Source organism: Arvicanthis niloticus, chromosome 21 (assembly GCF_011762505.2).
Source record: "Arvicanthis niloticus isolate mArvNil1 chromosome 21, mArvNil1.pat.X, whole genome shotgun sequence".
In the NCBI taxonomy this organism is placed as follows: Eukaryota; Metazoa; Chordata; class Mammalia; order Rodentia; family Muridae; genus Arvicanthis; species Arvicanthis niloticus.
The window spans coordinates 8,774,666-8,918,844 of record NC_047678.1 but is presented as its reverse complement, the minus strand read 5'-3'; the positions used below and the strand labels follow the sequence as shown (position 1 = coordinate 8,918,844).

Below are 144,179 nucleotides of genomic sequence, written 5' to 3'. Positions count from 1 at the left end.
ATGAATACAGAATTATGTGAACAACATCAACAAAATTGAAGTAATATTGGCTTACACACATTAGACATTACATATCAGAGGACCAAAAATACTGACAACAAATGGTTTCAATTGTTCACCAACATGGAAGAAATTTTCAAGCAGAAGTGTGACTTGGGTCACAGTAGACCGTGCTTATAATCTCAGCTTTGTATTCCAGTTAAATTTGTCATTTTTTCTTCTGAATCTGGGGAAGGAAACATTTCAAGCAATATTTCAAGTATACTTTCTGACTTTCATTTGAGTCATGGATAACATCTACTCTGTCCCCTTTCTTTATATTTACAAATTGAGTAAACTTGTTTTAAAATAACTGTCTCTTTGTTCAGTCTTTTAGAAAAACTGCCACAACTGAATGTGGCTCTTCTGGGGACAAGTTTTTAGAATATTGCATATAATTGCAAGAAACTCTTCTCTTAACCAAATGTCACCTTACCACCTATCTATTAGGATAGCACCAAATATCTTATGCCTTCCTAGCTACTGCAATAAAGTCCTGGAAAATGATATAGCCAAAAAGGTAATTAGACATGAACTTTAAGTTTAGTTTTGGCTTTATAATGAGAAAGGAATACAAGATTATCCTGATGGTCTGGGTTATTTTGTTTTTGTTGATGATGGTTCCAGTTTTGTTTTATTTTGTAAAATAAAAATACCTTTGAATGATGGTCTTCTGTAGAGGAAGAATCACTGGTGCATTTTAAGTAAGTAAAAAAAAAAATGGGTATTTGAGCTCACTAACTCAGTCTCTTGAAATATTATGATTTAGAATATCATTAGACTTTCCAAGTGAGAACAAATGCTGTGAAGTGATAAAAAAAAAAAATCCTGGGTACTGAGGTCAGCAATCAAGACCATATTCTGTTGTAATCAGTATAGAATGTGTGAAATTCTACTTGTTTTCAGGGAGTTTCCTCAACATAACAAAAGCAGTATAATTTGGATTGTTTTTATCACATATGGTCATCATAACTCCTATTTAGCATGACTAAATAAACCCTTGACCTCTTATTCCTGGTTATGAGCTGCCTTTCAAATACTAGAATAAAATAACACAACTTCTACAATATTGGGATCAAATGGTTATCTTGACTTTCAGTATTTGAGTTTCTGATTCATTATTTATTGACCAACTGCCCTGTGACCTGTAAGAAATATACTGTAGTCAGCCTAACTGAAAAAAAAAATGTATTACCTGTATTGTATAATATCAAATATCAGAAGGAAAAAACAGGGATCCAAAGAATCTGCCAATGATTTCCATAACTATCTAGTTTCCTCCCAATAGGCATTATTTCAAATAACTTCCAACATAGTAAACCTGAGGATCAAATGGTTACATTTGCATATGCACTGAGCAATCAGAAACCTTTGATTGTTACTGCTCAGATGGGTTTGCCTCCCTCACGCTTTTTAGACAGACCATGGGAAATTTCAGTAGGATGGTGCCCAGATTCAGAGTTCATCTTCCCTCCTTAACTGTGGTTTTCTATAAGCATCCCCACCAGTATACACAGCCATAATTGAGTCAGCAGCAACCAAAGTTATTCACGTGGACAGTATGTATTACATACTGGCATTGAAAATGTGAAAACTGGAAATGATCCTCTTATATGCCATTGCATTGTGATGATCACAATTGAACATCTGATCTCACAATCATCTAACAACCAAATCCCCTCTTAATTGTAAAACAACTGTCATTTTATCAGAATTTTGAACTCCATATTTTTAACCTCCAAGACTCATGAGTAAAATGTAATATGCAACCATTAAAAATGACAGATATGCTCTGTGTTTTTCTTGTTTTGCCACAGAATTATCTCGTAACATTTATGATTGAAAACTACCAAAAATATTTGGAGTTGTGTTGAGAACCGCACTAGCCCACGTTTGGGCGCCAAAAATGTTGAGGCCTCAGCTGGAGTCCCTGTTTGGGCGCCAAAAATGTTGCGGCCTTCTCCACCCCACGCTTGGCGGCCACTGTTTCCCAGCCCAAGCTGCCACTCTGGTCTGCGGGTCAGGGTTCAGCAAGAGAGAGAGTGAGGATGGACTCGAAGAATGGAGACCAGACAGAGTGTGATTCAATCTCGTTTATTCTTCAGTCTCTCTTCCTAGTCCAAGTCCCAAGTCTTGAGTTCCTAGTCCCTAGTTCCTAGTTCCTAGTTGTACTCCTTGAAGTGTCTTATTCTCTGTTACTCCAAATTGTTCTCTTCTGAGTGTCTAATGTCTACTCCTACTCCTAGTGTCTGAATCTCTGTTACTCCAAATTGTTCTCTCAGTTGTACTCTCTAAAGTGTCTGATTCTCTCATCTCTCTTCTGTCTGCTTCTCGCCTTTATATGTCTCACTTCTAAGAGATGCCTTTTGGTCACACCTTTAATCATGCCCTTAGGTCTTGTCTCTATATCTGATCTCTAAGTCACACTCTTAAGTCACACACCTTTAATCTCACACACCTTTAATCTCACACACCCAAGGAAAGTCCTGGGTATCTAAAGCAAGATGTTATCAGAGTGTGCTCAGCTGTTGTAGGCTATTGTAATCCAAGTCTCATGTCAGGGTATATGGCTCAAGATGGCTGCAAAGCTGATAGCTGCTTTCTGCTAAAAGTCGGCTCCCAACAGAGTTGACTTAGTTTTACTTTGGTATGAAACATCACTTTTTTATCCACGTGGATCAATGGCCTCACATTCCCAGAATATTCCATCTAACATGGAGAACAGTAGTGGCAAGACATGCACCACAGGACATGATGTACTGCTGAGAAATTGACCTGATACTCTTCTCTCTGAGGACATTATAGATGAGGAAACATCACTTTTTTATACACATGGAGAAAAGATCTCATGTCCCCAGAATACTGCATCTAACATCTGGAACATAAAAAATATAGAAGATGCACTCATCAGCTCTTCTAGTGGCAAGACATTCACCCCTGGACCTTATGCAGTGTGGAGAAGTAGATCTTTTACTCTTACCTCTGAGGACTTCTTAAATGATGAAAGGTCACGTTTACCTCCACTTGGAACAAACATCTCATGTTCCCAGAATAATTCATCTAACATCAAGAACATTAAAGAAACAGATCATGGAGTCAGCAGCTGCCCTAGTGGCAAAACATGCACCCCTGGAAATTATGCACTGCTGAGAAATCATTCTGATACTCTTCTCTCTGAGGACATTATACATGATGAAACACCACTTTTTAATTCACTTGGAGCAAATATATCATGTGCCCAGAATAGTCCATCTAACATCAGGAACATAAAGAAATCAGAACATGGACTCTGCAGCTCCTCCAGTGGCAAGACATTCACCCCTTGACAGTATGCACTGTGGAGAACTCGATCTTTTCATCTTATCTCTGAGGACTTTATATGTGAGGAAAGATCACTTTTTCTTTCACTTGGGACAAACATCTCTTGTTCCCAGAATACTTCATCTAACATCAGGAACATAAACGAAACAGAACTTGGACTCAGCAGCTGCCCCAGTGACAAGACATGCTCCTCTGTCCACTATGCATTGTGGAGAAGTCGATCTTTTCTTCTACTCTCTGAGGACATTATAAGAGATGAGAGATCACTTTTTCTTCCTCTTGGAACAAACATCTCATGTTCCCAGAATACTTCATCTAACATCAAGAACATTAAAGAAACAGATCATGAAGTCAGCAGCTCCTCTTGTGTCAAGACTTTTACCACTGGACATTATGCACTGCTGAGAAGTCGATCTGCTCCTCTTCTCTCTGAGGGCATTATAGGTATATATAGATGTTCTACTACAATGACTTTAATTTAGAATCATTTGGCAATGAAAATATGATTTATAACAAATAGCAATGAAGAATTTGCAAAACCATATGAAGGGAAACTTCACCTGTGTTTTATAGATATTTCCTATTGTTAGAAATTGCTTCAAAATTTTATAACTCTTTCCACTGGTCCTGAGTTTATGTAAGAGGTATGTCCCATAAATGATAGTAATTCATAAATAGATTATTTGTCATATGCTTTGTATATAAAGTATTAATTTAGATATATTAAACACATAAAATAACAAATAATACCAAATTGTGTTTTATCTACATTAAACCTCTTGCTATCTCCAAACTTCCTTTGTAGACCAGGCTGACCTCCAACTCACAGAAATCCTCTTGGCTCTGCTTCTGAGATCTGGGAATAAAGGTATGTGCCACCAAGCTTTCCTCTTATGCCTGTCTTAAAATATAGCACAATATACCAGTGAAGGAGACATAGACACTATGATCTCAGATTTCAGCTCACATGTCAGGGGTGGGAGGTAAGCCAAGGACTGTAAAAAAAAGTGTAGTCAGGCAAGTTGTGTTTCAAAGTGCAGATACTGCTGTTAATTTACTGTTGCCCATGGTTGTTGAGTCAGAAAGTCACAGAGGTGGGCTTAAAGATTGGTACTATTTTATTGCTTCACTCTAATACCTTATATGCATAGCTTTAAAGGCAAAAAAAGAGACTTTATATTTTTATACCAGAAGTGTGAGCCACATACAACTAGGTATCCAGTGCCTTATGAAACAATGTTATTATAAGTGCTAGAATACTGATTAGTTATTTTCTGTGTATTTGTGGTGATGCATAAGGCATGCAGGATATAAAATGTGAAGGGCAAGCAAGGTCTAGGTGAGTACAATTACAACAAATAATGGTTTCTTTCTTTTTTTTTTTTTTTTTGAAGAAACAGATAAACGATAAGGCAATGTGTATACAACCCAACAAGCACCTTCTCCAGCACCAATAAAAGAACAAGCATTTAGTGAATTTCCACCAATCGTTTGCTTGCACAGAATGCTGCCTTCTCCATTACTTGTGAGTTTCATTTTGGGTTTCTAGAGCTGTCTTATTTCACATAATTTCTAGGAACATTTGATCTAAGTAAATTATTTCATCAAACTGATGAATGTATAGATAACCTATTCATGAGGGTAAGATCCTTTTAAAATAGAAATGTATCCCTTTGAAGTTTGAGTCTTCTAATTTAATAAAAAATGAAAAAAGAGAGAAAAGATATTATAGTATTGCCATGTTTTACACTTATTTCACAAAGATTTATTCTAAACAGCTTGTTGGATGAAATGGATTGTTGGAAGTGCCAACAATCTCCTTTGTAGACCAGGCTGACCTGGTCTACAAAGAGAATCGTTGATTATCCAACCATCAATTCTTTCTGCTGCATTATGACTCCATATTGCTCTAGAGTCTACCTTAATATCTCTACCTCTGAGATTACTCAATCTTATAAATAAAATTATCTATAGACTTTTATTTGATTTTATCAGTGAATTAGATATACACATTATTCTTTGCTATATATTGATCCTTTTATCCTAGTGGGCTGTATATAATTGCCACCTAATTTGTCTTAGTCTACTTTAAATATGCTACTAGATTTTGGGGGAATATTCATTTACTGTTCAGCATCTATTTTAGCACTATGTCTGTGCCAGTAATTTATGCTGTATGTGAACAAGTTTATCAAGTTAGACACATGAGAATTACTATCCATTTCTTAGTTATTTTAGAGCAGAAATTTCTGTCTTAAATGACCGTATTCATGTAATGAATTGAAAATAGAGAAAATATTGAGTAAGTCTGTGCATGGTTATCATTTTTACAGAGTAAAACCCTGAAAGAATGACTGAAATTTGGGGGATTCTTAAATGTGACAGTATCTTTAGATAAAGATAGTTGAACATAAGAAGTCACAGAAGAAGGATATAAAAGTCTCAGAATTATACAGAAAAAAAAAAGAGAGCTTTCTTGAAAACACAAATGTTAGGACTCACAATAGAGGCCAGGAATAAAATAGTAATTTGATATATGAAAGGGAATTATCCCAATTGTAACTTAGAATGGCAGGCTTGAAAAAGATATTCAAGGAAGAAAGGAATAAGTAAGAGAGCAACATTCACTAAAATATTTTAGGGAACAGAAGTGTGATTCAATCTAGAGGATTATCTGATTCCAAGAAAACCTTGATGGTTCAAACTGGGAAAAAATGGGTTTGGAAAAAAATTTATTTCATAGCTAAAAAAGAAAAACATTCAATGTCTTCTTCATTCCTCTCAGTTGTAGCTCTTCATCCATGATTACCAGGGCTCTGGTCCAACTTAAAAGACAAATTTGTGCTTCAGCTGTTGGGAATCTGTAATAACAGAAGCTTGTCCTTATCCCACACAGGATATGTTATCGATAATTGCAGAAAAGGGACAAGATTCATATCAAATATTCAGCTATGTACCGGAAGAATCACACTCATCCCTGAGGGATAGAATTTACAATGAAGAACTGATTAATTGGAATGAGGAATCTGAGCTCACTATAGCTTCAGTTTTAAGGGTAAGGAAGGTTTTTGCATCACTAACATTCAGCATCCTTCTAGAGATGCATATGTGCTTTCGGACCTTGAGATTACCTGATGATGACAGTTTCCTTGAACTATGGACACAGGACCTCCAAATAAGAGGCATGGAAGGTAAAAGTCTGACAAGCTCAAAGATTCATCACAAAGACACAAGTGAACACCTTCTGCTGGAAGTTAACTTACTCATAATTCAGATGGGCTTTTTTGGCATTACAGATGTTTTTAGTGATGTCACCTCTATAACCAATACCATGTGAATTAATAGCAGAACAAGTAATGATAGTGGTAAAAATATGTTTTACAAAATACATGTCTTAAATTATACTTGCCAAAAAAAGTATTCCTCATAAATAACCATAGTACAAAATAGGTAGTTTACTACAGACTTATAATAGGTTATGGGAGAGTTAGATGTTACCCTCTGTTCAGTAGATACATGAAATCATTTTCCTTCTCTACCAAAATATAAAGGAGCACTGTGACTTTTGCCAGATATTGACATCCTAACCCCATTTCAAATAATCAAGAATTAGCCTAACCTACTTGTAAATAGTCTACTATACTTAACTTACTAGTGAGCACCAGTAAGTCTGGAGAACATATCATTATTTTATTTTTATTTGGGCCGTGATCTGAATTTTCCACTCAGTAGACTGGAGAGCAAAGGCCCCGAGACATCAAGATAAAAGATAAAACTCTGAGAGAAGGCATGCATAATACCGTTGGGCAAAGGTACTGAATGATCCCTCCATGGCTCTTGAGCCTGCCAAATGTGTCTGACTCTTATTGCCAGAAACATGGGACCTCATCATGGGAAGGAGAGTGAAGATCAGTAACTGTAGGTAGCCATGTGTATTCAGAGAGATTGAAAGGCACAGGAACACCTGGGAGTTTTCCGTTTTTCTAATTTGCTATCCTTGGTACAACATGAAAGTTAATTGTGGCATTTCATAAACAAAGACAGTTTTCTGCCTTTCAAACAAGCTGCTGCTCACACTTAATTTAATTAGCTTAAATAGTTGAATATTTACACTTTTTAAGGAATGGGTATTAAACTGTGAGACCTTCTTACATGTAAAACAGGGTGCTCCAGAAAGTTCACCACTATTCCAGGTGGACCTGTAAGCAAGGTTTACATGTATATCCCAACTTTACTATCTGTGAACTGAAAGTACTGATTCAACAAATTATATAATTAGCATGAGGCATTTTCTGGACCTTCCATTTTTTTTCATGGTTGATTATTTTCTGGAAGACATTTTGGCTTTTGTTTCTTTTGTTGGTTTTGAATAGTAACTGTTTCTTTTTTCTTGTTTTTCTTTTTACTGTTTTCTTTATTATGGTTATTATTACTACCTACTTATTTATTTATTCATTCATTTATTCATTCATTCATTCATTTTAAATCTTGAATGCTACCCCTACCTATTCATCCTTCTCAGAATCTCTCCCCTTCTACTCTGAGCAGATTGGGGCCCCCTGGGTTTTCCTTGCACCCTAGCACATCAAATGTATTCGGGTGTATCATATCATCTCCTAGTAAGGCAAATATGTGAAGGGTTTCCACAGTTAACAGCTTTAGGGATAGACCCCGTTCTTCATCCTGAGGGACACACATGGAGATTGAGCTACACATTTGCTACATATGTGACATAGGTCATGATGCAGCTTTCTGTATGGCTTTTGGTTGGTAGTCAGTTCTTGAGAGCTCCCAATGATCCAGGTTACTTGACTATTGGTCTTACTGTGAAGTCTCTATCTCCTTTAGGGCCCTGAATCATTTCCCCAAATCTTCCATAAGAGTCCCTGAGTTCCATCTAATGTTTGGCTGTGGGTCTCTTTATCAGTTTCAGTCAGCTGCTGGTTGAAGCCTCTCAGAGAACAGTTGTAATAGGCTTCTGTCTAGATGTCCCACACAGGAGCTGGCATCCCTTGAGACAGACAGAGATTCAGCCTGTGAAGTGGAGTGCAGATCTCTGCTTGCAGGTTGTAGTGTGGACTGGAAGCCAGGAAAGGTGATTTGAACAGAAATTAGGTTTATTTCCTTGATACTGCAGAAAGAACTCAGCATCTTTGATTCTAGTGTTGGGTAAGATTTCATAAGCTCCTGCCTGTAGGTTCAACTTTTAAGACAAGGTTCTGGGTAGGTGACAGGTTGGGAATCTCTTAAGGAAATAGAGTCTCACCCAATGGTTCACAACCTTTCTATTTCTGTGACACTAATATATTTCATCTTGTTGTGTTCATCCCTAACAATGACATCATTTTGCTCTTATTTCATAACTGATACTTTGCTATTGTTATTAATTATAAGGCATAAAGTATGGAATATCTGATATACAAAATATATGATATGTGACCCCCAAAAGGATTGTGACACACAAGTTGAGCATCACTGGTTTAAGTGCTACTTTCAAACAAAAATGTTTCACAAATACTTTCTACAGTGTACACTGCCCATTACTTTCCCTGTTTTTTTTTTCATTACAAAAGGAGTTTATTGGAAATATAAAAGGAAGCTTACTTTCTTCAGATTTATATAAAAACTGGATTAGTGTTCCTGATTAGGACTCTCTGCTTGGAAAAATTTCCACCATACAAAGGTAGTGATAGACTACTCTCTTGGGGAACGGCACAAAGATAGAAGCCATGCATTTCGAAGGTACAAAGGCTTGTATTTACAGGATTATAAACTGGAATGAAGTCCTATTCTGAGACATTCCCTTTGCTCAGACATGTATAGTGACTTTATAAACAGGTGCATGTCTCAAGCAAGAGAGTTGTACCATGTCTGTAGTCCCACCATCCGTGAGTCTTCTACATTATAACTGCCATGGTTTGGAAGACAGTGTGTGCTACACACTTGTGTGCAGGTCTGCCTAGAGTGTTGGTTTTAGTTCCTGTGTGAGAGAAATTAAAATAAGCATGTGTGTATAATACCTGTGGGTTATTTGCATCCTAATATTATTAGCCTAGTATTATGAATATTGCACCTGTTAAATGTATGTCATTGACTAGAACATGAAAGTATTACTGAGTTTGTCTTTCTCAACCATAGCTTCCTAGAAAAGTTTGGGTCAAGTTAATTTTGACTTCTTAAAATCATTTTCCTGTATGACACTTCATACAATCATTTCTTAGGTAACAGGAGCTTTAAGTTTCCATTTCTACCCAGGACTACAGCAGCTATACCTGACTTATAGCAGAAGCATTTCTAACTGCATTTTGTATGGTCACTAGGGTGTTCACTGCTCCTTATGTTCCAGAAAGTCATAAGCATATTACATGGATTCATACTCCATTAGATATTAAATCTGTCCACATGTTGGCTGAAAAGATGGTTCACTGTTTAACTATACTATGTTTCTATACACAGATCACATATGGACTGTAGCAATCTTTTTCATTCTATTTCCAGAGAACCTGACATATTTCTTTGATTTTTTTGTGGGTAGCAGTTATACAAGTAGTACACAGAAATTCACACATAATTTTTAAAAATTTTCCAGAAATTTATAGGAAGAACTAATTTGCAGAAAATTCTTTAGGTAATACTTTAGCTGTATATTCTTACTCCCACTTATCTTTGTCTTTAGAGTTTTGTAAGTAAAATTACTTGTAAGACAATCAACAGTAAAATTTTCTTTTTTCTATGTATAGTATTCTACTGAAGATGCCACAACGAAACTTCCTCTTGCTGAAATGTCTTATCTGTGTGTTACTAAAAATCAAAACCTCTTCCAAGAATCACCTAGACACCTATACATTATCTGTTCACATAGGCCCTCATGTGCTAATAAGTCCGAATCACAAATACTTAGTATATAAGAGTGACCACTCAAAAAAGGTAAGGGGATCTGATTTCTCCCTTTGGGAACAATGTCCTCATTGTGATCCAGGAATTGGGAATAACTCAGAAAGTTCAGTGAAGTTAAAGGACACCCTAGAATTGCATTATTTTTGAATGGGAGATACATTGATCTATTTCAGGAAGGATTTGGAGGGGAGATTGTTTTTGAAGTTTGAAGGAAGTGAATAATTTCTTTTTGCTTCTTTCTTTCTTTCCTTTTTTTCCTATCTTTTAGATTTTAGATATTGATGTTTTAGCCAACCATATGCTGCATGTATAATGGTAGTCCATGAGAACTACATTGAAGTTGAAAAAATCCCAATTACCTAGCAGTTTGTGTGTTTGTTTTTTATGATAGCTGTACTTTAGAGCACATGATAGTTGTGCTTCATAGTGGTGAGACTATTATAATTATGATTAATTCATTCCAACTTCACTTCTGGTCATGTAAAAGCACATCATATATATATATATATAATGTATATATAATATATATTATATATAATACATATATGTATGTATATATGTATTATATATAATATATCATATATATTATATAATATATAATACAACATATATATTATATATACATACATATATGTATATATATATTAAAAATATAAAATTAATAATGGTAAAAAGTAGTATATGTTATATAATACAGTTTTTGTTATTTCAGCACTCATTCACACTTACAAAAAAAAGAAAAGTGCCTGTTTGCATTATTTCAGGTACAGTCTTATATAGTTCAGGTTTTCTGTAGCTCTTCATTCTATTATAAACATATATGCATTAGTATTTTTCATAACTTTACATAGTTACTTCTTTATAACCTGATTTCAGTACCCATCTCTAAGTCTTGTCCTCACAAACCGTGTTCCCTCAGTTTAATTTTAATTTAAATTTGATTTATTTTTATTTTTTTTTAATTTTGGGAGGCAGTTGCCAGGGGACAAGAGAGAGATGGAAGGACTGGAAAGTGAGTGACACTGGGTTGCGTGAAGAGAAATTCACAGAGAATCAATGAGGAATATACATTTTGAAAAGGAAAAAAGACAACGAAAGAAAACGCCAACAAAAGTAAAAGAAAAGAAAGCAAGGGTATATTTTAACTAGTATTTAAAGAAATAAAGTCCACAGGAAAGAAGCCATGGTGATGTTACTCACAATGGAGTAGGACTGCCCAGGGAACAGCTTGTTCATTTTAGAAAGTGGCTTAATTTACTAAGATTGCTATGATAAAACACTGATGAAAAGCAATTTATGGAGGACACTTTACACTTTGTGATATACTTCTAGTTACCAGTTAACTACTGAGAAATGTTAGAGCCCAAACTGAAGCAGGGCAGGAACCCGGAGGCAAAAACTGAAACAGAAGCAGTGGAAGAGTTGTGCCTCGTGTTCTTCACCTCATATCTTTTTGTCTGACTAATACCTCAAGGTTGTCATCATCTGGGAAATCTGGGTCCTACAGTTTCCATTCTTAATCAAGACAATATCCCATAGTCTTCTCTACACAATAGGCCAATCTGGTAGAGGCATTTACTCAACTAAGATCCCTCTTCTAACCACCTTCTTCTCTTAGTCATTTTCTATTGCTTTAATAAAACATCAGGACTAAGGTAACTTATAGACGTAAATGTTTATTTGGGACTTAGAGATGTAGAGAGATTACATTCCTTCAAGGTCATGAGAGAGGAGCATGGCTGCAGGAAGAAACAACAACCAAACAGTAAGCAGAGTCCTGGTGGCTCTCAGCTTAGGCAGGAAATGTGAAGCAGAGAGAGTATACTGCCGATGGCACCTGGCTGCTGTAACTTTAAATTCTAACCAATAACATAGATTGTCCCGGAAAGCCAAGCCATTTAAACCACCCAAAACCTGTCACAAAGACTGAATCATATATTGCAATGCCTATAATTATACAGGCATCCCATTCAAATCATCACAATGAAACTCCATCTGCTCCTCACACCCCTGCAAAAAATCACAAATTCAAGAAATCTTTGAACTCATTATCTTGATTCACTCACAGGTATTCCAGCAGCACATCAGTTCTGATATGTTACTTTGCTTTAGTAGTTCCTCCATTGTTTGCAATATGCATGAAATTTTAACTAGGTTAACTAAGTTGTAAAGAACTTAAATTCTAGATTTCAGAAAGAGACTTTGTTGCACAGGTTGATATCTACTTGTCATAAGTGTGTTATTTTCCTCATCATTTTAGATATCAACTTTTTAAATAATTTCAATTTTGTAAACTATGTGAAATGACAGAGGATCTTGTTTTTGCCTTGTGTTGTTACAGTTTACTATTATACAAATCATGATTCACAACTATTTCGAAATATTTGGAAATGATGAGACTACAATTTGTAAAGAAAATCAAAAATCAAAAAAGAAAAAAAGAGAAAAAAAATCAAAAAAGGTGTGATGACATAAAGATGTCATTAAATGCTGCTGGTAAGTCACCTGTTATAGAAAAAGCCATAGATATCCACAGTGGGAAAACCTCATATGCTAAAAATGCAGAATTAAAGATTTCATCTGCTCCTTTTCAGGAGGAAGGTCCTACATGTAAGAAAAGTTTTAATTAGTCATCAAATGAATGGTAGGCTGATATCATTCCCTGATTTCATAAATTTGTAAATATCAGAGCAGCATTGGGACATATCATTATGTCCTGTCCAGCAGGGCATTAAACAGGGGTCCAGGAGATCACCTAAAAGAGAAGATGGGGGACAGGTAAATGCAAAGAAACATGGCTTGTCTATAGGCTGATCAAAGTGTACTTTTTACTTTTTAACACAGGGGTTGCATACACAAAAAGGCAGAATGTAGGGAAGGGGATGAACGCAGGAGTAGGTGTTCAGGGGGAGCACAGATGTCTTCCAGAACAGAGTGTCAGATGGGTGAAGGTTCAGGGTACAAATCACTATAACTCCACCTATGTTTCACTTGTCCTTATCTAAGTTAGTACTATCCACCAAGGCTACCCAAAGTCTATGGCTATCCACAAGACCTATGACTATTTGTTTTTATTCAGGCTGGTAAATTTCTACCAAAGCTGCCTGTTTACAATATCTTATAGCCATCTGTTTCAGTGTCTTTCCACAGAGACCTAAGACATTTTGTTAGCAGGCATGTATGTCAGGCCTATTGCTGATTTTAGGCCTTCAGTGTATAAGCAGGGCTGCCCCTGACACCATTATATTAGAGTATGGGAAAATTTTTGTTTTATATCACTTAAAATATATATGAATATTTGTATATATACATATATACATACACATACACACATATAAATACTTGCATACATGTATATGTATACATGTATATATGACATGAGCCTCTATAAGAATTTTAGAATATTACCATATATATTTCTCACCTTTCTTCCCACAGTCTCTAAGTCATGTAAGTAGGATATCTTGGATATGAAATTATTTTTAAAAAGATCACTTAAAACAATTATTTTATTTAAAAATCCTTTAAACATACTATATGAATGAACCTTGTGCTAACAAGCTTTGCTATACTTGTGCAAAACCACTAATGTTTGTTTAATTTCATTTGGGAGATGATCTTTCCAAATGCTTAGCACTTGGTATAAATATTAAGTTGCACAGGATCCGTTACAACACATATGTGAAGAATAATAAAGATGTTAAAGCATACCTGATTTAACAGGCAACACCATTCAAAATCAGATATATTGTTAACTCTGGTAATTCTTTGTGTAGTGTTCAGAAAATACACTGAAAACTAGTCTTATCTGAAGTGGGGTGAATCTATCATCTGAGAATGTTTGTCTAATGGTGACATTTTCTATTTCATTTAGCAGGGGACTGTGGAACAATTTCAACATATGACACCCCACAACAAAAACTTCTTCAGGACTGAAGAAGATTCCAATCATTTTATTTCAATGTTCCCTTCTACCTCCAAATTTAGCATAGGAGAAGTGGTTATTAAAAAAACAAGCCTCTTCAGTTTTATATTTCGCCATATTATTTGTTAGAATTAGTTTCACTCACCATATTTAATTTAAGGTGTGTATTGCATAGTCTTGTCTTAAGGCTTCAAATGTATTTTAATAAGGTGATGCTGCATTACTGCTCCATTTCTCAGAAAAAATCTTCAAATGAAGGTGTCAGGAACAAATCATAGTACACCAATAAAAATGCACAGCATTAACTACCTAAGACAGGCAAAATTAAGAGCTACTGTCAGACCTTCAACTCACAGCAACCCTGTTCCCAAGATTGTACTAGGCCTATCAAGAAAAGCTGTGAACAGCAATATCAGAGACACTTAAGTATAGTCCTTATCCAAGAAAAAGATGGAGGTGAGTTAACACAAGAGTTTTTTAAGATATACTAAAATGAAAACCTCTAAGAGCAAATGTCTTCTTTAGGACATGAAAGGGTCTTTATGAGATGTAACAGAACTGTATGTATGCTGTAACCTCTGTGGACATTTGTCTGAATTCTTACCTAGGAGTGAATGGAGAATTGGGGCTTAGTCACTGGAGGATGAGAGAGACAGAGAGAGAGAGGGAAAGAGAAACAGAAAGAGAGAGAGAGAGAGAGAGAGAGAGAGAGAGAGAGAGAGAGAGAATAATCAAGATAAATGGAGCCCTGAGTCCATTATTCTATGGTTCTCCAGGACCTCAACAATCAATAAATAGATTTCAGGAATGGACCAGACAGACTTGATAATGCACTATACCACAGACTTTGACTTGTTCAACACCACCCCTCCCTTGCCCCTCTGCCTTCAAGCTTACACCCTAGAGTAGCACAAGCAGGGAACACCTATCAGGAAGAACCCCTAACACTTTTACAGTGTAGATGTATGGCTAGTCCAAAAAGGTCCCTTCTTTTTAAGGGCTGCAGGAAACTAGACAGTGCAACTTTATCTAATATTAGCAGCATTTATTTGGAGCAAATTCAGCTCCTGGAGCTGGATGGTTGAATGCAGGAGGAGTTCAACCAATTGCTCTAATTCCTTTCATTGTAGCAGCTTGGCTGAAACATTCATTTGTTGGTGGGGTCAATCCCAGGGTCCTATCTGGCATCATAGCAGCAGGCCCTGGAGAAGCTGGAGTACCATGTGGCACAGAAGCAGGGGACATGGCGCCTCTATTGTTTATGCCCATAACACCTCCCATAGCCATTTGGCCCATCCATATCTCTTGTTCTCGCTCATCAGGGAAGGTTCCCTTGAATTCTTCCTGCTGTTGTTGCATCATTTCTTCTTCTTTCTGCTGCATCTCTTCCTCATGGTGCCTGAGTTCCTCTTCCTGCCTGAGTATTGCATATTCTTATCTATTATAATAAAGTTTATTAAACTATGTTATTGATTAGACTCCAATGTTTCTGATTCATGATTCCACATAGTCTTTGCAAAATGGCATTTTCAGGATTCTCCTCTACCTCTGTTACTCAGGCACCTGTATTCATGTGACAGATCCACTAGAATCACTTATTAATTTTTTTCCAAACTACAATCAAAATATCATTTTAAGTTCTACTCAAGAAATGGAAGTTGGGTTTGTTTGGGTTTTTTTTTTTTACCAAATTCTTCCAGATCCCAACCATAAAACAGTCCCCATGGCTAAGACTCAACTATTTAGTAGTACAATTAAATCAGACTCACTCCTGTGCATGGTAGCAACACTTTTCTTGCAAGAAATTATATTCCCATTTCTGTGAAAAGGTGATCTAGAAAATTATTTACATTAGGAAAATATAGCTCATTATTTGAGGGCTCGGCGTATCATCATACAGCAGTTCTGATGTTAGGAGGTTGGAGTTAGTGAAGTCGTTCTAGTTGAGTAGCAGAGGACTATGAATGTTCATATTCAGTGAGCTGCTTTTTTTCTACATTCCAGGAACCATGCCCAAGGGATAGTACAGTGCAATTATAGCATTCATTTGCCCACGTCAATTACTTAAGCATAGATAGACAGAAACTAATGGCATTGAATATTCCCAGAGAGTTGTGGCCAGAATCCTTTGTGATAGATATAGTTCTAAATAAAATTCAGTTGACTATCAACAATAATCATCACACATAATAAAACTAGATGTGAATGTCAGTTTCAAGAATATAGCAATGTCCTGTAATGATAGTTCAATGACTGAAGCAATTGAAATACAGGATTTGTGACAAGAATTAGGGTCATCACATCTTCTATTAACAAAACAAAGCTAGGTATTGTAGCACAAGCATCTCTAAACTAGAAGCTTCTATGTGGAGATGGGATTTGAACTGACAGATATTCCTGGCATGTTGTTCAGTAGTAAACAAAAGAGAACCTGTGTCAAACAGAGATTGGAAAAGCCCAATACTTGACTATGTCCTCTAACATAAATAAGCTCAAAGTTCTACTAAATATATTGCCACTGATCTGCATATCTTTCAGAAACACATAGAAACACACACAAATGCACACAATCACACAGATCATACACATTTGCACATGCATCACATATACTCAGAACCCCACATAGATATGCAGTATATTTGTTGTAGCTCTCTTCATAAACTGAGACCTTTATCTCAATGTCAAGCATTCTTTATTCATGGTCTGTCTTCCTAGAAATGGTCTGTGATTCAAACTTGAGATATGGAAATCATAGAGAAAACCCCCAGTGAAGAAATTCTTAACTATCACATTAATTATTTCTAGGACCCTCCTGCACTTCCATTAATATAAATTCTAAATGTTTCTTCTCTTGCTATTTTAAATTTTTATTGAAAATTGAATTATAGCACTGTGCCCCCTTTCCTCCCTTTAATCCATTGCATGCACCCCACATTCAAATTCATTGTTTCAATATTATTATACCTGTGTGTTTACTTGTTTATGTTAGTATCTATAAGAGTATGAATACAACTTGAGTCCACCATTTTGTGTTTATGATATGGTTTTCCAAGGTTAGCAGTCTGCACTGGACAGTCCATTAGAGAATCACTCGTGGAAAAGGGTAATATTCTGTCTGCCATTTTCAGTTACCTGTAGTATTTTGACACATGCCAATTGCATTAATATTGTCATCATTTTGCTTTTGCACCCATTTTCTGAGACTTCAAAACAGCCTTTCAGGTGTGTTGGCTCTTATACTCTTTGTAATCCCGCTTCTGCAATGTTCCCTGGGGTATACACACTGGTGCTATGATGTACATGTATTCACTGGTGCTGGGTTTTCCATAATCCACTGATCTCATCGTTGTGTCCAATGTGGTTTTTGTGGTGGTCTCGAGTTTTTGTACAAAGAGGCTGCTATGGTGAGGATTGATGTCTTCACTTTTTTGTCAGTGTAAGAATAATTTTTAGAATGCTGGTGGAAGGAATTGAGCTGATCTAGTAAACTAGTCTGATAAATTTTCATGTCCATGACATTTTTAGCTTCAAATATCTGACTAGACTTATACTGCTGGCCATGATTTCTTTCAATCCCTTTGAGTGCAATCCTTCCAACTGATAATGTATTTCAAATTTCTTCCCCCAAAATACTGATGTTTGACATAGCCTTTGGCTTTCTCTCAGGTTTAAGGGGTTGAGTGCCTTTGGCCAAATAAATATTACAGGGATGTCTCTGAATTCAACTGATTCTAGCGGGATATGAATTAGAAGCCGCTACCTTGAAGTTGAGTTTCTCTGGTACATAAAACAGTAGGCAAGTTGACATGCTAGGGAAGTAGTTAGTATGTGTACTTACCAACCTGCAACACCTGTGAAGTATGACAATAATTAGTACAGCAAGGTATCAGAATAGGTGCAATAAGTGAACCTCCATGTCAGTAGTATCCAAGAGGCCTTTTTTTAAGACTTAATTTTATTTTCTTTACCTCACGGTTGAACATAGTTCTGAGTCTTTCATTTGGTTTCTCAGGGGGAAATAAAGTTATTCTGAAGAGCCCTCTAAGGGTCAACAATTTATGCTTTGTTATTTGTCTCTAGGATTATCTCATTCAGGACCACTTACTTGACCAAGCCACATATTTTCATTCCTCTCTGACTAGAGAAATTCATAAAATATAAAATAAGATAGAAATAAAATATAAAGTTCCTTCCTTTTGTGGCTAGTTTTATTTTCTACTTTCCATGTCTTCAGTTCGCCTTAATGTGAAGAATTGAAATTTCTAGTAATAAAAAGTGCTTACTTCTAACTCCCCTTTGGGGACCCCATGATCAGTTCAATGGTTAACCTTGAGCATCTACCTCTGTATATACCAGTCACTGGCAGAGACTCTCAGGAGACAGGTATATCAGGCTCTTGTCAGCATGCACTTCCTGGCATCTACAACAGTGTCTGTATTAGGTGACTGCACATAGGTTGGATCCCCATGTGGGCAAGTCTCTATTCCACACTTTGTCTCCTTAATTCTTCCCATGAGTAGATTTTGTTACTCTTTCTAAGAAGGACTGAAGCACCCCAACCTTGGTCTTTCTTCTTCTTGAGCTTCATGAGGTCTGAGAGTTGTATCTTGGGAATTTCGAGCTTTTGGGCTAATATCCAGTTATCAGTGAGTGCATACCATGTGTGTTCTTTTGTAGTTGGTTTACCTCACTCAGGAAGATATTTTCTAGTTCCATCCATTTGCCTAAAAATTTCATGAATTCATTGTTTTTAATAGTTGACTAGTACTCCATGTATAAATGTAGCACATATTCTGTGTCCATTCCTCGGTTGAAAGACATCTGGGTTCTTTCAGTTTCTGGCTATTATAAGTAAGGCTGCTATGAACATAGTGGAGCACGTGTCTTTTTTTTATATATTGGAGCATGTTTTGGGTATATGCCCATGAGTGGTATAAGTGTGTCCTCAGGTAATGCTATGTCCAATTTTCTGAGGAATCCCCAGCCTGATTTCAAGAGTGGTTGTACCAGCTTACACTCCAAACAACAATGAAGTAGTGTCGCTCTTTCTCCACATCTTTGCCAGCATCTGCTGTCACCTGAGTTTTTGATCTTAGCCAACCTGACTGGTGTTAGGTGAAATCTCAAAGTTGTTTTGATTTGCATTTCCCTAATGACTAATGATGTTGAACATTGCTTTAGGTAATAATTGGCCATTAGAGTTCCTCATTTGAGAATTCTTTGTTTAGCTCTGTCTGTACCCCATTATTTAATAGGGTTATTTGAATTTCTGGAATCTAATTTCTTGATATCTTTGTATATATTGGATATTAGCCCTCTATCAGATATAGGATTGGTAAAGATCTTTTCCCAATCTGATAGTTGCCGATTTGTCCTATTGACAGTGTCCTTTGCCTTACAGAATCTTTGCAATTTTATGAGGTCCCATTTGTCAATTCTTGATCTTAAAGCATAAGTCATTGGTGTTCTGTTTAGTAACTTTTCCCCTGTGCCCAGGTATTCAAGGGTCTTCCCCACCTTCTCTTCTATTAGTTTCAGTGTATTTGGTTTTATGTGAAGATCCTTTACCCACTTGGACTTGAGCTTTGTACAAGGACATAAGAATGGATCAATTTTCATTCTTTTACATGCTGACCTCCAGCTGAACCAGCACCATTTGTTGAAAATGCTGTCCTTTTCTCACTAGACAGTTTTTGCTCCTTTTTCAAAGATCAAGTGACCATAGGTGTGTGGGTTTATTTCTGGGTTTTCAATTCTATTCCAATTCATCTTCCTGCCTGTCTCTGTACCAATACTATGCAGGGTTTGTTTTTTTTTTTTTAATTATTATTGCTCTGTAGTACAGCTTGAGGTCAGGTTTGGTGATTCCCTCAGAAGTTCTTTTATTGTTGAGAATAGTTCTTGCTATCCTGGGTTTTTTGTTATTCTAAATGAATTTGCAAATTACTTTTTCTAACTCTGTGAAGATATGAGTTGGAATTTTGATGGGGATTACATTGAATCTGTAGATTGCTTTAGGCAAAATGGCCATTTTTACTATATTAATCCTGCCGATCCAGGAGCATGGGAGATCTTTCCATCTTCTGAGATCTTTTTCAATTTCTTTCCTTAGAGACTTGAAATTCTTGTACACAGATCTTCCACTTGCTTGGTTACATTCACACCAAGGTATTTTATATTATTTGTGACTATTATAAAGGGTGTCACTTCCTAATTTCTTTCTCAGCCTGTTTATCCTTTGAGTAGAGGAAGGCTACTGATTTGTTTGAGTTGATTTTACATCCAGCCACTTTGCTGAAGTTGTTTATCAGGTTTAGGAATTCTCTGGTTGAAGGTTTGAGGTCACTTAAGTATACAATTATATCATCTGCAAATAGTGATATATTGACTTTTTTTCCTATTTTTTAACTCTTTGACTTTCTTTTGTTGTCTAATTGCTCTGGCTAAGATTTCTAGTACTATATTGAGTAGGTAGAGAGAGAGTTGGCAGCCTTGTCTAGTCCCTGATCTTAGTGGGATTGCTTCCATTTTCTCTCCATTTAGTTTGATGCTGGCTACTGGCTTGCTGTATATTGCTTTTACTATGTTTAGGTATGGGCCTTGAATTCCTGATTTTTCCAAGACTTTTACCTTGAAGAGACATTGGATTTTGTCAAATGCTTTCTCAGCATCTAGTGAGATGATCATGTGTTTTTTTTTCCTTTGAGTTTGTTTAGATAGTGGATTATATTGATGGATTTCTGTATATTGAATCATCCCTGCATTCCCGGGATAAAGCCTACTTGATCATGATAGATGATTGTTTTGATGTGTTATTGAGTATTTTTGCATTGATATTCATAAGGGAGAAGTCTGATGTTCTCTTTCTTTTTTGGATCATTTTGTGTTTTAGGTATAAGCATAATTATGGCTTCATAGGACAAAATGGGTAGTGTTCCTGCTGTTTCTATTTTGTGGAATAGTTTCTGGAGAATTGGTATTACATCTTTGAAGATCTGATAGAGTTCTGAACTAAAACCATCAGGTCCTTGGCTTTTTTTTTTTTTTTTTTTTTTTTTTTTTTTTGAGGTGGGGAGACTTTTAGTGACTCCTATTAGTTCAGGCATTACAGGGAATGTTTACATGGTTTATCTGATTCTGATTTCACTTTGGTACCTTATATCTGTCTAGAAAATTGTCCACTTCATCCAGATTTTCCAGTTTTGTTCAGTATAGGATCTGATGATTTTTTGAATTTTCTCAGTTTCTTTTGTTATGTCTTCTATTTCAATCCTGATTTTATTAATTTGGATGCTGTCTCTGCCCTCTGGTTAGTCTGGCTAAGGGCTTATTTATCTTGTTGATTTTCTCAAAGAACCAGTTCATAGTTTTGTTTATTCTTTATATAGTTTTTTGTTTGTTTGTTTCTACTTGGTTGAGTTCAGACATGAGTGTGATTATTTCCTGACGTCTACTCTTCTTTCCCGTATTTGCATCTTTTTGTGCTAGAGCTTTCAGGTTTGTTGTCGAGCTGCTAGTCTATGCTTTCTACAGTTTCTTTTTGTAGGCACTCAGAGCTATGAGTTTTCCTCTTAGCACTACTTTCATTTTGTCCCATAAGTTTTTGGTGTGATGTGCCTTCATTTTCATTAAATTCTAAAAAGTCTTTCATTTCTTTATTTCTTCCTTGATCAAATTATCATTGAGTGGTGCATTGTTCAGTTTTCAAGTGTAGGTGGGTTGTCTGTTGTTGTTGTTGTTGTTGTTGTTGTTGTTGAAGACCGGTGTTAGTCAATGGTGATCTGATAAGATGCATGGGATTATTTCAATCTTCTTGTATTTGTTGAGGCCTGTTTTAAGACCAGTTATATGTTCTATTTTGGTGAAGGTACCATGAATGAGGTTCTGAGAAGAAGGTATTTTCTTTTGTTTTAGGATGTAATGTTCTATAGATAGCTACTAAATCCATTTCGTTTATAACTTTTGTTAGTTTCACAGTGTTCTGTCTAGTTTCTGTTTCCATGATCTGTCCATTGCTAAGAGTGGCATGTTGAAGTATGCCACCATTATTGTGCGAGGTGCAATCTGTGTTATGAGCTTTAGTAATTTTTTTTTTTGTTATTGTGGGTGCCCTTGCCTTTGGAACATAGATATTCAGAATTGAGAGTTCATCTTGGTAGATTTTTTCCTTTGATGAGTATGAAGTGTCCTTCCTTATGTTTTTTTGATAACTTTTGGTTGAAAGTCTATTTTGTTTGATATTTGAATGACTATTCCAGCTTGTTTCTTGGGACCCTTTGCTTGGAAAATTGTTTTCCAGCCTTTAACTCTGAGGGGGTGTCTTTCTTTGTCACTTAAGTGAGTTTCCTGTATGCAGGAAAATGCTGGGTCTTGTTTACATATCCAGTCCCTTAATCTATGTCTTTTTATTGGGGAATTGAGTCCATAGATGTTAAGAGATATTAAGGAAAAGTGATTGTTGCTTCCTGTTATTTCTGTTATTAGAGGTGGAATTATGTTTGTGAGGCTATCTTCTTTTGGGTTTATTGGAAGAAGATTACTTTCTTGCTTTTTCTAGGGTGTAATTTACCTTGTTGTGTTGGAGTTTTCTATAGATTATACTTTGTAGGGCCTGATTTGTGGAAAGATATTGTGTAAATTTGATTTTGTCATGGAACATCTAGTTTATCCATCTATGTTAATTTAGAGGTTTTTCTGGGTACAGTAGTTGTGTTCTCTTAGGGTCTGTATGACATCTGTCCAGGATCTTCTGGCTTTTATGGTCTCTGGTTAGAAGTCTGGTGTAATTCTGATAGATCTGTCCTATCTGATAGATCTTGTCTTACTGCTTTTAATTTTCATTCTTTGTTTTGTGCATTTGGTGTTTTTATCATTATGTGATGGTAGGTATTTCCTTTCTAGTCTGGTCTACTTGGATTTCAGTAGACTTCTCATATGTTCATGGGCATCTCTTTCTTTAGGTTAGGGAAGTTTTCTTCTATAATTTTGTTGAAGATATTTACTGGCCATTTAGGTTGGGAATCTTCACTCTCTTCTATACCTATTATCCTTAGGTTTGGTGTGCTGGATTCCTGGAATATATTGCGTCCTGGATTTCTTGTATGTTTTGGGTTAGGAGCATTTTGCATTTTCTTTGACAGTTGTGTCAGTGTTTTCTATGGTATCTTCTGTAGCAGAGATTCTCTCTTCTATCTCTTGTATTCTGTTGGTGATGCTTGCATCTGTGCCTCCTGATCTCTTTCCTTGGTTTTCTCTCTGCAGTGTAGTCTCCCTTTGTGATTTCCTTATTGTTTCTGCTTCCATTTTTAGATCCTGGATGGTTTTGTTCAATTTCTTCGCCTGTTTCATTGTGTTTTCTTATAATTCTTTAAAGGAGTTTTATGTTTCCTTTTTAAGGGCTTCTACCTGTTTACCTGTGTTCTCCCATCTTTCTTTGAGGGAGCTATTTATGTCCTTGTTAAAGTCCTCTATCATCATCATGAGAAGTGATTTTAAAACAGAATCTTGCTTTTCTCATGTGATGGGGGTATCCAGGACTTGCTATGGGGGGGAGAACTGAGTTCTGATGATGCCATGTAACCTTGGTTGCTGTTGCTTATGTTCCTGGGCGTGCCTTTTGCCATCTGCTTATCTCTAGGAGTACCTCCACTCACTGTCTCTGATTGAAGCCTGTCTGTCCTGTTATCTTGGTTGTGTCAGAACTCCTCAGAGTCTGTCTCTGGGATCCTGAAATCATGGTGTGACCAAGCTCCTGAGATCCTGTGATCCTATGATCCTATGTTTCTGGGTGTGTTAGAGCACCTGGGAGTCCAGCTTCCTCTGGGTGTTGTGGGACTGAGTGCAGAGTTATGTTTCCTAGGTGTGTTAGAGCTCCTGGGAGTCCAACTTCCTCTGGGTGTTGTGGAATTGGGTCCAGAGCTGCCGCCCAAGGTCTGCTCAGGGCACTAGTGCAGACCTAAAGGAACCTGTGCCACTGGCCAGGTTGGGGTTCTTGAGTCCCTGGGTGTCCAGGATGTCCCAGTTGCTCCCTGCTTGGAACCAGTGTTACAGCCTCCTCACCTATGATCTTAGGCATGTTAGAGCTCCTGGGAGTCCATCCTCCTCTGGGCGTTGTGGGATTAAGTGCAGAGCTGGCACCCAAGGTCAGCTCAAGGCACCAGTGCTGACCAGAAGGCAATGAGAGGGCTTTGATCTTGGGCATCTCTGTCTGGGCTGAGGAAAATGAAAATAAAAACTGTTATGGGATTCTATCTTACAATAGTCAGAATGTCCAAAATTAATAAAAACAAATGGTCTCAAATTATAGCAAGGATGATGGGAAAAGCGAATGACTTATTTGCTGTTGGTAGGAGTGAACACTGGGAGAGTCTTTGTGAAATTCAATGCGGAGTTTTCACAATAGGAAGAAAACAAAAATGAAAAAAAAAACCCAGCCATACCAATATTTGGCATGTATGCAATTGACAGTATATTTTACTGGAGATATATACTTATACATGTTCTGTTCTGTTTCATTTAAATAGCTAGAGATTGGAAACTGCCTAGGTGTATCTCACCTGAAGTACAGGTAGTAACAACATGTCACATTTACAAAATCAAACAGTATTCATCTACTAAGAAAAATGAAATCATGATATTTGCAGGTAATTGGGAAACACTAGGAAAAACCTGAGAAAAGTAGCTGTGATGGTGGCACAAAAATGGCCCAAGGTATCTTCTATGCTTGTGTTTTGAGACAAGAAGGATACAGCTTAATTTACACCTATAGAATTTGCATATAGAGGAGAAATCCATGATCTTTTGCAGAAACTATCCTCCTATACAACCACATAGCACAATGTCACTGGAAAATGTGGTTGCTACAAACCAAGGATAAGCCAACATAATGAATGCATTACAAATATATTCCAAAAGCATTGAACTAGATACAAATTTTGAGGGCCAATTTAACTTATTTCAAATGTGTCAAATTTGGATAAATTTAGACAAAGATGTTATATAATATTCTAATGTAGTATACAAGTAAAAGACTCAATTTTCTAAAAAAGTTTTGCTATTGAGTGATATGTAGAAGCAGAGAATCTTGTAGATATATTCATAATTAAACCTAAAAAACCTCTGATCAACAAATATTTATTACAAATGTATATCAAAATATAAAAGAAGAAAGCAACATATTCTCATTTATGCATCGATGCATGATAGGATTACCTCAAGTATATTATTTTTTGGGGGGGGGGGTTCGAGACAGGGTTTCTCTGTGTAGTCCTGGCTGTCCTGGAACTCACTCTGTAGACCAGGCTGGCCTCGAACTCAGAAATCCGCCTGTCTCTGCCTCCCAAGTGCTGGGATTAAAGGTGCGCGCCACCACCGCCCTGCTCAAGTATATTATATAAGTACAAAATTAAGAAATGATAACCAAGGGTGAAAATTTGTTAAGAATAAGTAGTACAATGCAACTCAAATTACAAATTTATTAAAGGTGATAAACAGATGTTGCAACATTCATGCAAATATAACAATTTTAAATGGCTATTTAGAAAACCTCATCTTTATCTTTTTTCCCCTTTTTTATTGGATATTTTCTTTATTTACATTTCAATTTTTATTCTCTTTCCCAATTTCCCCCCAGAAGCTTCCTATCACTTTCAACCTGTACCTGCTTCTACGAGGGTGTTTTCTCAGACACCATTCCACTTCTGCCTCCCAGCTCTGGCATTCCCCTACACTGGGACATGAAGCCTTCACAGGATGAAGGGCCCCTCCTCCCATTGATGCCCTGCAAGGCCACACTCTGCTACATATGCAGCTGGAGCCACAGGTACTCTTATTGGTGGTTTAGTCTCTGGGATCCCTAGAGGGTCTGGCAGGATGGAACTAGAAAATATCATCCTGAGTGAGGTAACCCTATCACAAAAGAACAACATGGTATGCACTCACTGATAAGTGGATATTAGCCCAAAAGCTTGGAATACCAAGATACAATTCACAGACCACATGAAGTTCAAGAAGAATGAAGACCAAAGAGTGGATGCTTCAGTCCTTCTTAGAAGGGGGAACAAAATACTCAAAGGAAGAGATACAGAGAAAAATGTGAAGCAGAGCCTGAAGCAAAGCCCACTGGAGAATGCCACAACTGGGGATCCATTCCATATACAGACACTGAACACAGACACTAGTGCAGATGCCAAGAAGTACTTGCAGACAGGATCCTGACAGAACTGTCTCCTGAGAGGCTCTGCCAGAGTCTGACAAATACAAAAGCAGATGCTCACAGCCTACATTTGGAATAAGCATGGAGTCCCCAATGGAGGAGTCAGAGAAAGGACTGAAGGGGCTGAAAGGTTTTACAACCCCATAGGAAGGACAACTGTTCCAATGGAACTCATTTTTTTTCTTCACATCATTGACTATTGTTTCTTTGATATTGATCATAAAGCAATGGTTGCAAAAGGATATAAGTGACCACTTCTTTATAAGACAGTGATGCCCATGTAATTCATATCCAGAATGAAATGACTCATTCTTTCCAGAGCTCACTTTTAATTTTATCGATGGAACTTCTAGTGTTATTAATTCTAAGATACTGATCAAAGTTATAAAAATGTGTATGAAGTACATTTCATAATAATATATGAGAATGAATCTCTGTAACTGAAAGCTGAATTGACATTGAAAATCTTGTTTCTGTTACAATACTTATGCATTTTAGTATTAGACCTTATACACACTTTCAAATCATAATACCATCTCTGCAACTTCTTGTTTGTGTTTCAAAGTTTCTATTGTCTTAAAAAACCAAAACCACTTGAGGAATAAGGCTTTATTTCAGCTGACTTTTGCAGTCCAGCATGATGGAAAGTCAGTGCAAGAACTCAAAAGCAAGGAACTGGAGGCAGCAGCTGAAGTAGAGACTATGGAAGGGTACTGTTAATTGGGCATACACCTGATTTCCTGTTCAACCTGTATTTTACAAATCCCAGGACCCAACTGCCTGGAGTTGGCACAATTATACTTCTCTGGGCTTTCCTATAGTAATTATTGTCCAAAATAAACTCTGTCCTGCAGAGTTGTCTAAAGGCCAATCTTATGAAGGCATTGTCATGGTTGAAATTTCCCCAGAACAGACATATTCAAGTTTTGGTCATTTTGACAAACAAAACAGCAAAATGTATCCCCTGTTAATCTGAAACAGATATCTTTTTTATAAATCCATGACTTTCCTCTTTTGTTCATCCCCAACTTTCATATTAGTATTGTAATAATATAATATAGACATTATATCTCTTAGTTCTACAGTCTTTGTGATCAGCACTTTTAAAGTCCATGCTATGTTTACAAAACCAATGTCCCTTTACACATCGAAAATGTCTCAGAGGCAAACTCATGCAAACATTTTATAGTCTCTTCCTTTAAAAGATAGAGAAAAGGCACAGTCATAATCATAATAAACCCAATATCCAACATTTTTATTTATATATTTATAAACCCAATATCCAACATAATATTTAACATCTGCAACTCTGGATCATCTGGTCTTTGTGATGCCCAGACAATTGTACTTCTGTTGTTTTGCCATTCAGAGCAAACAGTTCATCTCCCAAGCATAGGCAGCTCAATCCACGGTTTCTGCCATTCCTGTGGTCTTCTCCTGCTAATTGGTTCTAAGGTATGCTGGGATTTCCACTGCATCTCAGGCTGTACCCACACCAAAATCTAACAATGACATTTCTTCAGATATTCCATCCTGGCCAGACACATGTTTCCGATAATTCTTTGTCTAGGATGGACTCTTGTGTGCCTTCCCCTAAGCCTATGAATTAAAGCATTTTAGGACCTGTCTTTTTAAAATACATGAGTCACAAAGTTGACCCTCTCTAAAATATGGTCTCAAATTTTTCAGAGTATCTTTAAAAGTTAATAACTTTCAATTATTACATATTATATTGGAAGAACTGAAGGAGCTGAAGGGATTTGCAACCCCATTGGAAGAAGAATATCAACTAACTGGACCATCTTGAGCTTCCAAAGGCTAAACCACCTATGGAATTATATATATGGAGAAAGCCATGCCTCTAGATACATATGTAGCAGAGGATGGCCTTATCTGAAATTGTTATATTTTCCAACAGATATTTTGTTGTTTTGAATACTTCTGAGTATTTGAACATTAATTCTGATTAGACAGGAACCACTTTCCAGACATGTTCATTTATTTTCAATTTTGTTTGTCATAAAATTGAGTTGATATTCTTTTTTAACATATCTTTACATTATTGTTTGAAGTTTGTGTTGACAATTGTTGGTGACTGTTTCTCTTTTGCACTTTGAGCCACAGGGTCATAATGCTTTCTAACTAAAAGATATTGTGCCTCTGTACATATTCTTTGAAAGAATTCCATTCGTATGAGCAGGTCCCAATAAGGATACCACCACAAGATTTTCCAATCCGTTATTACAGGGAAGAATTTCATTATGGATAAGAGAGGAAACATGTTCAGAGGCAGCTGGAAGAGTTCAGAATAGAGAGAAAGAAGGAAAAGATTTGGTGTGGCCAAGGCTGGGTTACAGGAAGAAAGAATATCAGGAGAGAAAAATGGGGCTAACCTGAGTAGGAGAAACTTTACATTCATAAAGGTGGAGAGGGGACTCTACAGCTAGCATAGCACAGGAGACGGAGAGGTTTGGAGAGGTACAGATAGCTAGATGGAGACTTTAAAATATACAAGTATTTTTACTTCCCAGAATCTACGTTGATATCCTTATAGGAGGCACAGGTAAGAGGTAAAATAGTGACCCCTTTTTCTAGACAAGACCAAATTCACAAATATATTTTGAATGCTGTAGGTTTTTTTTCTGATTTCACAGAGATCTATTTTATTATAAGTGTTGACAGCTCAGGTGAACTTCAGGGTCACAAAACAGAGGTCTTTGGCTTCAGTTGTTTAGACGAGTCCGATTGTACCTTCAGAAGACAACATACACCAGCTGCTCATTTCTAAGTTTTCACCATTCAAGACAGTTTCAATTTCTTACTATTGCCTCAGTAGCATCTCATTTATGTTAAGAATTAAAATTATCTTTCAATATCACATTTTAATTCACTCTTGAATTTCATACATGTACAAAATATATTAACTGTTATCATTATAAATGTTGCTATAATATTCCTCAGATCTGCTCTTTCAACTTTATTTACTGTGTTTTAATATCATGAACCCTTTAAAGTTTAGTATGAACATTGGTCTTCTAACATATCCACTGGTTATTGTTCTGTCAGGTGGAGACCTGTACTGGAGTGTGTTATTTTTTTCTATATGGAAAGCCTTGTGAAGGAAGACAGAGGAGAAATGCATCGTTCCTTGCTGTGCCAAGGCCCTGTGTTAATGACCAGTGACAAGAAAAAGAACAAAAGACATCTATCCTTATTTATAATGATGTCTTGGTTGTGTCTAGTAATCTGTAAGTATGTACAATATGCATTCATTGCTATGACAGGCTACACTTTAATTAAGCCTTTTGTAAAAAGAAAATATGTTTTTTCACTTCGTTTTTTAAAAAGATTATACTTACTTGATACTTCATGATCATCTCTTCTCTTTCCACTGCAATGGTTGAGGTTCGGTGGACACTCACCTACACATGTCTCGACTTTTTTGACACAAGTTTTAGACTCCTTTTTAGAAAATGAATTATTTGGGGTGCCATTCTGCTATTTGAATCATGGGAAAGTAGACCAACAAATTTGAAACGGAGGCAGATGTACAAGCACATATCAGTAATTGTATCATTGTTTAAGCTGACTTATGAGTATTGAAACTTTGTGGGATATGTGGACTGTGCAGTGAGACATATTGTCAAATAAAATATGTAAAATATGAGAAGCAGGTGTCCTCTTGCTTGTTGTTTCCAGATAGACTGTAGAAGCAAGAGGGGTAATCTCTGATTATGATCCTTGCACCCAAGTGGCAACACATGCAACCTTCAGCACCTTATAGTTTCCAAATTTGAATGAAGAGAGAAGAAGCTTCCACTATCCCTACTAATAGCAGCTACTACTCAGGGGAAACTGCAGGTACCAGGAAGTTTCTGGTTGGTGATTCTGCACATACTAGAGAAAATTGCCATGATTAAATGACGTCGTATACATGGTTGCATTGTAACTTATAACCATGGAGGTGTTTTCTGGGACCACATCACATATAATCTCCACTGGCCAAAATCATACTCTTCATATTATTCTAGAAGGTATCAAGTTGACACAGACATATCAAGTAAATAATTTAAGGTTTGTTCTCATAAGTTCATAACTGGTTTGGGGAAAGACATCAATAATATAGTTTATTCAGTTTGGGGTATAAACTTTGTGCTCATCAATAAATAATATTCCTGAAGATCCACTTCAATAATTGTAAGAAAATGAAGTGTTCAGAAGAGAATTCTATACATTATAGATACAACCAATGAGGTTGATTGGCTTTGAACCCTGATCAGTCTCTGCAAGCTCCCAGCATAAAAACTGCTAGTTAGTGTCTGACTGAAGCAGGCTCAAAATAAGTGAATGGCCTGTCTGTCTATCAATCTGTCCATTCTTCTTGTCATTTCTCCTCAACTCACCTTCAGTCCACCGATGGAAATACTCACATTTTTAAAGAGATACTAATCAACCCATTTGAATTAAAATGTATATATACTGATATTGTGCTTTTTAATTGTAGTTGGTGTAATTTAGTGAAATTCACTTTGAATTCTGAGAGTAAGGAAAACTAAAATGAATGTTTTTCTTGAACGACCATGTATTTGTTCCACTTCTGCTATGTAGTGATAATAGTTAAACCTATTTTGAGATTGTCATTCATATTATGGAAAGAGCATTATTAATCTCATAGGAGATGATGTTCATTATTTCCATTTTCAAGCAAGTTTATCTCTTATTAAACATATTGAAATTAGAGGTTTATGTTTATGCATTTCTTCTAAATTTTTGGTCATATATATACATATATGTGTGTATGTGAATATATATATATATATATACATATATATACACATATATATGTTTGTGTGGGGGGGGTGTGTACAATTAGATATCTTTAGATAGAAAGAAAATATAAGTACAAATATTTTGTATGATTTAGACATATATTTGAATGTTTGCCTGTGAGTGTGCATGTTTATTCTTTAGTAAATATTACAAAATATGCTTGTATTTTGACTGTTACATGTTACATTACATAGTGTGGGAAATCTTTCTCTGTAGCATCATGTTTCAAAAATGTCACTTGTTTGAAGTTTAGGAAGACTTATATATAAAATTTTGAATCAGAGTTTATGCTTGTGTCATAATGTCTTCTGAATCTGAGAGGCTTAGTCAGTATGTTCAGTTTTGGACCAACATATTGGTTTAACAGTGTCCAAGGCAGAGTTACATACCCAAGTACACACACACACACACACACACACACACACACACTGAAGTAATATTCAGTCTATCATAAAAAATAGAACAGTCATGATTCTGGGGAAGGAATCTGTCAAAAGATAGAAGGAAAAGGAGAGAGCAACAGAAAAGGTATAATCTGAACACTTTGTATATGTATGTGAATTTCACAAAGGACAAACTATATAAAAGGAATGATGAAAGAAGTAAATTAATGCTTCCAAGATTAATATTTCCTATGAACACTTTTGATAAGACAAGAATGCTTGATAGGGAGACATATTTCTAATTATTTGTTTAAATATTTGGGATAAATAATCATCATTTTTGGATACTTTTATGAGATGTACTCTGTACATGTACTAATGAAGCCATCGTAGTGAGCTGATGTGGCTTCCTAGTATACAGAAAAGGACAATGAAAAATGAATTTTATTCAGTCAGACAATATTTTTGTATTAATTTTGGAAAGATTCTTACAATTAATTAAGTAAAATACAAAATTTTAACTAATATGTTCGGTATGGACGTTATGGAAATAAAGCAAAATGGTTACTAATTAACAAAATTAGGGAAGAAATCTTGATACACATTGCTTACTAAGAATGCCATACAACACAAACACACACACGCACTCACACACACGCGCACACACACACACGCACTCACACACACACACACACATTCATAGTATAGTCATTCTAAACATTCTCCAATCAGAAAACAATCACAGTAAGTCTATTTGTGTGCATTGAGAAGCTCATATCCAGTAAATTCTTTCAACACATGATTTGTTGAATTCTATCTACTATGGCTTGAACTGTGCCTGAGTGATAAAATGGAATATTCCTCCTCTGCTCTGGGGCAGGAAGAACTGGGTATTTCTACAAGCAATTCCAACTACAATGCAAATCAAACTAACAGAGACACTTGATTCTCTTTCTAGGAAAAAGAAGAAGTTTAAAATAAAACGTATCATCCCACTGAATTACCTGTGGGTCACAAATGATGTGGACCTTGTCTGGAGAAATGAAAACTGTAGTTCCAAGACCCTTTTCCTGTTTTAGGGCACTGGAAATTTTGTGGCAACCTTTCGGTAAGACCTACAGTTTGGATTTGTATTCACAGGAGTATAGCTATAGAAATTGTGGCGCAACTTAATGCTTCATAATTTACAGGTTAAACCAATTAATCAGAATGTTGGCAAAATACAAATTCATTTTAGTCTGATTGTATACAGGTTGCCAACTTAAATTTCCCTTTCTATGATGACACTAGTTTGTCAATAATTTCCACAACATACATTACACGTGTCAGAATATCCCTTAGTTTTTGATCTGTGAGGTTAATCGGGATTCCAAAAGATTCTTAGGGAATAACAGAGGTAAATTGTCTTCTATGAAGACATGAAGTTTTCTATGAAGGATGTCAATAAAATAAAAACTCACCATATCCTCCACATTCTTTCCCTCATAACGTCTGGTATCATCTAGATTCTGAAAGAACGCGAATTGATTTCTTTACAATAATACCGTATAGTGTAATTAAATTTGACCAATACCTCCAATCCTTCCCAGTTAATTTCCTTTAAACATAGTATTTAATTGAACAGAACTAAAAATAGTTACTCGTAGAATGCCCAAGTGTTTGAATGTCTGTGTAGCAGAATTTCACTGGTGTCTAATGTATAACTGATGAGGATAACGATCAAGGGATAAGAGTCCATTGGACACACACATTAACTTACTTGATATGCTTTAGCTCATTGGCCTGGCTCTTGTAAGTTTTCCTCAGCTATCGAGCCCTTCTTTTCACTCCCAGCTCAACACCTCTGAATCTGCCCTCAACCTTGTTTGCTCAATCACCTAAGTCCTAGCTCAGAACCCTAAATCTACCCTTGGCATAATTCTGTTTCCAATATTCTGTCTGCAACCCCAGGCATGTTGAGGAAGCAGAGAATGGCCAATCTGCCTTATATCTCACATGGCTGGTGAATCTTTCTCCTTCTTTAGCATGGTGAATTTTTTTCTTGTCCCCTGCATCAGCTAGTCATCCTGTGGTAAAATTAGAAAGATATAGATATAGATAGATATAGATAGTGTTGATATATCATATATATGTAGATAGATACATGTATATATTTATCTATATACATCATATCATATATATCAACAAACAAGCCTTAAACCTTCAGTAACCACACTGAGAAAACCGACATCCTGTGTTGGGAGCCGACTTTTAACAGAAAGCGGCTATCAGCTTTGCAGCCATCTCAAACCATATACCCTGACGTGAGACTTGTTTTTCAACAGCCTACAACAGCTGAGCACATTCTGATATCCCACATATTTTGTTTTGCTGTTTACTGCCCCCAGATGCAAGGCGCACATGGTATCCATGCCTGCAAGGCATGCGGTTCACGTGCTATCCATGTGCTATCCATGCCATACATGCCTGTAAGGCGCACGTGGTATCCAAGCCTGCAAGGCGCACGGTGCACATGCTATCCACGCTATAGACGCCTGTAAGGCTTACATCATATCCACACCTGCAAGGCACATGATATCCACGCACCTTCAATGTGGCAAAAGCCTATAAGTACCCCAGATTTCCCTTCAAGAGAGAGAATACGGGAGACAATGAGAGAGAGAGAATAAAGGAGAGAGAGACACAATAAAAGAGACTTGAGACTTGATCAGACCCTCTGTCTTGTCTCTATTCTTTGCGTCGCCTGCCCCTCCCTCTCTCTCTCTCTCTCTCTCTCTCTCTCTCTCTCTCTCTCTCTCTCTCTCTCTCTCTCTTTCTCTCTCTCTCTCGCTAGACCCGGACCTGCGGAACAGAGTGGGGCCGTTACAGTTTGGAGCCCAAAGTGAGGCTCCAGTAAGCCGTTACAGTTTGGCCGTCCAACGTGGGGGCAGCTCGGTCGTTACAATCCTGTTGGCTCTGCTCCAGGGCAGGAACTGTGTCATATGGTCCCTTTCACCACTGTGCCAGACCTAGCAAGAATTCTTTGAAGGATCCAGAATAATGAACTAACCTAGTTTGTTGCCAGATAATGGCCTCTTGTATAGACAATGTCATTATATAGACAATGTATTAGGGAGAACAAGTGAAGAAGTAGGAGGCCAGGAACATAGTTTAGGAAAAAATGTCATGGGTCAAGATATCAGCACTTAAGATTTCGAGAAGAAAATAGAAGGGAGAAATGTTTCAAAGGTATTTTGACATGATTGATTATATATAGGGAAGAGAAAATTCCAAGATTCCTTTAAAATAATTGCACACTGTGTCACATGGTACAAGGAGAAGTATAGATAGAGAAACAGGTATAGGGAGAGAATAAAATCAAGGCTTCTGGGGCTGAAGGGAATGACTCAGTGGTAAAATGTTTGTGGTGCAAGTATGAAGACCAGAGTTCAGATCCCCAGCACCATGTAAAAGCTAGGTGGGTGTAGCAGATGGCTGTAATCACAGCATTCAAGGCAGAAACAAGGGATCCTCAGAGCAAGCTGGATGTCAAATCAGTAAGCTCTGGGCTCTAGTGAGAGACCTTGCCTTAACGTATAAGGTAGAAAACAGTTGAGGAAGACATTCAGTCCTCAACCTGTGGCCTCCACGGACATGCACACATGGGTACTCTCACACACATGCATGCACACACGCAAAAAAAAGCAAGGCTTCTATTACATTGGAGATGGTGCTAGCGGACAGTGGGTACAGTGCATGCACTGAAGAGGTAGAGCCAGGCGGATCTCTGAGTTGGAGGCCAGCTTGGTTTCTAGGATATTATGTGAATATATATGAATTGGGTGATCAAACATTGAACACTACAGCTCAAAAGGAAATTTAGAACAAGAACAAATGAGGTTTTGATATTAACTAAGGTTATGTCATAGAAACTTGTTTTCTTCAATCTAGTAACACCCTATCATGCCCGCCACCCAAGGTCTTCAAGCTATGTGGCCATGAGTTCCCATTTGGACTTTTGCAGTCAGAGGTGACAGCAATGGCCTCAAAATGGAGGGCTACTTCATCTTGGTATTTTCACCCAGTATAGGCAAGATACTGGCAACATTATCATCATGCAGTGCCACCAGAATGCCTACAGAAAGTTCAGGGATTCCTATTTCACTTCTCCATGGTTCTTCCCCCATGAAGTTCTTCCCTGGAACTCTCTTGCTTATGAGGGTCGGCATCCTTGGAACTCTCAAGGCCAGCACATGGCACGGCAGGAGTCTCCCTACAGTGTTTCTCATCTCAAAAGCCCTGGGCAGCCTCTGCATAACAACAATAGAACCCAGACATCCACAGGAGAAAATGAAGCACTGTATGAAGAGGAAGAGCCGGAGTCGGATTCAGATGATGAAGTGGAGTGCGACCCGAACATTATGGAAATCACCGAGGAGCTCCACCAGTACTTCATACAGACTGAGAAGCACAGAGAAGAGAGACGGCTACAGCAGCAGCTGGACGCGGAGCGCCTGAATGACTATGGGAACAACAGACCATGGCCTGTATTTCAACCACCACAGGTCAGTGGAGCCCCCATCTGAGAAGCCCTGGGAGTGGCGCCAAGCAGAGATGAAGCACTTGTATGGGAACAGTGCTCCCAAGATCCTGCCCAGGGAGGCTGCTGTGCAGCGGAGCTTTGATAAGCACTGTGACAGAAAGCAGCCGAAGTACTGGCCTGTCATTCCCCTGAAGTTCTGAGTCCTGGGCACCGGGACCCTAGGCAATGCCTCACAGTTCCTAGCCTTTCCCTCTTTATTTCTCCTGGACATTTTTCAGAGAAAGAGGCCTGTGTACTGACATGGTGGATACAGTCTGTCAGCAGGAGGTATACATTGCCAACACAAAGAATGTTCTCTGACAAAGTGATAATTGTATGTATTGGACTGGCTCTCAGTTTTCTCTGTAACAGTCCAGTTCATTAAAATTATTGCCTAGAGATTCTGCCTATTGTTTTGCATTTTTAATTTCCTTCTTTACACTGCCTGGAATGTCATAAAAGCCTTAAGCCACATGTCATTTGTTGCTACATGTTTTAGACCAGTTTTCATACAGTGTGTGATAGCTACAAACTCTTAACTCTTCCTGCTTCCACCTCCCAAATGCTAGCTTACAGGTTTGCACCGCCCACACTGGGCTTCTGCCCACATATTTTCTCAGACTGTAGCTCTTTGGATCCCTCTGAAAATGATCCATGTAAACAGTAAGACAAGTGGCACTTGTTACTCAGCTAGGTGTCAGCCTACATGCTCTATAAGAGACCTGAGAGTAAATACTCTGGGCTTGGCAAGCCATGTTGTCTGTGTCATAACTGTCTGACCCTGTCTTCATAGCATAAAAACAGCCATTGTTACTGAATAAACAAATGAATGTGACTGTGTTTCAATAAAACTTTATTTGGAAGAAGAAGAAGAAGAAGAAGAAGAAGAAGAAGAAGAAGAAGAAGAAGAAGAAGAAGAAGAAGAAGAAGAAGAAGAAGAAGAAGAAGAAGAAGAAGAAGAAGAAGATCTAACAAAAGAGGAGTAAGGTGGAACTAATTCCCTAGAATAGATTGGTAGGAGGGAAGAGAACATTCAATAATAAGTAAAAATAAAAAAAAAAAGGTGAGAAGTTTTAAAATGGCATTTTACACAGATCTCTCAGCATTAACTTCCACAGACAGCTAGAGTGAGATGTGGAAATATCTAGTAAGGCTTCAGATCAGTAAGAATGACTAAAGCTCTAAGTCCTATGTTGGAGGATGGATAAAAGAGCCACTGCAACAGATAAGACAGACAGACAGACACACACAGAGAGAGACACACACACACACACAGAGCTTACAGATCAAGATGAAGAAATTACAACCTATTGGAATTTCTTCTAAGAGACAGACAAGGACATCTTCTCATAATGGCTGTGTGATATCAGAGGAAGGAACAACAAAGGAAAACAGGGATAGGGTTAGAGAAACACCTCTGGGTTTGCATGGACTAAAGTTCTTGTGACTCAGGAGTTTTAGTACTTAAAAGCCAGAAAGTCTCTGCAAAATGGTGAAGGTGAATGTTAATGCCACAATATAAGCGGGGGGTGGGGGGGGAAGATGGTCCTCATATACAGTAGGAGCAGAACCTACTAGTACAAATAGTTAAATTACTAGTTGAATACTCAGTTTGAAGGGACTAAGCTCAGAGCTAGGCTGACTCCATGACAGGCTGTAAACTGACAGTTTGGGAGACTAGGCCTAAGTTTCTGTTTCCCAGAAATGAGAACCTAAATCCAGGAACCTGGGGATCACTCAACCAAGCTTTGGGCAGCCAATCCAAGGACACCTTGTCATCTGGCCTGAAGTAAGAATAGGTAGCTAGAATGAATAAGAGACACCCCTTTCCCCCCTGTCCCCAAACCTGGGAAGTCTTCAGAGCCCTAACCAATTGTAGAATCAGTCAGACCTCTAGAGATAGAGGTAACCAATGAAGGTAAAAGGGCACATTCCCCACCCCTTGCAGGTCCCCTAACAATAAAAGCCAGGCATGCAAGCCCACTAGGTGCCTCCATTCCTGAATGGGGAGACCCCCTGCATGCATGAAATTCTGCTGAATAAATGCTCTTTGCTTTTACATACTATTTGAGTTTGGGGTAACATTCTTCAGCGATCTTGAACCCTAACAAGTTGATTATAAAATAACTATCTGGCAGAAACGAAACCACAAGTGGAAAAATTCCCAAACTTGCTCAGCGTGTGTACGTGAGTCACTATAATGCTTGTCATTTTAACAGTTGTCTGGGCTACTTGCCTGTTTCCCAGTACCAACGTCTATAAGGCATGGAACGTGCTCAATTTGATATGTACTTTTAAAAGCCAAAAGCTGAATTAAATTGACTTGTAAAATGTAAGAATTAAGTAATGTACGTAAAGCTCTCACCAAGCTCTCATCAATAAATGGTAGCTTAAAACAAGTCTCTATTATTGTATTTTAATAGGATAGTTTCTGGCTTGAACACACTCAGATGGCAATATGTATTGTTGAATGAAAAGTTCAGGCCAGAAAGGAGGTACAGAGGCAAAGCCCTTTACTGTTTGAAGATTTTATTTTCATTCCTAAATGCTATCCTCTGATTTGGTGTGACTGTTTGCATATACGTATCCAGAGAGCGAAAGAAAGGGGATAGAGAGAGGAGGGGTGGAGAAAAGGGAGAAAGAGAACACAAAAACCTCAAGCAAGCCACTGTAGAAGAGAGCTTTGAAAAGTAGGCTACCAGAAAAAACAGAGGCTGAGCTAGTGCAGGGGTCTCACTGAGAATCTTGGTATTATGTATTTTCAAATGCTTGTCCACTGGGTGGCGGACGTCTAATACCAGAATTATTTCTAATCCGTTTGTATTTTTCTCAGAACACCCACACGTGGCTTATTAAGTGAAGAAAAATCAAACCTTGTAGATCGTTTTTTAAAACTTTCAACCTGGACAACAGGGTTCAAATGAAAAAGGGTGGGAAGGGCTGGAAAGAGGAGCAGCCCGCTGCGGAAGGAGGAGCACAAAAGTACTAAACTACAACTCCCAGGAAGCCACGCGCTGGCTCCAGATTGTGCGCTTGCGCCTGGGTCTTCACGGCCCGCTCAGGATTTCAGGGAGTGAAGAGAAGGTGGGGTGTGCACACTGCTGCCGCACCCACGTCCCTTACGGCCGCCACACCCTGCAGAGCCGTGAAGGTTCCAATCTATTTGAAAGTCACCAGAAGACTGGCAGCTCGTATGGCGTCTCCGCGGGTCACGTGACAAGCGGGATCACGTGACACCTCGGAGCCCGCGCGTGGAGATGTGTTGCCCTGACAACAGCTGATTCGCCGGGACTTTCCGGGAGAGCGCGGGCTCCCAGGAGCAGGTAGGTGAGGCGTTGTGACTGTCCGCGACCTTGTTGTTTCCAGGTTGTATCTCAGGCCCGGTCTCCGAACTTTGTTTTGCACATTACTCCGCTCCTCTGCCGGGGCGTGTCGGTTGTGTCTTTGCTTCGAGACAGACCCCAAATCTTCGCTTCCTGCAGCCTGGACACAATTGGGATGAAGGCCCTTTCGTGGGGTTTGCCTCTGACTAAAGCTGTTTTTCCAACTTCTTATCCTGTCCTTTGGACCTCATGGTCGAAAATGCAAATAAAAGCATTAGAATGGTGGGCAAACTATACGCTCAAGTACTCCCGCTGCCGTCTCTTAGAAAAGAAAAGTAGGGTTTGTTTGTATTGCCCTAAAGAGTTAAATCCAAAAGTTAGGACAGATCTGAAGATAGCCTCACCTATCTGAAGTTCAAGCTTTGAAATGCAACTTAACTAGATTCCATTCAAGGTGTCTGGCATTGTTTCTTTTTGCCTGACTTTACTTCAAGAGAAACATAAATAGTAATTAGTGTATGTTACTAACTTTTAAGGGTATTTTGTGCTCCTCGGGGATGTTTTAAGACAAGGTTGCACGGTGTATAGCTCAGACTAACCTGAAACTCAGGCTTGTAACTCAGGCTGGCCTCCCAACTAATGAGCTGTGTCCTTAGTGTAGAAATCTCAGGGATGCACCACTGAATTCCTTATTACAGTCTGAGTCTTATAAATTCACTCTATGTCTTGGAAAATCCCTGATTGTAGAAAGTCTATTTTGCAAAACTCTTAGTTTGAAAATACTCGAATCAAACAGCACAACCTGGACTGTGCTTTACAAGAAAAATATTGGTCTCTCCACTTCCAGCGTTTTTTTTTTTTTTTTTTTTTTTTTCAATATTCTCTGTGAGAACCTGGATTCTGAGAGATATTAACAGAGACAATACATATACAGTGGAAAATATCCTGGACCCCACCTCTTAACAACTGGATGAAATGTAATTTTCGACCTTGAGAAGATAAACTTCACAAGCTACTTTCCCAAGTCAGTTAGCTTCAATGAATTAGACTTCCAATAGTGGATCATAATTGCGATATAACTATCAAGTTATATATGTGTACATATATAAAACTGTCTTGAGAAGTTGAAGTTTAATGTTGTTTTAATGACGTTGTTTTCTTCGAGAGGTGTTTATTCTTCTTCTGTTTCTGTCCTTTAGTGTTTCCAATGCTGTAAATAATTTTAGGATACTTTCTTTGTGACATGAAAACTCCTCACTATGGCTCACTATTCCAAAGTAGACCTTGATGAAGAGTTTGAACAGTTTATGAAGGAGGTAAGCTCAAGCCTTATTTATGGTGGTATTTCTTGTAGATCTGTCTCGTAAGAACCATCCTTCAGTGCTTTCATCTGAAAACATCAACCACTCCATCAGCACATTCCTTCTACTCACGCCTACAGAGTTACCCAGCAATCCTCAGTTCTTCTCATTTCAAATGCTGGCGCTTGTTAGCTCGATGCCATCTTCTCACCCAGTCTACCCAGCGGTTCTCTCCCTGGCGAATGCGCGCACACGCTGTCACGTGCATGCTGGCATGCGCGTGCAAGCACAGAGAGGGAGGAAAGGGAAAGAGCCACATTGAACAAACATTTTGCTCACTTTCTGGTTTTAGAAGAGTGGCTTAACCCATTCTTTTTTAAAGTTAACTTTCTTCAGTTATAATTCATAAACCATTCAATTCACCCATTTAAAGAATGTATGACGACTGTTTTAGAATTACATAACCTTCTCCATCGTCAGTTGCAGAATGCATGTATCACCCCTAAAAAAAAAAAACCCTTATCCTTTAACTGTTACTCCGGCTCCTTCTCCTTCCCCAGCCTTAGGTTATCACTTACTGTTTTGTCTCCAGGTTTGACTGTTAGGGAGATTCATAGAAATGGAACCATATACTATGTGTGGTCTTTCAAGTCTGGCCTCTTTTATTTAACATGGTGTTTTCAGGGTTTATGGATGTAACAACATGCCTTTAGTGAGTGGCTTGCCATTTTGTGGATATAATGCACCTTGCTTAGTAAGTTTTCAGTGGACAGCATTAGGGATCCTCCCATTTTGGACAGTCATAAATAATGCGGCTCTGAATAATCAGGCAAGTGTGAGTGTGGATATATGTGAATCTCTTCTCAATATTTGCCTAGGCGTGAAATTGGCGAGTCGTATGCTCTGTTATTCCCACCAACCATGTATTCGTTTATGAAGACCCTGGTTTCCATTGTTTGTACCGCCTGAGGGCCAGGGGTTTTGTTCTGTTTGTTGATAATAACCTGCAAAGCACTGAAGACGATTTTGCAAGTCAGAACACTTACAGTATTGGAAAGGTGGATACTCATCCTTTGTCTTTCTGATCTTTGCCATAACTCTGAGTGGTCAGTGGTTCTATCCCTGTATGTAGACAAAGAAACTGGGGTTCGAGAGGCAAGAAATGGAGTGTTTTAACATAGTAGTGTGTTTAAAGACCAACTGGAAAGTGATAGAGATACCAGGCTTTCAGACTGATAATAACTCAGAAGCTTAGATGCTCACCCTGGTGTCTTCCTAGTCAGATGGCTGCGTGCAGCAGTGGAAAGCAGACAGTCTTCAGTGGCATCCTCAGTTGATTTGGATCCCACTCTTTAGCACTTGCAACTGGGACAGTCATTTCCCCCCTGGGTTTCAGGTTCTCACAAGTGATCTCTTCACGGTTGTTTAAACCAGGTGCAGATAGATCCTGACACCAAGAAGGCATGTGATAAACATGATTTCTCCCCAGGGTGTGTGTGAGGGGTACAGAATGGAAAAGGATGAACACTGTAAGAGTAATTTTTATTTGCCTGATGTACCCGTCATCTCTGAGGCTTACTGCTAACCTAGGCCTCGTCCTGGAAGCTTCTAGCCTCTATAAAACCTAATCCAGGTAGGCCTAGAACATTTTCAGCCTCTGAGACTTGGTACTGAATATTACTCACCCTTTCTTGTACTTTCTGGCTGGCTTGGTCAATTCGGCTATTCTGGATCAAACTCCTCTCCCAGCTGACTGGTTCAATCCGGCTCTTTTCTTAGCCTCTGAATTGCTCTGCTTGGCCTCAAACTAACTCTAGCAATCTTTTCTAATCTTTTGGCTCCCTGTCATTTTCTGGCTTGTTTTATCTTCACCTCTGTGCAGCTTATTCTCTCTTCAGCCTATCTCTGTAAAACTCTCTTGGTAACTGCCTGCTTCCTTTTTCTCCCTCCCTGTGCTGCTCTGCTCTCCCCTCTGTCCTGCTCCCCAGGTCTACTGCACTCTTTTCTTCTGTACTGTCTATCTTTCCCATAAGTACCTCCCCTTCCCTCTCTTTTCTCATGAGAGTTGGGCAGATCCTTGTCTGTCAAGTCTTTCTCTGATTCATCACTTTTTCTGCCACTCAAATTATTTCCTTCTACAAGCTAACTTTACCTTCATACTTGGGATTAAGGATGAGTACTAAGGGTGTGTCTGTATTTTAGCTGGAAGAATTAAAGATGTGAACTAAGGGCCCAGACACACCCTAACTAGAAACAGCTTCAAATATCCTGTTACAACAGTCAACAAGAACTCTTGTGTTAAAGAAGTAGGTTCAGGAGCCCCTAACTAGCTATGTACGAGGCTGCAGAGCTGAAGAGGACCCTAGAAGAACACTGCTCAATTCATAGGTAGAGCGTTCCGTGAGGTGTCAGTTTCCATGATGTGTTCAGTGGATGACAAACCATTTTTTCTTTGTGACAGGCATTTAGAAAGTGGGTACTGGAGATATACTGCTGAATGGGGAACTGGGGGAGAGTGGGAAGAGAGGAGACTAAGGAAGTGAAGATAGCACGTGTGCATACCTAAGGAGCCAGGCGATGGAGAGGGGAAGTGAGCCCTCGGTGGGTTCTCTTGAGAACAGAGGAATCAAACTGGTGTCTTTTGAATCTGGAGGCAGTCTCACAGAATTCGATCTTGGTGGTGGGATGAGGAGGAGGGTTTCCTTTAGTTCTCTGTTATCTCAGAAGAGGAAGGCTACCTTACTGGCTGCAAGGGAGAGAGCTGTTGAGGTTAGAAAAAGGGATTCAGAATTGTAGTAAAATAATAGCTAAGGAGCAGAAAGGGACAAATACATACAGGTTTATTAATATCTGGAACAAAATACTTATTTCTGTGGTTGCTACATCTTCACCCACTGAAACCCCAGAATTCTGTCATTGTAAAAAGTTTGCTAAATTGCCACTCATTCTTAGGCCCTAGAAAATGTCCAGAATATAGGATTTTATCCTCTGTTTCTTTTCTAAGCAAGTATATTGATCAGATTTTCTTATTTTGTTGTCGTACTTGTCTTAGCTAGTGTTTCTGTTGCTGTGAAGAGACACCATGACCACGGCAACTTGTAATAAAGGAAAATATTTAACTGGGGCTGGCCTACAGGTTCAGAGGGTTAGTCCATTATTATCGTGGCGGGAAACATGGCGGCACACAGACAGACTTGGTGCTGGAGACGGAGCTGTGAGTTCTACATTCAGATCTGGATCAGCAGGAAGGGGATGGCCTGGGACCTGACTTGAGCCTTTGAAACCTTCAAAGCCACAGTCAGTGACACACTTCTTCCAACGAGGCCACACCTCCTAATAGTGCCACTCCCAGTGAGCCTATGGGGGCCATTTTCATTCAAACCACCACAGCGTCTTACTTGTTTAATTCTACATATAACTTGGTATTCGGAGACATATGCTGGATTCTTAAGCTTGCCCACCAATGTCTGGAGATGGGATTTATACATTGTTGCTTATATGATAATGGAGCAGTGAGAACTAAAGAAAAACAAGCTTTGTAGTAACATCTGGGACTGTGTAATTAAAACAGATTTTAAAATTTAGTAACTTGTATTTAATTCAGCTTTCAGATGATTCTTTTGAAAATTCAAATATAACACCTAGACAGCCTAACAACGAAATGAAGAAGAAAGACCCAGTGCCTTGGTGGATAGCTGAAGATGATTTTGAAGATGATGGTAAAGCCTGCTAATTTTTTGTTATTGTTTTTTTAAATCATTTGACCACAAGAGGTCAGTCAAGACTTTTAATTCTAGACTGTATTAGGGCACCATTACGCTGTAAAGGAAATAATACTAATGGTGTGGATTTCTGAGGCTTGAGTTAATTTTCATATTATTCAACTTTGTTACACATTATGAAACTGAGAAATGCCTTTTTGCATTAGTTCGCATTAAGATCATTTATATACATTCAAATTAAGGAGATAAATCGAGTATATTTACATGTCTAATGATATAAATAGACGTCTTATAGTCTAATAAATAATCTGCTGCTATATTCATGTAACCAATTAACAAGTATAATGTGGAATCTTAGTTTGCTAATAAGTCATGAAAAGCAACTTTACTTCCTCAACTGTAACAAATGCATTCATTTTCTCTTGACATGTCTTTATACTTTTCCCAAGATGTCTCCAGTCACATGCAATGTGACTTTAAGTGTTGCATACATATATAATAGGTGCGCATCATATGTAGTGCTGTCTATGACCTGAAGCAAGTCACACTGTGTTTGACAGACTTCTGTGCACGATGCTGCCACAGTTGTAAAGAAAAAGGAAGACTGCTGTGTTTGCAGCACTTGTGGGTCGGGGTTAAGCACAACCATGTTGAGTAATAGCATTTCTGATTCTCCTGTTTACAGGAAGATTTTTACCTATGGCTTTTATGATTGTTGTTGTGGCTTTGTTTGTTTGTTTGTTTGTTTGTTTCATCCCGCCCCCATCACCGACAAGATTGAACCTGAATTCTTTAAAGTGACAATTGAGGTTCTACGAAATCCAATGGTAGCTCTTTCTACCTCATGTGATCCAGCCACACTCAGTTATTCTGTCTTCTAGAAACCCCTTTGTGTCCCGGCCTCTGAGCCTGACTTGTGAGCCATGCTTCCCTGCTGCCGTCTCTTCCTTGTCCAGTAAGGCTCGGCGTCACTGCTTCACACAGTCCCGTAGCGCCTGCTAGCGCACCATTAACACACGTGTTCTCTCCCTGAGCTTGGAACGCCACGGGACCCTTCTACATTGTGTGGCTCTCCTAAACTTGGGAGCCTTGTGTGCATGGGTAGGGCTTCTCTTCCCATGTCAGCATAAATCTCACAGTTCTCATTAGTATCTTATTAGTGTTGGAGTTATTTGCTTTTTTGTTTGTTTTTAACTCTGTAATACATTAAAGGAATTTCTCAGTGAAAACAACAGGGTGATTTTTTTTTTTTTTTTATGAATCCCCACACCATGCAACAATGCTAAGAATGCCTGTAAAGAATTCTTTTCTAAAATACTTTTTCCTGTTAGTGTTCAAAAAAGATATTATGCCTGTTCCCCTAACTGGGCTGTCTTGTCTGGCCTCAGTGGGAGAGGATGCACCTATCCTGCAGTGACTTGATGTGCTGGGGGGCGTGGTGGGCTTTCTTCTCATCAGAGGAGAAGGAGGGGAGGATAGGGGAAGGGGAGAAACTGGGAGAAGAAGGGGGCTGAGATCAGGATGTAAAGTGAATGAATGAATGAATAAATAAATACATAAATAAATAAGAAAAAAATCAAGGGATAAAGTAATTTGAAAATTATTGCCAAGACCTTGGGACTTAATTGGCATTGAAGCCTTTTTTTTTTTTTCTAGAAGAAACTAAATCAAGGCAGAAATATGCAAATATTCCAAAAGGAAAGAATAGCTCTTGGAATAAAAATACTTGCCTGTAGCAACTAAAATTATCAGGTTTTTTTTTTTCTTAAGAAGGTCTCAACTCAAAGTAGGTGTAGTCAGTAAAAAAGCAGAGAAAACTAGGCAAGACACAAACCTATTAGCCTTCCCTAGCCCACAAGAGAGCTCCTCCTCTCCACCCAGAGTGTATCTTGCCCTGTTCCCTATCACAAACATTTAGTGAGTTCAGAGTGTATTCTGTTACCAGGCATTATTGTACTCACAAGATGAGAGTCCTGCCATCAGATTGAAGGAGCTTCTGAGAGACCTGTATACCCATCCTAAGGAGAGGGGTGTATCATTACCAGTCTTGAGTAGCTACCATTAAACATTAAAACTGACCACATTCTGTTGGAATATTGGATTTTGATTTTTTTTTTTTTAGTTGTCATATGGCTAATGGGTTTTGCCTAGTAAGTAAAACTGTAATTCTCTTGCTGGTCAGTAACTATATTATCTGTGAGTTTCTGTTGTGTTGTCTCTGGTGAGCCTTTTTTGTCTGGGTCACATCTCATGAGCCCAGCTTGAGAGCCAGAGTGAGAAACTGCCACAGCAGTGCCCCAGCTGTGGGTCCCTCAGTCATCTCTGGTGTCTGCGAGTAGATCTTGACTTTGTGCAACAGTGTAGAAATTACTGTCTGACCTTGTAAGACCATACTCACAGGAAGCCATAAAAGAACTTGATTCTGGAATCCAGCCAAGGATTTGTGTCAAGTAGAAAGCTGAAGCTATAACAGGTATCAATCATGAAACATTTTTAATATGTCCCTTGTATTTCAGTTTCAGAAAAAGGGAAACATTCACGAATGTCGTTAGAGACTGTGATGTCACCCCCTCCCCAACAACATTGCACGTACCCAGGTGTGAGACTTTCTCAGTGTTTGAACAATGATTAATTCAAACATGTTCTGGTGTTTTCTTGAATTGGTACTTAAACCAGCAAGGGTCTTGTATTAGTCCTACACCCCCACCTTGAGTTCTGTGTGCTGCTTTATACTCTCTACTGTCTATTTCAAGAAGCCAAACTGCATAAGGAATCTTAGGCAAATTTTAAAAATGTTCTTTTTAAAATTAAGTGTACTGTAATCAAACAGTTTTTTGTGAATTCTAGGTCTAGGGTGTGTGTGTGTGTGTGTGTGTGTGTGTGTGTGTGTGTGTAGTATGATAGATTTGTTTTGTAGCCATTATGCACAAAGTTAATAAGATAGTATTCTAGTGTTGCATTATAAACAGAACAGCTCCCTGGATGTAGCTCTCTGACTATAAATATGAATACCAACTCATAAAGTCTTATCCCCAGGACTGCTTGGAACAAATGTGAGCTATTTGAAGACAAAGAAGACATATCAACCTGCTATGGACACAGAAGAGGAGTCTGCTGAGAAAGTTCAATTTCTTAAGAGCAGTGGAACCTCTATCTTAAGTGTTGACAGCTTAGAAGCTAATGGTGAGACATGGGATATGAGTCGGGAAGTCACTCTTACAGAACTTGAGAGACTTTGTAGCAATGGGCTCAGCTGTCCCACAGCTTACATCACCAGACGTACAGACAGATCATATGATCTCCACAGAGGGTCAGAGTCATAACTTAGAGACAAACTCAAACTTAGAGCCCTATGTAGCTCTGCTCAGTGGGTGGGAGGATCCTGTACAGTGTCCATAAAAGTAGGACTTAATTTTATCAGAGTTGTACATATTAACAATATTATTCATCGTTCATTTCCCTGTAGAGCTGGCTGTTTCTGATCTCCATCATAGCACCCTTGGTTTGGGCTTGGACACATTAGAGGAACAAGAGGAGAAAGAGCAATTCTTTGCCAAGCTTGAGAAAGGCCTAACATCTTCTATTGATTATTCAAAACTAAATCAAGAATTGGATTCTGATGACTCCACACAATTCAAAGCTTTACATAGGTAAATACAATAAAAACATTAACTAATTTTGTGCTTTTTATATGTTTATGAATTCTAGTAGTATGTTTACATATAACAGACATCTTTTTTTTTTAATGTGTGGAGGCCAGGGTTTTGTGCCAGGCACCTTCCTTAATTTCTCTCTACCTTTTTTTCAGAAATGGTGCCTTCAGTGAACCTGGAGATTGCTAGTTCAGCCAAAATGGCGACCGGCAAGCTTCAGGGACCCACCTGTGTCTGGCTTGTCACCACCACGGGGATCACAGGCACACAGCACTGTGCATTGCTTTGTATGTGGTTCCCAGGGACATAGACTCAGGTCATCTTGTTTATCTGACAAGCTTTTACCAACAGCCATGTCCCCTCCTCAGATTTTATCTTTTTAGCGGTGTTCTGTGTTCATTACAGCCATGGGTTTTTTATGTATGGGCAGAGTATGTTAAGGTATAGTTGACTCTCCATTCTTTAGACACCTGAAATTTCATAACTAAGATACTATCAAAACCAATAGTAGTATACTGCCAAGTCTTTGCTAGGAAAGAAAATGGCTTTCTATGGACAAAGGAGAATAAATATCCAGGATATTATTATGAATCTGTATTTTTTTTAAAAGGTAGCAAAGATAGGTTTGGTTTGTATCTTACCTCTGTGTGTGGTAACTGTTGGTTATCAGGAAGCTCCTTTATATAGAAATCCTAGTTGATTGAGCTGGCCACTCTTATGCATAGTTGATCATTGCCTTTCTTGAATCTTTGCTGAGGTCTTTAACTTCCTTAGCTTAACTATCCATATAGCTGTGTATCTTCTTATAAGTGAAAATCAGTTTGTTTAGGATTTTAAGAACGCAAAGGTAGAATTGAAAGAGTTGGGAGAATCACAGTGTGTGGGTAACCATAGCCAGCTCTAAAGATGCTTGGTTTCTGATACAGCATATAAAGTAGTACCAGGAACATGCAGCAGAGACAGCTGAGACCTCACAACTTGCTCCAGAGCACCAGGCACAGAGAACTGACTTGAAACCTTAAAGACTGTGCCCCCCTGACACAGAGGCCATACCTAATCCTTCCCAACAGTTCCACCAACTGAGGAACAAGTATTAAAATCTATGATCCCTTGGGACCATTAGCATCCAAACCACTGCAAGCCCCGATTCAGCTTCCATTAAGAGTTAAATTTCTTATTAGCTTATAAATGCCAGTCTCATTTTGTGGACTGTTTTGTTTTGGTCTTTCTGTAAGCTTTACTTAATTCTCCTCATATATCATAATTTCTAATCTCTGTGAAGAAGAGTTACCTGATTCATGGGATGATACATATACATCATATGCACACATATAAAATTGTGTGGTATGTATTTAAGAAAAGTAGCATTTTCTTTTGATTATGTTGCTATAATTTAAATTGAAGTTTTAAGAATTTTTTTGTTCTTAAAATGTTTTTCTCCTATCACCCCAATTTTTAGCTTTGGTAAAAATTTGGTAGAACTTGAGAAGACATAATTTAGAAATTTTAAATTTCTAGAAAATTTAAAACATTCAAAATAATATTTATTATATGAATATATATTAACCTGTAATACTATATGTTAAATGTTATTCCAGGTATCAAGGTAATGCAGAGCCAGCTGAAGATGGATGTGCAAATGAATCAGAACACGAGGAACTGCCAGGTAACTACACTGAAAAAACTGATATGACTTAGAGAACAGACATGTTGAGGACAGTACTGCAAAGGTAGACCATGGCTCGGAAAATTCTCCAGGAGGCAGGGTGTACAGCGCCTGTGTTATTATCTCACCTCTAAGAATTACCGCTGCCTCATATGTTGAAGCTGGGCAGTGAAGTTTTGTGCAGAGTTGTGGGAATCCAAAGGCAGAGCAACAGCTTCCAGTATGTGGTGCCAGGAAACAGTCCCTCTTCTCGCTTCTGACTTTATGTGAAAGTCTTGCTTTACAGAATTGACTGGCTTTGAACTCTGTGAAGCAGGCCAGCTCTAAACTCACTAAGTAGGCCAGGGTGGTCTAAAATCAGAGATCCTCCTGTCTTTGCCAAGTGCTGGTATTAAAGGTGGGTGTGGTGTGTGTGTGTGTGTGTGTGTGTGTGTGTGTGTGTGTGTGTGTGTGTGTTATTTAAAATGGTTTGACCTAGCTAGGCTTTGCTTTTCTGACTAAGATGGTCTCCTCTGGTGTGTAATTAATAAGCATCTGTCCTTTACAAATGCTGTTTATTGATATGGTTATGAGCATTGTTCTCATTTTTAGTTTTTTGAGATAAGAATATTGCTATATAGCCTGTGCCTACCATGAACTCACATTAATCCCGTGCTTTGACTTCTTGACTTCATACCCAACTTGTTTTCTTTTATTGGTTTTGTTCTGTATTCTCCTGGTTTACTTATAGAATTCTATTCTAGTCCCTCTTTTTGGCTTTTTAGTTAAACCTTTTTGTTGTATTTTTGTCTTAGTTTTAGTTGCTACAAATCATACATATTTTTTGCCTTACTATATTATTTTCAGTAATAGTCTACTTTATATGAATTTTAATAACATTAAAATACCACCCTCAAGATGCCGATTTTTAGGTATTTTTTGTTCTACTTGTCTTAAAATACCAGCATGTATTATTACCGTTGTCGAAGATCTTTAAGGAGTACAAAGTATATCCTTTAAAGCCTTGTCTTGGTCCACTGCTTACTGTCAGCTCCTGTACTCTGTATTCCTGTACATGGATTTCTTCAGCATGAGGAGCCTCTTTAAGCCTTCAAGTTCCTGCTGGTGTTAAGAACAAGGTGTCCTAGCTTTACTGTTTGAAAATATTCTTTACCTTCATTATAAAGAATGTTTTATGCAAGGTATGGTGCTCACATCAAGGCTTGGGAAGCTGAGGCAGGGAAATGGAGTTAAAGACTAGATTAGACTCTGTAGTGAGACCCTGCTGAAAAACAAGAATAACAGGAAGGGAAGGGACACTTTCTCAGTGTAGGCTTTTTAGATAGTTGGGTTTTTCTTCTGACTCATTTCTCATGAAGTCACTCTGCTCTTTTTATAGTCACTTTGTGTGTACACCGTCCCTAGGTATCTGGAGCTATTGGCTTTAGTCCCCTGCAGGGGCTACATGCTCGTTTAGTGCTGTGTCATCCCTTGTCCAAATCCCATCACTACTTGTTCCCCATCCTGTGGCCCTCGCTACAGGTGCTGAGAGTGAGCTCCACCTCAGGCCACTGAGAGCCTTTGAAGGACTTTCCTCTCAGGGCCCCAGCTCTTCCTGCCAAGCCTTTGTGACCACTGCTCCCTTCTTCAGTCTGTTTGCTTTGCATCCATTTCTTTCTTTTTCCCTAGAAATTCTTTGAGGTTTGTTTTTCACTCTCCTAATAATGTTTATTTTTGTAAGTCTCTGTAGTGTTAATCTTCCTATAGATTATATGATTCGTTCTAGTCTGGGTCTCTTGGAGGCTCGCTGTGGATGTGGGGTCCCATTCTTTGCTTTCTTTTGTTAGATGTTGTGGGTTTAGTGATGACATTACCTGGGTTTCATTCTTTTAACACTGGCAGTCACTCAGTCATGTAACATGGTCCATTTGAGGCACTTCTTGATTCACTAAGCGGCGTTTAGAACAACCACTGTGAAAATCATTTGTCTGCTAGACCTACAACATTCCCTTCTGAGGTTTCTTCTAAACATCCACAGTGATAAACGGCCACCTTCCACTCATAGATTAGTGTTGAAAAGTCTCCCTGTGATCTGAGTGATGTGAGTGTGGTCTGAGGGAACTATTCAAACACAACCATGACACTGAGGATTTAGTATTTAGTAACAACCCAGAAGGATCCCTCTCCCCGTGACCCATGCGATTTCCTCTGGAATCTTTCTCATGTTCTTGCCTCAACCTCTGCTGTCTCAACCTTTCTAAACTCTTTGTCTTCCCAACTCATTGAAACTGCCCACCATCCCCCATACGCCAAAACGTACACATCTTCAGTGATATGGGCTCTCATCTCATTTGCTTATATTTCTTCAGAATCACATTTTCCCTGACAGTTATTTGATGTCTAAAAACAATTACTTCCTATATTTTGTCAAATTGCTCACAATAAAATTTAAATCCAGTTCCTCTAGCTCTACCATGACAGAGGAGAAGGGTTTTCAGATCACATTTTACTCAGTTCATGAATAAATTTGCCAATAAAGGAAAGTAAATATCTCCAGAAAGGAGCATTTAGACTTTTAATTGTCTCTGATTTACTATATCTGAATTTTAAGAACATATTCTTGCTTTGAAATGTATAATTTTGAAATTAATAGAAAGAATATTTTGAATGTGTAATATCCTTTTGCCAAAGTGGTTAGATTACTACAGACTCGCACTCTCAGTGTGGCCATGGTTGGCGAGATTGGGTCCTGACCAGTGGCATTGTCTCCTTCACTCTAGCTCTATTTATGACAGATTCTAGGAAGGACTCTGGTCTTTCATACGTTATATGCTAATATTTCCCTATACCTTTTCCAGTGTCTAAGTGAAAATATTAAAGTGTAGTTTGGAATACTGCACATTAGCAAGTTATTCATTTAGAAAGAAGGGCTGAGTACTTGCTTAGCATGCACAAGACCCTAGAGAAAGAAGAAGAAAAAGGGGTGCCTGTCATTAACTTTTAATACAGATTAAGCAAAACTAGCTGTAATCCTGCCAGTTGGTACTATTACACATCATATTTGCCCTTAGATTGTGAATGTTGTGGATGAAGTGATCTTTAAATACTACTTAGCTCTCAGAGATGTGTTCCTTGAGACTGTTGTCTCTACAGATGAGAAATTTAAGGCCAGAGGTTTTATGATAGACCACCATACTGAAGCCGACAGTAGTGGGGTGAAGCATTGAGTATAGGCCTTGCGGCTCCTGGTCCCAAGTCACACTCTTAAGCACTGTTATCTTACTTTTACATACTACTGTGTACACCCACACTGTAACTCTTTCCATGCTGAGAAATGGTTCCTCCCCTTCATCACACTGATCACAATCAATCTCTTGATTTAAAAACAATAAAGAACTTAAAAACTGATGAAAGAGATGATGGCCAAATAACTCGTGCCCCATCTTCCCCATAAGTAGACAGATGAAATCAGTTAACTTGGAGACATTTTTTTCCTTCCACTGCAAAGACACTGAGATATTATCTAGGAGCTCTACAAGAATTACCGAAGACCGGAGAGCTGCAGAAGTCCAGGAGGGCCAGTATTGACATGTCAAAGTACAGAAAATAAAATAACTCTAAGATAGTATTCATTTTAAATTGAACTCGTTCATTTAAAAAAAAAAATATCGGGCGGATTATACTTAGAGCTGTCTTCTGTGCAGCCAGCAATCCTTTCTTGGTGTTTGACTTTGACAGTGTAATCCTTCTGTTCCTAACAATAATCTTCAGAAACATACAGTGAGGATTTTGAAGATGCTGAGGATACTGATGAACCTTTGATTACTAAAGATGAAGAGACCCATCCCAAAGAAAACTCTGAGTCAGGAAAAGACAGCTTTCCTAAACAGGTACATACAGTTGTCTTGCAGCCATTTTTTGTGTCTGCTTTCATCATCTCGGCTGACTTGCCATATGAAGACTCGAGCTATCTTCATGGCCTTGCTCATTGTTAACTTAGCAAGTCTCAGGTGTTGATATAAATTAAACAATCATGACGGTTGATGCTCTATTTATAAGATGGCCTTTGCTATATAGATTCCTTAAGGTAAGCTTAGAAATTGAACACAAGGCTAATGCTACTTTTCCCAGTGTTTTATGAAAATTATTCAGTCAAAAGCATGACGGTGCCATTCATCAAGAAAGTGTAGTCTGCATGCTAATAAGGAACCCTCCCGAGGAGCTGAGTAAAAATCAGAATACTAAGAAACTGAAGCCCTAACTGTAGTCAAGAAGAGAAGCAAGGGCAATGCTCCTGAAGAATTGGTGGGTTTTGGTATTTGGTAGCATGCCTGTCTGGAGCTGTGGCTTTCAAACTAGAGAGAAATGGGGAATTGGATTTATACTTGGTAATTAATTTTTGAACAATTTATTGATAATATAATTTTAGGCTCCTATGTAAAATCGTCTTGTTTCTTTGATTTTTTTTTTTTAAAGAAAGTAAAGCAAATTTTTTGAGCAGCGTAGCTGAGCTGGCGGCCTCTAGGTATGTGAAGCAAATCTTTTTAAGGCCTAAAATGGTTTTGGAAGTTGCCCAGGTTTAGAAGAGACACGTATAAGTTCCTACAAAGCTGTGGCCCAGGTAAGTGTTGGCGGAGGAACCTAAAACACGCGTCCTCATCTCTCATAGCTCCGGCTGCTCAGGACTTGGCTCATTTTTGTGGCCATTTTATGTAATTTTGCTTTCAAAACATGTAATTTTCTTCTTTTAACTTAGGAGGAAGAGAAAACTGGCATGCTGGCTAATGGTAAATATTAATTGGCAAAAAGTTAGACTGTTATATTATCTCATCTAAATAATTTTGAATAAAATGTCTTTATTTTAAGTGTCCCTCTGAGGAATTAAATTTCATAGCCTTTCTCGGTCTTGTGTCCTCTGTGCCTCTCTTGACCCCATCCTGTTAGGTTAGAAATGTTTCTTTTTTCCTTTTCCCTTGGTCCTTTAACTGTCTGCATAAACGTATAGATACATCACTTAGGTGCATGTTGATGTTAGTCTATTTTCTTGTACAGATAATCATGTTAGTAGAAGCACACACATGGTTATACACTTACGTGTTTTATCTGTAAATATTTGCTCTTAAGCATTGCACATGATTGATTTTATTGGACCAAAAGTCACACAAAGTTTCCTACACTCCTCACGTTTTTCTTTGATGCTCCTGCAGTTGTGCTGCTTGATTCCTTTGACTCTGAGGAGGATGTCGTCCTTAGCAATCAAGAGAAAGCAACGCCTCAAGCAAAGGCCCTCCCAGAAGGGACAGACGGTGAACCAGCAGACACAGGTAAAGTATGTGAAACCTTGACTCTTTTATAACTAATACAAAATTCTCTGAGTAGCTGGCTTCATTTCTAGGAAAATAGATGAAATAACCATCTGGACATTAGAGACATTCAGTCTCATAGTAAGATCTGTCAATACAGGGGAGTGCTGTGGGTGAGGGTTAACCAGCTGTTGCGACCACCCACCATGTGATGTTCACCATGTGTCAGGGAAAAGGAGCATGAGTCTCCATATGCATTCTGTATTCCCTCCTTAGGAAGAGGCTAGGTCACACCCTTAAATTCTGAACTAGTCTCCTTACAGCTTGTAACAATCTTTGACAAAGCCTTTTCAAACTGGAAAGCAGTAGAGCTAGCATTACCAACTGAATCTTTCATGAAATTAAGATTTTGCCCAAGAGCATATTTTGTTTTGATGTCAAGTATAATATATTCTTGATTTTTCACATTGGGACCTTTCTAACCATCTTGCTATGGTGGATAGGGGCTCAGAGAATTTATTAATATTTGGCAGGTAAACTGAGACACTTGGATAAAAAAAAAAAAAAAACAATAGAAATTACGAACCAACTCTAAGCATTTTAGATTTCATTTAAACCAATTGGTTTTTTGTTGCAGTACAGTATACCTATAAAACAGTTCATGTTCCCTGCTACATAGCTCAGTGTACTTTATTTATTTTTAATATTTGAATTGTGTGCATATGTGTACGATTTGTATCTCTGGAGGCATGTATGACATGGCACACATGTTGTCATAGTTCAGCTTTCAGGAGGCAGCTCTCTTCTGCCATCGGTTCTGAGGACCAAACTCAGATACTACGGCTTGTCTAGCGTAGCTTTCACCTGCTGAGCCATCTGATTGGTCCCTGGCCAATCTGATGAATTTTTAAACACTGAACACTCCTGTGCAATCATCATCTATGTTAAAAATAAAGAAGACTCAAACTACATTATCTTGTCATAGCACTTCCTTTTGTTAGCATCTTCCAAGGATCATTACTGTCTAGATTTGTTTGACATAGTTTCATCTTCAAATATAAAATAAAAGTTTTTAAAAAAGAAAGAAAAATAGTCTGGGCATAGTGGCACATGCTTGTAGTTTCAGCATGCAGTAGGCTGAGACAGGAAGATGGCAAATTTAAGGTCAACCTGGGCTATATAAAAAGACCCAGTCTTGGAGATGGCAATATGGCAATATGGCTCAGCCAGTAAAGGTATTTGCCACCAAGCCTGACTCCCTGAGTTCAATCCAGGACCCATACGTTAGAAGAAAATAACTCCAGCAGGTTGTCCTCTGACTGTCTCACATGCCCCATGGCATGTACATACACACAAGTAAATAATGTTCTTAAATTTAAAAGAGCTCAGATCTCAAACAAAAAGGGAAAAAGAAAAACATAAAAACCACCTAAAAGATACTTTCCTGCCAGGTGGTGGTGCCTTTAACCCCACTACTCAGAGTCAGAGGCAGGAGAACCTCTGGATTCACAGCCAACCTGGTCTGCAGAGCCCAGGACATCCAGGGCTATATACTGAGCCCCTGTCTCAAAACAGATGAACAAATGATAGACATTTTCATCAGGACGGAGTTTTGATTTGTCCCTCAACTGAATATTTTGCCATAATGACGTGTGTGCCAAGCATGTCCTTTGGTCTTACTACTACTTCTTTATGCAACGGTGTCGCCACCCCATGAGCACAGGCTGTGTCTCCTCACAACGGTGTCGCCACCCCATGAGTACAGTCTGTGTCTCCTCACAACGGTGTCGCCACCCCATGAGTACAGTCTGTGTCTCCTCACAATGGTGTCGCCACCCCATGAGCACAGGCTGTGTCTCCTTACAACGGTGTCGCCACCCCATGAGCACAGGCTGTGTCTCCTCATAGTCTTTGGTAAGTAGCCATGAGCATTTTAAAAGAGGAGTGTAGAAGAACAACTGCTCTGATCTAGGTATACTCTGGGTTTATGTGTGGGAAATGATCAGAGGAGTGTTACAACATGCATGAGACAGTAAAGAAGGCAAGAGTTACTGCGTGATCTCTGCAGAGCTGCAGAATTACGAAGTGACATACTTGGTTGCACAGATTAGCTTTTAGTACAAGCTTATGTTTCAAAGCATGATTAAAGCAGGATTTTACCCAAACATCTGCGGGATTTATGGTTTTCTCTGAAACACTGAAGGTATAAACCAATAGAAAAAACCAATACTGTCAGCTATACAGAAAACTCAGAAACCAAATATGTATTGCTCACAGGTAATAAATATGTTATTGTTTAAATGTTTCTGAATTTGCAGAGATTCTGTTAGTCAGCTGCTGGTAGTTCAGTATGATTTTGTTGCACAGCCTTGTCTTCATGTTTACAGCTTTGCTGCTTAGGAGCAGTTGCCTCCGAACAACTAATGTCTTTAAGCCTGTTTCCTCCTATTTAAGATGATGTTGTAATGACCAGCTAATGTGGATACAGCGTAGTCCATTTTAAGACTCAGAGATACGGCTCAGTGAGATAGATGGCTCAGCCGGTAAAAAATCTTGTCGTGCAAGCCCGGTGACCTGTGCTTGGTTCTCAAAATCCTTGTAAGGGTGGAGGGAGAGAGCTGACTGCACACAGTCGTCCTTTGACCTCTATATCCAAGATGTAGCATGCGTGTCACACACACACACACACACACACACACACACAAATTCATAAATTACTTTTAAATTTCAAAGAATCCAGTAAGCAGTATGTCTCAATAGCATGCTGGTTATCATTGCTAGTAGTCTTCAATTAATAGCTCAAGCTGTAATACAGAACTCAAAGCATACAGAATAAGCAGTTGGTGTCCGTAGGGTGTTGAGTCTGTTAAGTGTTTCTAAATTACATTTGAAGTATATCTTAAAGTATAACCTGTAGGTGAACATCTGAATTTAGTATTAAAACAGAAAGGCTCAATGGCTTTCTGTTTTGTTTTCCCAGGTTTCTACTAGTAATAAGCAGCCTGGATAGATGGGTAACATGTCATAGTGAGCTTTCATTAGCGTCGTGAAATTCTTTATGGTAGGCTAGGCTGTATTTAAAAGATTAGTAAATATAAAAGTGAAGTTTCCTCATGCAAGGCTAGATTATTTTCATTTTTATTTGTATTCCAGACAAGTTGTTGTGTCACCAATGCATGGCTAGAATAGTCACCACAGGATGACCATTATTCCATGAGACTAGGCCTTTTCTTTTTCTTTTTCTTCTTCTTTTTTTTAAATAATTATCTTATGTATATGAGTACACTGTAGCTATCTTCAGACACACCAGAAGAGGGCATCAGATCCCATTACAGATGGTTGTGAGCCACCATGTGGTTGCTGGGAATTGAACTCACACCCTGGAAGAGCAGTCAGTGCTCCTAACCACTGAACCATCTCTCCAGCTGAGATTAGGCCTTTTCTCTGCAAGTGACAGTTGATAACTTTCTGTAGTTGAAAGCAGAGGAAGCTTAGGACTTGTATAAAGTGACTACATGGAGTTCTCTCATTTTCTTTGTAAGGCAGAGAAGTAAGTAAGCCTTCTTACTAACGTAAAGCTCGTGAAGTAAGGTCATTTGTTATCTTTTAATATGCTTTGGATTCTTTCCCTGCTCCCTGGGTATATCTAGTTCCTAACATTTTAGATCATTTCTTTCTCCACATGTTTAGTTCTTTGTTGCTTTAAGGCAGTGGTTCTCAACCTTCCTAATGCTGCAACCCTTGAATACAGTTCCTGATGTGCTAATCCCCAACCATGAAATTATTACTGTGCTATTTCATAACTGTATTGTTACTACTGTTATGAACCACAGTGTCGTATCTAATATATAGGATATCTGATATGCAACTCCTGTGAAAGGGTTGTTTGATCCCAAAGAGGTGGAGCCCCACAGGTTGAGGGCTACTGCTCTAAGGCCTGCAGCCCCCTTCTGATCCTTCCTACCGACCAAATGGCAGGAATGCTGTGTGCTGCAGTGCCGCCCACACAGCAAGCAGGTCTCCTATAATTTGTCATCCAGTGTCATCCGAGTTTTGTAGAAAAAAGAAAGCACTTGATGGCTTTTCTTTTTTGCATAAAAACTATGTTCTCAGTTGTTACCCCCTAGGTGTGACTGTAGTGTTGTAGGGGGGCTTGTAGGTTCATTTCAATATAAAAGATGGCAGAACAGACCTTTTTCTCAGGTTGTCTTCAAAGAACACTGCTCTTTAGCTGTTGGAAGCTGCTCTAATAGTATCCTCCATTTTTAAGTTTATCTAAGATGTTTGCTATTTAGTGTGTGTACTCCAAACAGTCTTGGTGGAACTAGAAAGAACCCTCCATGGCACTCAGCTCCCTTCCTACACTTAGTGTGTGTTAGGGGTGCACATCCCCTTACAGCTGTGTTCTGTACAGTTTCTGATGCATATAGAACAGGAGATTATATAAACTGTTTCATTTTTAAGCATTAATTAACCATAGATGTCAAAAGAGACTGGTCACCCTATTTAAATTTTTCCCATTATATGCTTTATTCCTCAGTTCTGAAAAGTCCACTGTTAAAATAATAAAATATCAAGAAGATATTTATAAAAGTATTAGGCCGTTATTCTTATTAGTTTTTCCCAAGTTTTTCAGTTGTTGAAAGGAGGGCACTGGGCAGGAGAAGTAGATGGTGGATGTCAAGGTTCTGTACTCTGGGTGACTGAGTAAATAATGGTGCCATTAGCTAAAGACAGGAAACACTGGTAGCAAAACAGGTCTGGGTGAGAGGACTGTAATGAAGTTAGTTGGGAGTTTGTTGTATGATTGAGTTTATAAGACATTGCAAATGTCTTTTAGAGAGTTTGGTGCTCCAAAAAGAGGACAGAAATGTAGATTGGAGAATAATGAAACAGGTATATAGATTAAAATTATGGGACTTGATAAAACTAGCTAGGGGCTTAGACACCGCTGTGTTTGGTTCAAACGACAGTGCTTTATAAAACAGTCATGATGGTGCATGTCTGTAATCCCAGCACTTAATCAGAAGTTCAGAGTCATCCCAAGCTGTAGAACAAGTCTGAGGCCAGCATGGCCTGCAAAAGATCCTTCCTCAAAAAGGAAGGGAAAGGGTCCAGAGGGATGGCTCAGTGAGCAAGAGTTCTTAGACAGAACCAACTCCAATGTCGTCTAATCCATACATGTATGCTTTGTACTTATATGTATATCATACATCTAATAGTAATAGATAATTTTTTTTAAAAGGAAAGGACAGAAGGGAGGAGAAAGAAAAGAAGTAACTGGGCTTTTTAAAGTATTCATAGGGTTTTAACAGAAGACTAGAGATAGACCACTTGATGGGTGTGTGGTGGTTTGAATATGCTTGACCCTTGGGTAGTGGCACTATTAGGTGTGGCCTTGGTAGAGGAAGTGCATCACTGTGGGGGTGGGCTTTGAAGCTCTGCCCAGTGTGGAAGAGTCGGTTTCTCCTGGCTGCAGTCAGATCAAGATGCACAACTCTCTGCTCCTTCTCCAACACAGTGTCTGCCTGGAAGCTGCCATGCTTCCTGCCATGATGATAATGGACTGACCTCTGAAACTAAGCCAGCCCCAATTAAATGTTGTCCTTTATAAGAGTTGCCTTGGTCATGGTGTCTCTTCACAGCACTGGAAACCCTAACTAAGACAATGGGCCATTGACAAGTAAAAAATGGAAAAGTGCTGACTGGAGTGGTAGGAATTACAAGAAGAAAAGGTGCAAAGGAAACAACGAGCAAGTAAGGTAGTGTCAGGCGTCTCATAGCTCAGGAAGGACACATGACTGCACTTGGCTATTCAGAAACAGCTTTGAGTTGTAGCTGCTTTAACAAGATGTGGAAAATACTTGGTGGTTTGCAGAAATAGATGGGCATGCTTGAAGTGGAACCATTGCAGACTGAGATGCTACCACACAAGCAGAGCACAAATGGTAGTGTAAGGCAAGGACAGGGTCCTTCAGAGGGATGCGTCCATGTAGAAAGTGTAAGGATAGTTTTACCCAGCACGGAGACATTGGTTGAGAACCGTGAAAAGGCAGAGACTGATAAAGTTAGACTTTACAGCTACATCAGGACCTGTCTCAGCTTGCTGTGACTTACTTCATAATGAGAGCTTACCCAGGTTTCTGCTTGACCCTGCTTTCATAGTAGTAATGCCATTGTCCTGCAGCCTTGCTCACCATCCCTAAGAGACTAAGGGTGACTCAGTGTTTTGTCTATACCGGGTGATGTGCAGGAGTTGTATTTATTTCAACAGGTGTTCCTTATGGACAAAGCAGTGGTGACACTGACGCCCTGCACCAGGCTTACTGTCACATAGCCCGTTCTCTGGGAGACACGGGCGAACCAAGAATTGAGGCTAGCACTGTGCAAACTGTCGGGAGCTCTGTAAAAGATGGACTTCAAGAAAACGAAGAGTCTTCAAAGAATATCTCCACCACCGAGTCCGGTAAAGGCTGATGGATTTAGCAGATGGATCATGGATGAATAATGAACAGATAGAATTTCTCTATTTACCATCTTTAAATAGTGACCACCAAAGAATATTTTGCATATAGTGATGACTTCTCAGTGTTCAAATGTGAAGGGCATGATCAAATGAAACCCCGCCTGGATCAACTCCACAGTTAGAGCTAAATGCAGAATACAGCTCACATTCTAAGTAACCAGCCGTAACCAGCCTAAGCAGCAAACTTGGAATATGTAATAACCTAAGTTTGTATAACAAAACTGCCCCCAGGAACCTTTTCTTTGAACTTATAAAGTACATCTCTATTCTCTATACCCAGACCACACACACATACTTTGTATGTATTTTCTTTTTAACCTCAAATACTATTTTCTATTAAAAAACATTAATACACATATTCCATTTTGTCAACTATATGAAGTAGAGAAATATGTGATTTGGGTGGGATTCAGTATATAAATTAGGCAATTTTGGTTTCTAATGTACCTTTTCTTCCCTATTAGATGTGGCCACAGTAGAGGAGCTGATGAAGCCTATCAGGATAGATTCCTGTGGGATCAGGTATGAGGTGGGCAATGCCCTACGTAGGATGGTGGCTTAGCCGAGGGCTAGTTACTGTTTTCTTTCTTAATTTTTTACAGGGAACTTACAGCCATTTATTCTGTGGAATAATTCCTAGTGATTGATCAGTAAAAAATAAAAGCTTCCATGTGTCTACCCATGAGCCATTGCTGTCTCCATCAAAATTCTCCTAGTACTAAGAGAAAACGAACTACTAAGAAAGTTGGTGCCATTAATTAGTCCTAATGCTTTTGTTGAAAATATGATTCTTCATTTTTGAGTGGCTCATGGATAGTCGATTCACCATGAGGGAGAAATTAATTGTATTTTTATGTGAATCATTGGTTTTCTATTTTATTAATCAGTTCTGACTTAGTCACCAGCTATACATCATCTCACGGGAGGAGCTCTGAGGTCATGGAAGAAATAGGCTTTGTGGAAATCCTGCAGCTCCAGTGTCAGTGGCACAGTTTGCAGGGATCTGTCATACATCAGGGCAGGGTATGACTGTCATACAACAGTCACAGGAACCTGTTGCAGACAGCTTTGCATTCGTGTAGCATTTGCAGTATCAGATCCTCCTCCTCACATCCTTATAACATACCAGCAGGCATCTTCAGACTCCTCTCTCAAGAAAACTCTGAACTAATGAGCTCTAACTACAGCCTGATGGTGATGGTGATGACACTTAACATACATCACATGCTAACAGTAGATGAGGAAGCATGATGACACTTAACATACATCACATGCTAACAGTAGATGAGGAAGCATGATGACACTTAACATACATCACATGCTAACAGTAGATGAGGAAGCATGATGACACTTAACATACATCACATGCTAACAGTAGATGAGGAAGCATGATGACACTTAACATACATCACATGCTAACAGTAGATGAGGAAGCATGATGACACTTTGGTTTAGCATCTGCACAGCTTCCGTTGCCATGAACAAGGAAGAAGCTGATAGAAATTTCTCTCACTGGTTTTAAGTGCTTTAGACATTTCCAACATTTACTGAGTAGCTGGTCTACGTAATATAGAAATTCCACCTCTTAAACTGTTCTTCATTTACAAATCATAAGATATTCCTATTTTTAGAACCCTTGTGGCTTACTGGTATTTGAACCCAGGTCCTCATAAGAGCAGCAGTGCTGTCTCCAGCCCATATTTCTGGCATTTTTAATACTTATCCAATTTTTTTTGGTTCATTAAATGGTAAATACTTTATTTTAAAATTCTGGTGAGTTTTTTGTTGTTGTTGTTGTTGTTGTTTTAAAATTTTCCTATGCTGTGGTTATTTTATGCTTTTTAATACTCTGTGATTATACTCCATGATTTCTTGTTAAAAATTATAGTTACTTTAGTCTTACAGAAATTTATATAAAAAAAAAAAATCCCTACTTCAAGTACTTGTTGATTTAGTAAGAAATTGTGGATTAAAAATTATTGTGCTGCATTAAAATTATCTGAAATTAGAGTTACACCTGCTTGTAACCTCAGCACTCACAGACAGAGTTAGGGGATCAGGAGTTCAGGATCATCCTCTACTAAAATGGGAGTTAGAGGCCAGCTTCTAACTTTAGTTCCTTTATTGTTACTGTGATAAAGTACTCTAGGGGGGAAAGTGGCCTGGGAGAAAAGAAGATGGTTTGTTGGCTCACAGTTCAAGGTACCCTGCCTCAAAAGAACAGAAAAAAATATAAACAAACAAACAACAACAACAAATTATATATATATATATATATATATATATATATATATATATATATATATATATACAGTTACATCATAACCTGTGAGTGTCCTAGGCGATTGGTGTTGGGTTTTGTTGTGTTGTATTATGTTGTAAATGATGTATTTAACATTGTAACTTCATTTCAATAGTTACAGCTCATGTGTATGTACAAATGTGATGGGTAACTGAGGAATTTATCCTACCTTCAGTTTATACTGTGCTCGGCTTTATTCTGTAGCCTTAAGAAAGCAGCAGACAGTAAAGAAGCAGAATCTGTGAGCTCTTTACCCCTGAAGATGAACACAAACACTATGTCTCAAGACACTAGACATATGATCCAATTTCCCCACAAACACGATGAGAGTGTAGTTCTGCACAGGACAGCAGGCAAGGGCACGGGCAGCAGCAGCCCAGCTACGGAAGAGCATTTGGACAAAATGTACCTGGAGATTTTGAGGAAGAAAACATCTGTTAACCCTTCACTATTACCTCAGGATGACAAAACGAACCAGGTAAGATGTAAGTGCTTGGGTTAGTGGGGCTGATGACATCATCTGTGGGTGCTGTCATTCCTATGGGTGGGGCTTATTACTAGAATGTCCCATCTCCAAGCTCAAAGTACCACCAAAGTGCATTCACTTTCTTTCAAAAGTGATTCCTTACAGTTGTCTCTTGCCTTTTCTTTCTCTTTTCTTTTAATAACAAATGTAAGGATTGTGATTAGCAACTGTGATAAAATTCACATCTCATTGTTCCTTCTTTCTGTTTTTATCTTTTTGCTTTATAGGTCCCATGTTCCAGTATTTTGTTTTCACTTTCTATTCTTAAAGCATCTCAGTTCTGTGAAGGGAGGCAAGGTCCTGCATTAGTTCCTTTATTGTTACTGTGATAAAATACTCTGGGGGTGGGGGGGAAATGACTTGGGGGAAACAAAAGGGTTTGTTGGCTCACAGTTCAAGGTACAGCCCATCATGGTGGGACAGTCACGGCAGCAGAAATGAAGAAGACCAGAGCAGTGAATCCCAAGTGCAGCAAACTTCCTTTCCTCTTCTGTGTAGTCTGAGATCCCAGTCAGGGAATGGTGAGCCTTCTCACCACAGTCAGGATAATCTCCCAATCCCAGCTACACTGTTGGGTTGACAGTTCACTCGCCATCACAAGTATAGCAATTCTTAATGTACCTTAAATCCAGAGAAAAGAAAGATACTATCTTGATTGTCATTTCAAAGTATCTTCATCCTGAATGTCTTCATTATTCTGGTAGCTACTCACTCACAAGCTTATTACTTTTGAAGTCCTTTGTCCTAATGCTAACTTTGAAGATAGGTTTCAAAACACTGAGATTCTAATGAAGTAGAGAGCCTTGCTGTCATAGTTTGCGCTTCACAAACCTCATCATTTGCCAGTCACAGTCTTGCCATCTGTTAATTTAATTAATAATAGTGGTTGAAGTTCATTCTGATACTAGAGAGTTTGTCCTTGTTATATGCAGACTTCCAGGTCCCAGCCCGGTGCTGGGGAAGAGGTACCTGTCATTGGTAAACAGGTTCCATGTAAGAAAGCCAGAAGTGCACCTCCTTTGCCTAAGAGAAAGCCACAGAGCGGACTGTACGCATCAGCTCGGAGCTCAGGCTACGGCAAACCCAGTTCACCACTCCAGTTATTTTCAGCTCTTGAAAAGAAAACTTCAAAGGATAATACAAAAACTAAAAGTGTGAGATCCATTCCCACCTCAAATCAATTTAGAAAAAAAGGTAAGAATATATTCTTTTCAAGACAGAATTGGATACATATAGTGCATTCTTTAATTTTCTTTATTTTTGTGTAGAATAGTAAAGAACTGTATATTCCTTTGGGGGTGACTTCAGTTAACAGCTTTTGACCCAGGACAGTGGCAGTGAAGACAGTGAAAAGTGGTTGATGAGAACATTGAAATTATGTGTCAAGGTAGAACTCACTATAGAAGCCGAGACACAACAAGAGGGTCTGCAGAGCAGGCAGAGTGAGCAGGAGGAACCTTGACAGAATCTTCAGTCTAGGGAAGTTGTAGCTCAAGGAGGCTCTATTCCCCATGTTGCCCACGGGGAAGAAGCAGGGCTGAGAACTGCCCTTTAGTTTTAGCCAGCAGGCGGTTGTCAGCAATGTAGGTCATTTTCCTCGGCTCGCTGACGGGCAAGGCAGATTGAATAGGAGGAGGACAGGATGGGGCAGAGTTAGTGCTTCAAGTAATAGACTGAGGAAAGTTCCTGTGAAAGCAGAAGACTGCATTGCTGTCGTGGGAGGGGAAGTTAAGATATGCAATAGCACTGTGGATGAAAATGTTTGCCACTCCATCCTAGCAACCAGTGTTAGTCCTAGAACCAACTCCTAAAGGTTAGTCTCTGGCCTCTACACCTGCACACACACCATACACATGCACACACAATATTAAGTAAATATTTTTAAATAAAAAAAAAAAGAGGAGCTGGAGAGATAACTCAGCACCGAGGAGCACTGGCTGCCCTTCCAGAGGTCCTAAGTCCCAGCACAAGGTCACAAGGTAGTGCACAGCTGTCTATAATAGAATCCGATGCTCTCTTCTGGTGTAGACATACATGTAGACAAACTCTCAAATACATAAAGTACATGAATCCATAAATCTTTTTTTATTTATGTAAAAAAAGAAACTTTTGGTTTTGCTCTTGGTGGCAGTGGTGACTGTATGTGTATGCTGTTAAGAAAGACTGAGTAAAGGAGAAGAATGGACAGGGTAGTAGGTAGAGGAGTAGTTGCCAGGGCGGTGGCCTTGCCTCAGAAGAACTGTAATGGTGCGCAGTAGGACTTCCTTAACTGGGAATGTGGACAGTCCTGAGTTCTAAGAAGTATGAAGGCACAGAGAGAGAGAACAAGCTCCCAGTTGGAGAGATGCTACAGGGAGGAAATAAGGATCTTCCTGTGTTTGCATCATTCCCAGAAACCTAACATGGCCTGTTAGATAGCAGTGAAGAGGGAAAGAAGGGACCGTCTGAAGCAGCATCCAGCAGATACTAAGTTTGAGGCTAGAAGGTCATTGCATGATTGGTGGTGAGAACCTCGATCATGCCAGTATGAGTGAGCAGCTGAGGGAGGTGGGCATTAAGGAAGCAAAGCCTTAAAAGGGGTTGCCAAGGCCTGAGTGTGGTGAAAGCATTGCAAATGAAGGCAGATGTGTCATGGTGATTAAGAAAGGATCAAGGGGATTCTATCAGAATCAAAGCACATTACTCATTTTTATACTAAAAAGTGGAGTGATGGACGATGTCTATCTGTTCTTTCACTGACCTTTAATCTCTCTTTAGACTGGTGCGTGCGTGCGCGCGTGCGTGTATTGATAATTTACTCAAAGTAGCTGTACTACTCAGAACTGTAATTCTTTTGGAGTGGTTAATTATGGCAGGTTGGGTTCCTTGGGAAGCAAACTGGTGTGTGGAAGTGTAGAGAATTCGGTTCAGATCAACTTTGGTTTAAATAAAAAGTAAGCCATTTTGCTTACCCAGATAAAGCTTTTCTTTGTGATGTCAGTCTAACTCCCATGCCGGAGGATTCAGTGCCCTTCTGGCCTCCTTGGGCACCAGGCACAAACATGGTTTATAGATATATATTCAACAAACACTTATACACATGAAAAAAAATATTCAGGAATGGAAAAACTTTGTTGTAAAAAGACTGGCAGGCTAGACTTAAACACACAAAACCACCTGTTTTTAGCTCTCTGATCCTGAACAGTGTAATGTGCTGGCAAGATACACCTCACCCTTGGTCATGGTAAGGTCTGCCAGGTGACTGGGAGGGATCATATGTGCATCTGAGGTGACTACATTCTTTTATGGATGCTTTAAGAATTTTCTTTAGAAACATGTGAAGCACACTGAATGTAATGATGACCATAAGAAAAACCTTTATATATCCCCAAAAATATAGAAATGAAATCTTTCTGTGAGGAAGTACTGAATTTTTTCATCTTTTAACTTTTCTGTATTTTCAAATACATGGTGATATTTTTAATTTAAAAAAAAAAACCTATGTTTAAACAGTTGGATCTTGAGGAAATTGTTGTAAACATACAAAATGTGAAGTTACTTACTACCTTTAAGGCAGTTGGAATGTTTATGGAATGATCAGACCTGGTCGCATTTGATGTGGGCTTTAAGACCCAGCAAGGCATCTGCCCTACATTCCTTATTACTGACTGAACAGTGTGCCAGCCTCACAATTATTTCTACCTTTGGAGATTTAGAAGTTACTGTGAAATCAGAAAATCAGGCCAAAATATAGATTAGTCACATTTCTTTTTAATCTGTTAAACGATGCTATTGAATTATAACAGTACTATTAACCATTGAATTCAGGCTTAGGTTAGCTGTTATGGTATCCTCTGCATTGAACATTGCTCAATTGATGGTGTAATACCATCACACATTGAGTATCAGAAAGAGTGCTCAAGGCACAGGGACTCTGAACTAAAGCCAGTCATAATTACCAGCTATGCCCTTTCTGATTCATCATAAGGATATCCTTACTGTAACCATCCTGAAGAATAATTGGTTCAAAAGTGACAAAGCCTTAAAGTCACCCTGCTTCACAGTCTCCTCACATTCATTTAGCTCCATCTGTCATTTCAAGTGTCTTGGGTCAAAAGTCGATGTTGACTGTGAGTGGCTTCTGGAGATGAGTGACCATAGTGAAAAGACTTCGGCAGTGTGGTGCTCTCAGCCTGTGCCTGTCATTTTACCTTCCCGTTGCCTGTCCTTGTACTTACTGTCCATCACTGCCAGATGCACCTCCAACCTTGCATTTGTAATGTTTTCTTCTGTTGTCTGCAATATTTAGAAATACTATCTGGAACAAAACTCATCAAGCCTGCAGCTTTGAGTAAACCATCCCCTCACCGTGAAAGTAGCCCAGCTACACCTAAGAGGCCTGAAGACCCCTCAGATGATTCCTTTGTTCAGTTACAGTCTGTAGGTATTGAAGTTCATACTAATAGTTATAATTTATATATCTTAAAATAATTTTAAAACTAGATTATAGAGTATGTGTTAATTGCACACTGTATATAAGAAAATATCACAATTGGAGTTGATTAATATGGACATAAAATATGAAATTTCTTTTCTGCATTCACATTGCTCTCACTGTTTCTTTGTCGTGGAGCATTATTAAGCGTGCAATTTCCAGTCGTTATTTTTCTGTTTGTGTTCTAGTCTTAAAGGCACAACTAGTGTAATGAAGCAAAGCTTCTTTTTTGAAAGGAGCCTTTGGGATCCTGCGGTGAGAACAGAGAGAAAGAATTACTGATGTTGAAAAGAGCTCAGGATGCAGAGGAAAAGTGGAGGGGCGCACAAGCGCTGATCGAGCAGATTAAGATGACGTTCTCTGAGAAGGAGAAGGAGATGGAGGACACTGTGGAAAGCCTAAAGAGGCAGCAGGAGAGAGAGCTCTTCAAACTGAACCAAGAGAATTACATTCTTCAGGCCAAGGTAACAAACACACCATTCTCTTCTGGCTTTCCTTTTTGTTTATTTAAAAACAACAATAAAAAAAAACTGCTTCTTACTAAATTCCTTGTCATCCTTGGTGCCTGGAGCTGTTGAGGATGCATTTGCCACATGACATGCAGACTTCGTTCTTGGTTCTCCCTCTCCTTAGAGAAGAGTAAGGTGGAAAGAGGGAAAGCAGAGCTGGCTCATTCCTTTGTCAGCTGTCCTTTTAAAAACACAGCAAGGAATTCACTATGACCTTCAGAGAAGTGAGAGTTTTAGCAAGAACAGTATGAGAAGGTGTAGAATCAGGGTGTCACCATTATGTTTCTGAGTCTCTTCTCTCCCGAGAAATTCTCTGTGCTGACTTGACTGTGGTCACAGTACTTCCCAGTAGTCACTAAGGGAGATGGTTTGGGTCTGAGAAACCCTTTATCTTCCTCACTTCATTTTCCTCTGCGAATAAAACAATCCTTCCATTTCCTTAAAGTTAAGTAGCTTTGAAGAAACAAGCAGAAAACAGAGGTGGCTACAGTTTGGAGAAACATCTGACCCCATCACTGGAGAGAAGCTGAAACAAATTCAAAAAGAGATACAAGAACAAGAGACACTTCTTCAAGGCTACCAACAGGTGTGGCAATAATTATAAAAATAAGGCGTATTAAAATACTGCTGTGGTCATGTAACATTCAGATATAAGTACAGTAATAATCTGACTAGTGGCTTACCCCCAACACACCCTTTCTCCCCTTCCTTCCCTCCCCTCCTTCCCTCCTGTGCCCTGGGACTCACTTAATAGTCCAGGAGGGCCTTAAGGTTGTGATCCACCTCCCAAGTCCTGGGTACAGACATGCACAGTCTTGCCAGTTGTTGTACATGTTTCTTATTAATCAGATTAAAGTACCTTAGTGCATCAATTCTGGTTTAAATTAAAACCCAGTTTTAAGTCTTAACTTTAATGTCTGCTGTGAAGCCATGTGCAATCTCTCTTAACCTTCTGTCTCTATGAAGAAGGAAAACCTGGACAGGTTTAAGACTTACCTTCCTCCTCTGCCTCCCTTTCTGTCCTGTTTCCTCTCTCTTGTCCTCCACCTCATTACATTGTTCTGTTACAACTCTAATCTGAGTTCTGAGCCATTCTTTATCACCCAGAGAGGATTCAGAGAAAGCATTTTCATACCAGTTGCTCTGAATGTTTTGGCAGCACTTGCTGCCCTCAATTTAGTGAGATCCATTCAGATTCTTCATCCCACCTCATCTTGCCATACAGAGAAGGATTTTTAAGATTTCACAGACCCTTAAGTATGTCTGCTGTTGCCTCAGAAGACATACTTAATTAAGTTCTGTGTCTATTGATGTGCCACCTGCCAGGCTGAGACCCACACATGCTGAGGTAATCCAGACTTTTTGCTACCACCTCAAAAGCTTAGTTTTCAGCAAATTCTCAGTGTAAAGTGAGGTCAGTAAGTCTAATCACAGATTCGCCTGTTCCATATCTAATTACATCACTGTTAGAAGCACCTCTGGCCCAATCCAGAAGTTTTCTGACCCTTAGCAACACAAGGTGATAGGATGTATTGGCTCCATCTCCACTCTCCTTGATACATTACCTCTGATGATGTTCAGTTCATTATACTGCTTAGCCATTAGACCCTTTAGTTTATGGGAATTTTGCAACCTTTTTTTCAAGTAAACATTTTTGTATTTCAGAAAGAGTTGTGTCTAGATAAGTTGCCTTCTAAGATAATAGATGTGTGAGAAAGATTTAAAATTTATAAAGTTAAAAACAGAAAATTTTAAAGACTAAGTGATTTTTCTATTAATATTTCATTTTATGTTATAGTGCAATTTTTAACTAAAATTTATTTTTCTGTTTTTAAAAAGGAAAATGAAAGGTTGTATAATCAAGTAAAAGATCTTCAGGAACAAAATAAGAAAAATGAAGAGCGAATGTTTAAAGAAAATCAGAATTTATTTAGTGAGTTGGCCTCTTTAAAGTAAGTGTTTTTGAAATTTTTACCCTTACATGTACTTAACTGTTTCTAAGCATGTTATATTAATAATGTGGGTTTTTCTTGAAAATGACACTTTTGCATCTATCTTTTTCATTTGTACACTCACTTCCAGTCTCATAACTCATGTTTTATATATTGAGAGGGTTTTCTCTTTTACTAATTGATGGTTAGTATATCCACATGTAAGTTTGACATTGCTTTTAAGAAACTGAAAACAGAGCATGTCTTTGTCCATGATAAGCCTAAAATGCTTATTATTCCCCAAGCAGTGATTTCACTAATAATACAAACGTAAAAAGTAAGAACCACAGTCTCATCTTGGCCTTAAGTTCTATAGAAACAGAATAACTGTAGGGTAATTCTGGAAAGAGAAAAAGAAATAATAACTGTAGGAAAATGGAACAAGAAGAGGAAGGAGGAGGAGGGGATGGAAAGGGTATGATCGAACCGTGCTTCCCTCTGGTGCCACCAGGGAGCTCTAGAGAATAGGTTGTTCCACAGTTTTTGCCTAGCTGAGCAAGGGGGTAGATAGTCTCAGCCCTGGCTGGAATGTACCTGAGAAGGAACTTGGAGTGGCTTCCAGGTCGGAAAGCCGTCATTTGCCTGAGGTCATTTGTAGGGAGAACAAAAAACAAAACAAGCAAGAAAACCAACAAAACCCACCTGTGTGTTGTGCTGTCCAACCCTGAGCAGAGCAGAGTAGCCAGAGCCTGCTCACTCATCTGCCAGACCCTGGAAGGACAGATGTGGAGCCTGCAAACATGGACACACTAGGCTGTCTTCTTCTACTAGGACTGACCGTTTACTGTGTCATTTCACATAAATGTCCAGTCACTCAGGATGTTCAGAAGACTTGTTGACCATGAATGTTATGAATGCTAACCATGTTTACTAACATGCTCTCCCTTGTGGATGGCTTATAACATGAAAAGTGTAGCCACTAAAGAATGTAGCACCTACTGACATTTCTATATAATAAAAAGTACACCCTACAGTAGACAGAATGACAGCTATACAGATTGGTAAGCAGAGGATGTGTGGGTCTGTTTTATTGTCCCTTTCTCCTGGTCAGTGTGGCGCCGAAGCAGGTGTGCTGATTTGAATCTGGAGAATACTTACATCTTCTTTCCAGATGCTCCTCATAAGGGTTTCTGGCAAAGATCCGGTCTGTACTGGAGATATAACTAAGTTGGCAGAGTCCTGGCTCAGTCCCCAGGACGACATGCAGTAGGCCTGATGATGAGACGCCTCATTTCTCTGAGAATTAGAAGCAATGTTTTTTAAATTTCAATTAAGCCAAAATCTTAGGATTTCTGTTCTTCTAAAGTGAAAAGTGTAAGCATCTCCTCCAGCCACCGTCTCTTTAACATTTCTAGTGGTCCACAGAGTTTAAGTTCATAACAGTATTTTGTATTAAAAGGAGTACCTTGTTTTTTAAAAAAGAAAATCTTTTTTTTTTTTTAAATCAGAGAACAGATGCACAAAAATCGTTTTCTGTCTCAAGCAGTTGAAAATACAGAACCCACCAAAAACCAGAGTTTTACAGATCTTCTAGGAGAATTACGGGCAGCACAGGTAAGTTGAGTAAGGATTTTAACTATTGAGGTTAGTAAAATTATCAAAGAAATTTCAGAATGTTTAAAAAAATCTGCTTGTAATAAATGTGTGAATAAAATATATTTGAAGTATATTATTTGAAAATTAAAAAGTATCTAAGATTAGCATTAGGTATTCATGTAACTTTAATGCACAGACAACCTTGGAAACTGGTTTAAATGATCCCTGCCCTGCAGTACAAACAACCTCTCCTCAGTGTTTACCACACAGAGCCACATCATTTGTGGCACACATATACTTTATTTCAAATAAATTCCCAGGGCTGAAAAGATGGCCCAGCTGTTGGTAAGGAGCATGTACTACCTTTGCGTGCACGCGCGCGCGCGCACACACACACACACACACACACACACGCACACACACACACACACGCAAACACACGCAAACACGCATGTATCAGATCCCCTGGAACTAGAGTTATTGATGGTTGTGAGCCACCAGGTGAGTGCTGGGAGTCAAACCTGGGTCCTCTGGAAGAGCAGCCAGTGCTCTCAACCACTGAGCCATTTCTTCAGCCCCTTAATCTTTATTTTCATGTCCAACCCTTTTATGTAATTATGGTACAAGAGTTATCAAAACAAGACAGTCAAGGCACACAACTTTAGTCCTAGCACCTGGGAGGCTAAGTAAGTGGATCTCTGTTGAGTTGGAGTCCAACCTGATCTTCCTAGTGAGTTCTAGGCCAGCCGGGCTTACGTAGTGAGAACCTGTCTTTAAAATAGTCATCATTATCATCAAAAAATTAAAGTAAAATTCTGCTTTTAGGTGATAGGTCAGGTAGCAAGTGCTGGGAAGAAAATACAGCTGTGCTTGGAGGGTGAGGGAAAGCTTGCTTTCAGAGAAAGTGGCCAGGCAAGGTCTTCCTGGGTCTTCCTTTGAGCAGTCATGACATGAAGGGACAGGCTACCTGGTAGAAGGATAAGGAGTGCAGACCCTTGAGGCAGGAGTGCTCACTGGGTAGGGGTTATTCAGAGAACAGCATGCAGGCATCCATGGCTAGAGGGAACAGATTTCTAGTGGTGTGCTCAGCCATAGTCACGGCTGAGTTGTGTGACTCTAAAAGTTGTGATTAAACATTTGTGGCTGAGAGGAGAACCCCCAGGGGGTTCAGCTGGAGGAGTGTGGCTGGTCCTAGCTGCTGTGAGAGCAGGCTGTGGGATGGAGAGTGAGAGGAACTTACTTAGATGTGAGGTTCTCGAAGCAGTCCAGCTGAGGGCTTACTGACTGTCAGAGTGCTTTGAAAAAAGAATACATAAGGATAATAAGAGTGGTGTCTCCAATGGAATGCTGGGAAGACTGGACCCAACATTACATTACAGACTGTGGGAAGTTACTGATGGTCCAGGGGTAGAGCACCCTCTGTCCCTTTTAGATTAAAATATGACCTGAAATTTAGGAAGCATTCACAGCAGTATTTTTGATGGATTGAGTGGAGAAGAAAATATCCCATGATTTATTTATTAGTTTGTAAGTAACCTACTTTTATATTTCTTCAACTATCAAGAAAGAAAAAAACCATCTAATGGAAGACATCAAAAGACTGAAGCAAGACAAACAAGCTCTGGAAGTGGACTTGGAAAAAATGAAGAAGGAGAGGGACCAAGCCAAAGATGAAATCGCCTATGCCACAGGTGAGCACAGCCGAGACTGTCTCTGTTCTCTGGTTGTTCTAATCATGAGTTCAAGTAATAGAAACCAAATGGTATCATTAAAATACTTATCCTGTAAGTAACTTGTAGTCTTTGAAACATTTTCAAATGTAAGATGATTATACACTTCTTATTTCTAACAAGAACAATTGCATCGTCAAGGGAGAATCATACATTAATTGAATTAATAGCTTTGTGTTGAATTGTTTAGAGGCCTGTGGTCTTAGCCTGACTGAGAGCTTCCTGAAGGCAGGGCTGAGACATGCTCTGAAGTATTTGCCACATGAACAGACAACACTGCAATATTTTCTAGGAAATGAAAGGAAATATGGCACAGTACCCACCAGGAAAAATTCTAGGAGAAAGATAAGAATGAACATCATTTAATGGGACCGGGGAGGGGTAATCATACGCACCCTAAGAGTTTGGGAGAAGAATGGCTTTGAGTGAGATTTGGAAGTAAAGGAATGGAGGTCGGGCCCAGTGTGCCTTCAGCTCATGGCTGGGTAGGTGATGGAGCAGCAGAGCACAGGCTGGAAAAGTCAGGGGCTTTATCCCAGTTAGTCTTGTGTCTGCAGTCCCTTCAGCTCCAGTGTGAGAGCTACACAGAGATCCTGTTCTTGCTTATGACAACATGATGTTCCTTCTAACCTCTAAAGCAGAGGAGAAAGAGCTATTTTCAAGAATTAATTTTGAAAGTTCAAACACCTTTATCAGGTAAATTTGTGTTAGCCATAATCATACATTTTTATTTGTAACTATAGACATTCTTTATTTTTATCATTCCTTGAATCTATTCATTTTTCCCTGAAAACAACTTGATTTTCATACTAAGTCAGTGGAAAACAATCCCACATTTCTAGATAGCCATCCTTGTTATGAAGTAGATTTGGATTATTTTGTTAACACAATCTCTTGGCTTCATTACTAAAAGACTCAACTAAACACTGATCTATACATCATTTGGTTTTGCCTTTTGTTTCTTCATAATGCTTTCACTAGATAGACATTTTATTTATAATAAGTATCATTTTGTTATTACCATATTTTGAAAATTACTATCAAGTTTTTGAGCCATTTTATCATGTAGGTGAAAAATTATATGAAATAAAGATTTTAGAAGAAACACATAAACAAGAAGTCAGTCGTCTACAGAAGCGGTTACAGTGGTATGCTGAAAATCAGGAGCTTCTGGATAAAGACGCAGCTCGTCTCAGAGAGGCCAATGAAGAAGCTGAGAAGCTGAGATTGGAGGTGCGTTTGCACATGAGCCAACTGCTGTGGTGTCACTCATGGAGCTTCCTGTCATGACTCCCTCACTGCAGTCTGCTTGTGTCCTGTACTGGAGGTGAACCCAGGGCCATGCACTCGCTCTGCCATTGCACTGTATTCTTAGCTCCAACCCTGGCTTTTAGGTCTGGATTTATAGCTAGTCTGGGTTTTGGTTTGACTTTAGATGACTTGTCTTTTTAGGTAGACTATAGATAAGTGCCAGCTATTTATCGCAGCCTGACCCCTAGGGGCCTGCTGAGAACCTCCTCTGTGCCCCTCAGTGAGTTGACTCCCCCAGCCACACAGCATCTCTGGATTCAGGCCACTTGCTGCCTTGTCTTTGAGTTTTCACATGCCTCACTAAATCTCCTTCTCCATCAAAGCTCAGCTCAAGTTTCTACTCTCAGAACTTCCTCCCGCACCCCTACCCTGCCCTGGCTTTCAGTAAGTAGTGTTTTGTTGCTAGTGCTTAGCTCTCTGTCAGATGACTTTCTTGTTGGTTTACTTGATCAGCTTATCAGCCCCTTGTTTCTACAAGTGCACAGACCCAGCTTCTCTTGTTTGCCCACATTTCCTGCAGCCAGTGCTGTACCTCAGAGACTTGGAAAAGGAATAGCTCAATCAGTGTCTGTTATGGAGTTAACTAGTGAGCTAACATTATACCCCTCCTCCGCACACACTTTTGGTGTGTTCCTGTTGTTGTAAATATACTTCTTATCTTCCCATATTCTTCCTTTGTGGACAGATTGAAAAACTGAAAACTGAGTGTGGGAGCCCAGCTACTCAGCAGAGGTTACGCTCAAAGGAAAGAGCTCTTGATGCCAAAAGAATTCAGGATCTGGAGCGGCAGGTAAGTATTAAACTGTTGTAAAAAAAAATCATTGAAGCACTTTAAACATATACAGTGCTTTGTTTCAGGATTTCCCTCAAGACATAATATTTATGAAATCCTTAAAGTGTGTAGCAGATTGCATAGCCCAGGGCTTAGCCTGCAGAATGTTAGACTGAATCTCTCAGTGGGAAGATGGAAACCTATTGATGAGAGATCCTTTGGCCTTCCAGCCCTAGTAAACTTCTAGAAAGAAGGAAGCAGAAATTTGAAGCATTGAGTATTCAGTTTATTTCCTATTTGGGAGGCTGAAGCAGTAAGATCACTTGAACCTAGGAATTCAGAACAAGCTCATGCAACATAGCAAAATCGTTTTTCTCTTTTTTAAGAACAGAACTAATCCATATCCTGAACTACCCTCCCCCCCCCCAAATAAAAATAGGTGGGAAGGGACTATAAGAAGATTTTAGGATTGGGAATGTTGCTAACTTAGGCAATATTACAAAGAAACACCCTGCACTAAGAACATGCAGTGTTCCAGTCCCCTGGCCGTCAGCCTGAGACTTGCTCATGCTGAGTATCACAAGTATTCATTTCATGGTCTGTGTAGCAGAACAAGTCAAATCTTACTGTGAAGCTTCTTAAGATGAAAAAAAAAATTATTGAAGTAGTTTTACATGAATACAGTCATTTTCCTTCTATTTTTAAAGCATTCTATATAGCATTTATATTTATAGCTAAATATTAAAGTACAGTTTTCCAGCCTTTGATGAGAGAACAGGACTTGTGTAATCTTCTCCTAGTTCCTAAACAGACAGCTATTATTTCATCACAGATCTAAGACTGTGAGGTCATCACAGAGACAAGTGGTTTTATGAAGAGGAAAGCTAGAAATTCAACTTTGTTACTTTCACAGGACCTTTCTGGTATTAAGAGGTATGACTTAGTAATTTGGTTACAGTGTCAAGACAAGACAACAGTGGCTTGAAGAGCTAGAGACATTCTGTTGTGAGTGTAGTGCAGAATTGTACTTGTGCATCTCCAGGGATTAAGGTTTACCTTGACAAGTGCAGAAGCAGCTGTCCAGAACTGGGAGGGCACAGAGACAGAGGAGCGAGCCCATTGGATGATCTCTTTAAGAGAGACATGTGAGACTGGATTGTATAGAGTAAAGAAATGGGATGCTTGCCATGTGTCTAAGACTTCAGATGGTGAGGCGGGGAGACGGCTCAGTCATCAGAGTGCTTGCGGTGAAAGCGTGAAGCTGAGTTCCAGAAAATGTCCAGCATGGTAGCATGTGCTTGTCATCCCAACTCTGGAGGGATTATCACTGGGCAGCTAGCCAACAGGCCCAGTCCACAGAGCCCAACTCTAGTTAAAAAACAAAAACAAACAAACAACAACAAAAAAAAAAAACTATAAAAATCATCTCCTAAGACCACTCCTGAGAACATCCCTCAAGGTTGACCTCCATGGGCTTCTGAGTGCAAGTGCAGGTGTACACATTCATATTCTCTTCCTCCCCCTCTCTCTTCCATCCCCAAGAGGTGCTCCATGTTGGCCAGAAACACACTCTATAAAAGTAACACTCTTTCACTGAACATTTACTGATTATCCATCTTAGATTATATCCTCATAAAACACTCGTTAGTAATACTTTCAGTGAGGTTTGCTACATACACGTTCTGATGTGCTTGCTTGTTCTGTCTTCTCGAGCATTTCTTCTATAATGATTTTATACCTGAATATGTTATATACTCAGAGTATATCACAATATAGTTAAAATCATTTTGGAGCCATTGTTGAAATAGATTAGTTGGCAATAAAATGCATTTTCTAAATAGAACATAAGAATGAGGCTAGTTGGATGTACTTTATAGGAAAACTTGTACATTGTTCTATTCATGCTTTTATTTAATGGACTATTTCATAGTTTGTCAGTGAGACCTTTTAAAAATTGGCTTTGTCTACCAGTCATTGGAATCATTGACCAAAGAATAAAATTTTAACCCAAAATTAAAGAAAGTACAGATAGAATTTAACTTTTCTCCAAAAATGTATTATGTATTTCATGATATGACATTTTTAATATTAAAATAAATTTATTTATTTAACATATTAACATATTAAAATATGTTAAATGTTTTAATCTAATTCTCTTTCTAATATTTGTGGCATATATATCTCTGCTCTACTGCTTAATAATTTACTCAAATATAACTATATTGTTAATACCAGAAGAAACGCATCTAAAACTTGTCCAAGGGAAGTACCAGTTTGTAATATGTACCTTGATAGTTCTCAGTTGATAGTGTCCCATGAGTGCAGGCAGTTTTTAGAAATAGGAACGCTCTCTGACTGCTGGCTTTGCAGAGGCTATGTTCTGAAATTTCTACTATGAGTTGTCTACAAACAGGATTTTGAGCTCCAGCAATTAGGAAAGGTAGTCTTTTTTTAGACAAACACGTAAAGAAAGCCAACATTTGCCAGTGTTCACTCTATGCTGGTACTCTGCAAAAGCTTACCAAGATGGAAGTATATTGATCCTCCCTGTGTGAATCCTATGAGTTAAGATCGTTATTTAACTCATAAAGCAAGAAATTTGAATTGAGCAAGGTCCTCTAATGGGGAACAGTTTTACCAAACATGACCAAACACTGTGCCTAACTATGTCTCAGGTTTGTTGTATTGCATGCTCATGGGCTGGAGAAGCATTTGACCAAAGACTTGGGTTTAATATATAGTTTACAGGATGCCATGACCATAATACCATTTTAAAGGAGGTACAGATACCGGCACCTGTAATACCAAGCTGTAGTTTCTGTGTGCTGAGACACAACACTCTCTTAAAGAAAGGTCTTAAAATCTTAAAATATGTCATTGTTTTTTTGAGACTGAAAAATTGTCTTTTATGAAGACTTTAAGAGATTGTTTTTGGGGGAGGGAGAGATGGCTCTGTGGTTCAGAGTACTTGCTGCTTTTGCAAAGGACCCAGGCTCAACTCCCAACAGCCATGTGGTAGCTCACAACAGTCTATAACTCTAGTCCCAGAGGATACAGTTCCTTCCTCTGACCCCTGTGGGCCCTGCATGCACATGGTACTCAGAGAAAACATACATGTAACTTCTTTTAAAGGGTACTGTTAAGTGTCTTTGGCAGGGAAGGCCTGATGTCCTAGACAGGCAGGTGCTTAGAGACCTCTGTATCTGTGGCAGTGCACTGCCTTCTCTGTGGATATCAGTATGTTTTCAGCCAGTACATATTAGGAGTGCTGTCACATGAAGGGCCGGTGGGAAGAACCAGAGCTCTGTACTCCAGATTAATGGGGAGCACAGTCTAACCAGGCATGCCCTTAACCACTGTGCTATACATACTGTGTCTCAGATATGCATTATTGCATACTAATGGGCTAGGGAAATGTTTAAACAAAGACTGTTGGGTTTAATATATAGTTTATAGGATGCCATGGCCATAATTCATTTTAAAGCAGGTACAGGCACTGGCACCTTAGTACCAAGCTGCAGATACCAGTAGAGTCTGAAGATGTGCTTCAAGTGACTGTAAGATGATCACTGTGAGTTGAGCAGGTTAGATAATAGAAGGTAATCTTTTGAAATAACTGCATCCTGTGCCTTTAATTCATCATGGCGATGAGCTGTAAACATCCTTGACATGACTGGTATAGCATTATCTAAGCTTAAATACTAAACTGCTTTACCTTTATGTATGTTTAACACATTTTCATAGGTTAAAGAAATGGAAGGTATTCTGAGGAGAAGGTATCCCAACTCTTTACCTGCTTTGATACTGGCTGCCTCTGCAGCTGGTGACTCGGTAGATAGAAATACAGTGGAGTTTATGGAGAGAAGGATCAAAAAGCTAGAAGCTGATCTGGAGGGCAAAGATGAAGAAGCCAAGAAAAGCCTTCGCACCATGGAACAGCAGTTTCAGAAAATGAAGGTATGTGTAGGGTAGCAGAGATGGAGCCTGGGCTCTGGGCATCCTTGGCCACCACCATGATTCCATATAAAAGAAGTCTAAGTCCATCGTGTCTTCTTGAGCTCCTCCAGCAGCTCCTTTCTATTCCAGACAAAACAGTTGAGCACAGGATACCTTAGTGTACCCCTGTTGGTATTAGAATCAGAAGAAAAAAGTCAGGAAAAGTAGATTGAAACACCTCTGCTGCATGTTCAGAAGCACAGGAGAGAAGACCCTTTTGTTACTGACAAATCTTCACTGAAATTCATCTAGTCATGGGCGTGGGTAAGGAGATGAGGCAGAGGCACCCACCTTGAAGGTGGGATGGGCTGCTGAAGACCATCCTTGCCCAGGAATTTCTTACTTTCTGGATTTTCCATTCTCCTGTGGAACAAAAATGAATCAAAACCTAAGTGCCAAAACAGACCAAGGATGAGACAGGACACGGCCTATCAGTAGCTGTTCTTCTGCAGCCCAGCTTGACTAAGGCAGGTGCTGCTTTGTGAGAGTGGCATCCCCTAGGTGTGTGAGCTTCCATCTTTAAATTCCTTTAGTGCTGCTTTACAAGCCTGTTGCATCCAGCTCTGATTAGTTCCTTCTGATGTTTTTTATAAGCATTTACCCCAACTCTATCAGGTTCCTCTTACCCCAACTCATATCTCTGTCTATATGCATATGCCCATACCCTCCCCCACACATATCTGTCCATATGCCTGTGCACATACCTTCCCCACACATATCTGTCCATATGCCTGTGCACATACCCTCCCCCACACATATCTGTCCATATGCCTGTGCACATACCCTCCCCCACACATATCTGTCCATATGCCTGTGCACATACCCTCCCCCACACATATCTGTCCATATGCCTGTGCACATACCCTCCCCCACACATATCTGTCCATATGCCTGTGCACATACCCTCCCCCACACATATCTGTCCATATGCCTGTGCACATACCTTCCCCCACACATATCTGTCCATATGCCTGTGCACATACCCTCCCACACATACATATCTCTGTCTATATACATGTGCACATACCCTCTCCCACACACGTCTCTATATATGTGTACACATACCCTCCCCCACACACATATCTCTGTCTACATATATGTACACATACCCTTCCCCACACACATATCTCTGTCTACATACATGTGTACATACCCTTCCCCACACACATATCTCTGTCTACATACATGTGCACATACCCTTCCTTACACACTTATCTCTGTCTATATGTATGTGCACATATACTCTCCCCCACACACCCTTTAAGTAGTCATTCTGGGGTTACATTAAGGGTTTTGTGTGTGCTAGACAAGTTGTAAAGCCCACTCAAAAAAGAACTCATGATCCCCAGAGAACTGCAGACGCACCCCAAATCACTCACAAGAAACACAACTTGATGCAATTGCATGAGGTTTACTGGCTAGCCAGGGCTGTCTTCCCAAAAGCCCGAGCAGGGGCAGAGGAATTCAGCCCCGAACAAAAGAATTTTACAGCTTTTAAGGGGGAATCTACAAACCAGGTGGGGGTGGAGTTAGGGTAGGGGGAAGGCTGAGAGTGGAGTTAGGGAAGGGGGAAGGAGGGGGAACAGGTCACAAGGTCATCCATACATTTGATCTCAAATTCTTAAGATGGATGGTATGTCACTTTATAATTGGCTATTTCGAACTAGTTTCACACTATATATCATGAGCTCCAGTTCAAGGGGGTCAGGCTAATCTCGAACTTTTAGCATCCTGGCACCAACTGTCTCAGGGTTGTTAGTTCAAAGCGCGGCCAGGCTAATCTCGGGCCCATAGCATCCTGACACCATACATCTTATGGTTTGTTTAGTTAGGGTCATCTGTTCAAATGGTCAGCTAATTTCCTGGGACTGAGGTGACATAGTGTTTGACTTACAGGTTTTTATGTCTTTGCTTTTAAGAGTAGGGTTCAGGGGATCAACTTATGATTTTTCTATCTTTCAAAGTCCTCTACCACTGAGCCACTGCCACCCATGCATTTCCATATCTGTTGATACCCCTTGAGCAACTTCTGTGTGATTACATTAAATATCTAGATATTTGATAAATACTTTAATCAATTAACCATATCTACCTAGGTATATACCACACAAACACTCAGCTAAATGATTATGATTACTGTTTAAAGTTCACTGAACACGTAGGGACTCTCGTGTTAAGTCTAACCTACACCCTATTTCTGTGCCTATAGATCTATAGACACTAACTTTTCTTCTCTCACAGTCCCCTATCCCGTTCTTCTCCTGCCCTTCCTCACACTACCCACCACTTCCTGCTCTCATTTCTGGGTTTTGGTAGAATAAAATTCAGTAACCTCTGTGTACCCTTCTGTTCCTAGATAGCCCTGTATCTGCTTGCCCTGTTTTTGCCTCATCCATGAAGACCAAATGTCAATGTGCTGTCTCCATGCAGTTTTCCCACCTCCTCAGGTCTGCAGGCATCCGCTGCCTTGGCCCTGTCCTGTGTCTTTACTGCAGGTGTCACAGGATGTGGCAGCTGCTGTGTTGCTCTCCTCCCCCAGACCATTATCTGGTTAAAAGCACAGCTGAAGGTCAATAGAACCAAGCCCAGTGCCGAGTATGGCGTTGTAGCTCAGTAAATACTCACAAATGAGCTATCATCAGTACCTGACTCAGTAGAATCAACCTTATTATTTATATTTCATTTTGCTCTAAATGTCCAGAATAAAAGCTCTAAGCTGTTGTACTCGTTGTTTTGAAGATGTATTGTTCTCAGGAGTAGAAGAAAGAGGATCACAAGTTCAAGGCCAGCATGGCCCTCTCTCAATTAAAGTAAACAAAAACAAATGGGAAGCATACTGTTTCTCAGACACTTCAACACCTCCATCTGCTTTCTGTGTTTATCGTCAGAGTATGACAGGTTAACATGAACGATTAGCTTAACATTGAGAAAGTGTCAATACTATTACTTTAATAGTAGTATTGAGTAGAAAAAACCCAACTAGTTTTTTTCTTTTTGACACAAGGTCTCATGTATCTCAAGCTGGCCTTGGGTTCACTGTGTAGCCTCAACAGATAAACTCCCAATCCTCCTGCCTCCAATTTTCAAGTTCTGGGGTTGCAGGCATGGGCCACTACGCCTATCTCTTAAACTTATTTTAAGATTTGAAACATTCGAAGGCTTTATAAACACATGTTACCTAACGTATATGAATCAATTTTTAAATGATATAGTTATGCCCTTCAAAGAATAAGACCTCAGTACATCTTGATTTTCAAAGAAAGTTGAAGGCATAAGAATATGTGAGTGTTTGGACAGAGGACTCATAGGAATATAGTAAAACACGGGACTTCACTAAGTAATGATGCATTTAACAGGGTTTTAATAGGGTCTGAATTCTTTCCTCAGATTCAGTACGAACAGAGGCTGGAGGAACAGGACCGGCTGCTCGCACACAGGCAGAAGGAAGCGCCACAGAATCAGCACAACAGCACATCCAGGCTTAAGGCCCTCGAGACAGAACTCGGGGACATAAAGGAAGCCCATCAGATCACTGTAAGAAAGCTGGAAGCTGAAATAGATGTTCTTAGACGTCAAAATGCCAACTTAGAACACAAGAAGAATGACAAAGACGATCAGGACCTCCAATCCATAGAGTTCCAGGTAGAGCAGGCGCAGGCTAGGGCAAAGCTGGCAAGGCTCAATGAAGAGCTGGCAGCAAAAGGGAGAGCGATACAAGACCTCACAAAGACTGTGGAGAGGCTCCAGAAGGAGAGAAGAATGATGCTGTCCAGGCAGAGCTCCAGGAGCAGAGAGGAGACGGCTGTCAAAAGGCTGAAGAAAGAAGTTTTGCACCCAAGTAAAGGAAATGCAAATGCCTTCCCTGAAACCCTGGAGGGCAAACTCTATCACCCACACACCTTTACTGACTCTCATATTTCGGAGGTCTTACAGGAAAACTACAGATTGAGAAGTGAGCTGGAGGGGTTGATTTTAGAGAGAAGTAAGCTGAAGGTGGAATCTGAAGCAGCAATATGCCAACTGGAAAACTCCATGAAAAGGTAACGGTTAAGTTGTTCACAGATACATGGGAACACAAAAAGTGTTTTTTTAAATTATTAGGCATATTTTGTCTATAATTGAGACATATTCAAAACTACATTTTAAGAAACTGTAGTCGGTCAATTGCTGGAATGCTTGCCTAGTGTACATAGAACATTGAGTTTGATCCCAGCTCCACAGAAACAGGGTGTGTGGTATATCCACGCCATCCTCACAGTCAAACACTTGATAGAAGCAGGAGGCCAGAAGTCCCAAGTCATTCTCGGTTGTGTAGCCGGCGAGCAGCCAGCTTGGGGTACATGAGGCTGGTCTGTTTATTCTATTGTGTGTGCAGTAGTATGTGAGATAGAGGATTTCCAGTGTAGGAACTCCCCTACTGGATGAAGCACCAGATTCTGATGACCTGACACCTCCATGTTGGTCGAGTCTGTGACCAGCAGGATTCATCTCTTTTACTCGTATGCTCTTCCTCCCTGCAGGCTCCCTTCCTTGCCCACTGCTAACTCAATTCCAACTGCCAGTCAGTTTTACCTTCTTTGTTGCTTACAAGATGCTATATGCCTGTAAATGTTCCCACCTGTACCACCTTCCTTTCTGTACTAAACAGTACATCATACTTCCCACCCCATCATCCCTTCTCTCCCAACCATCATGTAGTAGGAGTAGTAAATATTCCTTAAATGTCCTCACAGTCATCTGTCACTGTGTCCTTAAGTAACTCCCAACTTCCTTAAATTTCATTGCCAACTTTCCCTGCCTAGTGGCGCAAATCCCATGGCCACTCTCGTATCAGTCTCTGGGCCTAACTGTGTCTCTTGCTCAGCTGTGTTTGAAGATCTGCTTCCTCCACAAAACCTTTCTTGGCAAATCTCAGAAGATTCTTACTGGAACCCACAACTCCTGCATAAGCATTAATTATCCCCAGCCTTGTAGCTCCCAAAGAGCAGATAGAAGATGGCGTTGCTTTTGCATGCGTTCAGTTACCTGGATTCACTCAAGCAGGATGAGCATGGAAACAGCAGCCATGATACTTATTCATTGATTGACAACAGTTTTGGCGACTGGGTCACCATGGTAGCCACATTCTGAAGCCAGCTTCTCCAGTACTGAATCTAGTTGTTTAAAGGAATTGGGGAGAATGGCATTCTTTTCTAGAATCAATTTGAAATTCAGGTTTGCCATTGAAGGTTTCCTATAGGGAAAGTTGATTAAGTTTTTGTTAGTGTTGTTAGTCTGCTTCTCCAATATGAGAAGTCTGCCTAGGCCCGGATTGGCATTGTTCCTTACGATGACTGGGTTATCATCGGCGCTTTTGGTTTTTATCCTTTTCCTAGAACATTAACTCTACTGCTTCCTTAGAGAAATAGCAAACAAGCAGCTGAGGCTTGTCTGTCATTTCTAAGTTGCCATGTTAGTTTTTAGCAGCAGTGAATTGTCACCTCAGCACTTATTTAACTGCCCTGGGTTGCATGTACTTTGTCAAAGAGACAAATGAATCATCACATATACAATATAAATTAAATAATTCCTTGTCTGAGAATTACCGTAAAATTTTTGTATTCTCACAACATGACACTACCCATGTAGTCATTTGCATGCCCAAATATTTATGAGCTGCCAATAAAAACCATTGAGGATTTTAAAGGGAACTGCTGTGGTTATCCAGATAAGAACCCAAGCAAGAAATCTGAGGGTTCCTGAAATTTGAGTGTACCTTAAAACACATAATGACTAAGCGTTTGCTTGCAGTCCAGGCAGATGAATTGGAATGTAGGAGTCCCTTAGAGACGATGGAGGGGAGAGTGGAAGGCCCAATATTAAACTCCATGTGGGCTCAAGCATGACTTGATCTCATGCTGAACAACAGGTCACAGATCTGCACCCTCAGTGCGGCCTCTGCGTCTCACTTTTCCTAAACCCACTACTCTTAGTCCTAGTAATGCCCACCTGTGAGTGACTGGAGACGCTGGAAGCACCCTGTTGGACACACCCGCTATGCAGCAAACAGTAACTGCCTTTTGCTGCTGCTTCTAGGCTTTGGACAATGTCTGGGCTACCTGAAGTCCATGAGTGAGAGCCACTTTACATGCTGCCTTGTGTTTGTTCATAGGGTCCAGGATGATGCTGCAGCACACATTGCATCCCTCAAAGCATCTCATGAGAGGGAAATAGAGAAACTCCTTTGCCAAAATGCAGTAGAAAATTCCTCTTCCAAAGTAGCCGAACTGAATCGCAAAATCGCAACTCAAGAGGTAATTGATCTTTCTGAGACTTTAATTGTGTATTTTTAAGACTGTTGACAGAATACGATTTAACGTGGAAATGTTCTAACCTCATATTTTTTTCAGGCTGATGATACAAATGAAAAATAATTATTGACTTAATTTTTATACACATAGAAGGAGTTACCATTACTATATATTTAACATTTTGCCTTAAAATTGTGTATGCCCTATAAATAAGTGTTTGTACAGACTGGTCCCTACATTTCTCAGATCTTCCTCTCCAGGGGCCGTCACAGGTGGCTGAGGTATGTCTAGCTGACTAGGACCTTATCACTTGGACTCCACCCCAGGTCCCAGATGACAAGTGGTTACCTCATGCACTCTTCCTGCTTGTTACCGCTCATCATAGGACAATACTGATTCTAGCTAGTGAGGCTCAAGGAATAAAGTCATGAACTGAGACATGAGCTCCAGCCCATAGGCAGCAGAGCTGTCAGCAGCTGGGATAGGCAAACTGGCAAGTCATCAGCATGTCTTGCAGTCGTTGTCCTCCTCGGATGACAGGTGCTTCGAATATCTGAGAAGAGCTGCCAGGTAGCTGCTTTCTGTACTGTTAGGATAAAAATAGAACTTGATACAACACTGTTCTAAACAGTGTCTAAGAAGGGAAACAGAAGCTTGGTGAATGGAGCTAAGTGTTTCTTCAGCTCCTCAGCCTTCCTAAAGGCTTTCATGTTCTTAAGACAGGCGTAAGGGGAGGCTTCGAGAAGTCCGTGTCTTCCTGCCATCTCTCCCACCTGTAACTGCTTCCTGCCTGCCATCTCTCCACCTGTAACTGCTTCCTACCCTTGTAATCACCTCCCCCCCCCCAAAAAAAAAAAAACCTTCATTGATTCATTGGGGAAATTTAAATAAGGACAGGTTACTAAGAATTTTTAAACCACTATAAATCATCAGATGCAAATGTTGTTATACCTTTTGAGAAATGCCTTCATTACAAAGAGGTATATGTTGAAACACTTAGGGGGTGAAATGCAAGGGAGTCCAGACATTTCTCATAATGTAGTGAGACATATTTTAAATGCTTTTCTGAAGTATTTTTCAAAGTAGTACTCCAGGTAGCCCTGGTGTCAGAAGGCAGCTAGCATTGCACCAAGGTTGCAGAGATAGATAGTCTGGGACAGTGAGAGTAGAGTTTAACACCACGGCAACTGACACACATACTGTGTTTTCCTGAGGTGATAGATGTGATACTGCAAAGTACTGAGTTCCATGGAAGTTGGTGCCATCTCCTCACTATGATGGTGAAGGTCTCATACCACAGAGAAGAGAGCAGAGCTGGGCCTCCCCACATTTGTAGAATGTTTGATGGAAGTCTGTTCATTTTTAGTCCACAGATATTATAACTGTTATCTCTAGTTAGTAACCTTTTAATTAAGAAAAAACTAACCTACTTATTAACAAAGTGTAAAGCTAATCCTTACGTTCCCAAAGCTCACACTTTACAGAGGTTCACTTCTAAAGGTTTTCTCAGTCCTGAGTTGCTTTCTTATATGATCTACATGGTATTCAAGGGAGAGTCTTATTAGCCACGTAATTCTCCAACCCTGCTCAGTTTCCAAGATCAGATGAGGTCAGGCACATTCAGAGTTGTGTGGCTGGAGACTAACTCCACTTGTCCTAATTCCCTAGGTTCTTCTAAAACATTTCCAGGGTCAAGTCAGTGAGCTGCAGGGTAAACAGGAATCCCTCGCAGTTTCTCAAGTTCGAGAAGAAATCCTACAGAAACAGGTAAGAAATAGCCAAAATACTGGATTAAATAATCTTCTTAGGAATATCTGTTATATTCATGTTTATGTATAGATTTTTTTCAAACAAATGCACACATTAATATAACCTAGAAGTCTTTGTCACATATAGAAAATTCATTACTAACTTAACATAAAGTCTGCTTTCTAAAATGTAATCAGTTTAGAAATGAAAACTCAAATCTGTTTAATATGATTTACACAGTACAAGCCTCATATGACTTTAGTCTTGTAGCTTTACTATGCATAGTACAGGGTTCCTAAGCAAAAGTGCTGACAAAGCCACCTGCTCAAGATGCAGCCAACGTTCCTTCTCCAAAGGCCTGGGGCATCAAAAACCTGTTACTATGTGGCTGGTGAGAATGTGTTCATGGTGACTTGTTTCAAGTTACTGTGGAAAGTAGGCAGACTCCACACAGACCTACAGATGCAGGCACAGCTATCCCTGGGTGGGACTTTTGCCCACCAACCTAGCAACAAAGACTGAGAAGCCAAAGGCCCCAAAGTAGGCCCAAAGCCAGCACATAGAATGCTGCTTGTCAGTCTATCCCTAGTCCCTCTCATAAACTGCCTGACACAAGCCAACATGTCCCTCTAGTTGGCATAAACCAGTGTTCTAACTAGTCCCAAAAGCCAAGCTATCAGAACATGAGAATAAAAAAGAGAAATGCATCCATTTGTAAAAATTGTTAACTCCCCAGTCCTTTACCCTAACTTGAGTAGCAAGGCTTATAAGACCTGGTGTGACCTCTGCCTGTGTGTGGCAAAAAAAGACAACTAAACCGTGGCCTCTCAGGAGCCACAGCCACATGCCACACACCACAGTTAGCAAAGAAGTTAGCAAAAAGTTTTACATTTTGTTTTCCTTCTGACAATCAGAATTGGTAAAGGAAGAGACAATGAAAGACTTTACCTCCCCCCCATCTGAGAATTTAGCCATGTAGCTCACACCTGTAAGCTTAGCATTTTGGAGACTGAGGCCATCCCAGGCTACATACAGAGGGAGGCCTTGTTTCAAAAAGCCAGAGAGCGAAAGGGATGGGGTGGGGTGGAGTGGGAGGCAGAAAGGGCGGGAAGGCGGGAGGAGAGAGAGGGAGAGAGAGAGAGAGAGAGAGAGAGAGAGAGAGAGAGACAGAGAATTGGCTTTAGTAAGAATTCTTACGTTATAGTGGCTGCTGCCAGCTCTCCTAGGATCCCAGCCACAGGTTCTAGGAAGAGTTGGGTTTCCCAGAAGGCCTTGTCTGAGTCTGTAGAAACTGTCAAGGAAAATAACGTCCATCAGTTCTGTGAGTGCTTAGCTGGCACAGGCTCCTGTAACAACAGATTGATTAGATTCAAGAAAAGCAAACAAGTTGATTGGCACTCACAGCGCTCAGCAAGCAGGAGAAAACTCAGTAGAAGGCGTCTATGCAGTGACTTAGAGTGCTGCCTTCAGTAAGTGAACCTGTGTGGACGGACGCCAAGGGACACAGAAAAGCCACTGGATTTCAAAGGGGGAACAGTAGGAAGGAATAAGTGGAAGACAACTTTCAGAGTGAGGTTTGCGTTCAAACTCACCTAATGTCGTCGTCACTGGGCTGATAGGAGCCACGCTGTTGGCAGTTAAAGGCCTGCCTTAATCACAGTAGGGCCACGGAGAGCTTTTTCTGTTGGCAGTTAAAGGCCTGCCTTAATCAGAATAGGGCCACGGAGAGCTTTTTCTACCTGCCATCTCATGGTTTATGGTGTTATCGTCCACTGAAAAACCTACCAAAAGGCACATGTTAGGATTCGGCTTCCTTCAACACTGAGTCACACTGGGTCATCAGATCAGTATCCTTAGATACAGACTCCTGGAAAACCACCGCTGCTCAGTGGTTGAAGGACCCTTTGATTCTAGTAAGTTTGATGTATGTATGTATGTATGTATGTATGTATGTATGTATGTATGGTATGTATGTATGTATGCTTGTGTTTCATTGCTCAAGAAGCACACAGAACCTTGTTAGCCATAATCATTAAGCTTACAGGATCTCACAGAATTTTAAAACAAGCAATGGCAGGAAATATATGTTTATGTTTGTAGGGCCAAAAAGCAAGGTCAGTTTTAACCAACTTATCTTCCTGTTAATCTGTTTTGTTAATTTATTGACATAGCAATTGTTAGCATTTTGTCTAAGCTCTGCCCCACAGTTACCTGGCCATAGCCAGGTGTGCCTGACTCACTATAAAAGGGGCTGCTGCTTGCCCCCTCCTCTCTCTCTTTTGCCTTCAAGCTCTGTCCTTCCCCCTCTCTCTCCACGTCTCATGGCCCACCTCTTCTCCTCTCCCCGCCCCCCCACCTTCCCCCCTCTCCCCACCTCCCCGCCTTTCTCTGTCTCTACTACCCTCTCAACTCCCCTCCCCGTGGCCTAAATAAACTCTGTTCCATATCGTATCTGTCATGTGGCTGGTCCGTGGGTGGGGGGAGAGGAATGACTCAGCATGGGCCCAAGGAGGCACCCCTTCCCCCATACATGACTACACATCCACCAAACATATTTTCTCTCCTTATCTTTTTATAAAAACACAACAGTGAGGATTAAGACAGTTCTTAGTTTAAGAGTAGCTAAGATATTTGAAAATAGAAAATATTATTTTACTGTTTTCTGCTGTTACAAAAGCATCATGAGGATTGATAATTTATCAAAAAGTATTGTTAGTACAATCATCCAAGAACATCATGGCAATAGCTGATGGAGCCTTTATACTACATATCCTGCTGTAGAAGATAGAAGTGCAGGAAAGGGCCAAGCATACTTTTCTGATAGCTATTTCCAAAATAACTCACCCGCTCCTTCGCTAACAACTTCCGTCCACTCGTGAACTAGGGAGGACACATGGGAAGCTCAGCAGCCGGTGCGTGTTGAAGCCATGTCCTCTAGGACTCCATCCGCTACTGTCTGCTGAGTAGAGCTGTGATATGCTCTGACTGTGGGTACCTGCTGCTGCTTAGGGAGTCCGTTTACTGGGGCTGCTGTAGCATTGCCAAGATCTGAGGCATTCCATCTCAGTTTGAAGGGAAAATGAACTGTTCCCACCTCTGAACTCCAGCAACTATCTACACTGAACTATTGCCGTGATAATCTAGGCCGTGACCGAGCTCAGCTTCTCTGCTTCTCTCAGGAGTCGCAGCCCTGTGAGCTGTTGTATTCTAGTTGCTCAGGGAAAGATTAAATCCCCGTCATTTTGCATAGCCACAGATGAAGGTACATTATACATCCTTAAACAGTGGTCAATTCTATTAGATCTTTTGATAGTTTGTATTTGTAAAAATACTTTGTAAGGACCATCAGAAAACTCTGACTTAGAAGATTTCAAAATATAGTTGAAGCAAATACCCTCAGTGTCCCTGGGAATCTACCTCCCCCACTATTGCCATGATGTTCTTGAGTGATTGTACTAACAATGCTTTTTGATAAATTATCAATCCTCAGGATGCTTTTTCCCCCACTTAGATGTCTGAAAGGGCTTTTCTATAGACGGCATGTTTGTCCAAGCCTCTGGACCTGACAACATTCCTATCCGTGTCCCATTTACTAGGAATGTGACTACCAGCATAAGTGCCAAGCCCACCAGCACTCTTTCCCTGTGACTTAAGAACATCCCATCCATGTTGGGCAGCTCAGGACCATAAATAGCACAGACACAGCCCTCATAGCCCTGAATCTCCAGTGAGACTATGGAGGTGCTCATGGGGAATGCTGGCACAGTCACTGCCCAGGAGATCGCAGAGACCGCACTGTAAGATCATCTACAACAGAATCCAGATCATCTGCCCTGACACCCTGTATCACAGCTAACTGGAAGAAAAAGAAGAAACTCCTATAAAAGCTACTCCCAAAAAATGGGAAGACAACTACATTGGGTTCAGTGGCACCAATACCAGAACAGAAGAGACATTAAATGGAGTATCTCTAAAGAAACATAATTTTTCAGAATTCCCATTTTGAAAGAAACATTAAATGCCTGAAAAATAATTCAAACTAATGATCGTAAGGGAATTCATGCAAGAGAATATAGGAAACTAGAACAAGAAATGAGAACAATTCCAAATATGAATGAAACTTTCAATGATGAAATAAGAGACTGTAAATGAAAGAAGAGATAGTCTGTGAAGCCAGTGGGACACCATTACGTGAACCAAGGTTTGCATGGTGGGAGTTGCAGAAGAAGAGACACGACATTAAAAGTGTGTTTGATAAAATACTCAACTGTTTCCCAAATATTCTAAGAGATCAAAGGATCCCCCCACCCCCAGCCAACTAGATTCGGCAACAACAACAAAGACCTTCACTGGGGCATGTTACAATCAATCTATTAAAAGTAAAGACGGAAAATTCTAAAATTGTCAGTTCTCCAAGACAAAAGCATCAAATTACCAGGACTTAAAAGAAATTCCAGTAGATAGAAATATTTCTGGTGGTCGATAATTCTGGAGAATTCTTTTAAAAAAGAAAAATCTGTTATAAGTGATTTAAAAGAATTCAGTAAAATTGCAGCATATAAAAATCAACATACAGGGTCTAAAGAGGTGACTTAGCAGTTAAGAGCACTGGCTGTTATTCTAGACCTGAGTTTAAATCCCAGCAACCACATGGTGTGGCTCACAACAGTCTGTACCTCCACCTCCAGTGACACAGTCTTCAGTAAGCACCTCTGACTGGAGTAGAGTAACTATTAATTATTAATATAGCTGAGACTTTGGTTGACATTATTTTATAGCTACTGAGCATAGGCTAAATATTCAGTATATGCTAATATTAGATGTTAGAAATTAGAAGGTATAAAAATCACCTATATCCCCAGTGCCCCAAATACATTTGGTTACCCCCTTTCCTATTCCTACAGGTGTACAAACAGTGTGGATGTGCAGTCATTTCTGTGTGGATGAATGTGATTTTTACATTTCAAAGCCTGTCTTTACCTACGAGTATATTTAGATAGATTTCTCTGTCGGCACAGCTCCATTCGCTGCTTCTTACACCAGTAGACAGACTGACAATAGTAGGAACAAGTATGCATTGTCTGGTCTGAACGAACCGTGCTAAGAACATGGGTTAATTCACTTGATGCTAATCATAACCAAGGTGTGAATACTGGTTTTTTCCCATTATAAAGATGAAATTTATGCCAAGAAAATGAAATAACTTTACCATCATTACTAGCCAGCATACAGAAAGAAATGCTAGCACTGAACCCATCAGTAGTAGAAAAATCAAGGTTCTAGAATTCCTGAGGACAAAAGACAGTCTCTTGTGGACCTTACTTTTGTGGCTCAGACAGGAAATGGGTACAAATGTAATAAGCTGAGGCTGCTGTCTCAAAGACTAGCACTAACGCGCTGTGGGTTGTCTGTCAACTTCTTTAAGATTCCAGTCAGTGGCATCTGCTGTAGGAATCCTACCACGCACCAATGAGGAGTTCTCCCCAGCCTGCAGATCTTTGTCCTCCTCAGAATTCTCATTTAGTTTTGGCCTCCAAAGACCAGGTGCGGGCTACAGGTGTTGTATTGCATAAGACTTAGGATGAAAAGTCATTTTCCAGCCATAATAAGTTGGCAAGGAACTAGGGATATAGCTCAGAGGTAAAGTGGTCACACTGGGATACATGAGGCCCCAACACACTCCCAAAAACAAGTTTACAAAATTGAAATATTTGACCATGCATTCTGTATGTATTCCATCAGCTTTTTGCTCAGTCATCATGCCTGCAGTTTTTTCCTGAATAATTTTTAGTAGTCATTGTATAGTGTATACCATGTATGTACCCAGCCTGAGCCCCTCCCTCAGCTTTCTGTAGACACCATGGTTCAGGACCACCTGTTTCTATGATGACTGTGACACCATCAGGGTGTCTCTCGTCTAAGATATTTAGATTGCCTCTGATTGATATGCATTTGTGCTCACTCTTTTCCCTATTAATTTAGGGAAGATAGAGGAAGTGGTATTGTTCCTATTAGATAATAGGTATTTTATGTAAAACGTGATTTGAATGTGTCAGTTTATCCATCTTCCTTTTCCTGTTATTCCCTTTGCTATAGCAACTAGCGAAACCAGATATCTGATAGAACTTCCTACTATATGATAGGAAAATGCAGTTAATTGCTTCACTATAAAATCTCTCAAACCCCCTCCATTTTATTCCTAGTTCTAAAAAAATAGCTTCATTTTCTCTGTGGTGAGAAAATACAAGTGCTGCAATGACTAACTCCATGAAAGCAAGGACTGTGTCTTTGTCTATGCATCCTGGGGTCCTGAAGGAGCAGTTAGCTAACACAACACACACATATCCTGGGGTCCTGAAAGAACAGTCAACCAACACACACACCTATACACACACATACATATACTGGGGTCCTGAAAGAACAGTCAATCAACACATGCACACATGCACACACTGACACCACCTCCACACCATCCCTGCTTCATTTTCTTCTGACAAGCAGATCTTTATCTGTGGCACAAATTACCAACATTATAAAGTGATATAAGGGGGTCATCAGAGAATTAGAAATAAAATCACCAAGTTCTTTCTGTGTGTTGAACATTGCAGTGCTGCCTGACAGCACAGTACTTTTAACCATAAAGCAGTTACTAGCACATTAAAGCTGAAGAAAGCACCCAGCTCACTTGAACCCCATAACAGTAATGGGAGGAAAGTTGACCACATCTGGACCCAATTAGAATGGAAGGTCAGCTTAGCTAGAATTACCCTTTACTTCATGGATATGAGAATGGAAGCTATTAATTTCTAGATGAATCCAAGGTGCCACTTGAAATATCTTCTACAAATATTCTTGATTTTCGAGATTATCCATTTGAAAATAATTGTTTCCTTATGATTGTGGTTTTTCAATTTCTACTTCAATTTTAGATTACAAAACTCTTAGAAGAACTGAAAGAAGCCAAAGAAAACCACACACCAGAGATGAAGCATTTCATGAGCTTAGAAAGGAAGATCAAGCAGATGGAGATGAGGCACAGGCAGAGAGAGCAGGAGCTCCAGCAGGTAAAGCAGGGGTGTGTGTGTGCATGCCTGTGTGCGCTACTGCAGCGCCATTGCAGCGCCTGTGGGTAAAGCAGGGGTGCGTGCATATGCTACCGCAGCGCCTGCTGAGCCATGGCTTTTACATCCCTACCAAAAGCTTCCTCGGGTGTTTCCATTGTCTTTTTTTTTTTTTAATTTATGTATTTTATGTATATGGATGTTTTGTCTTCATGTATGTCTGCACTCTAGGAGAAACATCAGATCCCATGGGACTACAGTTATTATAAATGTGCTGGGACTGGAACTCAGGACCAACAGCCTCATTATCTTCTTAAGAAGGCACTAATCCTGTCAGCTCAGGGCCCCAGCAACACAACAACCTAATTTAACTTATTTCCTCACTCCAAATACAGCCACACCACGGGTTATTGCTACAGCATGTGGTCTTGAGAGATGATGGGACATTCAACTCGTAACAGAGAGTGAGAGATTTACATAAACCTTTGGAGACAAAAAAATACATTAAGCGTCATGGTTGGTCTGAGTTTCCCCGAGGCCCTGAGTATACTAGTTAGTATTGTCGTACTTTAACACTGTTAAATGTCCCTCGTTTCCACTATGACTTGGAACGTTAATGTTGATCTTCATATTTTCAGATAATACAGCAAACACGCCAAGTAGTAGAAACTGAGCAAAACAAGGAAGTTGAGAAATGGAAAAGACTCGCGCAGTTAAAGAATCGGGAGCTGGACAAGTTCCGGACGGAGCTGGACTCCATTCTAGATGTTCTGCGGGAGCTGCACCGGCAGGGGGTTGTGCTCCCCGTTGCTCTTGCCGGGGAAGAAAACACAGCAGAGTTTTAGTCGGACCTTGGATCTGAGTGACCTCATTGGAAGACAGATGAAAACATGCCGCTGTCGGGACAGCCGCCACTCAGCCACGTGTGACCACCACAACATGTCAGAATAAACTGCCATGAGCCAACAAGGAAAGAACATACATCTTGATTTATCTTACTGAAGCCATTAAACATTTGAGATGACTTACGAGCAGGTTCCATAATGTCAGAAGACCATGACAAGTTTACTGTGACAGGGCTTGCTCCCAGCCACAGTGGGTGGCAGGTACACATTCTCAGCCACAGTGTATAGATTAAATGACTTCCCATTTTCTCTGACAGAAAGTCAGCTTTCTCATTAAACAGTCGAATGAGAGCCTCGTGCTAGGAGCAGTGTCGTCAGCTGAGCTGTAGAGTGTCCTCAGGAATTTACATGGCAGTTGTAACCTCTGCACAGGGAAACAGCAGGTTCTCCAGGGCCTTCTGCACCTGATACAAAGTGACAAGTAATGGCACAGTTTGATGTGTCCATTACTGGAGGGCAGGTCTGGTACATGACAATCAGAATCTTTGGCAGCTCTTAAATATATAAACAATATATGAAGTTTTTCCTTTTCTGTTGAAAAAGAAATATGTCTATTAGAAAAAATAAAAATGTGCTTAAAAATAGCTATTTTATAATCCCATTTGTAAAAGTATATCAGACGTGTATGATTTCTATAAATGAAAGCTGCTGCCAGTTTGTCTTCATGTGTCTCTCCGGAGATTGAGCTGTCACAGACACGCGTGGTGTCTTACTGGCTGCTCCTGGGGATCTGTGTGGACGGAAGAGGTGGCTGATGTGTCCGGGCCTGAGCGCCACACCGCATGGCAAGAGCTGCACAGGAAATGTAATTTCTACTCAGGTTAAAATGTAAGCGAGACTGTGAACTGAGTGTATTTTACAATTGTGGCACATCTTAATTTAGACTACATTCCAGCTGGCGGAGCCCGTAAATGCAGTCCTGAAATAGTACTTGCAATGTAGAATATTTCATAAGGGATGGGTGAGCACGTCTCAGTGAACTCAGGAACAACGGCTGTGAGGCAGATCACCTGGTAAATAGAAGAAGGGCAGTTGTCTTAATGCCAACATTTATGATGTATTTTCTTTCTGAGAGGGGAGTAAAAAGCATTATCATTTTCAATTTTTTTATGTACAACATTTCAAAGTTGTAATACAGATTATTTATTTTACTATTTAGGTGTTCTGTGTCTATCAGTATACTTGCTCTGCAGCCATAGTTTCCACTTCCTTGTGTCCTTTGACTGAGTCTATATATGAGCCATTATAAGAACAAATCTGGTTCTAAAACACAAGGGAAACTTACAGAGAAGGTCAGTGGGGACCAGGTGAAGCCAAGTCTAAATGCATTATTTCTGTGTCTGTGCATGGGTGTCCTGCACAAACATTTTGAGGAATAGGGATTAGTATATCCTGGAGCTGTTGCAATCATGCTGGCATCATCTGCCTTAAACATTCTAGCCTTGTGCGCCGGGGTCAGCTGTTTAGAGAGGGTGGTGTGGCCTAGCACAGATGTCTCTTAATGAGGGGACGGGGTTCAAAGGGCCCAGTGTGCTTCCTGTGTGGTCCTTAAAAGTCTTAATTCTCTTGCTGGGTGGAGGCATCCGAGCTTTATTGATGCAGATGTGTTTGGAGACTGAGATGGCCTAAGAGGGTGACGGACTAGTGACAAGCACGAAACACGGTTTTCTAGTAACAGTAATAGGACAGGGGTGCTGCTTGGGGAGGAATGTGACCCTACAGTTTGGGATGACATGGAGTGAAGACTGTGGTGGAGCCGCTAGATCCCAGTGAGTTCTTCCTTTTTGACAGTACAGGGAATCTGGCCCAGAACGCCTCTATGCCAGGCAACTTCCCTTTTTTTGTTTTGAGACAGTCTTGCTGCATGACCCAGGTTTAACTCAAACTTAAATCCTCCTGCCTTGGTCTCCTTAGTGCTATGGCTATGTATCACCCAAGTGACCTTCTGAAGAGCACTTGGTGGGAGTGGTGGTGGCATTGAGACAGGTTCTCATCAAGTCCAGTGCTGCTGTTTGAACACAGGGCTTTGTGCGTGGTAGACAAGCACTCTTGTTGACTGAGCTACATCCCTAACTTTCTGAGCTCTTTATTTGAAAGCAGGTCAGCCAGGACAGCCTTTCAGGGGATTAACTAATGGGGTTAGCTTTGCATTACAGAAATATTAATGGCCTCTCCTAGGTGAGGTCTCCCAGGTAAGGCAGGTGATGAGCCAGATGGTGCTCCTTTAGCTTGAGGCAGAGAGCCACCAACTCTGGGATTCTCCACCTGCAACTGGGATTTTAGTCCCAGAAAACTAGTAATATCCCTAGCAGTTCATGATGTCGCGTCTCCATTCAGGGCCTGAGAAACGATCCAGATCCCCTTCTTCTGACCAAAAGTAATATTGACAGGGCATGTTAGAAAGAATTCAAGAAAAATGTATATGAATGTGTAAGAATAGTGAAGTTCTGCCAGGAAGAGCCTTCTACTGGGCCTCAGCAGAGCCCTTGTTGCCTCCACTGTCCTTCTGTATGGTATTTTAAGTTTTAAGAAGGGGGCATTGTAATTATTCTCTGCCCTTTCGTATTACAAGTTATAATAAGAAGCAATTATAGTCCTTGCCTTGCCCTTAGCCTATCACCTGCAAAACTGGAGTGTCAGGAGCATGGAAGATAGGCACTTGATTAGGTCATCCTGGATGACCGTCGGGCCTAATAGTTTCTTGACTCTAATAGTTTCACGACTCTTAAGAGAAAACTTATTGCAAAAGTGCCCCAGAAGTAAGTGGCTTCAAGGCAACGACTACTCTGCCATAGCAGTTTATACAATTGAACTAAGCGTTCTCTATATGAGATTTGGGTTTTTTGAAACAGCATCTTGCTGGGGGATCCAAGATGACCTTGAACTCCTGGAGTTTCTCCCATCTTAGCCCCCCAAGTGCCGCCATTACAGGCATGCCATTGTGGATTTAAAATCTAAGTGCTATGGGTTTTTCAGACCATGAAGTGAGATTGTATTTAGGACAAAGTTCTGCGGGTGCTTTTCTCTTCTGACACATGATAAGGCAGCCTGTAAGTAGTCATGATGCTTTTCTGAGGATTAGCAGCGTGTTACAAATAGGCTTCTCATTATCTCCCCAGAAGTAGTCAGAGTAGAAAGGAAGACAAAAGAGAAGCATTCATACGTGAGCTCGGCTTCATGCTCACAGGAGAAATCATCACCAGGGGAGTATCACAGAGCAAGGTGAGAAGGCTGGTTCTCGCATGCAGTGATATAATCTCGTGTGGCTGTAGTCAGTATAAATAGTTTAAGCGCCACAAAAAGCAGCCTCAACACATTCCCATGCTACACATCACGGGGAAAGATGACCAAAATTCCAACCAACAGCAGGCTTCCAAGGACGGGCACACCAGCAGCTGCTCCCAAAGGAGGCACAAAACAGGGCTAGGAAGAAATACAGTAACTCAGAGGCAGGAACCAATACTCTTGTAGCCAAATGCTATTGATATTGTTATGGATCAGATTCCTCCAAGAGTACAGAGAGGAGAGGGGATGGCCCTGCACACATCATCACAAGCTGGTTAGAGTTTGGGTTCTTAACAAATAATTGTCCCATTATTCCTGAGATTTCAGTAGCAGCAATAAAGTCCGAGAAGTTGAATAATGAATGTTAAGTGACCCTAACATGCAGGAAATTGAAGTTAGGTCCGGTTCTTCCAGCCCCATGCTCCAAGAAATAAGACTCAGATTCCAAATATATTTACCAATACTTTGGCCTGCTAGCTAGGCTTCACTCTGACTAGCTCATACCGTAGATGACCCATTTATGTTACCCTACTTTCTACCGCATGGCTGGTTACCTGTGCTCAGGTTCCATGCCTCCGTCTCTTCACATCTCCAGCAGAGCTTGGCTCTATGCTCTTTTTCCTCCCAGATGTCCTACCTTCCATTTCCTGTCTAAACCATAGACCATAGGCTTTTTAATTGACAGGTGATGCATCCAAACAACACACAGGCTATTCTGCTTATGCAGGCTGCCAGAAAACTGCCTGTCTTGGATAAGCCAAAATGGAAAAGAGACAAGGTAACTCTTCATATAAAAACAGACTGGCAAATACTCGTCTAGTGTCACATTCACCCATTGAAGGACAAAGGAGCGGTCCAAAAGTAGAGTTTTAGGCTTAGAATATAGAGTTTAGTGCCGTGCTACCATGAATGTGACCAGTCTTGTCTCATCTTGGAAGGTTGGCATCAGGCTAATTCTTAGGTGAAAAGGCATACCACTACAAGCTACAGCCTTGAAGCCTGCTGGAGTTGCCGCCCTTGAGTTTTGAAATTTACTGATCCCTGTGACCCATGAACAGGAATTTTATACCCTGCATCTTAGACTTGTAATACCAAGGGGGAAAAAAAAAAGTTTTCTAGTTTTACAGGTCTGTAGACAGGACTTTCCCCAAGACTCACTAACATCTGACTTAGATGGTTAAATAATGACAGTATGCAGCTTGGAGTTGATACTGTAATGGATTGCAACTCTAGCATTTTGAGATAACTATATTTTACATGGAGGATGAGCTGGGCCAAAGAAGACAGGGATGGAAGGCTGCTAGCTCTCAATATGTCCATATCTCATCTCTGGAAACTAGTTCTATGTTATCTTTCATGACAAAGGGGACTTTGGCAGATGAGATCAAGAAGAGACTTGAAATGAGTTCTCCTCGGTAATCCAGTGTAACCACCAGAGTCCTGGTAAGAAGGACACAGGGCAGTCAGAGGCAGAAAGCAAAAGAAGATGTCACAGTGACATGAAGTCATGATCCAAAGATTGAGCTACCTATGCAAACTGATAAAGGCAAGAAAATAGATTTTTCCAGAGCCTCCCTATGTTAGCTTTCTCTGAAAGAAATTAAGGAAAAGTAGATTTGAGCTTATGGTTTTAGAGACCTTGAATCCATGGTCCATCCTTTCTGGGTCTGTGGCAATACATCACAACAGCAAGAGTGTCTGGTGAAGGAGACTGCCCACCTTATGCTGGCCAGGGAAGAGAAGGTCCAGCAACAAGACCCAACTTTCCAAAACATGCCAACAACTAGAGGTAGCGTGCTCTACCTCTATGTTTGCATCACTTTTGTTAGTTCATTAAAAGTAGGAACCCATTAACTAATCCATACTGAGCTCATAGCCCTTTATGATCCAATCACAGATTAGTTTCTTCTGGGATTCTTCCCACCTCTGGTCATCACTATGCTGGGGACCAAGTCCTCAACCCATGAGCCCATGGAGGACACTGCACATACAAACCAGAACTTTTCTAGATGGAACACAGACACATTAATTTTAGCTATCTGGGACTGGTTTTAGACTTGTGTGCTAGGATGATAAGAAAATACGTTCATGTTGTTTAAAGACATGGTCTGCCCTAATATAACAGCAATAGAAAATTAACTGAGAACTAACATCCCTGTGATGCACCTGTAGCCTGATGAGCTGAATACAAGTTCTTGGTCTTGCTCAGAGATCTTGTGTTTTCAGGGACTGAAAGAGCCTAGCCTCTTCGTTTGTAAGGTTGTAAATTATTAGTTTTTTCATGGTTCTTAATATTTAGTACTTAAAATTATGATACACTCAGAGACATTCTTCCTTCTGTTTAGAACTCCAAGTCCTCTTCTGGCTAATTAACTTTACAATATGGTATCTCTTGAATAGCTTTCATCCATAATTAAGAAGTAGCCCATGATTTATATTTATATATAAATGTATATTTATATAGAATTGAAAGAATTATGTTAATACTCATACAGGTTAGTAAGATCAATCTCGTTGCATTGTGTAAAAATATACATGAAGGTAGCATGCCTCTAGCTGTAAGAATTCGTTAAAATGGCTTCATACTATACTAAGTAGTTCATGTTTGTTCTGCTACTTCATGTTAGTCTCTTAAAGTATCATACTTTCTTTCGAAGACATTATGGGAAAGGGGTTTCCTTGGGTAGCCTTGTTCCCAAATGAAGGCCTGTACGGGTCTGAGTCGAGGATCCCCGAGACACTATTAGCATACACACATTCTCAGAAATCAGGAGACGTTTTAGGCACAGTGTAGGATAGCTTTTCAGAGAAATAAAAACTTGCCGTTGTGAAAATCAAACCAGAAAAAAAATTCCTGTGCAATCAAATGCATTTATTTTGCAACTTAAGCAAGACAAATGGTGAACAAATTCATAAAGAAGATGCCACCTGGAGATTAGCAGCTGCCCATGCATACAACTCTCTGTGTGCAAGACGGGGTTGCTCCTGACACCAGCAAAGGGTTGCTTCCTTTGTGGAATGAACATCACGTTGCTTACACTAACATCAGCACAGTCCTGAACATCTGCTACTGTGGCACAAACAACCCACTGACTCTCTCAGCTCCAAGCCAGGCAGCCGACACCTACACATCTGCCAGGCAGATCATGGCAAGTAGTATCTTCTTGTTCTGAAGCCGAATAGTTCAGAAGTGTGCATGCAGGGATGCAAACACAGGGACACCCAGCAGGGACCCACATCAGCCAGATGACAATCTGCCCTACGATTTTTTTGAGAGCACAAATGCTTATGAAACATTTAGGATGGTACTCACTGGGGTCAAAGCCATCCCAGTTTAAAGCCGGGGTGGGTGGAGTTCTTCACATGAATTGCTGCAGCATAACTGAGAAATACTGTCCACAGTGCGTGTGCATTTCCTGGTAAAGGTTCCCTAACTCAAGTGAGACTCAATGAAGGGCTGAGCAAAGGGAGGGTACCAAGACCTGGAGAAGCTGCCATGAAAGCCAGAATGCCATGTTCTATTTACTACTGCTTATGTGTTTCTTAGCTTGTCTCAGATGCTAAGTCTGGAAGTCACAAAATTTTAGAGCTGGGATAGGCCATCTACTCCAGATAGGCCACCTTACCTGTAAAACCACAGCAGGCCAGAGAGGCAAAGCAGCTTGTTATAGGCAGAGAATGGTAGGAAAGGGCTAGATCAGACTGCAGTGACCTAACCCTCATCCAGGAGGGAGCTCAATTGCATACGTGGCTAATTGTTTCAATAAAGAAGCTTTAATACTGTCGATGACAAGAAAAAAAATCATCCCCCCAAATCAAAATGGTGCCTTCCATCTCCAAATTCTGCCCCTCTCTCACTACATCCCAGTCTTAGCCTAGACCTTAAACTTTAAGCATCATCCTCTCCCCCATCACCTCCTCTCTCTCTCTCTCTCTCTCTCTCTCTCTCTCTCTCTCTCTCTCTCTCTCTCTCTCACACACACACACACACACACACACACACACACACAAGTGTAGGTAGCATGTGGTTTCTTGCTGTACAGAGACAGAATACATCTTTAGGAAGGCACCCACAAGTGTCTCTCAGCCCAGGTCTATACGTGAAGATTGGGAAACTGGCTTATTTTCTAGAAGAACAGGTGGTTCTGAAATCAGAAGATCATCCTCCCCAAAGGAGTTCTGGTCTGTGTTCACCAAGTTGGGGATGTCAAACTGCATAAACCTGGTTAGCTCCTCCTCGGGCCTCCCACTGCTTCTGATGGCTTCCTGGAGGTGGACTTCACTGTCGATGGCTGTTGTTTGGTGACAAACTTTAACCTTGTCCAGGTGTTCCACTTCGTTGATGTAACAGTGGAACAGAGATCTGGACTCTTCATTGCCCTGACGAGAAAACACCTTGTCTGACTCCAGGGGCTTCCCAAAGTCTGACACAAAGCTGTTCATTCGGAATCTCTTCTCTGAGGACTCTGCATTGCTGTAAAGAAAAGAAGGAGAGGTCACAGATCTGTTGCTCACCTGCCTACAGCTTCATGCTGTCCTGCATGGAGGCCAGGCCAGAAGAGTCCCAGGAAGCACCTACTGGGTGTCTCTTATGTGATGCAGACCAGCAGTGAGGTACATCACTTCTCAATACAGGGTCTCCAAGGCAAAAATCCTCCAGATAAAAGCCCCTAGATTTTCCTGAGGGCAGATAGGGCACAGAACCCCCAGCACCCTGTAAGCACGCCAGTGATTCTTAGATCTCCTGGACTGAAATCAGTTTTTAGTCTTTATTTCACACTTATGCATATGTGGTTTGTGTGTGTGAATGTGTGTGCAGGTGTATGTGGAGCCCAGAAATCCACACTCAATGTCTTTTCAATAGTTTTTTTTTCCATTTTTGCTTCATTTTATTTTTTTTATGACACAGGATCTTTCACTGAATCTGGAACTCACTGGTTCATCTTAAGATTTGCTGTCTAGAAAGAACCAGGGAATCCTCCTGTCTCCACCTTCTTCATATTGGGATTACAGTCACATGCTATACACTAGTTTTTATGTGAGTTTCCGGGATCCAAAATTCAGGTCCTTAAACTTGCATGGCTATCGCTTTAGCAAGTAGACCATCCCCCAGCCTTGCATCAAAGTCAATCGAGGTGCCTCTGAAGGTTCAGGGTCCTAGAATCTCTGGAGATAAACTCAGTAATCAGCATTTTCATAGAATCCCCAACAACCACTGCTACAGTGATGTTCACTAACACAAGCCTATCATACAGCACAGTGCTACAGCCCTGTCAGTATTTGCCAAGTTGCTTCTTTCCTCTGCCCCCCGCCCCGTGTCTGCAAGAAACCTTCTACAACACCTTTGATCTGGTCTAGGCGCTCTGCAGGGACCCTGTGAGCTTTTCTCCATTTATCTTCCTCTCTGTTTTATGCCCAGTTCTCCACTTCTCTGGCACCTGCTTCAGCTCTCCAGGACCAGAATCGTATGCTTCTTGCCTACATCCCCAGTGCCACAGACAGCAGTAGGTATATACTCATTGCCCAGCATGTTTCTGTTGGACGAGTGAATGAATGAACACATCAGTCATGAGGAGATCTGAAAATAAAGCAAATCTTGTCCTGGCAAGATGCCTCTTCTACAGATCCTACAGGCTGGAAATAAATTCAAAGACATGTTCGGCTACAGCCTAAAACTAGGAGCAGATGTACCTGAATGGACGGGTGATTAGCTCTAAGTGTAGACTCCAAAGACAGGGATACAAGAAGCCCAAGTCGGTTCCATGCAAGTGTCTCCTCTGCCTGTATTTAGCTACAGGGAACCACCTTGTCTCTGCTCCGTACTTCTCCAAGAGCTACCCAGGGCTTCCTCCCCAGGGTGCTTGGCAAGTACAGACCATCTGGTACTTTGCACCTTCTACAACTGGCCAGCCGGGGTGATGGCATAGGCTCAGATACCACGATAGTGGTGGGCTATCTTCCTGCTAATTGTTAGTGAGAATGGCCCTCAAGGAAGGTAATAAAGTCCTTGCTGTTGTGTCCAACATTACCACACAGCACTGCAGTCTACAAAGTTTGGGTTCAAGAAACTTGGGTAACCGGTGAGAGAGATCATACAGCAGCCAAAAGCAAGCACTGACTGTTCTTCCAGAGAATCTGAGTGCTTGGGACTACCTGGGACTCCAGATCCAGGGATCTGACACCTTCTTCTGGCCTCTATAGGCACCTGTACATACACACACACACACACACACACACACACACACACACACACACACACACACTCAAAATTTTAAAAACTTCAAGCTACAAAAAAATATGTTTTAAGTAAGTTTGCAATATTGTGGGCCACATACATAGCAATCTTCAGCCACATATAGCCTGTAGGCTTTGATTCACAGAGTCATGCTAGAGGGTCTTAAGGCAGCGTGGTTCTCACTGAGTCATAACTGTGAATACTCTCAGGTAGTTAACACAGTACCTGTCCAAAGATGCTCTCTAACAAGCAGCTGCACCCTGCCTTCAGTTTCCAGGAAAGAAACTCATGCATTATTGCTAGGATATATAGAATGTGTGTCTGTGATGATGGCCTGGGTACCATTAGACAGGTTCTATGCTCTCATGACAGAGGAGAGCCAGCTGTAGCTTTAAACTCCTAGGACCTCCAGGTCCTAGGGAAAACTAAGCTCCCAATATCTATAATAGTAGTTAAACAGCAGGTTAAAAGACGTTTTAAACCGGCTGACTCTCCTGTGGCTCTGGCTGAACCTCTGAAATACACAATTATAAGGCCCTAACATCTTAAATTCCATCTTAGCTAAAATTATATCTAAAACCAGAAGCCTCAAGATTCAAGATCTGGAACCTTGATAGACAGCATCTTCCAGAAGAACTCGTCCAGTCCTCTAACCTGTGCAGTGAGTGTCCATGTTCACCGTGCACCCCATTCTACCCACCCCCGCAGCCTGATATTCCTGCCTTGTATGTACCTCCCTCCCATACCCTCCCTCACCAATCCTCTCAGTCACTCTACCCTCTAACTACAGTGGACCCGACTGCCCCCTTTGAGGCGTCTGTCCACCAGCTGGCCCCTGCCCTGTTGCGGTCAATGTCTCCATGGCATGTCTGTGATCTAGCAGCAGAAAGTGTCTGTTTACCCTCCCCCCTCCTGCCATCTTTTTCTGGTTTCTTTCCTAGGTCATGTTTCTCTGCTTTCTGTAGAAGCTACTTTCCTCTAGCCATTCATTCCCACGTACAGATGTGTACACTGATAAATGTGTGTGCCCTTCAAAGGGTTTTGTGAAGATATGGGCTCTGTGAATGCCCTATGAAACACTGAACACAGCAAGATGTTATCTACAGGCTTGTCTAAAACCCTGATTGCTACGAGACACACAGCCATCCCCAGATACATCTTCTCATGACAGAAAACCAAATAAAGTCAGGCAGACAGACCCCCCTCCACACACACACACCCCTCTACCTGCAGAGCACAACACAGGTTATACCCCGAGTCAGCCCCTGAGGATTTCCCTTAGTCACTGCACACTGACTATCCTCCACATCTACTGGGGGTGGGGGGCGGAGAGGGCAGGGAGGTGCTGAGCAGAACAAGGGCACCTGCCATTTCCAGCAGTCACCTCCATGGGGCTCTTACAAGCTGAGAAAAGTCATCCTCAGAGTGACATTCTGTGAGAAAATAACCGCTGCCACTCTCGGAGACACAGCCTGTGCTGAGAGTTCATACACACTGTAAATCAGCCTGAGAGAGGCACCCAGCACACACTTCTGTGAAAGCCCTCCCATGTAACAGGTTTTTGGTGATTACCAGGGAGATGTTGGACCGTGTGGGCAGGGACAACTCCATCACTTTACAATTCCTCTCAGCATGGCCCTGGGCAAGCAGTAACTAACTACACGCTTAGTAAAGTCTCCTAATTGATGGAAAAAAAAAAAAAACAAAAAACAAAAAACAAAGGCAATTCAGCAAAGGTTTATGGGTTGGACCCAACCCAGCATTTCTACCTGTTGACAGTGGTGATCAGTGTCTTGGGATCTCAGTGTTCCTTAGCAACCGATCTCCACATCTGCACCCTGCCCGCTAGACCTGGGCCGGCAGTCAGCACTAATGATTTCAGGAGCTTTTTTCTGCCATCTGCATACCCTTGTCCTATAGTTGAGTGTCATAGTCTGCTAAATTACAACATGAGGCAAAATGTCATTTCAGTTTTATAAGGTCATGAGCAAGTCTGTATCACCCTTAAATAAAAGCTACTCTTAGCAGGATAGAGGGCATCTAACAATGGAAAAAAAAAAAAAAAAAAAAACAAGACCATTTGTGGTGGATGTCTGATGCCTGAGGCTTGAAATTTTTTTTTTAAGAAGTCCAAAATATCCAACATGAAAATGATTCTAAAAACCCTCTAACCCTAACCCCGTGCCTCTCTCTGACAGACGTGTGCTAATGGGCTGTAATGTTCCACCGAGACACTGCTCAGCCTCCCCTGCAGACAGGAAGCACAAAATGTCTTTTTACTGCCTGTAGAGAGCATCCTGGTAAGAGCCTTCCGGCTGCACACACAAAAATTACTCCATGGGAAAAATAATCACCATCAAAGCTGCATCTCCAACCTAAAAGCTTTTAAGAAAGAAGATACCAGCTTTACACCTGGATCTCTGCCTCCAAACCCCTGCTTTCTTGAGCCCATAGACACCTGGTTCTCTTCTAGACAGGAAGCTGACCGCCATTCCCAGCCCTGAGATCAGGTGGGCAGAGCTAGTTATCAAGAATGAATGACAGAAGGAAAGGGTGGGTTCTACTCCCCATCTCAAGAACAGAAAGGTGGGAATCCCCATGCGTGTTGTCATAGCAACCGAGGAGCCTGAGAGGTGGGGCTACAATGCTTCGCAGCAGTGGTTCTCAACCTTCCGACTGCTGTGACCCTTTAATACAGCTCCTCGTGTTGTGGTGACCCCAGCCACAAAATTATCTGATAACTGTAATGGTGCTTACAATTATGAATTATAAATATCTGATATGCAGGATATCTGATATGCTACCCCTGTAAAGAGGTACTTTGACCACCACCCTCCAAGGGTTGAGACCCACAGGTTGAGAACCCCTGCTCTAATGGAAGCTGCCTCTGTCCCTTACCACCCCTGTAAGTCACATCACTTGAGGATGATTCAGACTCTGCTGTGCTCTACTAACAAGCCCAGTGACTGCTACATCCCATAACCCAGCCTAACTCCATTAGTCCTTCTCAGCCAAATCTTAACATGGTTCGGACTCTGGGAAGCAGTATTGAAACTATGCCTCTGAGAGTTGATCCACTACCTTCTTGAGAATAAAGGACACTCCCCCTTCACTTTGTTTGAAGCATGCAGGGTCCCAGGGAGCCCTGCTCTGTATCTGAGCATTGTTTAGAATGGCTCCTTAAGGAAGTAGACAGACAGGGATCTAAAAAAAAAAAAAAAACCACAAAATGCAAACGTGCCCACTCTCCCCCACCTCTGCTCCTCCCCTCTTTCTCCCAGTACCCTGCCCCCACCTCTGCTCCTCCCCTCTTTCTCCCAGTACCCTGCCCCCTGTGTACATGTATAGAGAAATGTCATTCCAAAGTTGGCTCATTCATACTCTATGAGCTTCAAAGGCTGCAGCTGCAGGTAGGAGGTCTTGTTTGGACTGTCAGTGTTAGTTTAGGAAGGCACTCAGCTCTATGAACGAAGCCCACCTACCGTAAAGTATGTAGACATAAGTATTACTTCATCTAAAAAAATATACATGCACAGAAACGCCTAGAGCAGTGTTTAGTCAAATAGCTAGATATCGTGGCTTAGCTAGGTGTTTGTACAATGTTTTACCTACTTGTATGTATCCAACATGCCTGCTGTCCAATGAGGCCAGAAGAAAGCATCAGATCCTCTGGAACTAGAGTTATAGGCAGTTGAGAGCAGCCATGTAGGTGCTGGGAATCAAACCAGGGTCTTCTGGAAGAGCAGTCAATGCTCTTAACCACTGAACCATCTCTCAAATATGTTTGTTTGTTTGTTTGTTTTTTGTTTTGTTTTACTTTATCTTTTCTTACTATTAAAAACTACACCATGTGTTTGGATTTCCCAAACAATACTATGAAAAGTGCCCCTCATTTGTTGTTGTTGTTTGTATTTAAAGGATTTCTCTCTCTAGTTACCAACATTTCAAGCAAATTGTGCAATGGGGTGAACAGTTCCCTTTTGCTGGGATCTTTGTTATAGCTGAAGTATGAAAACAAGAGCCAACAACAGTCAAGGAGAAACCAAGGAGTGAGACACAGGCAGAGTACTGCTGCCAGGCTCAACTCTGTAAACACATCAGCAGCATTTGCATGCAATTTCTTCCATAGAAATGCTTTTTGAAAAAAGGAGAAAATACATCTTAACTTCAATATAAAAATCAGATCTAGGGTTAGCATAAAGATGTCAGAAAAGGCCCAAGAAGCCTGATTTCATGAAGGCAAAAGCAGGATCTCTCCTACACAGCACCCGCATCTTGGTGGCAATCCACGCCCCGCCCACCTTCCCCTCTCCTGTGTCTGCCCAGCCCCAACACTGGTGCCCCGCCCACTTCCCCAGCCGCTGGGTCAGCCCAGGCAGTACTGGTTCCGGGTTCTAGTTCTCTAATAAAGCACAGAGCAGCCCAGACTTACTCTTGGTGTGGGGCGCCTGTCTTCGTCAGCAAAGTCAGCACAAAAAACATGAAAATCACAAAGACGGCAAGACCAACCCAGAATCCAATCACAATGGAATCTGCAAGACAGGTAAGGTGACGTTAGTGTTTCACGCGGTTTGAGTTGGCTTACACATTTCAAGATTCTGAGCTTTCGAGAGATGCTAGAGTGCACAGACAAGAAGTCAGAAACATCATGATGAGGGTGTGACGTCAGCTCACAGGTTATCCCACGCTTCCATCTTCTACTTTGCTGACTTTGATTAATTTTTTTTAATCATTGTTATTTAAAATGAACTGACTTTACTACACTTCATTCATGTTCGTGTTGACACAATTCAGGTCTAGGTCAGTTTTTGGAAAGTACATATAATAGATGGTCTCCTGACCGCCACTAGTGAATACCTTCTGCTCCCCACACACACACCCCACACCCCCAGCACAAGCTGCTTTATGCCAGCTCTGACACTGAGGCTGGCAGATGAAATGTGCCACCCAGGCCACTTTACTTGGTGCCAGAGGCTGAGAAGGCATCCTGCAGGGCCGGCTTTTATCATTACAATGGCCATCCTTGTCTCCTAATTCACTCCTACTTTAAATCCCATTTTGTCTGGGGGACATCAAGTCCCTGTGTGTAGCTTTAGCTGCTGGCTACAGCTTCCTCACCCCAACACTTGAACAGACTTTCTCATCACTTTGGAGCTGGTGAAAGTCTGTCTGTCCCACGGGTTCATGCTTCACACTGCCACTCTGGCAAGCTGCCTCTGATTTTCTTACCTAAATACCCCTCCCTCCTTTAAATCAGAGCACTCCCGGGTTTGGTTTGGTTTGGTTTTCTCGGAACGGGTCTTTCCTTGTCCAGTCTTGGGCAGTAGTCAGGGCTGTAGGCGGTTTCTGATTTAAAGGGTTTTCCATTATAGAAGGTTTGAAAGCAATATGAACCCTCTTAAACCTGTACTTCAAACTTTCAACTTCAGTCTTTTTCCCAGGCTTGCAAGGTACCACAGGCATGACGCTGTCTCTAGATAAAGAACAGCAAACTGCCTCTTCTAAAGGGCCACTCTGTTAAAGAAGGAACAGCGATACTACACCATGACACTCAGCTAGGCTCGGATGATTACTAGGTTAGGTAAGTCAAACCATTTTCAACTTCTATATTTTTATGTATAATAGGTTTATTGAGATACATACCATCTTAAGTCAAAGCTGAACAGCCTTTGATATACATTTATCAATGTGTATATATGCAACACACTTTCTAAAGTAAAACTGACAATCCACTCTGCATAATTTATACTTGTCTATAACGTATAAAAAAATTAATGTCTCATTTCTAGTATGTTAATTTCACATGCTAAAAAACAGGAATTTCTTTAGAGCTTGCCTTTTAATATAATGGAAATAAGTCATAAAAGAAAGGTGTGTGTGTGGGGGGGGGTGTGTCTTCAGGATGGTGCAGCAGGGAAAAGCATTTGTGGAGAAAGCCTGACATTCTGAGTTTGTGTCCCAGAACCCTTCAAAGCTGGCCCGAGAGATCCATCCAACTCCACAAAGTTGTGACTACATGAATACCTGTGTGCACCCACCCACACATCATACACACAAAAACATACCATAATAATAAATAAAGTTAAAACACATAACGCGCATCACCAAAAACACACGTATTCGAGGACAGCTGACTTGAAATTGTAAATCTCAATTATCTGGGCATGTGCTATGATGAAATGGTGCACGGTTATCTCCGAGTCTATGCACTGGACTATAGCAACTGCTTTATAGAAAAAAGCCAACTCTAAAACCATATACCCGTGTCATGTTTCAGCCCTCTGTGATAAATGGCATTTCCAGATCTGTCTATTGAGAAGGTCTCCCCTGAAAACCCCTCCTTGCTTAATAAGCCTTCCCAACGACTTAAAAGGAAGAGCTGAGAAGCTGCCTTGTGGTTTCATCTCTACTAAAATGCTTCTGTGAGACCCTGGTACACCTTTGAGCAACGCTCTCCTCTTCCGCATTCAGGCCGTCTTTAGAATCCCACCTTAAAGGATTTAAAATGACCAATAAAATTATATGTAGAGACAGAAGACGAAATTCATGTAAAAGGCCCCATTTACCTGTATTGGTTTCTCTGGGTGTTTGTGTGTGATAAGCGTTTGACTGGGATTGCTACTGTAATTAAAAGCTGATTTCCCAGAGAGGCCTCAGTACCCAGTCTCTTTGTTCAGAATCTACAACAGCAGCTTTTAGCTTTCGTAGGAATGGTGGACTGGTCCCCAGCATGCTTCCTCCTTCCTAAGCAGGGAGTGGGCAGAGGGCAAGGAAGGGGATGCTGAGACTATGTAACACAGGAGCAGAGACTGCTGCTACCCTTTATGAACATCCTACAGTCCCAGCATCTCTAAGACCCTGAAGTTGCTGCTGCTTCTGAGGCCACAGCTTCACTAGAAGCCTCTCCTGGGCCCTCTTCAGGACTCTGTACCTCATGCTGCCAAGCCTGTTTCTCTCCATTACCTATCCTGAGGTTTTCACCGCAGCTGAGGGTGCACTCTCCCCAATGCCTCCCTTGGGCTTTCTTTGTGGGAGACTCCAACCCCACCCCACAGTACCAAGCCTCGGGCTTTATCATTGATCCCTCCATGCCTTCAAAACCACTCCCTTATGAGGGACTTACACATTATCAAGTTCAGGTGCCAACTCAGACTCAGCCTTGGGCCCTGTGAGCCACAGCGTCTGTGGGCTGACCAGGAGGAAATCTTCCCAGATTTTACCTCAGCGATCCCAGTCTCCATCACAGCTGATTTTTCTTAGCTCAGCTAACCTGCATCCATTTTCCCAATACAACAAAGGTTCCACTTCCATGGTCTTAATTCAGATTCAGACAAACAGCTCAATAGCTCTTCCCTCTGAAACTTCTAAATGCAGACTTCCATTATGTGCCCTGTGCTCTGCATGACTTTCTCCGTTCCCAAGATAGCGCTCTGAGCTCTGAGCACTCAACGGCTTTTTTAACCCAAAGTTCCAAAGTTCTCCTCTGCAGTCCTCCAAAATACAGTCAGGCCCAAAACAGCAATCCTCAATTTTCCCAATACCAGTTTCTCTGCTAGTGTCCTCCCAGCCCCAACCCCCATGATAAACACTGACCAAAACCAACTTGGGGAAGGTTCCTTGTTTTACCTTATATTTTGCAGTCCAACATCAGGGGAAGTCAAGGCAGGAATCTAAGAACTCAGAACCTGGAGGTAGAAACTGATGCAGAAGCCAGAGGAAGAACACTGCTTACAGGCTTGCTCAAGGCCACCTGTCAGGGTGGCCCCACCCACAGTGAGATGGCCCCTCCCACATCAATCATTAATCAAGAAAATGCCCCGAGGACTTGCCCACAGGCCAACTATAATGGAGGTGAGTCCTCCATTGAGGTTCCCCCTCCTCAGGTGACTCTACACACACACACACACACACACACACACACACACACACACACACACGCGCGCGAGCGTCAGTTTCTAATTCACACCCACTCACCAGCCTCTTAGCCTTGAAAGGCATTAAAACCTGCATCCTTCTCCCCGTGCCTTCTTGGATGTATGGTTAGTATGTTAATTCTGTGGGTATAAAACTGAGTTCTGATGTCCCTCACTTCAGAGACCCGTCTTTCCTTATATGTCTTCATCCCAGTTAATGGCAATTGCATCCTCTCAGTCACTCTGGTCCCAAAGCTTCAAAACAACCTTGCTTTGTTCTCTTAAGCCCATGCCAAGCCATGGACAATCTAGAGACCCCACGTCTATAAACATCTGAAATGCACGTGGTTCTTGCCAGTCTGCCTTAGCCTGCACCTTGGGACCTCAATGGCTATGGTAAGGAGTCCCTCACTGGTCCCTAAGGCAAAAGCTATTCCTCTGTTTCAAACCTTGTACAGACTTCCTAGAGAAAAGCCAATAGTCTCAGCCTAATCTCTATGCTCCTCCCATGACCTCTATGCCCTGTCCTGATCTCTATGCCCCACCCCTCGTGTCCTGCTCTCCTTGACATCTCTACACTTGATTTCGGCCACTCTGTATGGAATTCATTCCCCTGGCACTAGGATGATCTCATTTTCCTTGCATGGTCCAGTTTATTCCATCCATGAGACACTGACATGGTCTTCCCTCAGACACCGGCTCAATTTCATAGTTCCTCCAGATCATTCCCTCAGATCTCTCCCTTCCAGTAAGGCCTTCCATGGATAGCCACAAATTCAAGCTGTTCGAGGAGGTGCCTTTGAATTTTCAGCTCACTGCTGTCTCTCCCGCACTTAACAGGATATCGTGTATCATAGGGGTCTAGGAAATATGCTGAAGTCATAAATGAATAGTTTCCACTCTAAGTAGCAACCATGATTTCCGTAGGTTGAAGAGCGTCATCTGAGGAGGTACCAAATGTGGTACAAGTAAGGGGAGTTAGCCATAATAGTCAGACTTGCTCACAATATACATTTCTTCTGAAAATGTTCTGTTGCTATTCTATTTGCCAAACTAGCTTTATGGGTTGCCCTGTAAAAAGCGTGCCATATTAAAGGTAAGGGTTACTGCTTTATTTAAAGAGAAGTCCAGGAGCTGGAGAGATGGCTCAGCCACTAGGAGCTCATGTCGTTCTTGCAGAGGACCAGGTTTTGATTCCCAGCACCCATATGGTGGCTCACATTTGTCTGGAACTTCAGTCACACGTGACTGGACGCCCTCCTCTGGTCTCTGTGGTCACTAGGCACACATGGTGTATGGACATATAAGTAGACAAAACACTAATACACATAAAATAAAAATAATAAAATGAAAGAATGTACAGATGTTCGCATTCCCATGGTTGACATTTCTGGGGCTGTTTCCTTTCCTGTATATGGAGGGACCATGTCTCTTTTATGTTCAGTTCCCCCCTCAGCCTCATACACTGTCAGGTTCTGTGTCTAGATCCTTCACCTTGGTCAGATTTCTTACATTGGAACAGTGAATAGTCGCCTTGATTTTTTTTTTTTTTTTTTTTTTTTTTTAATATTTTCCTTATATTAGTGTTGAGACAAAAGCATTCTCATTAACAGTACAGTCGTTAAATTAAGGATGCAATGCGCCACAGCTCTGCCTTGGTTTTTAAAGAAGTTCTTTTTTCAAACAATAATCATTTCTATAACAACAACAAAAAAAAAAATGGTCAAAAGAGAGCTTCTTTGGTTGTTTCTGGAAATACGCCAATGGAAATTACAGCAGCAGACTGTCTGTGGAACCCCTCAGACCAAGGGAAAGAGGCAGGAGCAGGCTGACATGGCCCTGATAGAAAGGCTCACGTTACAGAGAACAGCATGGCTCTCTGCCAGTCTCTCCCATTTCCACCAAAAGTCAGAACAGATGAGCGTCCTTTCCTACAGGTTATCCCATTAAAAACAACAGATTAAAGAACTTAGTGAGTTTAGGAGGGTGATTTCATACTCAGACCACAAGATCCTTCATCAGATAATTCATGACAGCCTATCCTAAGAGGTTCGTGCCCTCTCTCATCATCCCCATAAATACTGAGCAGATGTCAACAAAGGAAGGAGAAAAGCATTTCATTATTACTGCAAGTGTGAAGGATGTGATTTAGCTAGTGGCTTCGCTTAACAAAACAAATGTAGAGATCCCTCCTTGTAGCAAATGGGTGCTGCTATGTATTACTGTAACATATTGATGCTGCCAACAGGGAAAGGAGGGATAGAGGAAGGGAGGGAGGGAGGGAGGGAGGGAGGGAGGGAGGGAGGGAGGGAAGGAAGAAGTGAGAGAGAGGGAGGGAGGAAAGGAGGAAGGGAAGGAAGGAGGGAGGGAAGGGGGGGAGGGAGGAGGGAAGGAGGGAGGGAGGGGGAGGGAGGGAAGGAGGGAGGGAGGGAGGGGAGGAAGAAGTGAGAGGGAAGGAGGGAGGGAGAGAGGGAAGAAGTGAGAGAGGGAGGGAGGGAGGGAGGGAGGGAGGGGAGGAAGAAGTGAGAGGGAAGGAGGGAGGGAGAGAGGGAAGAAGTGAGAGAGGGAGAGAGGGAGGGAGGGAGGGAGGGAGGGAGGGAGGGAGGGAGGGAGGGAGGGGAGGAAGAAGTGAGAGGGAAGGAGGGAGGGAGAGAGGGAAGAAGTGAGAGAGGGAGGGAGGGAGGGAGGGAGGGAGGGAGGGAGGGAGGGAGCATGACTGTGCTATTCAATGTTCCACTTGATCTGGACCACTTAAGAGCCTAAAATGAAGGACCGGAGAGATGGCTCAGCAGTTAAGAGCAGTCAGTGCCCCTGTAAAGGACCCCAGTTAATTTCCCTGATCAAGTAACAACTACCTATAACTCCAGTTCCAGGGGAACTGATTTCCTCTTCTGGCCTCTGAAGGAACCACCCACCTTCACACGCATACACGCACGCACGCACACACGCATGTACACAAAAATCAATGAATCATAACAAGTCTAAAATGTTTGCAGTGTCTATGTATTCAACTAGAAACAACTGGACAATGCAGACATGTTACAGCATGACCCAGAGTGGGATGCAGATGGTCTAATATCAGTTCTGCCTCCCCAAAACAGGATGCTTCCTGTGAGCCAGAAAGCACTGGGCTGGAGCAGAGGGAAACAGTAACCTTTCACAGAATGCCATTGCTTTGCAACAGATCAGTAATCACCCAATTCTCTGCATCATAACTGATGCCTATGACGGCCTCTGTGGCCTCTGATGGGAGGCTGTCCTCATCTGTCTCTGTGAGCAATGCTCTTCACAAATCTGGAATTTCAAAGGGATTTTTGAAGTGCTTTTTAATATTTATTTTTATTTTATGTGTATTGGTATTTACCGTGTGTGTGTGTGTGTGTGTGTGTGTGTGTGTGTGTGTGTGTACCAACTGTGTAGAGTACCCATGAAGGTAAGAAGAGGGTATTGTATCCTTTGTAGCTGGGGTTACAGATGGTTGTGAGCAGCCAGGTGGGTGTTGGGAATAAAACTAGTGCCTTATCTAAGGGCTGAGCTTTCTCTTCACCCTCCCTGTGGGTTTGTAAATGGTATTATTGGCTATTACAAGTGAAGAGTCTTTATGGAATCACTCTAGACCCTATTTCTATAAACATCTTTATTGTTGTTTTGTGGGGTTTTTTGTTTCTTTTGTGTGTTTTTATTTTGTTGTTGTTTTGTTTTTGTTTTGCTTTGTTTGTTTGTTTGTTTGTTTGTTTGTTTTTTCAAGACAGGACTTCTCTGTGAAGCCTTGCCTGTCCTGGAACCAGCTCTGTACACCAGGCTGGCCTCAAACTCACAGAGATTTGTCTGTCTCTGCCTCCCATGTGCTGGGATTACATAGACTGATCCACTGCCTGGCAGGACCTGGAATAGTTAATTCCTTCTTTTAAAATAATAAATAAGTAAGTAAATAAATATCTCTTTCTAAAGCTAAAACACATATTCACACTCTTCCACCAAGTAGTGTTTGTTGTTTTAAGTCCTCTGTAAATCAGAATCACCAGTACCCCCATATCATACTACCCCACAGAAGCTAGCCAGTATGAAAGGGATGCTTTGTATTTAGAGATAGAAGGGTATTCTGTAAGAAGACAGGATGTTAGGAAAAAGCCATCACAGGGGACCTCACAGGTTAACACAAACAGATGACAGTTACCCCCAAGGAGCAGCACAAGCCTTACATTTATGAGCCTTCAGTCCTTCGAAGGAAACCGGTCCAATCTCATAGTACTCATATTCCCAGGTGTAGTCGGAGTTAGATGGTGACTGTGGGGATGTCCTGTTAGAAGGCAACCTCTGGGCAGACATCTCCATCCTGCACACATGGAGAAAGGCAAGTGCAGAACTCGTCAGTTCATTCACAGATGTACAGCTACCCTGACTGATCTTGGATGCATCCAAGCATTTGGGATCAAACAACCCCTCTCGCTCTTGCCACTAGGTCACCAGCTGCCCACACCCCACACCATGTAGCCTCTATTTTCTTCTGTTTCCCACTAGACTACAGTACATATTACATCGACACTCTGTGTGTGCTATGAACTGTACTGAATGCTTGGCGTGCAATCAACGTGAACTCCCGGGAGATGAACAGGAAAAGGGAAAGAAGAGACTATGTCAGAACCTCGGAGATTGTACATCCGCCTCACCACCTAGACCTGTGTGGAATAAGTAACATCAGTGTGAAAACTGAACTGCCAGTGTGTCTGTCTTGGGCACACTGTGTAGCAGTGCAGATGTACAACCTAGATGTCAGGAAACGAGTAGAAGGAGGTCAGGAGCAGCGGCAGCTGCCCCATGGGGAAGATCCTCAAAGGAAGATTTTCAAGATTTCCCAAATAACTTTTTTGTTTATTGGGTTATTTTAAGTATCTTCTTTGGGAGATGTTAGAATTCGTGCTTGAGATAATTGAAGACCGTGCAGCCTATGTGTAATTACCATGGGTAATTACATCTCATGTCAGTGTGACAACCTGCTAGGGCAGAGCCACCAACGTTCTATAGATCAGAACCCTACAAACAGATGGACAAACAGAAATCATTTAGGAGAAAGTCTGGATAAAATACTAATCAAAATCAAGATTCCCTGAGCAATCTCCACCACTGCACTTCTGTCTTTAAAACAACTCTCTGGAACTTTGGCTGCCTGCCAGGGTCTTACAGTCATCCCCAGCCAACTTTAGGACAGCCACGGGGACAGCTAAGCAAAACCATTACCACCATTCTGGCCCAGGGCTCCTATCTCCCATTTCATTGGCTCATCTCTCCCAGACCCTAGACCTGGGACCCACATGCTGAGGACTCAGAGTCAGCACAGAACACACCCAAACACCAAATCCTCAGCACAAAAGAGACTTACTACTCCAGAGGGGACAAGCTGGGGGCTGCCTCTGGATCACAGAAAGACAGCAAGAGTCTCTGCAGGAGTGGTTTTAACAAGCTAAAGCAGGGGTCTGTGCTAGGATGAATTGGGAAGTCCTGATTGAACATGAGAGTCACTGTGGCCAAAGAATGAATTACTAGACCTTGGCGCTTTGATAGCTGGTCCTTGGAGTTTTCAGTCAGGCATAAGGAAGTGGCCAAATAGGGAAATAGACCTTGGTGGCTAGCTTCAGGAATGTAATCTGTCTAGCAAAGGAAAGGGCAAGACCTGCCAGTGCCTAGTTTGTAACGCTGGTGAGAGAGCCCTTCACAAACTATCCAATAATGTCCACAAAGTAAGGAGCTGTGGCCCACAGATACCTGCCAGGGTCAGGAATTAAGTCACTCCCCTTAAGGGAGAAAGGCAGAAACAGAGATGTCAATGCTTACATAGGAAAAAAGGCTCCATAAACCAAAAGGACTGCTGACCTTCACATAAGTTAAATGTTCAGTTACCCATCCCATCTCAGTTTAAACTAATGTAAAACCATTACCACATGTGGTGGTTAATCTGATCTACTTGTCTGGATTTAGAATCACCATGGAAACACAATTCTGGGTATAACTATGAAGATGTTTTCAGATAGGCTTAGTGAGGAGGGATGACCCATCAACAATTAGGTAATGTTGGGTCATGGGTGGGGTCCCAGACTGAATAAAAAGAGGGGAGAGCAAGCCAGGCACTAGCACAGCTCTGCCTCTGCTTCCTAGCTGTGGATGCAGTATGAGCAAGTGCCTCATGCTCCTGCCACCATGTCTTTCCTACCGTCAAACTCTGAGTCAGAATAAAGCTGGCTGCCTTTACTTTGTTTCCCCGGGTATTCTGTCACAGAACCAAGAAAAATAACAGATGCAGAAGGTTGGTACCATAGAATGGGGCCTGCTGTCATAAACCTGGCCTTGTGGTTGTTCAGCATCTGACTCTCTCCCTCCCTCCCTTCCCCCTTCTCCCTCCCTCCCTCCCCCTTCTCCCTCCCTCCCCCCACTTTTCCCTCTCTCCCTCTCTCCCTCTCTCCCTCCCCCCTTCTCCCTCCCTCCCCCTACTTTTCCCTCTCTCCCTCCCTCCCTCCATTGTAGTTATCTCTTTTCACCCCAATGGTAGTTCCAAACATACCCCCCCTCCCAAAACTGTCACTATATACGTCTATCTTCTCTGCTATTACAGCTTTGGCTGATATCAGCTGCCTTCCTGCTGACTGACTCCAAGTGGGGGCAAGGCCAACTTTCAGGGGCCTGATTCTTTCCCCTTCCCACTGTTTCCTGCCTTAGGAGCTGTGTGCTGCCCTGACTGGCCCAGGCTCCAGCAGGCCAGCATCACAATTCCCAGTCACCAGGCCAAGGCCAACCATGTATGCTTACAAGCAGACATTTCAGACTTTCCAAATTGTCACCAATAGCTTATTTTTTTATATAACATACATCACATATTTAGGCCTTATCAAAAAATCCTGTGTTTCGATTTAATGTCTTTTGTTGTTGTTGTTCAAAAAAGTTGTTCTCAGGATTTTGAAAATGACCACCAACCAGCTTTTCTCCTTCATTAACAAAGTAATTCAAGGCTGACTGACGTCACTCTTACAGCTCTTGATACAAACCTAATTTCGAAGGGAAAATCTTTTTTTTTTAATAGGTTGGCAAATTAAGTTGTTAATGTTACTAAGTCTCATGATGTTAACCAGCAAAATAAGCTGGAAAAAAAAATAGTAAGAAAAAACCATTCCACAGATGGAACAAGACGTTTCTTAAAGGACTCTCTAAGAGCTTGCACTTCGGCCTAAGCTAAGATGGCGGGAGGCAATGCTGGGAAGCCAGAGTGAGCTCCCGGTCTGAGTACGCTACGTGAGGTATGTGTGAGATGAAACAGTGTGGATGACCGAGTGTTCAGTGATTGACGGCTACTTTGATTTGCTTCCGGTAACATTTACAAACACCAACCAAAGAGACTGTGTTCAATCAGAATGGGCAGCTGGCAGACTGGGATGTGTTTAAAACTCTTTGTGCTTTGTGCCTACGCTATAGCTAAATGTCAAAAAAAAATTAAATTATTGATTTTTATAAATATTGGCCTGCTCATTCTAATATTTATACCTTATTTTATATGTTTTCCTTTTGGGAAAAACTACCTGCTGGGTAACCACCGTCTCAACCATGGTCTTTAAATTGACTACAAATGGCTTTCTTTCAGCCACCACCTTCATGTCTTTAAAAATACACTGTTTTAATCATTCTAATTTCAAGATGTCACATATGAAAGTGTTATTTCAAGCACAAAGGACAAAACTGAAATGTTCAGACTGGATCACAGTGGCTAATAGATCCGTACACTTGGAAATTCCTCCCTTGAGCCTCTGGGAGCTATTTCTCCCTCCCATAAGCCTGTCTTCCTGGTTATTCAACCTCATCATTATCAAGAAGTTCAACTCCTAACCACGGGCCTCTGAAAGCTACATCTGAGGTGGGATTCAGCAAGCGGCTCCTGGCCAGTAGCCCGTCAACCATGGACATGTGTAAGTGTAGAGAGGAAAGAAGTCACAAGTCCCAAGCTAAAATTATCTAGGGCTATTTAGCTTTTTAATACTCAATCCATTACCTTCTCTTGGTATTATTGTGCCTAAAACTGTACGCCGAAATTATCTCCAGAGACATATATAAAAAACCAATTCTTTTAAGACTTACCTTCACCCTCTAAGGCCCCATCCATTTCACTCCTTCTTAACAAATTGAATCCAAAAGTTTCACAACTCTTCATCTACACAGGTTACTTCTTAAATATGTTTCTATTCTCAACTCCATAGCCTCTCCCTCCGTTCTGCAAAGCGATCTATCCAGAATGCTGTCAATCATGCTACTTGGATTCGTGAACACACAGATACTGGACTACAACCCAGAGACCGACAACCAGTTAAACATGGGATAAAGAGTGGGAAAGCTCAACCTGACTCCCCATATCCATGTCCTTGTTTAGCTCAAAGCACTCAGACTTGAATCGGCACCTCACTTCCATAAGCCCCATGTCCTGCAACCCCTTCTGTCCTCTCAAGTCATTTTATGTATTTGTAGACAACAAGAAAATCTGGCAATGTTGGATTATGGCTTGTTTTTTTTTTAAGACACTGGTTATTCTGAGGCCAGATCTCACAACCTAAAGAAATCAGGTCCTGTCAGTCTCCTGAGGACATTGACATGTACAGGTCTCAGCAGGAAAATGCAAACCTGAGGAGACCTGAAGCCCTGGTCCCTAACAGAGGGTAGCAATGACAGAGCAGTGTAAAGATGCATGTCCCTCCATCTCTGCAGTCCTTGACCTTGGGTTATGTCAGGTTCATGATGCCTTTAAGCCATGGGTTCCCCTGCAGAACATTATAAAAGTCGGTCATTCTCTTTGTTGCCAGGGATGTGGACCTTCCTGATGGCTCACTCTAGGACCTGGGGTCCTTCCTAGAGACACAAGCAAGTGAAGAGCCTGTGTTTTCTCAGAAATTCAATATGAAACCTGTCTCCTGAGGTGGCTGTTTCTCTCACACACCCACTGCTTCAGTCTTCACTTCCTCTTCTCTGTTTAACAAGGACAATATGAAAACGTGTACTTTTGGCGAGGTGAGGCAGGTGAATGCGGACAGAATTGTAGGCAGGGTAGCCAGTACGGATGTGTTATTAAACAGGTTATTGCAATTAAAGAGAAGTCAGACAACATCTGGAGGTATCAGGACACGGCAGCATCTTCCACATGATAGTTTGACAGGCATAAAAAGTAAAAGAGCAACAGGGCCATGGAGGCTTGGACCAAGGTTCCAGGAAGCTACTGAAGCCAGCAGAATAGAGCAAGATCAGATTCCTTGTAAAGAGGCCCAGAGAGGCTACTGTGTGAATCAGGAAAGTAGATGTTTTAAGTCACAATGGAAACTAACACTCTCTCTCTCTCTCTCTCTCTCTCTCTCTCTCTCTCTCTCTCTCTCTCTCTCTCTCCCCTCCCTCCCTCCCTTTCTCCCTCCCTTTCTCCCTCCCTCCCTCCCTCCCTCCCCTCCTCCTCCTCCTCCTCCTCCTTCTTCCCCTCTCTCTCTCTCTCTCTCTCTCTAAGATTCAGGGTAAGATTAAGAAATAGCATACATTGTTACTATTACCTAAGAAATAGCATACATTGTTACTATTACCTAAGAAATAGCATACATTGTTACTATTACCTAAGAGCCCTTCTGGGACAGAAAAGCCACTGTATTTATTCTTTGGATATCACCAACTCCTTGGCCAGCTAGTTCCTACCAAACCTACCTGTGGTTAACCAATTTATGTGTTCTGGGCAAAGGAAGAAAATTAAAAGTAACACATTATGGGATGTTGCTTAACAATCACCTGCCATGTGTGGAAGCCCTGGGCTCAAATCTCCAGAGCAACAAAAAGGAAGAAAAAGAAGACAATTTTGGAGAGAAATTATTTATAATGAAAATAGCTCAAATGATGGCCATTTGGATGTTTGAAAGCTGTAATTATCAGCATTTACATCTCGGGATTCCTGCTATTTAACTGACTTACCAACTTAGAAATACGGTAATGATAGTTTATTTTTAAGACCACTACAATGCAGTGTCCTTTGATCAGTGCAAATTGACACTGAAGCCAATGAAATAAACTGCAGAGGGAGACCAAAAGATAATGTTAAGTACACGAAACAAAGAAAATAGAAGTGGAGAATGTTGTCCCTCCCCTCTAAGCGCCACACCACAAACACAGCCGCCCTCCCCGAAGCCTGGCAGCCCAGCAGCAGGTACACAGCAGAGACCAACAGGATTAAAGTACTCTCACAGGGCCCCAGGCTGCAAGCTCTCTGGTGTCAGAAAGCCCACTGTCGACAACATATTTGTACAAATGTTTCTTTTCTCCTGCACACTATTTGCTTTCGCCTAAATAAGCTATTTAGGGATAGGTCAGTCAGCCGTATTACCTTCATGTGCTATGATCCTAAAAGAAAGAATTTATGATGGGAGAAGAAGCAGAGACCTAGCATATCAAACCAGGTGGTGGATGATTAGAATCAGCCCTGAGGTCCTGCAGGAAGGCAGAAGGAAAAGTCTTTTCCCACCCAGCCAGATACAGTTGTAGAAGTTGTTGGGGGGGGGGGAGGAAAGGGGGGGAGGGGTGTCTTGTTTTCACTGTCTGTCTCCTTTTTTGCTTTTGACTCCCAAAGGTAAACTTGAGGACAGAACCTGTGGTCTCATTAAAAAGCCATCTCGGAAAAGTCCAGCAGGCAAAGCTTTTCCATCCAAGTCTCAGGGTAGGTGTTTAGGACAAACAAGTAGAAGACAGGTAAAGTAGCATTTTAATTTGCCTGCTATAGACGCCCAGGGCTGTCTCTGAGCTCGGCTGAAAAGGAAGCCAGACCTGTTGGCTGTTTGGAAGTTGCTATCCTGTCTGTCTGCAAAGCTGGCTGGTTCAGGGGTAGTGACACCCTGACACCAGGGCTCACACCAGGGAGCTAAATAAGGTGGTAGTGCTCTCTGAATATACAAACAGGGATCAGGAGGTGTCCACCTTGCTCTAGGTATTTAATGTAAGACAGATTGCCCGCATATCATTAGAGTCCTTAAAAATAACCTTGCCGATGGGAAACACATCCCGAACAAGCTTCCTGCAGTGGCAGAGAGATGAATCGTTCTTTTAAGCAGCAGAAAGCACTGTTGACAACGAAGGCAGTAACAACAATTAGGACTGCATCTTAAAACCACACTGAAAAGGGGGTTAACTTTTTCAGGTGCACCCAGGTAGTTCCAGAAAAACTCATGGTGGGAAACGGTTCGCAATGAAAACCATCCATCACCTCTTCCTCCTCCCACACCGTAACACTTTTTTATTAGCTCCTCTGACTCTTTCAGCCCCCAAACTAGCCCCCCTTGCTCCTCCTGGGCATTCCTTTCTTTCTTAAAAGCATCTCCCAAACATGCAACTTCCCTGATGGATCAAACCAAGAAAAGGGGCTCGCTATGTCCACCCTTCTACCAAGAAGATGCTTACACCAACAGGCCAGTATGACTGGCCTTCATTTCCATGTTAATGTAAACATCTGTGGTTTCCAATAGCCTTAGGTGACCCCTATGAAAGGGTCATTTGACCCCAAAGGGGTCAGGACTCTCAGGTTAAGAACTACCTGTCAAGTTTTATGCCATCTCCTGCTGTTTAACAGAAAACACTCTATACTGTGACTGATAACAAATACATTTTTCCAGAACATACCTCAGGTTCTGCCCTTGTTTGCCAGGGTACAGCTGGGATTGGTTTCAGAGCATGCACATGCGCATGAGCACGCACGTGCACACACACACACACACACTCCATGTGTTCACATGAAAAATAATAAAGTTTTGTTTAAATAAAAATGGACTAAGATAGCTCACAGGCTTGGGTCATAGACATGCCGTATGCACTATGGAATCTCATGATGTTAATGCTTTACAAAATTAGCATTCTTTTCTTTCAAGCCTGAATGTGAGAGAAAAATAATAAGCCTTCGTTCTAAGGCTTTAGATGCACATCCAAAGGGATGCCATGCACACACAGGCATTATACTAAAAATAAACCACGGAAGCTTCATTTGGAGAAGACTCCTTGGGAGGTGCTGAGGCATGGTCCTGAGATACACTAAGAAGTAGAAGCATGGTGCTCCAGCCCCTCCCTCCATAGGCTCATGTGTCTGAACACTTCTTGCCTAGCTCGTGGCACTATTTGAGGATGTAGAATATTTAGGAGATGGAACCTTGATGGAAGAAGTGGACCAAAGACAGACAGAGTCAGTCTGTCTGTCTGTCTGTCTGTCTCTCTCTCTCTCTCTGTCTCTCTCTGTCTCTCTCTCTCTCTGTGTCTCTCTGTGTGTGCCCGTGTGTGCGTGTGTGCACGTGTGTGTTCCATAGTGCATGCGCATGTGTGTTCCATAGTGCAGCTGACTCAACTTCCTGTTCACTCTGCTTCCTGACTACGGAGAAAAGAATGTGAGTTTTGGCTCCTGTTGCCAAGCCTTCTCCTCTAGGATGGAAGGCAGGCCCTTGAACTATAAGCTAGGATAAGTCCCTTCCCCTTTAAAGAAAAAAAGAGAAAGAAAACACTTTAAAAAAAATAAATAGCCAGGCCGGGCAGTGGTGGCGCACGCCTTTAATCCCAGCACTTGGGAGGCAGAGGCAGGCGGATTTCTGAGTTCGAGGCCAGCCTGGTCTACAGAGTGAGTTCCAGGATAGCCAGGACTACACAGAGAAACCCTGTCTCGAAAAAAACCAAATAAATAAATAAATAAATAAATAAATAAATAATAGTACTGGTAAGAACTGCATCTCAGTCAGTGCTCTGAGGTGGAGGTTGAGAGCCTTCCAAACCAAGAGTAGCTTAGGGAATGGAGGGCAGCACTGAGCCAATCAGGTACCTTGTATGGCCTCCAGGCCACAGTCTTTCTTCTTTCCATAGCTTGGGGTTGAGGAGTCTCTTCGGGGATCCCCCTTTTTCCATCTTGGAGAATCACGAACAGCTGGAGACCATCTGTGTTTAGACTAGACCACTTCTGGAAACTCAAGTGGATTCTTAAATTCTTTATTTTTAAGCTACGACTGCATCCGTGTGATAGCCTCCTATGGCTTAAGCACTCACCTGTGCTGAGAGCAGACATAAAGGACTTACAGGGACTTGGTGACTTCTAGATGAATGGTCTATGAAAAGTACCAACTTGTTTCCTATGTATACCATTAACTATACATGTGCATCTATCTTCAAAAGTTATGGGTATGTATGTGAGCATCTGTGCATGTGTATGTGTGTGTGTATACAGTAGATACATAATAGGTAATAGTGATCGATAGTAAATCGATAGATGATGCTAGTGAGCAGATAACTGACATGATCAACAGAGAGATGAAAGAGACAGACATAGAAAGACACCGATGAGTAATAACAGATGTGACACTTACAGACTGAATCTTGACCACCTTATAATTTATACATCGAAGCCCTAACTGCTGACACTTGAATGCGACTACATGGGAAACAGTGAGTTAAACGGAGTCCATCTGATGGCTACCCTGAAAGAGACTGGGACATACAGGGCACACACAGAGGGACTACATGTGAGCAGACAGCAAAAGGACAGTTATCAGAGAGCCACAGACAGAGGCTTCCCTTATGGCCCTCAGCAGAGCATACATGTCAGTTGTTTAAGCTTCCCCCAACCCGCCTGTGATATTTTATAGTGCAAGCAAACTTATGTAAGTCCTGAATTAATTTGAGGAAAACGCTGTTCTCTTTGATGAATTAACGTGTCATTAGGAACAAAATTATCATTTAACCGAATTAAACTGAATTTGAAAGTCCATTATTCCTGACTTACTTTATCCCAATCATTCTTACGGTAATGAAACAATAAATATACTTTTGAAAAGAAAGCTATTTCCAAACTGTCATTAATCCACTCTCTTCTGTGCCACTTTCAATGGGTACATAAAGTTCCCACGAGAATGTGCTAAGGAGTACCTGCTCTAAACAAGTTAAAATTAGGAGAAAGTTCAAATCAAAACACTGTGAGCTTACCATGAGAGACTCGGTGGAGATCAAAACGTCCAGGCCTGTACATTCTAGAATTCAGACTTATATGTGGAATTGTTCTCACCCCTGTGACCTTCAGCTCTCAAACACCTAGACACACAGGCATACACAGAGGAAGACAAACAGACACATGGACACAGTCATATGCACACACACACACACACACACATACACACCAGTAAAGGACACCATGACAGCATGATGACATAGAAAACAAATACAAATGTATCTTTAAGAAAAAAGTCTCAGGACTGGAGAAATGGCTCAGCCATTAAGAGCACCCAGGATCAATTTCTAGCACCCATATGGCAACTCACAACTGTCTGTAACTCTAATTCCAGAGGCTTCAACACCCTCACATAGACATGCATGCAGGCAAAACAGCAATGCACATGAAATAAAAATAAAAATAAATTTTAAAAGAAAATAGTCTCAGTATAGTATAGAAACCCAAGCTGAGCACAAAGATGGTTACTCAAAGTTTCTGCCCATTTTCTTCTATCTCCAAGCTTTCCAGACTCTGATCTTCCCTTCTCTTGAGAACCGGGTGGACATGAAAAGTTTCCTCCTCTGGGATGGAAATACTTCATTTTGCAGGGAAGCTCCTTAAACAAAAAGGTAAACAAATCGCTGGCCAGTGGTGGCACACACCTTTAATTCCAACACTTGGGAGGCAGAGGCAGGGGGATTTCTGGGAGGCCAGCCTGGTCTACAGAGTAAGTTCCAGGACAGCCAGGACTACACAGAGAAGCCCTGTCTTGGGGGGGGGGGGGGGGGAGACAGGTAAACAAATCAGTTTCAGGAAGTCCCTGAAACTGACTAGATTCCCTCCCGACTTTCCAGAGTAAACAATAAAAGCTAGGCATTGCCCTCAGACCCTAGAGAACTAAGCTACAAAGACTGGAGGAAGCAGAAAACACCTGAGCTCCCCTGAAGTTTAGACCAGGGTTGTGCTGGGAAGGACACTTCAGCCCCACCTGTGATGGGGTGAGCCTTGGTGATGCAGCTGTCTTTGAGTTTCTTCTGCTCCTATAAGTAACCCCTCACCCATACTCCTGTAAGTAACCCCAATAAAACTCATTGGTTCACTAAGTTGCACTTTGGTGGTGTCCAGACTTTGGTCTACTTTGGGCTCCCTACCTGGAGTGAGTAGAGGTATGTGTTCCATCTCCCTGGGAAGAGTTTTGTCACACAACAGGGGCATAGCACCACCTCTACTCTACCATGGTACCTTGCCCAACTACCTTAGCGCATGGGATCTCTTCCCTTTTTTCAAATTCCATGAGGAATTACTTGAATTTCTTACTCAACAGAGAGTGTGGTAGTTTGAGTGAGGAATGTCTACCATAGAGTCAAGTATTTGAACAATTGGTCTCCAGTTTATATTTTCACTGGGGAGGTCTGGCAGGTATAGTCTTACTAGAAGATGTATGTCACTTGGCTATACTACCTCACTCGGCTGGGAGTTTGTTCTCTCTACTTTGAGTCTTCTGTTAAAGACAAAACTCCTAAGATAAGGAAAAAAAAAAAAAAAAGATGGCACTCCTGCCACCGAGTCTACTACTTGCTGCCATGGCTGCCATGATTGATCCTTTTCTTTCTGGAACTGTAAGCCCAAATAAACTCTTCAAGTTGCTTTTGGTCATAGTGTTTTATTGTAGCACAAAATAGTAGCTAACGGGGACAGCGTGAATCTAACTCCCAGGAGATGAGCCTGTTGTTTCCCAGGTACTCGTGCTGATTTATATGGCTGTAGTTCTAAACCACTGTAGCCAGGTGAAATAAAACTTCAAACATAGGCCATTTGTGTGGCTCTGGGGAAGCACTCTGTAAGTTTTAATTATTAGTGTTTTTGAAACATTTGGCACAGACTATAGTAAGTGGAATAGGCTATATCTTAGATCACTTGGAAGGTGACTTGTCAAAAGTGGCTTAGTTTATATTTCTCTCCAGTGGTATCTATCTCCAAACTGCACACACCACTCCTACAGCCCTGAGGCAAATCATTGTGTTGACAGGTGAGTACAAGGGGGAAGGATCAGATCTTGTAAATATAGGAGGTTGAGGCAGTAGAAGCACTCAGACACGAGGACCAGCTTCTTGGTCTGGTGTTCTAATAGGAGAGTTGGGCATTGTTAACTTTCTCCATTTGCCTGGCCCTCAGCCACCTCAGTGAAACTGCTGATAAGAAGCAAGCCAGCGACTGATCGAGCAAGGGCAGTGTTGGCTTCTAGCATCCTACTGCTTCATCTTACAGGTAAGACCTGACCAGAAGGGAGCAAGGTGGGGCCTTGCAAAATAACCGATAGAAAGTAGTGCCTGCCGAGTGTCTGAGGGTCCCCGAGTCCTCACAACTACGTAGCTCATCTTCTTTGGGTGTCACTTTGACTCAGACTTGATGGGCTGCTTTCTATGGTAGATAAGTAACAGCAGATAGTAAACATAAATATCTATGCGATTGTCCATGGAGACTATCATCCTGCTTCTGGCACCCTAAGCTCAGCCTCAGATTCTCAGGAATACAGGTTAACTCTCCCTGCACCATTAGACTGTGTAGAAGTTTGAAAATACTGACATAAATATGACACAAGCTTGCTGTCCGGAGCTTTATCTCAAATGTCTGCTTTTTCCGTGGAATCGTGTTAACGTGTGTGGATTTCAGGGAAAGAAAGGAAAGGTTTATGGTCACATTCTCTTATGAATGAGAGACATCACCTCATGTCTCTTTCTTGACCCACCAGGTACTGTGAGTCCACTGTGGGCAGCAGCACTCTCACCAGCCCTGCTTCCCATGACAGTTGTTTTGCTGTTACAAGGACATGTGTGAGGAAAGCAAATGCACCTTTGAGGAGATGATTATTTGAAGCATGTCAATCATATTCACTTGAAGGGTTATGACATTTTAGTGATGTCCTCTAGTCAGGGAAGGAATTCTATAGGTCTTGGTAGCAGAAGCCACAGTTAAACTTGCAGTTTTAACATCTCACAAAGAGATTCCCAACCTCTGCTTTTTCACTTACATCTAAACAGCATTATCACGGACTGAACAAGCATGCACACAAGGAAGGGGGAGCAAAAGTTAACATATCACGTGCTTTCTCTTTCTTTCTAGTAGGAATAAATACGTTTCATACTCCAGTAGAGAAAAAAAAAAGAACACTTTGTACCTTGGCATAAATCAAAATATAGCAGCATTGAGAGCCTAGGAGTTAGACGGACTCCCTGTTAGGCAGACAGACCAGGAGCAGGACCGTGCCTACTTAAGAAAGGTGGTAAGTTTCCTCAGCCTCCTAACTTAAGACAAAAGCCGAGCAGCTTTTGTGTCCCACCAGCAGTCAGTCCCCCTGCTGATGGATTGGTTCAACAAGTTCAAGGCTAGATCAGGACGGGTCCAAACATCCTTTCCTCACCGAATTTGAACAAGGTGGGTCTATTCCGCTCCCCATGACATCTCACCAATTGTATGTTCAGAAGGCACATATGCAGGTTCAACTGATCTCTTTGAAGACATCTCTTCAACAGCCTCTTCTCTCAATGCTTATGTTATTATTCATCTTTTGTGTCTTTGTGGTACTGGGGATGGAATACAGGGTCTCACTTATGGTAGGCAAGTGTTCTGTCACTGAGCTATACCATCAGTCCAGCACTCACGTCTTGTCTCTCTCTCTCTCTCGTGTGTGTGTGTACATGTGTGTGCAAGCATGCATGCACATATTCTGCATACGCATGTTTATATGTGTGGAGGTCAGAGCTCCATGTCAGGCGCCTTCCTTTATTTCTCTCCACCTTTATTTTTCGAGACAGTCTTTCATTGAACCCGAAGCTCACTGACTGAGCTGGACTGACCAATCAATGAGCTTCAGGGGCCCACCTGTCTCTGCCTCTACCTTGACCCTGAGAACTAGGGCTAAAGGCATACACCTTTACACTCAGCCTTTCCCATGGATTCTGGGAATCCAGACTCAGGTCCTCATGCTTGCCAAGCAGGCATCTTGCCAACTGAGTCGTCTCCCCAGCTCCATCTTCACATTCTTGGAGTGGCTACTGTGCTCCTTCATCAGAAAGCTTACCTTGGTGCCCTCACTTTAACTATGGTCACATTTTTGTGATTGGGTGATAATTTCTGATTGTTTTTCTTCCTACTGCCTAACAGAATTGAATGTGAGCACTGGAAAACAAAATCAAGGTTGCCTCTAATCCTGTGGGGAACCCCTCTTCTCCACGGTCCTGACCACCGATCTTAGGCATGAAGCCATCTCCTGCTCATTAGCCATCTCAGGACTGTCTAGAATGTTGGCTATGGCTCTGCTCGGCCAGGTTACTGTCTGTTCCTCAATCTTCATCTCAAGCCTCCTTCCTGCAGATTCTCGGATGTGGCTTCTATCCCCTAAATAGGTGCTATTCAGAATTAAACATGGAGTGGAGCAGACTCTGGGCTCCTCTGATCCTGTACCACATGGAGGGAACAGGTAATGCTGGTTACATGGTAGCTCTAACCTCAGATCTCCTGTCTATTGGCTCTTACTATTGGTACCTTCCTCCTCTGCATCTCTGTCTCTTTGTTAAGTGGGCATAGTGATGATTACAGTCCCATATGGTGGGATTATCATAGGTATTGGTGTAAATTTCAAACACTCCTATCATCCTACATCTGAAAAGCTCCACACAAATGTACATAAGGAATGGCTCATCTTTATCAATGAAATGCAAGGCTGGTCTCCAGCCTCACTTAGCTGGCAGACCACTGAAACCCCAGGATGTCTATCACATGAATGTAGCTCATCAGGGAGGAATTATCCTATAATCCCATCTCTTCTCTTCCTACCTCTGCCTCTACCCCCAACTCCTCGAGACAAGGACCCATTGTGTAGCCCATGATGGCCTCAAACATATCCCCATATTTCAGTCTCCTAAGCAATGGAGTTTACAAACATATGCAACTCACCTGACTCTGTGTGTGTGTGCGCGTGTGCGTGCGTGTGTGTGTGTGTGTGTGTGTGTGTGTGTGTGTGTGACATATGCATGTGTATGCATGCTTGTGTGGGAGGCAGGAAATTGACATTAGGCATTGTTCTCTATTGCTCTCCACCTTCCTCTGTGTGTGTGTGTGTGTGTGTGTGTGTGTGTGTGTAGAGACATATGCATGTGTATGCATGCTTGTGTGGGAGGCAGGAAATTGACATTAGGCATTGTTCTCTATTGCTCTCCACCTTCCTGACACAGAATCTTTCTCCAATCTGAAGCTCAGTGATTCATAAAGACTAGTGGGTCAGTAGGATTACAACCACAACTTGGGGCATTTTTAATGTGCATGCTGGGAATCTGAGTTCAAGTTATCTGGAAAGTATTCTACTAACCACATGATGTGTACAGTGCCCAGGGAAGCCAGAAGAAGCACCAGATCCTCTAGGACTGGCATTATGGACAGTTTGGGTGCTGGGAATTAAACCCAGGTGCTCTGGAAGCACAGCCAGTGCTCTCTTAACCACCTAGCCATCTCTCCAGCCCTTCATCTTCTATTTTAAAACTGTCTCTGAACCTTGATGTAGAGCTAGGGCTTCAACCTGACTGCCACAAAATTCTAGGATTAGTGTCTTTTGCAGATACCTTTCCCCTCAGATCTGTAGTTACTGCAGCTTTAATCAACATCTCCCACAACCATGTATCTTTGTCAGAGTAAGCAGCACCAAGAAGGAAAAAGCCCCCCAACCCCACCCTCGCCCTGGCCTGTTGTTTAATATAGCAGGAAGCTGCCTTTCAAGATTCTGCAAAGCCAGGTGCACTTTACATTGTCGACGATGGTAGGGGTTGGTGACTGCAATATATCTGTTGGTCCTCTGATATACAGGAATAACATTCACGTTGCCATGAGACTAAAGGAGACAGACCACAGATGAGGAAGCACCTCAGGGGCTCGCAGATCTTTCAAATCCAAAACCATTTGGATTTTAATGGATTCTAAGTGGTCAAATGTCCCAGCATCTGCCAGCTATTAGAAACTAGGAGAATAAGAAAATGATGTCATCTGCAAAGTAAAAGAAGACCCTGGGTGAGCAGAAGTGGGTCGGCCTAGAGGGCGGGCTAGGAGCATTTAGACTAAGAATGTAGAAACAGCAGCATGAACAACACGGAAGTAGCATGCTCAGGAATGCACATGCACACAGAATGCACGCACAAGTCGGACTGCAACTCTGGCTCTCATAAATGCTCGTGTTTTCGCACTGCAACTCTGGCTCTCATAAATGCTCGTGTTTTCGCTTCCCTTCTATTGAGCCCCGCGTTTTCAGAATGCTGGCTGCCACCTTCATTCCGTAATGACTCATCACTCACATCTGTAGAGGCGTGGAGATGGCAAGCCCTCATCCACAACCCTGTTAGCCATCAATTCCCTCGGGGAATGCTTTCCTGGGTGGTCCTGAGCCATCTTTTAAAAGCATTTGTTCTGGGAGGTGATGTTTCCATCTTTTGAAAAGTCTCCTGGCTCTCTTCCCCTCCCTCACACCTGTGCAGAGGTGACTCTAAAATGCTTTCGCGGTTCCAGGGTGCTGGCTACTCAAGCTTTAGACTGCCCCTTTCGGACTTCCCGAAGGAGCTAGTCATCCCTGCCCCACTCCCTACCCCATCAGGTCAGCATCACCGCCCCAATCATCAGAGCCAGTCTGATAGGATGGATCCTCACATACTAGGCCATTCTCTCCTACCTGTTTTTTGCTGCTGTGCTCCCCGCCAGGAATCGCAGTGTTAGTTTCCAAATCTCTCTCCGCCCCCACTGTTAGCTTGTGGAGTCGGGTTAAAAAAACGTACTTAGCTCTCTCCTCTTTTTCACCTGTGTGCTGGAAACACTGCTACTTACTTGGGGGAGGGGACAGTTCGTAAGGATTAATTTATGTGTGGCAGTTCCTCTCTCTCTCTCTCTCTCTCTCTCTCTCTCTCTCTCTCTCTCTCTCTCTCTCTCTCTCTCTCTCTCTCTCTCTCTCTCTCTTCCCTGGATCGCCAGGGACACCTTCCTCCAAGCTTCTTTTGCTCTCAAAACATTCCCGGTTGCTTCATCGTTGCCAGATTAAATCGAGTACAATATCCGGGGCTCCATGTCATCTAAAGCGCTGTGGGAACCGAAGCATCAAAACAGTTTTCTGTCGCACTTGCTCTCAGAAGGCCTTCCCTGGTTCAGTTCACACAGAACAGGGCAGAGAAAAAACTGCAGGATGGACTTGGAACTGCAGTCTCACTGGTAAGGTGACCCACCACCCGCTGGCTCCCCAATTTGAACAAACCTGTCAATGCAGGTTAGTTCCGAGAAACAGATTCATTACAGGGGGCGCGCATCCTGGGGCTGGGGGACCACACCCTTGGTCTGGAGGTGCAGGTTCCCCAGCCCCTGGGGCCCTATGGAGGCGCTACGGAGGCCGGCCGACCCTGGTGGCGGCGGGAAAGTTTCTCACCTGAGGCAGAGGGTGTGGCTGGGTCGTGGTGCCCTGCACCCCCTGGATGCTCAGTTCAGCCCGCAGAGCTATATCCAGGATTTCCTGACTCCTCGGGCCAGAAGGGCTGACCTCAACAGCAGGGCAGGCTTCGAACTTGGGAGCCCTTTTCAAAAGGCCAGCAAGCTGCTCTAGGTACCGTCTGAACCCCGATAACTCTTTCCCACCCTTCTCATCCTCACCTACTCCAATCCCAACACGCGTGCAGACTGAAAGGCACCCGGACCCCAGGCTAGCCCCACACCCCGTCTTGCCCCGGGTTACCGCAGGCTTTACACGGTCCAGCTCCTCCGGTGCGCGAGCCTCACCGCCGCCGTGCCGCCGCCGCCAGTAGCCGGAGCTGTGCAAGTTGCTCCCTGCGCCGCGGTGCGGTGGAGACACGCGCTCGCGACCTAGTGGCGGAGGCGGCGCTAGGCGCAGAGGCTGTGGCTGAGCTCCTGAGACGCCTCCCCAACCTCAGAGATCCTCAGGAGTCCCCCCCTCCCAGTGTGGGTAAGAACCTGCGAAGAGCAAAGGAAAAAAAAAAAAAAAAAGATGTCCAGGGATACTTTATCCTCTCCGGATCTGTAGTGAGTGTCATAGGGCTTTGGGTACAAGCTCTCGCGAGCTGATCAAGATGAAATGGGGCCACATAAACAGAGAGGCTTGCCAGTTATTCTCAGCCTTGTGGTCAAGTTCAGCGAGGCTAGAGTCCTCCATAACGCGGCTTCATTTACTATCTCCGTTTTGAGTGCCTCCTCCAGCCTGTAAGTACAGATGTCAAGGGGCATCAAACATCCTCCAGACTGATCCCAAAGAGTTAGCAGAGGGCTGGGAGCAGGCTCAAGTTAACAGCCATGACTCTCTTCTGCATCTGTTTATTCGTCCAATCTGTATCCGGTGCCAAACACCAGCTTTCGAAAGGATACATCTAGTAAAGGGACAGACAATAAACATTACCAGTAAATACACCTAGGACTACGTGAGTTAAGTGTGGGCAAAAATACAAAAGAAAAATAGGGCAGTAGGGGAGCAGGGGTGGGTGGGTTCAGAGCTAGCCTTACCCTGTAACAAGGAGGTGAGAGAACAGCCAGGCTTGCATATGGGAAAAGAAGTCTGTGTTAGAGCATGTCCACAGCCATGTCGGTTTTGCAAATTTAAAAAAAAAAAAAAAAAAAGACACCCTATAACAGGCAGCAACGGTGCAATACCTTTAACCCCAGCACTCTTAGAGTTAGAGATCAGTCTGGTCCACAGAAAGAGTTCTAGGATAGCTACACACACAAAAAAAAAACCCAAGAGGGAGGGAGGCAGAGAGAGATCTCCCTGGCAGAAAAGGATTCCTGAAAATCATATCTGTGATAGCTGATTCATGGATCTTTTAAAAAACGTAGTTTCACTGCTTTTATAGCATCTCTGTGTGTTCTCCTGCCTCATTGGCAGACAGCTTGATTCTAAAAGGATACACTTTAACGTCTGTAGTGAGAGTGCTCTGTGGTTCCCAAGACTGTGCATTGACTCATCCCCTTTGCAGAATTCTCTTTCTGGGGATGTGATCTGCCACCCAAGCAATGGCACCTCTACCACTGTCAGAGCCTGGGGACACGGCGCAGAGCAGCGACAAAACAGAGCTGCCACTGCTGAGGGCCAGCTACCGAACAGGCCAATATCCACCTTAGCTGTGGACAGCGTGGGGTGGAGGTCTTTCCCGAGTTAGAGGGCAAGGAGTGTACAAGATGGATAGTCCAAGAATGTTGTGCTTGGAGGCAAAGGCAGGTGGCTAACCATTGGTTTCAGCCAAAGCTGCAGCCTCCCAGAAAGCAACATCAGGATAATGAGGCTCAGATGTCCCTCCTAGGTATCTCTAGCTGTCCGTCACTACTGGTACATATCTGCTTCTTTCCTCCAGCGTCACATCTTTCCTCCTTTCCCTCTAGGTCCATCTCAAGCACCACATCTTCCAGAAACCCGTCCTCACTGCTCTGCTTGGAACCCTTCTATGGAGCGCTAAGTTCAAGCACAGGAGTGTGCACGTCCCTGGGTCATTGCACACGTCCCTGTGTGATTGCAATCTCATGCGTGCCACAGTAAGTATGCAGAAGGGAGAGGACAGCCTCAGGCATCTGTTCTCACTTCCTACCTTCTTTGAGACAGGATTTTTTGTGGGTCACTGGTCTACAGGGCCCTATCTTACTGTAAGAGCAGAATTACAGACACATGCTCCTGGATCCATACTCAGGTCCACAAGCTCACGAAAGCACTTTACCCAGGGCCGCCTCCCTAGCACCATCTATGAATTCACAGCCTGAAAGTTGAAACTTCTCAAATAGCACTTTTCCACTTCTACTTGAGAGTTTAGCGTGCATACCCTGACCCCTCCCAGAGCCCTGCTCCGCAGGTTCTGTAGGAGATCATGTTTTGCATCCAGTGGGCATTTAATGGGTGTGGTTTTATTACAAGCAGCAAACTGATCTGCAAAGTCTTTTCCAATCCAAGGAAAGTTAGTAACAAGGCTAAGTTACATGTGTCCTTGTCCATTCATAAAGCTTGGCCTTCCATAAAGGGATGTTGCCCATTCATAAAGCTTGTCCTTTCATAAATGGATGTTGCCCATTCATAAAGCTTGTCCTTCCATAAATGGATGTTGCCCATTCATAAAGCTTGTCCTTTCATAAATGGATGTTGCCCATTCGTAAAGGTTGACATCGGTTTGTCTTGAGGTGAATTCTGTTTGCCCCATTCTGAGATTGGAAAACTAAGGCTTGGGCATCGTTTCCCTAAGGTCACAATTCTACACAGCTGGGATTCACACTCAAAATGTAGTCATTATTGTCACCGGGAACTCATACTTCCTGTCTTCCAATCATTCATTCATTTGTTCCTTCTACAGATATTTGCAGTTATTTGCCTCGGCTCTGTAACAGCTTCCAGGAAAACTGCAAAGATTAGCTGCTCACAGGTCTGACCCTCAAAATCTAATAAAAGGGAAAGAGGATCGAGGAAGTCATCATAACCCAGTATTCTGAACTCGACAACACAGGCTCGTGCAGAGGGAGCCTAAAGGAACCTCTTTGTTTCATCAGGGGGGTTTGCAAAGAGGAGCTGACAGAAGGATTCTCTGAGAAGACAGACTTATAAAAGCCTGCTGCACGGACTGAAGGAAATTGCAGAAACCTGAGGAGGAGCCTGTGCAAACCACAGGGGCTGGATAAGTGTGATAAACTGGAGGCTGGCTTTGATTGCTGGGGTCGGGTTGGGGTGGGAGATGGGCATGGAGGACAGGGAACACGTGGTTGTTGAGAGCAACAGCAGATGAACCAGGCAAGACCAATAGGCCCGGATCACAGAGGTCTAGGAAATACTTTCATGAAATACACCATCCTGGAACATGCGTGAAAAGTCATTATATCTGCACATGTCACCTCAGAGGAGAAGCTCCAGGGCTTTAGCCAACTTTTCAAATAGGCTTAGTGGTCCAGGGCCAGAGGGTAGGGACATCAGGTTCCTTTCTTGAAACTTGATCTATGGATCAAATAACTGTACCATCAATCAGAATATGCGGGACACCTGGATTTTAGGGCACAAGGCTCAGCCCTGCCAGATGCCTCCAAACATGAAGCGGTACTGCCATCCCTAAAGAAGAATGGTGGAGCCTTCCAGCCCCTCACCAATGCTTCCTAAGTGGGAATGGAGGGCACTGCTAGCCAGCTAGCAGGCCAAGAGTCGGGGAGCTGATAACCAAGAACCTGTCATGGGGAAGGAGCAGGGAGTAAGAGCACAGTTCATTGAGACGATGAGCCTACAGTGCTTCAGTTCTCCACTGCTCCATCTGACTTCACTAAATGCTAAATTGTGTAATCCCGGAGTCATACATCCTGGTCCCCAGTGTTTGAGACTATTTGGCCTTTAAAGAGGTGGAGTAAGTTGGGTGAGGCTATATGGTTAAGTCTTCATCCATACAACTGGTGTTCTCACGAGAAGAGCAAATTAATACACAGAGAAACAGTGGGTGGGTATGAGCACAGAAGGGGGACCGTGTAACAGGAACAGACCGCTCATCTAAAGTCAAAAAGCAACATCTAAAACAGCTGTGTCTGTCTGTGGCCAGCTGAGGAGACTTCTAGTCTCTGTGAGAAGATACATTTCTATTATTAAAGTTACACAGACTATGGTTTTGTTACAGTCAGACCCAGTAGACAAATGATATCAATTTAAGACTCAAAATAATGTATTTAAAGAAACTTAAGATAACAGCCAAATAGCTTTAAATCTCAAGGGCTTGCCCTGTGTGGACATGGAATCCTCTACCATTACATTGCTCATAAGCCCCTAAAACCCAGTCGTGGGAATATGGGAATGGAAATCTGAAATAGAAGGTGAGATGCAGGAGTGAAGTGGACATTTCCGGTTTCTTTGAAAACTCAGTTGTGTCATGTGATGTTTTTCTGGACGCTGTCTTGTAAGAGGATGTTTTGCTGAAGTAGACATGCGAGAAGGCATATGATGCTTTTCTGGAGTGGACACTTGAGAGGGTGTGTAATGTTTTGAAAGAATGTGAATATAACCCCACAGACAGTGAGGGGATGCTCTTGCATTGCTACGAATTGCTATGCCTTGCAACACTTCGCTGGTCTTCACTGGTCTTTGCTGGTCTTCGCTTCATAAAGAGAAATGCACCAGAGAACTTCTCATGGTATTCCAGCTGTTTCTTGCTGTTTCTCTTGACTTGTTCAAATTGCAGTTTCTGCTAGATCCACCTGCTGCTACTGACTCTTGTTTGGTGTTTGCTGTTGGACTGGACTGCTGATGTCCTGACAATAAAAAGATTGAAATCGTTCCAGTGAACTACTTCTAAACAGGCCCACAACCTTTTCCTATTGACCTTCTTTCTCTGCTACCTTCGGTTGGTGGGTTAGAAGGGAGGTTGAAGCATTAGTTAAAGAACCCTAATTAAAGCAGGCTTTGAAAGCTCTTAAGCCTTCACAGCAGTGGGGAGATGGAGTAGTTGAAGCAAGGCATTAGTGGAACTGGTCCCTGGAAACGGAAGCGATAAGAAGGCTGAAAGAGCAGCTAGGGACACAGGAGGTGAACAAGAGCGGGTAAATGTCCATGGAAATGGGTAACAATGCCTCAGGGCAAGGATCTACAATGACGATCACAGCCATGAGCCTTGGCACAGGGGTCAAGTGATGGGAACTGGAGCCAGACTGTGGCTGGTAAGAAACTGGTCATGTGATCACAGGGTGCCCTTACAAAGAAGCTGGGAAGGAAGAGGAGGACAGGACCACAGGCCTAAGGGGAGCCATGAGATATGGAAGGCTGGTTGTCAAAGCTAAGTCGTCTTACTAGAAAGACCGATGGCAGGTCTTCCAATACAGACACTAAAGTCCTAGCCTTGGTGTATGGCCACAGTTGGAGCTCTTTGTGTTTGTTGGTACCAGGGAGACACACGCTAGAGACACGCGCTGTAGGTACAGCCAACACAAAAGAGTAAATTAATGAGATGCAAAGTGTCCGGCTGTGATGTTCTTGCTTAGCCTTAACTATTTGAGGGTTTGGTTTATGTGTTCGTTCTTTTGTTCCCCTCTTCATGTTAGAGACGAACATTTTTTTTAAAGACGGAGAACATCTTTTTTTTTTTTACAAAGGAATAAGGAATTTGAAGACAGGGTTGAAGGAGAAAATAATTGCTGAAATAAGATACTAGACAAAGAGATAGGAAAATAAGTCAAGAAAATGCTGCGGGAAGAATTGAACATCCGACTTATTTATTCGTTCAGTGCTGGGTATTACGGAGTGCCCTTGTGGAGATAAGGAACTTCTCAGAGACGAGGCAGATACGAAAGAAAGCATCCAGTTTGTTCCTTTCTGTTTGCTTAAGATGATACCATCTATTCAGAAGGGTTTTTTTTTTTTCCCCCATGGAGAAATAATAAAAACCAGCAACGAAGCACATCAGAGGTGGACCTAAGCAACCAAGTAAAGGAGAATGGTTTGGAGACAGAAGGAACCCGGAGAAGACCCAGAGGCGTCACTGCAGAGGTAGAGAGATTAGGAAAGCAAGTAGAGAGAAAATCGGATGAAATGGGCTCTGCTCCCGGTGCTGGCAGCTCGCAGCTCGCGGCTCGTGGCTCTTAGGACACCAGAGTCAGAGACTAGAGACTTGGCTAGAGACTTGAAGTGGCATGGTTTGTTTTCCAGTTGATTGGGACCTATATCAGCCAGCCCAGGAGGAAGCAGTAAGCCAAGGCCGCTCTCTGAGGATACACCACGAACACTTAATGTGTCAGGCCCAGGAAACCTGGCTACATTCCAATGTGTTCAGCGGCAAGGCTAGAACCAACTAAAGGAAGTAGTGAGACAGAAAAACTGCTATGGCTCACAGAACTCAGAATGCATACAATGAGACGTTTACTACTCTAGTCGGGCTGTTTTCTTTTTAGACTAGGATAATCTGTCATCTGGATAAGCCAAAGGCAGAAACACACACCAGCACAAGCTGCCAGCAAAAGTTACCCAAGGGAACAAAGTACCATTCCTCAAGGACTGTTCCCTCCTGCTGTCTGTGGACTTTCAGAAGCTAGGCAAGAGGGTGAACATTCCAGAAGCCCAAGCTAGACTGTCACACACACACACACACACACACACACACACACACACACACACACTCAGTGCCCTCCTGTCAATCAGGCCCCTCCCACCCTCTCCCTGCAGTAGTTCCCAGTTTCCCCAATTGAATTTGGAGATTATTGCTTCTTATAATATTTTTCTTATAATTTTTGTCCAAAATCGGGTTTAATTTGCTTGATCTCGGTTTTCTGTGGGTCATCCCCAAGTCTGTGTTATTAGCTTTTCCTTGCAAAGTGTTTCTTTTTTTTCTTTGGTTCACACAGCAGGACAAGATATCATCCAGCAGGATCTTACACGCAGGCCCTGTGAGTCCCAGGCCTTCCTGTCTGATGTTTGAGCGTTTACTCAAACTATCCATTTTGCATCTCGTCCCACTGTTCCTCCATTGCACAGCCCCACAGACATCCACGCAGAGTGTGGCACCAGGCAGACAAAACAGCTAACACCTGTTGTGTCATGTGTGACATTCAGTCTGGAAGAGAGAGCTTTGGGAGCTTTGAAATGGCAAGCAGAACACATTTAATACACACACACACACACACACAGAATATGTTTAACACACACAGAATACATTTAACACACATGCACACATGCAGGGTCAGGGAGGGACGGGGAGGAGAAGAGGGGAGGGTTTTTTGGAATGAGTTTCTCTGGTTGTGTTTGAATATTTACTGTCACTTAGTAATGAGGAAGCCTCGGTTTGTTAGCTCTGGGCTCCTCTACTTTCTGACAGCAAATGGCAAGCAGGCTTGCTTCTCCTGGCTCTCCGCTTCATATTAGTCTTTAAGCCCCTGCTCTCTTCTGCGTGCCAGCCAGCAGGCTTTGCCCCTAAGCCCTGGCTGAGAGTTGAATAAGGCTACCTCCCCTCACCCTTGTACTCGCCGTCCTCACGGAAGGCTTCTTCATTTCTGGCTTGAGCCTTTGCCATCTTAAACATGCACCAATCCAGCGGCAGGCCTCGAACACCACCCATGGAGCTACATCAGGAGCCGTACTAAGTAACTAAAGCGGCCTTACCACAGCCAGTGTGGAATACATTCAAAATGTCCTCCTTGTCTAGCCCTCAGTAGCAGGGAGGCAAGCCCTTAGAGCACTTATTTATGGGCAGTTGCCCTGACACCTTTGTCACAGTCGTCATCTCTGGTGACCTCTTTGGGACTCCCTTAACAGTTCCACTTTGCACACACGTATGCACGCGCACGCACATGCGCGCGCATACACACACACACACACACACATTTGGTGATGTTGTGGCAGCGAAGGACAGATGCTATTTTCTTCTATTGCATGTTGATGCTATCTTTACAGCAGTTAACAGTTTCATGTGTACACACACACACACACACGTTTTAATACAGTGCAGCTTTACAATTTGCTTTCAATAGAAGACAGTAACGCTCTGAACTGCTCCACGCTGTGCTGGATGCTTGGCAAACACGTGATGCTTATTCAAAGAACTCTTCACTATCTCCCCTTTAAGCGAAGGCGGGACTAAGGCTTACAAGGACAGAAACGTGGCGATGTGGTAAAAGCAGTCACCACACTTCTGCCTCTCCCCAGATGATCTCGAAGCTGGCTCTTCACATTCTGAATGCATGTCTTTGTGGAACCAAATGTGAAGAAGATGGATAATGGTGAGATGACACATTATAGATATAGATGTAGGTGTAGATATATAGATATATGTGTGTAAATATGTGCACAAAATCTCAGAAATATTAAATATACAGACAAAATTGTTAACTACTGTAAAGATAGCATCAACATGCGATATAAGAAAGTAGCATCTGTCTTCACTGCCACATCACCAATGGCAGGCAGCACTGTCATTAGTCTTAGGCAAGTGTG

At 41.5% G+C, this 144,179-nt stretch overlaps 2 protein-coding genes, 2 long non-coding RNA genes and 2 pseudogenes across 11 annotated transcripts; 5 read left to right on the top strand and 1 right to left on the bottom strand.

The window, feature by feature from the left end:
- LOC117693632 (uncharacterized) overlaps positions 1–12,887 on the top strand; it is a 146,098-nt pseudogene extending 133,211 nt beyond the window's left edge.
- Positions 12,888–35,627: 22,740 nt separating this feature from the next.
- On the top strand, positions 35,628–36,331 carry LOC117725039 (gem-associated protein 8 pseudogene; annotated as a pseudogene).
- Positions 36,332–39,340: 3,009 nt separating this feature from the next.
- On the top strand, positions 39,341–97,949 carry Cep162 (centrosomal protein 162). Of its 4 annotated transcripts, none has more exons than XR_013105707.1 (28): positions 39,341–39,493; positions 40,693–40,809; positions 44,399–44,513; positions 47,033–47,113; positions 47,553–47,699; positions 47,983–48,166; positions 49,768–49,835; positions 53,586–53,704; positions 54,571–54,601; positions 55,022–55,138; positions 61,392–61,583; positions 62,108–62,165; positions 64,150–64,423; positions 65,404–65,665; positions 68,760–68,890; positions 69,182–69,409; positions 69,900–70,040; positions 71,294–71,406; positions 72,894–72,999; positions 74,546–74,672; positions 75,781–75,944; positions 76,708–76,812; positions 80,539–80,751; positions 84,178–84,830; positions 86,942–87,083; positions 88,749–88,847; positions 92,426–93,074; positions 95,759–95,890. XR_013105707.1 is itself a non-coding variant. In XM_076917878.1 (28 exons), the coding sequence occupies exons 2-28, from the start codon at positions 40,753–40,755 to the stop codon at positions 96,733–96,735; spliced, it is 4,269 nt and encodes a 1,422-aa protein (XP_076773993.1). In that variant the 5' UTR covers positions 39,342–39,493; positions 40,693–40,752; the 3' UTR covers positions 96,736–97,949. The 4 variants fall into 4 exon arrangements, 3 of the variants coding, with proteins under 3 accessions (XP_076773993.1, XP_034340349.1, XP_076773994.1); XM_076917878.1 differs by lacking the exon at positions 92,426–93,074 and adding an exon at positions 96,529–97,949 and having other exon boundaries at positions 39,342–39,493; positions 95,759–95,893; XM_034484458.2 differs by lacking the exons at positions 47,033–47,113; positions 92,426–93,074 and adding an exon at positions 96,529–97,949 and having other exon boundaries at positions 39,342–39,493; positions 95,759–95,893.
- A 4,965-nt stretch (positions 97,950–102,914) lies between these two features.
- Mrap2 (melanocortin 2 receptor accessory protein 2) lies at positions 102,915–136,108 on the bottom strand. Of its 4 annotated transcripts, none has more exons than XM_034484136.2 (4): positions 135,987–136,108; positions 118,431–118,564; positions 110,748–110,847; positions 102,915–104,554 (listed from the first exon to the last, which is right to left on the bottom strand). In XM_034484136.2, the coding sequence occupies exons 2-4, from the start codon at positions 118,561–118,563 to the stop codon at positions 104,164–104,166; spliced, it is 624 nt and encodes a 207-aa protein (XP_034340027.1). In that variant the 5' UTR covers position 118,564; positions 135,987–136,108; the 3' UTR covers positions 102,915–104,163. The 4 variants fall into 4 exon arrangements, with proteins under 4 accessions (XP_034340027.1, XP_076774252.1, XP_034340026.1 ...); XM_076918137.1 differs by having other exon boundaries at positions 135,999–136,081; XM_034484135.2 differs by having other exon boundaries at positions 135,684–136,014.
- On the top strand, positions 110,694–120,577 carry LOC143435440 (uncharacterized). Of its 2 annotated transcripts, none has more exons than XR_013105758.1 (3): positions 110,694–110,858; positions 111,757–111,896; positions 118,750–120,577. It is a non-coding gene; the product is annotated as an uncharacterized LOC143435440 (long non-coding RNA). The 2 variants fall into 2 exon arrangements; XR_013105757.1 differs by lacking the exon at positions 118,750–120,577 and adding an exon at positions 112,593–116,473.
- LOC143435442 (uncharacterized) lies at positions 131,910–140,509 on the top strand. The gene is made up of 4 exons (XR_013105759.1): positions 131,910–132,710; positions 135,301–135,472; positions 137,639–137,788; positions 138,592–140,509. It is a non-coding gene; the product is annotated as an uncharacterized LOC143435442 (long non-coding RNA).
- Positions 140,510–144,179: the final 3,670 nt, after the last annotated feature.

Excerpts from the sequence above, each read along its gene's own strand:
- Cep162 (XM_076917878.1), top strand. The coding sequence starts at position 40,753 with ATGGCTCACTATTCCAAAGTAGACCTTGATGAAGAGTTTGAACAGTTT. Across the intron at positions 87,084-88,748 it reads GCAAAATCGCAACTCAAGAG|GTTCTTCTAAAACATTTCCA; the intron begins GTAATTGATCTT and ends CTAATTCCCTAG. Across the intron at positions 88,848-95,758 it reads AAGAAATCCTACAGAAACAG|ATTACAAAACTCTTAGAAGA; the intron begins GTAAGAAATAGC and ends CTTCAATTTTAG.
- Mrap2 (XM_034484136.2), bottom strand. The coding sequence starts at position 118,563 with ATGGAGATGTCTGCCCAGAGGTTGCCTTCTAACAGGACATCCCCACAG. Across the intron at positions 110,848-118,430 it reads AGGACTGAAGGCTCATAAAT|ATTCCATTGTGATTGGATTC; the intron begins GTAAGGCTTGTG and ends CCTGTCTTGCAG. Across the intron at positions 104,555-110,747 it reads ACAGGCGCCCCACACCAAGA|CAATGCAGAGTCCTCAGAGA; the intron begins GTAAGTCTGGGC and ends TTTTCTTTACAG.